The sequence below is a fragment of the Drosophila suzukii genome, chromosome 3 (assembly GCF_043229965.1).
Source record: "Drosophila suzukii chromosome 3, CBGP_Dsuzu_IsoJpt1.0, whole genome shotgun sequence".
Lineage (NCBI taxonomy): Eukaryota > Metazoa > Arthropoda > Insecta > Diptera > Drosophilidae > Drosophila > Drosophila suzukii.
The window spans coordinates 65296901-65412804 of NC_092082.1; the positions used below are offsets into that span (position 1 = coordinate 65296901).

At 41.6% G+C, this 115904-nt stretch overlaps 14 protein-coding genes and 2 long non-coding RNA genes across 28 annotated transcripts; 9 read left to right on the forward strand and 7 right to left on the reverse strand.

The window, feature by feature from the left end:
* The first annotated feature begins 419 nt into the window (after positions 1–419).
* On the forward strand, positions 420–17818 carry thw (chitin-binding domain protein thawb). 4 transcript variants are annotated; one of them, XM_036819173.3, is made up of 6 exons: positions 420–503; positions 972–1298; positions 11847–11894; positions 13854–13900; positions 13966–14232; positions 14291–17818. In XM_036819173.3, the coding sequence occupies exons 2-6, from the start codon at positions 1277–1279 to the stop codon at positions 17324–17326; spliced, it is 3420 nt and encodes a 1139-aa protein (XP_036675068.3). In that variant the 5' UTR covers positions 420–503; positions 972–1276; the 3' UTR covers positions 17327–17818. The 4 variants fall into 4 exon arrangements, with proteins under 4 accessions (XP_036675068.3, XP_070852316.1, XP_070852318.1 ...); XM_070996215.1 differs by having other exon boundaries at positions 466–1298; XM_070996216.1 differs by lacking the exons at positions 420–503; positions 972–1298 and adding an exon at positions 11112–11133.
* Positions 17819–18417: 599 nt separating this feature from the next.
* Positions 18418–21039, forward strand: LOC108017097 (putative Polycomb group protein ASXL2). Of its 2 annotated transcripts, none has more exons than XM_065866667.2 (3): positions 18418–18560; positions 19635–19675; positions 19743–21039. In XM_065866667.2, exons 1-3 carry the CDS (start codon positions 18530–18532, stop codon positions 20868–20870), a joined length of 1200 nt encoding a protein of 399 aa, XP_065722739.2. In that variant the 5' UTR covers positions 18418–18529; the 3' UTR covers positions 20871–21039. The 2 variants fall into 2 exon arrangements, with proteins under 2 accessions (XP_065722739.2, XP_036675071.3); XM_036819176.3 differs by having other exon boundaries at positions 18419–18560; positions 19635–19681.
* Positions 21040–21219: 180 nt separating this feature from the next.
* Noc3 (Nucleolar complex protein 3) lies at positions 21220–24057 on the reverse strand. The gene is made up of 4 exons (XM_017084076.4): positions 23909–24057; positions 22238–23856; positions 21554–22177; positions 21220–21496 (listed from the first exon to the last, which is right to left on the reverse strand). Exons 1-4 carry the CDS (start codon positions 23915–23917, stop codon positions 21274–21276), a joined length of 2475 nt encoding a protein of 824 aa, XP_016939565.2. The 5' UTR covers positions 23918–24057; the 3' UTR covers positions 21220–21273.
* A 252-nt stretch (positions 24058–24309) lies between these two features.
* Positions 24310–25335, forward strand: LOC108017120 (G patch domain-containing protein 11). The gene is made up of 2 exons (XM_017084081.4): positions 24310–24433; positions 24486–25335. The coding sequence occupies exons 1-2, from the start codon at positions 24387–24389 to the stop codon at positions 25234–25236; spliced, it is 798 nt and encodes a 265-aa protein (XP_016939570.2). The 5' UTR covers positions 24310–24386; the 3' UTR covers positions 25237–25335.
* Positions 25262–26614, reverse strand: LOC108017117 (serine/threonine-protein kinase 16). Its single transcript, XM_017084077.4, has 4 exons — positions 26424–26614; positions 25767–26361; positions 25571–25705; positions 25262–25514 (listed from the first exon to the last, which is right to left on the reverse strand). The coding sequence occupies exons 1-4, from the start codon at positions 26531–26533 to the stop codon at positions 25398–25400; spliced, it is 957 nt and encodes a 318-aa protein (XP_016939566.3). The 5' UTR covers positions 26534–26614; the 3' UTR covers positions 25262–25397.
* A 243-nt stretch (positions 26615–26857) lies between these two features.
* On the forward strand, positions 26858–27986 carry Dtwd2 (DTW domain containing 2). Its single transcript, XM_017084085.4, has 2 exons — positions 26858–27087; positions 27151–27986. The coding sequence occupies exons 1-2, from the start codon at positions 27008–27010 to the stop codon at positions 27821–27823; spliced, it is 753 nt and encodes a 250-aa protein (XP_016939574.1). The 5' UTR covers positions 26858–27007; the 3' UTR covers positions 27824–27986.
* Positions 27852–29141, reverse strand: Obp84a (Odorant-binding protein 84a). Of its 2 annotated transcripts, XM_017084087.4 has the most exons (5): positions 28946–29117; positions 28438–28662; positions 28305–28369; positions 28125–28251; positions 27852–28063 (listed from the first exon to the last, which is right to left on the reverse strand). In XM_017084087.4, exons 1-5 carry the CDS (start codon positions 29097–29099, stop codon positions 27969–27971), a joined length of 666 nt encoding a protein of 221 aa, XP_016939576.2. In that variant the 5' UTR covers positions 29100–29117; the 3' UTR covers positions 27852–27968. The 2 variants fall into 2 exon arrangements, with proteins under 2 accessions (XP_016939576.2, XP_016939575.1); XM_017084086.4 differs by lacking the exon at positions 28438–28662 and having other exon boundaries at positions 28946–29141.
* A 59-nt stretch (positions 29142–29200) lies between these two features.
* Positions 29201–43958, reverse strand: Gld (Glucose dehydrogenase). Of its 2 annotated transcripts, none has more exons than XM_017084121.4 (4): positions 43630–43958; positions 34623–34799; positions 34432–34552; positions 29201–31531 (listed from the first exon to the last, which is right to left on the reverse strand). In XM_017084121.4, the coding sequence occupies exons 2-4, from the start codon at positions 34788–34790 to the stop codon at positions 29943–29945; spliced, it is 1878 nt and encodes a 625-aa protein (XP_016939610.3). In that variant the 5' UTR covers positions 34791–34799; positions 43630–43958; the 3' UTR covers positions 29201–29942. The 2 variants fall into 2 exon arrangements, with proteins under 2 accessions (XP_016939610.3, XP_016939611.3); XM_017084122.4 differs by having other exon boundaries at positions 29982–31531.
* A 357-nt stretch (positions 43959–44315) lies between these two features.
* Positions 44316–49480, forward strand: Syt4 (Synaptotagmin 4). The gene is made up of 5 exons (XM_036819175.3): positions 44316–44469; positions 45074–45173; positions 46064–47250; positions 47651–47725; positions 47789–49480. Exons 2-5 carry the CDS (start codon positions 45131–45133, stop codon positions 47906–47908), a joined length of 1425 nt encoding a protein of 474 aa, XP_036675070.3. The 5' UTR covers positions 44316–44469; positions 45074–45130; the 3' UTR covers positions 47909–49480.
* A 1811-nt stretch (positions 49481–51291) lies between these two features.
* Positions 51292–54355, reverse strand: SPARC (secreted protein, acidic, cysteine-rich). Its single transcript, XM_017076386.4, has 3 exons — positions 54216–54355; positions 52246–52420; positions 51292–52179 (listed from the first exon to the last, which is right to left on the reverse strand). Exons 2-3 carry the CDS (start codon positions 52402–52404, stop codon positions 51427–51429), a joined length of 912 nt encoding a protein of 303 aa, XP_016931875.2. The 5' UTR covers positions 52405–52420; positions 54216–54355; the 3' UTR covers positions 51292–51426.
* Positions 54356–55406: 1051 nt separating this feature from the next.
* Positions 55407–102071, reverse strand: rn (rotund). 4 transcript variants are annotated; one of them, XM_036819189.3, is made up of 9 exons: positions 101501–102071; positions 100087–100708; positions 89557–90096; positions 83906–84007; positions 82707–82746; positions 80721–80771; positions 79719–79999; positions 58003–59035; positions 55407–57173 (listed from the first exon to the last, which is right to left on the reverse strand). In XM_036819189.3, exons 2-9 carry the CDS (start codon positions 100558–100560, stop codon positions 56857–56859), a joined length of 2838 nt encoding a protein of 945 aa, XP_036675084.3. In that variant the 5' UTR covers positions 100561–100708; positions 101501–102071; the 3' UTR covers positions 55407–56856. The 4 variants fall into 4 exon arrangements, with proteins under 4 accessions (XP_036675084.3, XP_036675083.3, XP_036675085.3 ...); XM_036819188.3 differs by having other exon boundaries at positions 100087–100718; XM_036819190.3 differs by lacking the exons at positions 100087–100708; positions 101501–102071 and adding an exon at positions 92429–92955.
* On the forward strand, positions 70956–73886 carry RacGAP84C (Rac GTPase activating protein at 84C). Of its 2 annotated transcripts, XM_065866505.2 has the most exons (3): positions 70958–71513; positions 72702–73509; positions 73708–73886. In XM_065866505.2, exons 1-3 carry the CDS (start codon positions 71251–71253, stop codon positions 73732–73734), a joined length of 1098 nt encoding a protein of 365 aa, XP_065722577.2. In that variant the 5' UTR covers positions 70958–71250; the 3' UTR covers positions 73735–73886. The 2 variants fall into 2 exon arrangements, with proteins under 2 accessions (XP_070852165.1, XP_065722577.2); XM_070996064.1 differs by lacking the exon at positions 73708–73886 and having other exon boundaries at positions 70956–71513; positions 72702–73569.
* Positions 94097–96545, forward strand: LOC108017093 (uncharacterized). Its single transcript, XM_065866965.2, is given in 6 exon segments — positions 94097–94139; positions 96052–96128; positions 96131–96248; positions 96251–96343; positions 96346–96377; positions 96380–96545. Coding segments are annotated over 6 exon segments (402 nt in total). The 3' UTR covers positions 96419–96545.
* Positions 102072–107426: 5355 nt separating the features above from the next.
* Positions 107427–109111, forward strand: LOC118878040 (uncharacterized). The gene is made up of 3 exons (XR_005014614.3): positions 107427–108013; positions 108316–108604; positions 108694–109111. It is a non-coding gene; the product is annotated as an uncharacterized lncRNA (long non-coding RNA).
* A 1008-nt stretch (positions 109112–110119) lies between these two features.
* On the reverse strand, positions 110120–111931 carry LOC108011282 (endoplasmic reticulum resident protein 44). The gene is made up of 2 exons (XM_017076388.4): positions 111362–111931; positions 110120–110934 (listed from the first exon to the last, which is right to left on the reverse strand). Exons 1-2 carry the CDS (start codon positions 111919–111921, stop codon positions 110265–110267), a joined length of 1230 nt encoding a protein of 409 aa, XP_016931877.4. The 5' UTR covers positions 111922–111931; the 3' UTR covers positions 110120–110264.
* Positions 111932–113335: 1404 nt separating this feature from the next.
* On the forward strand, positions 113336–114144 carry LOC118877989 (uncharacterized). Of its 3 annotated transcripts, none has more exons than XR_010654209.2 (4): positions 113336–113512; positions 113573–113602; positions 113658–113684; positions 113742–114144. It is a non-coding gene; the product is annotated as an uncharacterized lncRNA (long non-coding RNA). The 3 variants fall into 3 exon arrangements; XR_011603993.1 differs by having other exon boundaries at positions 113473–113512; positions 113573–113684; positions 113742–113773; positions 113830–114144; XR_011603992.1 differs by having other exon boundaries at positions 113473–113512; positions 113573–113684.
* Positions 114145–115904: the final 1760 nt, after the last annotated feature.

The window sequence follows — 115904 nt, forward strand, 5'->3', positions numbered from 1 at the left end:
TATACACTGATTAAATACCTAAGATAGCTATATCGAGCGTAAGAGATACATTTTCTTAACAGAAATGTTAAGCTTTCCTAACCGATGGGGCTCTGTTAAATTCTTCGGGGCCCGAAGATTTGTGCTCTTGTCTTCGGTCTTTTCCGCCCCTCTCTGGATCGCAGCGAACAGCTGATTGTTGGACCGGTTGCAAAGACAATCTGCTTTTGTTTGGCTTTGCTGCTGCTTTTGGATGTTGGCCTGTCTTCGGGCTTCTTTGGGAATTGAGGAAGATGTGGCAGCGATCTTCGTTTGGCGGTAAGCTCGTCCGGATCGGCGACGTCGACTGGCTTTGCTTTTGCTGTGTTTGCGGTGGCTTTGCGAGCGTTTTCGCTAAACAGAGTTTCGAGTCTGCGGCCCGCTCAACTACTAAAGCTGGACGCCGCATTTGCCAATTGAAACATTCAAATGTGAATATCGTACGGGTGAAGACGTCTTCTGTTCGTCTGGCTCTGGCTCTTACTGTATTTTCATACCAATCTGATGTGATAAATTTAAGAAAAATAAAGTGCTCCTAGTGTTCAATACTTCAAACTCTTGTGATCATAAATATATTTTTTTATTTTCTGAGGAGTTAATGCTGAACTATAAAAATCGTCAAGGATCTATGTTATATAGGAACAATTGTGAACCACTTTTGAATCTTCAGGATTTCATTTGGAAAAATACAACCAAGAGAACAAGATCACTTCAGGCTGTCTTTATTTTAATGAATTATTTTTGGCTTTTCTATCATTCATATGAACTTGGCCAAAATCTTCCATAGAAACTGCTACTAATTAACTTCTTTTCTTTGAGATTACCAAACTTGAGTTTCGTCTTAATGACGTCTTCATAATGCAGACATGAAAAGCTTGAAGTGATTTTGTGCTACTACCGAAAACATCAACTAAATCGTGATATCTGTGCATTACAACCGGATCCCACTCTAGCCCATAACAAAATAATAAACCAAATAATCGAGCATAGTGAGACAACATAAACAACAATAACGAATAATATGCAACAATCTAAGTAATATTCACAAGAAAAACGAAAACAACAAAACGCTACGAATCACCAGTCGGAGAGCGGAAAACTTTGTCATAAATAAGTTTACGGCGAAACCTCCATATTACTTCAATCACGAAACCGAAAGCAAAAAAGGAAGCTGTGGAAGATTGAGTTGCTGCCACAGTTACTTACCTGAGTTACCTGAGTGTTACTGCTCCACAAACTGACATTCAGAGCACTGCCAATGATGCTGATGCCGCTTAAAGGTGAGTGAGCCGAGGAGATCTGAGAACATCTAGCCAAGAATTTCGACAGTTTGGCAGATCGACAGCTGAACAACTTCGAGGCCTCTAATAAAATGCCAAACGCATTTCATACGCATGAATGGATAAAAAATGGTTGTGTGTGCTCGAGCCGATGCCTTTCACAAAGCATCATCTTACTTAGATTTATTGCATGCATTTCCAAAGTAATTTTATTATTACTACTTTTGGCCAGTCAGCGGGCCAAAGATGCTGGTAAAATGTCAATGCGTTGGCTGCATAATGGAGAGGCCATTTTATGGTGGCTCTTGTAAGTTATGCAAGTAAACCTGCATCTTCACCAAGCCCGCACATATAATAAATGAGTACAAAATTATAAGACTTGACAAGGACTCAAACTCAAGGTTTTTAATTTTTCTAATGAGTATATATCTTTTTGAATTCATTGAAGAAAATGAAAAGCAATGAGCAACAGAAAATTAGTTATGATAAGATTGTTATATACAATTTCAGAAAACTGTCCGCTTCCTATCCCTGATTGAAATAATATTTTTAAACAGCGTTTTTGATTATTCTACCTGAGAGCCAAAAATTATTAATATCTGTTTCCTTGAAAATAGGTTCTTCAATATTTAATATTGGATTTCCACTTATTTGGCTAATAATCAGGGTCCATATGCATCCGATTATAAAACCATTAAAATTAATAACTTCATCAAGATGCTAGAGAGCCATCTTATTATTCTTATATTCAAAGTCATTACCATTAAAAGATCTGCAGTAGCCTGACTTCTTGTATTTTTAGTGATCAATGTAAAAATTAATTGGTTCTAGCCAAACTAAACGACGAACAATTTCCATAAATCTTCAATATGCCCCGGGTGACTCTGGGCTGATGATTAATTTGCAAATTGTTGGCTTGCTTAGATGAATAGATACAGCAATTAAAAACCTCAAAATTGCCGGCATGCATTTCAATTTTTTGTAGGTTTTCTAATTTTTACTGCATAAATTTAGTGTTGCAAAATTTGCAACCGCAATTGTTGTTTTCGTCTTGGCATTGTTATTAACGAATCTAAGATAATGCTGGCGGGTCTGAGCACACAGTTCAAGGATGAACGGCAGCGGTAGCTGTTCAGCTCAGAACAAACCCTTGGGAGGGGGCTGGGCCAGATGAAAAAAAAGAAAAATCAGCCTTTGCAGCTGCAGCTTTTCTGTGTTAGATAATTTCAATTGCTGCTCAGCCCGTGATTACTGGGTGAGCAACTCGGCCAGAGGGCCGCAGAAAGTAGTGCAGGAATTGGGAAATGCGCCTTAAATGTCAAGAGGTGCCACAGTTTTGTTTTCTTCTACAGTACAGCCTCGTGGCGCAAATGAACAAAGGAAAGGCTGGCTAAGAGAAAAGACAAATTTAGGCCAAATGTGTGACTTAACGTCTTTCACATCGCACACACACCCACACACAGAGGCGGCGGCGGCTGGTGGGAGTAGAAAGGGGGCCTGCTTTTGTTTTATGTGGCAGGAGGTTAAAGTTGACTGGGGAGACGAGCCGAAGGCAGGCGAAACCCAGCCGGGCTGCCTCAAATGTAACAAAATGCTACAATATAATTTTGCCCGTTGTTGTCTGCAGATGGCCAGATAAAAGTTCAAAATGCGAGTGGTTGTTGCTAGAGTCTTAACTGGGCTCTAGTCTGGCCAAGTTGGTCTGCTCTGGTCTGGTCTGGACTGGTTGCTCTGCTCTGATGTGCTCTGGTCTGGTCTGCTCATTAACGTTGCCAGCGAAAGAAATGGCAAATAAATTAAAAAGTCATTCAAGCAACAATACCCAAAAGGAGGATTCCCCTCCAGCAACTAAGGCAGTGTTGTCTCAAATCGCCGTAGTCGTGTAGCCTGTATCTGTATCCCATTCAAGTGTTGATGCGTTAACTGGCGCTGCGTGCGCATCGCTGAAAAGCCAATGAGCCGCATCTGAGAGATACGAGTAAAAGTATCTAACGATTCCTTGTAGACAAAACAAACAACCTCACAATTGTTGTTGCCTTAAGGTGCTTAGCCGATGTTGTTTTTGCGGCCTGTCTTTAGTGATTAATGAAGTGTAAATAATGTTCATGTTTTGTATTTTTTTCTCCCTTTTTTAAATCAAGATTTCAACATATTCTAGGCGGACTTAGTGGCGTTTTTCATCGAGTTAATTTTACGATTCATCATTCTGTTTTCGATTTCTGCCGTGACCATCTGAGGGCTTATTTGGGCAGCCATGAACAAAAAAAACGAAAGACTTTGACAACGAACTTGCATCGAGCCAAAAAGTCCACTTTTTGTGTCGTTTTTGTCAGCTAGCAAAATGTCAGTAGAGTGCACTTGAGCCATAAATAACCCATTTGTCAATTTTTTCGTGAACAAATAGAAAACAAAAACCAACGAACTTGAACTTTTCAAAGGAATTGTGTGAGTTTCGCAACGGTACTTGGCTGAGAGTGCTGAAGTGTTGAAATAAAATGATGTCTTTAACTCAGGCGCTTAACTATAATTTATCAAATTCATGCTGCATCAAGCTTTTCCGTAATAATAGTTATTTAGTCGCATGCGTAGACCGTTCAATTACATCACGATTTTAAATATGATCATTACATCCACTCAACAGCTAAATGCCAGCATTCTGCTCGTTCATCAAGACACACGTGCGTTGCGAATTGCGTAGCGTTTGCCAGTCTTTTAATGGACCCATCTACATCCACCCAGATATAGCTATAGCCGTTTCTAGCTTAAAATATATGGCCATTCAGGCGGCAGGCTAAATGTCAGGCCAAGATGCTGACCTCCATGGCCTGACATGCTACGTTTAGGCCATTTTAGGGCTGCCAGCTGAATGGCATTTTGATCTGCATGGTCTAAGGTGAACTTCATGGAGAAGAAGGTACCAAGTTGGACAGTTTGTTGCACATAAACATTTTATAGCATTGGATATGTTTGGAAGCTTAGCAAATCAGATCGTATTTCTTTGGGAGCAGAGTCACTTTTTTATTAGGAGTTGGTTTTAGTACGAGTTGTTTGGCCACAAAAATAACATTTGGTGTTAATACCTAATAATCTTGATTGTCAATATTCCCCCATTCACTGAGCAAACAATGAAAAATAAGCAAATATTTGTCAGTCATAAGCAGCAGAACAAGTTTCACAACGTGCTTTCTTTCTACGCATATTGTATTTATCTATGTTTTGATATCCAGATAATTAACTCGTTATTTTACAGTTGCTTGAGAACCTGATTCCAGACTACTTGAGTCACTTCTGTGCTTGTTTACCTCTTAGGCAGGATCTAAATCGGGCGTGTGACATCATTTGGCTCGCGCTAAGGATGCGCATTAGTTCAATCGCGATCAAGGTCAATGAACAGGTTTATGGGTGGGTTCATGAATATAAAAAGGCATATGAAAAATGAAGACACTAATGGGTTTTTCAAGAGGTGTCGGCCAAGGCTGGAATCCAAAAGTTCCGTTCTCACCGCGGGCAATAAATTTATGACCGAAAATAATTCCCACTGATATTTTGCCATTAAAGCACTTCGGTGATGCCTCTGAGCTATTATTGCGAAAAAAAAATAGACAAGAATATACCGTCAATAATCGCCTATTGGGCACTACTTAAGTAGGCAACACTCACAAATTGGTATCAATATCAGACTCCGATTCAATTTCAAAAGCTGACAGCCAATTAGAGACGCCTACCTCACATGTTTGCTATTAAAAATCAATTCAATAAATCAAAGAAGTCAAAAACAAATTCCGCATTTAATTCCTCGATATTGTTTGATATTTTCAAGCACCATCAAGCGCGCGAAGGCAACCAAATGACAAGATCTTTCAGCAGTCATAATCATGTTTGCTACACAAAAACACTTTGATATTTTGGAAACTTGTTGTCGCTTACAGACGCGCGCTTAAAAATGGCAGGAAAAAAGGCAAAACCAACAACAGCATTTTTCTTGTCGTGCCAAAGTCAAGTTCGTTACTTGAGTCTTTTGTTTGCTGCTCGTAGTGCAGACTCTAGAATCGTGTTTTAAGCTATGAACTTATCTTAATTCGCCAATGGATTACGTTTTCGGACTGAAGAGCAAACAAAATGTAATTTTCCCGCTGATTTCCGCTTGAACTTTTTCATTTTCCGCCACTGACACGCTTAACGAACAACGAAATCATAACAAAATCCAAATCAAAAGTGACTTTCATTTACGCGGCAACAGGCAAACAAGAAACAATTACTCCGAACAATAAGCAACTAATTCGCATCTCGGCTGCTGCACGGGTTGGCCACACATATGTTCATGATGTGAGTGCATAAAGATGGGTGCAAGTTGAAGCAATCACAAAAAGGCCATCTCGACGAGGAAAAGCACGGTAAAGAAAAGCCGCAAAGCCCCACTGACTCACTGGGAGTTGGCCATTGTTGCTGGCCGTAATTAAGCCAAGAGTTGGTTATTTAACCAGGTGACATAAATACGTGGCGCCCTGATAACAAACGCTGACCCAAATATGCGTAATCTGGAATTGAGCCGAACAAAAGAACGAATCCGAGGTGCAACAGTCTCTGCTGCCGCTGCTTTGGCAACTGTGGCAACTGCCGACGACGTCAACGGCAATTACTTATTAATTGCCGCTCGACTTGGCCTGCTAGTTGTTGGTAGTTGGCGGTTGGCAGTTGGTGCTACTGGTTTTCTGCTGCAATTGTTGCCGGCGTGTCTGAAGCGGCCCGGGCTGTCATAAATTGCGCTTGCCAGCTCGAATCTCACAGATTGCCTCATATCAATTGAAACTGGCTGAGCGGCGTTTTCAATTGTTATCTTTTGATATTTTTTCGGCTATTAGTGAAAACTTGGCACATCCCACAGAAAGTTATATATCTTCTCGGTGACAACTCAATTGTTATGTGAGCACTGGCGGGGGATTAATTTCCGCATGTGTGTCTTCGATGGATGACACAGCGAATTGGTGGATTGGAGGAGGCAATACAGGAATTGGGAGATTGGCAACATAGATGCGCCGAACCGGATTGCGTCGAGTTCATCTTCAGCCGAACGTAGTGTAGTACTTTCACAAAGTAAAGCCAAATAGGTGTTTTAATTTTGAACCTGTTTTCTTTTAATCTCTAACACTCAATATAATTTCAAGATCCAGATTATGACAAATTTGTTAAGTGCCTTTTTGTTGTTCTTGTAACTTGTATATTGAATTTCCGTTCAACGTAATATATATTTTTGTAACTTTCAGAAAGTTAAAACAAAATTGTTGTTTAATTGACAACCTGTTTTCTTTAAGATAAACTTCTTAAACGTTTGTTAAGTACTTTTGTGACATCTGAATTTCGGCCCATTACCCACATTTATTTAACGGTTTTCGATAAGTAAGCACATGAGAGTCAGTCCTGTTCACCCCACTTAAAATCAAGTTTTTTGCTTAAGTCTTTTGTTTAAATCACTACCAAATCTGGTTGACATTTTTGCAATATTATTTTAATGACCCAAGCATTCATTAAACTGAAGACAATATAATAAATTTCTTAGGAAGAAGATTAAATCATTTAATGGGCCATTATTGCTCCATTTGACCATTAAAACTAGAATAAATTGGCTAGAAGATATTTGATATGCATTGAAGACTCGAATTATAAATTCCGATTTCAATTCTCAGAGACCCGAATTCGGATTAAGTAGCTATAGCTTCCGGTTAAGGGCCCCGGCTCCTCGTTATGCCATTGTAGCCCGAAGCTCTGCAATTACCTTGGCGGCTTTAATGGTATAATGCTAGTTAACTATAGTGTGAGCGGTACTCTCGTTATTACAACAGCTTTTTATGATCTGACAGGCAAACTATTTTCGGGGGAGCTGTTGAACAAACAAGCCAAAATATGTTTAACCGATAATTAAGTAGCATCAAACTCTGCCCACTGGAGGACTGGGGGCTGCATTCAAACCTTCAGACTACAAAATGGGCCAGTTCCAACACAGAGCGGCGGGATGCCAATGGCAGATCCCGCCCAGCGGCAGCTCTTGCATGAAGAATTGCTGGGGCGCAACGCAAATAGCTTGGCACACACAAAAAAAAATGGAAATCATCTTCACATTTGGCGCTAAATGTTTTTCGCTGCCTTACAAATCGCCGGCAATTTGCTTGGCCCCAACAAATTGAGTTCCCTTTAAGCCTAGGCACATGAATGCGCTCGAAGCTCCGACTCGCCCTCAATGGGCCAAGTGTGAAGCAGTTGACAGGCGGCTGCCACGAAGCGTCAAAGTGACTTCTGCTATGCCTCGACCGCCGGGCTATTTCGCTCTTTTTTCATTCTCGTCCAACAGCCACACAAATTGCAAATGAGTGGCCGACACAAAAACGCTGCACGGAAATGCACAAGAATTCTTGGGCAAAAAGCGGCCGAAAATTGTATCAAAGGCGGACAGAAATGGCCAGCGGCAGCAGCCGAAAACGATTGCATTTGACCTCAAAATCTATTAGCACGTCGAACTCTGGCGGCTATGAAATGCAACTGATGCGGCGCCCCTTCGGGCGACTCGGGGCCCGAAAACTGTGAGGTTGCGGCAAGAGTAACAACATCGGTGGCAATAATTGCCACCACACTCATGTCTGGGTGCATCAGCGACACGTAGGTCAATGCATCAACATCTGGCCAGGGAGCATCATCAGACGCAGCCGCAGTCTGGCTGCCTATCTCTCGAATCTCCGGGGCTACGACTTTTAAAAAATGTTTAACAAAAAGTCTCGTTATTGCAAAATTTACATGTCTTGTCTGACGCACATTTACACTTGGGATTTTCCATGATTGTTCCAGCACTCGAATGAAATAAATAGTTGATGATTAATTGTTGGCCAAACAAAATGTCACAAACTACATGCTATATGATTGATGAATTGTTTACCCAAAAAACTGTCTCAGACTCCCCTTTCATTTAAATCAAGTCATATATTTATCACTTGGCTCAGATCCCGACCCATTTCGCAGCGCTCATCTGTCATTCAAAACGACTATGCAGGTACCTGAACGGACAGGGGTAAATATTTATTCAGTAATCCAATTATGAGTATTTGCACTGGCCCCAAACATTGTGCAAATATTAAAACGCACATCATTCGAATGATTTATGGGAAGAAAAGGCCCACGAAACAGGGGAAATAAATCCCAAATCGCACATCACAATGGGTTTTATTTTGGGCAGCCCCGAAAAGTGATCTCTATCGCTGGGATGTGCCAATATTAAATACTGTTTTAATTGCCCGCCTCGCAAGACTTTTAGAAACAACAAAGAGCAGCAAATGATGCTTGCCAAATCTGCTGTAAAATAAATATACAAAATGCACAATGGGGCTGGAACAGGCACTTTCAAAACATTTGCCTGGGAATCGCTGACGGAGCCAAGTGATTTGCTCGCCAAAGACTTTTATGCATTTATAATGACATTTTTCACACAGTTTATTTCCAAAAGCGTAGGCAAAAACAACTGTGCGTTGCCATTTAAAATGTTTAACATTTTAATTTTGTTTCCCAGTTCAGCTTTGGATTTAGGTAAAATAGTATGACGGAATCTATTTAGATGTATAGCAGAGGGTAGGTAGCATTTTGCTGATTAATTATGGGAGATTAGCATAACATTTGCTCGAGTCAAAGATTAACACCGAAAAACAAATGACTCAGGCAGGAAACTTGAATATGGTGTTGAAGTAGATGTTATCTAGATAAATGTGGAATTACCAGAACATAATAGTTCCTCCTCAAGACTTTCGTGATTCGTTCGATTACTGCCAAGGATGCCAATGGCCTTTTGCGTCGGCAGACAATTTCTCTCCCACCATTAGCCAAATGACCAGCATATCCATCCGCACCTGCATGGCACTCCCAATCGCGGCGAGCAAACAAAAAGCCGCAATCAAGTTTTAGATTTTCCTTAGTCCGCGCGTTAATCGTGGGGGCTTCGATTGAAGATGCGCTGGCTTTATGCAATTTTTTTGTTCGCAACAGGAATGGCCGGCAAGGCGAGTCAGCCGTTTCATAATGAGCATCGCTAAAGGTGAAATTTTTCCTTTATTTCTCCTGCACACGAGTTACAAATAAAGTGAAATAAAAACTATTTATCCAGCTTCGTTGGAGGAGAAGGCCACACAAGAGTCAGTGCAAGGCAGCAGCTCGGGCAGATAAGCCCCACAATCCGGCAAAACACGAACAGCCAAAACAAATAAATCAAATCTTCAAATAACACGTATACGACATGTGGTCGACGGGGAAGAAGGCAGCAGAAGCAGCAAAAGCACCAGCAGCAGCAGCAGCTTGGCGTTGCCTTAGTTTCTATGCTCTGTGTTTCAACACTTTGCCACAACACAATGCGGCAAAAAGCGCAAAAAACAACAAGAAAAGCTGAGGAAAAAAACAAATGCTTCCTTCATGTCAGCTCAGCAACCGTAAAGGTTAAGCGGCAACTTGACAAAAAGGTTAAAACGATTTAACAGACATTTGGCTGCAATGCGAGGAGTGTGCCCCTCGAAACTCCTCACACTTCAGTCTGCAAAAGCGACCCGGGCAATCGCTGGATGCATCGATCCTTGGCAGATCCATCTTGAGGTTGAAGTCCCCTTCCCGAAGTCCCCGAGCTCTCGAACTCCCGATCCCCGGAGGTCTAAGCTGCGCATGTGTTGAAGGCGGAACCAAATTTTGATCGCAGAGACCCTCGGCCTGGCGCGGAAAATGCAACCTCAGTCTTTAGCAGTTAACTGGCGCTAGCTTATTATTTTTTAGCTTTTCAGTTGGTGTTGGCACAACACCTGCTCTTGCCATCGCGTTGACATTTTTTGTTGCCCCGATGATAATGATTCGGCGGCGAAACTTCCTTATTTGTCATTGTTGTCGTTGCACACTTTTCAGCCACACTTTGCCACCAAGATGATGAATTTCTTGCCTCGCTTTCTTATGAATTATTGTGGCAAGCACTTGATTAATATCATCCAATGATTTCGCTGAGAGGAAGTGCCCGGCCAAGAAACATAATTTATCAATGAAGCTAATTCATTAATGGCAATCTATTATATAAATTCTCAAATGAACCCATCCGATTTGACCTTCGCCAGACTAATCGCCATTTAAGCCAATTCCATTCGTTTTGGCAAAGCCTTGACAATGACAAACTCTTGATTCGTGTAATTGCAAATCGAGAATCGTGAATTGAAATTAAAATCTGTGCAGACCAGCCAGTGCAACTCTTGAACTTTAACAGATCGCTTGGCTAATCGACTTAATTTACAATTTTTATTAAATTTTAATGTCAAGCTTTGTACGCTCGGCTGTTACTAAAGTGGCGGCAGTAATTTAATTTTGTGTACCAACATTACGCTATTTTGACGAAATTAAATTTAGGTGTGAGAATATTTTATGCAAACAGCCGCCAACAGACGAGAACCCCGCCAAGGCAATCCACTAATTTAAATACAAAAAGCAATTTCGGCAACCGAAGAATCCAGCAGACAATGCATAGAAGCAGAATCTTCGTCGTCTCGAACAACTGCAGCTAATTCCAATTTAAATTTATGTTCGCATCGAATGAAATTTCGAGATTCTGTTCGATTTGCATTGTTATTGAAAATAGCCGCGTTACGTAAAGAAAACGAATCTTTTGTCTTGACGGTTCGGGTAATTACCCAAACCATTGAAAATGATTTAATTGAAAGAGTGTCGCCGGGCAGGCCGGTTGGTGTTGATCTCTCTGGCTTTTGCTGGTGTCTCCCCCAGTTTTGATATTGTTTGCTGTTGTGCAAATTAAAACAATTATTTGAAATTATGCAAAGTACGCAGAAACTACAGAAACTCCACAAACTACGGGAACAGCAGCGACAACAGCTGCAAAAATGAGCTGACGGAAGCGAGCGATACGATAGTCGAAGCAAAGTGAATGTCTTGGGGGATTGACTGACTGCCTTACTGACTGACTGACTAACTGACTAACTGACTAACTGACTAACTGACTAACTGACTGACTGAATGACTCCTGGCCGGCGCCTGACATCTGTTCCTGGGCAGCCGAATCGCTTTTGGCTGGGCCAGCCTAAAATGTATTAATTTATTGCGCATACACCCTGTGCTGCAAACTGCAAATCTACATATCCAACTATCTGCGCATCTGAATCCGAATCTCTATATGGCGAGCAGATGTATCTAACGATCTGCCGTAAATTTCTGCATGCGTTTGTGGGCGTCTACGGATTATGCAATCGCTGAGAGCCTTTTGCGCTTTGTTTGTCTTCTTCGGCACATTGACAACTCTTCTCCGCCGATTTGTGCAAGCCCCGGAGTACATTTATTATTATTTGTGCCGTTGTTTTCGTATAATTTCTATTACCCAATAAGGCGCCTTGTAGTGTGTACGTGTTTTCGACAATAATTAGTTTTCCGTTTCTTTCTTTCTTATTTTTTGGCATCTCCCACGATCTTGTGCAATAAATATTCATAATTTTGTTAACTGGCTAAACATTTGTCTCTTCGCTTCCCTCTATCTTTCAGGCAATTCCAAACACAAAATGCGGTGTACGCAGCTCAACTTGTTGTGCGGTAAGTTGATAAGTTCAAAGGGTTGGACAGAGAAGGTAGGATTAAGTCAGGGATTAGAGATAAGTGGCTTTAAGTCCTTTTTCCAAAATCAGACATTTTAAAAATTTCCTTAAACTAATATGGGTGTTTATAATAAGCCATTGATGAATCCAAACTCGGAGGGATACGTATAATCTTGACATGGCTAAGGAAATATACAAGCTACACAATATGTAGACCATACCCTATAATTTTTTTAAAATTTATCTTAGCATGTTTTGACATTCATTTTATGTTAACAACGCAATTCTTTACAATATTATAGTGTCGGTTTTTTTGTTTTCATTTAATTCAAATATTGGTAATAAACAAATAATACTTAAAGACAAAGTCAAGTGACTATATTTATCTCTATTCTCTGGCACGTCTTACGGCATGTAAAATTGTAAAATTATCCAGCTGATGGTAATAGGCATGTAATTATAGTTTGTACAATGTATTATTCATAATTATATTCGATTCTCTTAAGAGGAAAACCAAATAAATATTTCGGCAAATTAAAGGCATTCTTCGGGCTGGCAACATCCTTGACCTTGTCAGCCCATAATTTTCCCATCATAGATCACCGGCTAACGGTTGATGGCTGTGCGTGTGCCGCAAAGCGTGGGCGGCAAAGCGGCCAAGATTGCGTTAATGCGCCTTTGTCTTTTCTTAGCCGGTTGCGTGAGTCGTCTTCGTTTTTGTTATTAGGCCGACTTGGCGTGCGACAAAAAGGTGTTCCGAGACATAGTTCAGATTCGGATTCAGATTAAATGTGACTTTGATTTGAATTAATGGATTGGCCGAGTGCCTGGGAAGTGCAATTTTGAACGGCTCATTAGGACGGGCGTGATGGGGCTGGCCGAGACCCAGATGCCGAGCGGGCATAAGTGACAGCTCATCTAGCTAGCGAATGAATCGAATAAAACCAACAATGGCCGACATTCTTCTTTGGGCCTTTGGGTCTCTACGAGTAATTACGCGCCCATCGACAGCACCTCTCAATTAAGCTGGCAGTCCATCCCGCTGCGAGGGGCACGAACCCAATCGAAAAGGCAAACGTAATGAAACGACAGATCGGACAGATCCGAAATTGATGCGATGCGAGTACAACGTGGCGGATGCTTGATGAGGCGGCCGTTCGATTTTGAGCCCGCTTGCCAATCAGCGGGCACAAATGATGGGCAATTGTTTAATTTGAATAAGGCAGCAACACCCGCGACCAAATCATCAGCGGGTCTTCTTCGATGATTCACTTAATCGCTGTGATTATGCAGCAAGTGGGCCTTGAATCTTGTGGCTATTTTGGTTATTCAATAACCCTCTGCAGCTGACATCTTCCTCTGCCGGCCGCCACTCAAGACGCAGTTCATCGTGACTTTTTTATTTCTGTTTCTTTCTTTAATTGTTTTTATGCTTTAAAATTTAATTATTGCACTTCGAGGGGGCCTGAGGTCAGTCACTTCCAGCCAGTCCCAGTAGTCGCGTCTTGCGTAATTTGGCAATGTCTGCCATCCAAGTTGAATGGAAAAGTCAAGGTCTGCGGGCTCACCGTCAAGAAGACATTCTAAACGGCGAAGGAGAATCCAAACCTGAAAAGTTGACGAACCAGACTTTGCTGGAGAATGCCCCGAAAAATCGCCAAGCTAATCTTTGCACAAAGAACATGATTGCGGTGTAGCACGAGAAGAATCATTAAAGGAATTCCTTTTAAAACTTTAAACGAGCGTGCAACTTAAAATTCAACACGATATAATTAAGAATAAGTGTAGGTTTGAAGAGCTAATGGATTCGGGTGTTTTTTATACAAGATAGTTCACTATTAATTACATATATATCATACTTCCAATAGCTCAAAGGCTGAAAAGGAAACCTATTATAAATAAGTATTACTTAGTGGTAACATGTTATATAATAAAACCAATCAATTAACCATTACAGCTTTGCTTGTACTGGTATTCCTCGGCTGCACAAGCGCAGAATCAAAGGTAAGTTAGAATTATATTCTAAGTGAATTTTCTCATAAGGTAACTTTTCCTTTTCTTTTATATAGTATCGTACTCCTGCCAGGATATTGGCCAAGCAAACGGGGGCCACTCAGTTCGAGGAGGAGCGCTATGAGGCGCATACAAACTGCAACGAACACAAGCACCACTTAAAGAAGCGTGCCTCTGATGAGGATGTGGACTACGAGGTGTACCAGGGTGTGGTTGGTCGTCCGGGCATCGACTTTCCCATCTACCCACGGATTCCAAAGACCTCTTTCAGCTGTCGTTCGTATGGGAATGGCTACTTTGCCGATATGGAAACAGATTGTCAAGTAAGATGATGATTAATCACGATCTCTAATGCTTAACTCATAATACATTCCTTTTCAGGTCTTTCATATCTGCGAGGAGGGTCGTAAGATCTCCTTCCTCTGTCCCAATGGCACGATCTTCCAGCAGAGCGAGCTCACCTGCGACTGGTGGTTCAAGGTCAACTGCCTAGGATCCTCGGGCTATTATGCAGAGAGTGCTGAGATCCTCAACAAGCAGCGGGTGCACCGCGTGCGTCCTTCTGTTCCCGTTCAAGGATTCAATATAGTTGGTGGTGGGTTGAACATCAAGCCAAAGGTCACGCCAGTCGCTGGTCAGGGAAGGTCGGCTCCTCGAGCTAATCCGGACAGGCGAATCGATTCCACAGAGGATGTTCCCGCCTCGGTGGAAAGCGTGGACTTTGATGATGTATCCGGCGAGAAGCAGCGAAAGGTTCTGCCCAGCATCGATAGTAATAGCAACGACCACGAAACTCAGATCACTGCGGAGAGCTCCTCGTTTGTCAGTGGATCCGGCAAGCGAAGGACCAATAAGGATAGCAACCCCAATCGCAATGACGACATTACAGTTCTAAAACCATCCCGCAGTAGGACTCCAGTTGCCTCCCAGGAAAGAGGAGTCTCTACCGAAAGAGCGCGTAATGGCCACAGGGGACAGCATCGCTACAGTGGAAGTGAGGAGCACAGCAAGGAGAAGGAGAAGCCGTCTCCCAGCCAGTCTAAGGAAAAGCCAGAGTTCTTCGAAGCTCATTCCACCCGATCAGTGCCACAGACCACGCCCCACTACTCCACTGGAAGCCACTCCACCGTGCGCCGCCTGGAGCCCAGCAAGTCCACTCCTTTCTACACACCCACTGTACCCAGTCTGGGCAAGTCGAAGAGCACCGATGGAAAGCTGAATTACATCAAGGGCGGTCATGTGGCCACGACACCTAATCCCCATAGATTCGGAGGCTCCAGCTCCGGAATTTTCCTGGAATCGTCAGTGGCACCGAAGGTTAAACCCACCGCTAGTGCCAGTATCGAACTGGACAGCACCTTTAAGCCGATCATCATTGGCATGAGGCATCACTACGATGTGGCCAGCTCCGGGGAATTCCGACCTCCTTCCAAGTCCACGGAGAGTCGGGACTACCTACCCACCACTCCGTCGCCATCGGCCACCAGCAGTGGACCAACTTATCTGCCCAAGAGTGCGAAGTCGCCAAGGGGAAATGCGGCAGCTGCAGCTGGAGAGGATGTTCTACTGTTTGCTCCCAATCCCGTGAAGGATGAGTCTGTCTACCGCAATGTGCAGGAAATGCTGAAAACAATGAACCTTCTGAAGGATCAGTTTGAGGACGTCGAGCTAAATGCCGCGGCGGCAGCTCCCGCTAGAGTTGGTCTAGAGATCCCACCTTCCTCGGGACCAGATGCCCTAGTTTCCTTTGCCAAGTACTTTGCACAAGAACATAATGATACTTCGAATGCTCTGGGCAAGCCAGATAAGACGGAGAAGCCAGAGAAGACTGGAGTTAAGCCAAAGCTATCTGTAAAGCCACCACCACTGCCCACCATCAAGCCATCGGACACCACTGCGCTACTGACCACTTCGGAGAATCCTCCAGCCATTAGTGATAATGCGGACGACATTAAGAAGAGTCTACTGAGTGATACCACCGTGAAGAAGTACAGCAATCTGTTTGGCCTGAAGTCCGCCCAAGGTCGTGGTGCTGGAGAAGGGGACATTAGCTCGGGGTTACTCTCTAACCAGCCCAATGGAACGAAGTCCGAAGCAGGTTCAAAGTACCAGCAGTTCCCACAGATTGGCAGCACTGGCTCTACTGTTGGTGCCTTGGCGGAGAAACCCGAGTCCCGTAAGATCGCTCAAATCTTCTCCAATGCTCTGTCCAGCTATCTTGATAACCCAGCTACTTTCCGTGCGGAGCTCGCAGCCCGTGCCCGACCCACGGAGCCACCAAGTACTCCCAACTTTAGACCCGTGACTACTACAGATCCTTCGCTCTTCAGCGATGGAACGGCCAAGTACTACCTGCCCACAAAGGGAGTACCAGATGCTACCACGCCCACACCGAACAGCATTGCGGCGGAAATTAACCACAAATTCGATTCGACCCCATCTCCAGATTACTCCACCACCACAGAGCTCTACGAGGGAAGCACAAATCGAGGCCAGGATCTGGAGTTCTCGGGGGAGCTTTCGCCACCAAGTCAGGATTCCGGCGAGGAGTTCTTGCAGCAACAGCAAACGCAATCGTTTGTTAAGTCCCGCAACGATCTGCTCAAGGATGCTAGGCCGCAGAAGCTAGTGACCACCCACAAACCCACCGAGCACCCGTGGGCGCTGAAATCGCAGACGGACTTCCTGGATCCCCTGACCATCAACGATGGCCTGATGAAGGAACAGCGAACTTCCACCACCAGTACCACGACGTCGACGTCCACAACAGGCTCTTCGTTTGCCTACAGGGTGACCACGCCCACGCCATCACGTTACGAATGGGAAGACATCTTCCGGAGCTACGACATCCCCAGGGATGCTCTGCCCTCCAGCAGTGGCCTCCAGAGGATTGCCAACAAGTTGTTCGGCGGTCTCAACGAACAGGAGGCACTGCATCTGCGCAACGTGATGGCCAAGGCGGAGCACGATCGCCAGGTGCTTAGCCTGCTGCTGCTACTCATCCAGACCTGTGATGACCACAACGGCAAGGCGCTGGAGAGGAGCAGGAAGCACCTGCTGAACGCACTCATTGATATCGACAGCAAGACGGCGGCCGGGGGAAAGACCTCCCGGCAGAGACTGACCACCACCACCAACCGCATCCCGGTGACCACGTTCCGACGAGGTGGTTCCGCCGCAGGCGAGTACTTCACCAGTACCACGCCGGGTTACACGACAACCACGGATCTGCCCACCACAACGGGATTGGGGGCGGGCAGCTACGAGGAGACCACAAAGTTCGAGATACGCGTCGAGGACCTGGAGGAGACCACGACGACGACGGTCCCGCTGCTAGAGGTCAACTCGGACCGTAGGGCCCTGGAGCTGCTCAAGTCATTATATTCGCTGGCGTCCAAGTTCAGCAGCAGGCGATAGAGCGAGGGCGGTGGCGGTTCCTAGACCTTGCGAGTTAATGCCTAACTTTAGTCAACTCCACTCTCCCCTCTTCAGTTCAGTTTGATTTTCTCTAAGTTAAAAACCCCCTATACCTATATGATTTTGATTCTGAACCACTTACTTGTTAATCGACTTCGTTTAGCCAATGCAATTGCGCAATTAGTTTGTAAATATGTAATCGAAATACTCGACGATGAGAGCCCTGAAATACTCCCGCGCCCGAAACAGGCATAGACTTGGTTGTTCCTGATGCCCAGCCAAGCAGTTTCCGCTTAAGTTTAATCGAGAGTTGTATTAAATTAGTTTCTTACTGCTTAGTCTTAACGAACGAGAACACTTTCCATCCAGCATCCAGCATCCAGTATCCATTATCCAGTAGGTGCGATCTATTTGAACAATCTGTACTTCTTGCTGTCTGTTTGTAAATATTTATTTAAACTTAATAAAGTACATATAAAAATAAATAAAAAAGATCAATCGAAGTGCGCTTATGGACGGGAAACTAATGGGTGATGAATTGCCAAGGGGCCAAGCTAACTGATTAAATCATTACCACTGGCATTAGTTGGGGTCTCAAATAAGTCAACAGGGGTAATCCCAAGAGCCCATCACAGACTGCCTTGACACAAATGGAATGGCTTTTGCGTTTTCCAGCTCTAATATAAATCAATGGTGAGGTCGAACGATCGTGTAATCAACCAATATTTAAATATTTTTGTCATTGCTACTGAATGTATTTACAAGAAAATCAAATTTGCCGCTCTCAAGGACAAGACAAATCGTATTGAAATTACATTGCACTTGAAAAGCCCATAATATTGAATTGATCATCGCGTATACGTAACTTATATTACGTATACGTCATGTAGGGTCGCGCTGATATATGAATTCTGATAACTGGCCGCCGTCCCCGAACAATGGATAATCCAGCGTCATAAATCTGCTAAAGCGCAGGCACAAACGAACTGACGAACTGTCGTCGGTCTTTGGGGCAGCTGCCACATAAATATGGCAAAGATGCCGCATCCAAGTCGGGCTTTCAGTTTGGTATAAATTTCTAACAGCGTTCTAGGTTGGCCTGCAGTTGCTTCTCAAGTTTTGGACAGTTCGCAGGTCGTCGGGCGAGAAGGATTAACAGGACATCTCACTAAAATAGTTCTTTGGATTCCACAGTTCTCCAGCATGATGCAACGCTGCTCGTGCGTCTTGGCAGGTGAGTTGGCCAACAAGTCGGTCTAGCTGACCCAGACCCAACCCACTGCGGCGCGTAACTCAACAGTGACGAGCGATTGGCTGTCCGCCCCATCATTCCCAGCACTATTAGCACTTCCTTTGGAGGGCGTCTGTCTGTCTAACTTTTTGCTGCCTTGCATATTTACGAGGCATGCGTCTTGCCTTCGGCCCACCGGCTGCCGCAATTCTTGGCAGCCAATTGATGTTGCGGTGCGTTATTTCTGCAATTGGCACCGTGGAATTTTGGGTCTAAAAAGATACCAGTGCAGTTGTCTGAAAAACATAATATTCCAAATTTAAAAGAAAATGTCACTTATACATATAGCGACATCAATACTTACAAATATTTCAAATTGTGTAATTGGATAACTTTCAGATGGATAACAAGGATTTCTAATGATTTCTATAAACAAACAAGTAAAAAGACCATTCAACTTTCCAACTTTTGAACATTTTAAAAACTAAAACCATTTGTATTGTGCATTTTAAACTTCGTTTGGCAATTTCATCAGTTTTTGTAACGAAACCATTAAAAATGTATATTGTTTTTTCATAAATCGACATGGATCGATGATGGTTTTTGTTTCCTTTGGCCACGAATATTCATAGGTTTCAAAACTGTAACTATTACCTCTGTCTCCGAACCATTCCAACTCAAAATGCGTTGTATATTGTTGAACGTTGATGCACTAAGAGCAGTACAAACAAGTGGGCCCATTTCGGACAAATACGGTTCGCGAGGAATATTCCAAATGTTTTAGTAAAGAGATCCATTCAAGTTAGACCTAAAACCACGGTGCCCCCAACTTGGGAGTAGGAAGCTGATAAATAAAGATCGCGGTGCAGAACCGTCTAAGTCGCGCTATCAGCGCCCAGAATCGCGACGTACTTGGCCTTAATATGGGCTGCGAAACTTCGCTGCCATCGCCATCGATGGCTTGCAGGGCGTTCATTTCCATTTGGTGCGTCGACGGTTCCACAGCTCGGAGAAGATCTTTGCCAGATTCCACAAACGAATAGAAAGCGTTAATGTTGGCCCGTTTATTAATTCCAGTTCTGGTGCTGCTCTGGAGCGGTGGATTGGCCCAGTTGCAGGTGCAGGTGAGCTCCAAAAACGATCCTGAAAGTGCCCATTCCCAAGACTTAATCCTTTTCTTGACAGGCTCAAAGTGGGTACAACTATGGGCGTCCCGAGGTGTCCAATGTTGGTGGTGCCACTGCTGGAGGTCGTTTAACACCTGGACCGTATCCCACGGCCTCGGCCATTCCACTAACTCCCGCTCCAGCCACCACGGCGTATGGAGCGGGATTGTTTCCCTCGCCTGCCGTTGGATTTACACCCAGTGGTCAGGCCACCACTGCTTTTGGAGCTCCTGCCGTTGTGGGAGGCAGTAACGCCGTCAGCCAGCCGAGGAGAACTTCATCTGGGGGTCTGCCCACCACATCATCTCGCGGTGGACCCTATGGACCACAGACTTCACAGTACGGTAATGCTCCCGGTGGCTCTCCAATCCGAGTTACAAGTGGAACAGGAGACGGCGGGGACTACAACGATGGCGAAGGCGACTACTCGGCCATTCCGGGGGTTCCTGGAGTAGATTACCCCATTTACGCACAGGTGCCGCGCACCAACTTCGATTGCTCGCAACAGCCCCTGCCCGGATACTATGCGGACATCGAGGCGCAGTGCCAGGTCTTCCACATCTGCGCCCTCAACCGGACATACTCCTTCCTCTGTCCCAATGGCACGGTGTTCAGCCAGGAGACACTGGTCTGCGTTTGGTGGAACCAATACGATTGTGTCTCGGCACCCAGCTTATATGCAAATAATGCTTACATCTATGATTACTCTGGAGGAAGTGGCTCCAATCTAGGAACCTCTAGTGCCAATAATGCCTATCGTCCGGCTGCTGCTGCTACCACTGCCTTCGGGGCACCTGTTGCCACGGCCGGAACCCTTCGGGCCACCGGAGTGCCTCAGGTGTCTGGTTACAATTCCGGACGGGGGTCTTATCCTTCGGCCACGCCCACTCCTGCCGCCCAGGCTCAGAGCCCGTATGGCGCTGGTGCCGTTCTTCGACCCGCCATCGTCCCGAGTGCCGGAGCCAATCGGTTGCCGCCGTCTGGAGCTGCTGTCGGTCTGTTGGCCACCGCCGCTGGTTCTCTTCAGGATAACTCGGTGGCTGGCTTCGGTCAACAGCAGCAACCTCAGTTGGTGACAGGTGGCAATCGGGAGTACCTGCCACCGGCCAGCATTGGACAACGGCAGCGTGGAGGAACCTCAGCATAGACATTGAAACCCTGGCGAACCCTGGCACCTGTACCCGGTTTTATGGCATTAGATTTAGCGACCCTAGATTTAGCCTCTTTATAGTATGTTAGGAGCTCCGAACTTAGATCTGTGTAATTAGTTTTAATACCCATTCAATGAAATATACTAAAAATAACTTCTTAAAACAGTCAAATGAAAATTAATAGAAAACGGAAGAGCAATACGTGGCTATAAATTTAATTAAAAGGGCGCAAAAATACCATGAAAAAGATAGTATCTTCTGGGTACATAACTAAAGGTGGTTTCGTATAATGATGATAAAAAATGTCTTTTGATAACTTTGATCTAAAGTATCCTTACCAGAATATAGAATAGTAACTTTTGCTTTTAATTTGTTAAGGTTTCATCTCCACTTTTACCTTTATTGAAGTGCACTAAGAAAATCAATTTGTAATGTACGCTTATCCTTCACTTGTGAAACTTTGGCCTCCCGTAACAGTTTTCCGTACTCCTGCTTGAAGTCCGACCGGATATACAAATGTTTGCCCTTTTTCAGTTTCGGCTGGCCGGCCTTTGGCAGCGGTATCGTTGGATTGAAAGCCATCTGTGTGCTGTCGTATTGCGTGAACAGTTCGTGAGAGGTACTAAAAAAATACATTATTTGTTAGAATCACATCTACAGCCGATATATAATCACTTACAGCTTGCCGATATCCGTGGGCAGGGCTCCCTCGCCTGAAGCTGGAACTCCGTGGGCAATGTGAACGGCCATCTTTCGCACCGTAGGATGATAATGCCGTGCCAGAAGAGCGAGCTCATACAGCGCCGTGCTGGCCGCATTACAGTACTCGGGATCGTCCAGCTCAGGGTCATAACGTCCTGAACCGATGCTAGTATCCGTATCCAGTAGATTGTCGAGCACAGAAGTCAGCTGGAAGGTTTGTTTTATGGTGCCCAGTGTGGCTAAGGTTCCGTTGTGAAGCAAATGCAGACTTCCAGTTAGCAACCGCTTTACGAAGGCCATTAGACGCTGTTGGCTCATATTTCGACGTCGCTTCACCAGCACCTCATCAAGAGTTCGAAGGATAATGGTGAAGTCATCGTGATTCTTGCCCGCCTGCACGGCAAGCATATTCCGGTAAAAGTGCTGATAGAATCTGATAGGATCGATGTTAAGCACTTCACCCTGACCAGAAAGGATGACAAATATGGTCTGAACGCAGTGCAATCGCTCCCGGTAGCCTAGCTCGTCTTGATCCTCCAAAATGCGGTTAAGCACATCGATCAAGTCGGAGAAGAATTCCAAGTTAATGACGTGCGCAAATCTAAAAAAATAATTGTAATTAGAGCAGATTCAAGGAATGAAATGTACAACAATCACTTACTCTGCCAAACCCTCAAGAATGGCACTTAATACGCGCGATGTGGGATCGTTCTTCAGCACGCGGAAATAGATCGTAAACACCATCTTGATGATCTCGGTAAGCTTCTGGTGCTTGTCCTGCTTGTTCTCCTCTGCACGGGTCTCCTCCAGTTCCCTGTTTACCTCGGTCAGCTTTTTCCGCCTCTTCCGCTCTTTCTTGGACAAACTCAACAAGCGTTGACGATGTGACTCTAGCTTCTTTTGCTTTAGCTCGTTCTCCTTCTCTGCATCCAGATTTACGTTTTTGATCTTGAGACCCATCAAACAGGTAATGCACTCCACATGAACATTGTTCTGCTTCGTTTTAATCAGGTGGTTGATGCGTCGCACTATAAAGAGAGTCATCTCCAATCGCTTGTCGTTGGAGAAGACTGAGCGGAAGCATTGATTGACCGCTGTTCGCATCTCCAGATAATTGCAGTTTAGCATGTAGACCAGCAGCTGGGCAATATTTTGGACGTAGTTGAAGTAGGGATGTGCCACCAGCAAGTCACACATGCACTGCACCGCCACGGTGGCCAACTTGATGGTCTGGGGCGTCCTTAGACCGCCTCTCCTGTTCACCTGCGCCGTGATCTGCTCCAGCTTCTGCAGGAACTTCTTGAACTGCTGGAGCAGAGCGTTTTCAAAGGTCACACGGTCCAGAGTGGCCTTGCGCAGCGTCTGCATCTTTGTGTCCACCTGACCCACTCGATACTCGGGCAAAATGTCTTTGAAGATCTCGGTTACAGAAATTATAGCCAGCTTTCTCACGGCCATTAGGTTGGCCTGCCGACTAGCTGGATTGATTTCATCCATGAGTTCGTACAGAGCATGGAAGTTGCGCATTTTATCCTCTGGTTTTTCGAGCAGCCCGGAGCAAATGATTCCAATGCGATACTTTTGGCGCTCAATCTCTTGCTGGCGGGCAATCAGCAGATCCGTGGTGGAGATGAGTTTTTGGACAGGAACTGCGGACGGCGCCTCGACGTCGTTGACCACATCGTCATCGCTGTCCTCGTACTCCGTTTCCCCGTCTTCCTCTTCCTCAGAGTCTTCGTCCTGCTCCTCTTCGTTCTTCTTCTTTTGCTTGGGCTTGGGCAGGTAATCCACCTCTGTGGTGCGGGTGATGATCTGACCATCCCTAGACTTAATGGGCAACAGATCCAGCTTGATTTTCTGCGCCGCCTGCTCCTTTTTGGTGTCCGAGGCGTAAGCCTTTTCCAAGCCGATTGACTGCCCCAGGTCCTCGTCGTGTTCGCCGGTCGGCTTGGCCTTTCGCTTGCGTTTGTTGGCATGTAGCAGGGCAAGATCATCGCCATCCAGCATGTCCGCCACGTTATCCAGCATCTCATCGTCGCCATCCTCGTTGTCGTCCTCGAGAGGATCCAGTCCCAATGAGGCTAGTTTGTTGTGCTTCTTGCGTTGTGCCAAATTGTCGCGCTTTCTCGCCTTCTGGGAGAATATATTCTGGCCCTGTTCGCGTTTGGAACTCAGTTGATCGCGCTTCTGTTTCTGCTTTTGTTGTTGCTGCTTGGACAGCGGTGTTTTCTTTGATTTCAGATGAGCAGCCCGCTTCACCGAGCTGATTTTCACCTTTTTCTAAAGTTAAAAGGGTTGATAAGTGTTTTATAAGCTCATTTCAGTAACTTACCGCACCCATTGCGCCTGTTTTGTTTGATTTTTACTTAAAATTCCCAAATGTTGTCTTCTGAATTTGCCGAGCACATGGGGAGCTAATAGAACTGTCCACTTGCCAGTGAAGAGCAACAGCTGGGTGAGTGCTGGCAACTCTTTTTTTTAATGATTTGAGTGGTATTTTCTACAGTACTTTTTTGTCTTCGCGGTTTGGAAAAAATACTGATGTTTTTAAAGGTGATACATGATCTGTTAACGGATGCTTAGTTTTATTTTAGCATGAACAATGGGTATTTAGAATTTAATTTATTCGCTGTAAATGTATTTAGTCTTATGAGAAACACGCAAAATACAAAAATAGCAACCAGCTAAAATAATGTGCATCTAGCAAATGTAGTGTTTTTGAATTTTCAGAATTATCCATTTTTCGCCGCACCTACCACGGTCATACTGAAAATCAAAGTGTAAACAGAGTTTACCTTTTTAATAAACAAATGTCTGACGAGGAGGAAGATTATATGTCCGATAAGTTCCTGGCTGGGTGAGAAGATACTAACACATTATTAGAACATAACTAACACACTTCCCATTAGCCTGCAAGAAGTGCGGCCCAGCCTGGTGCAAAATCGAGGCAAGAAGCGGCAAATCGAAGTCGAGACCAAAAACGAGGAGCTGAAGAAACGCCAGCGAGAGGCAACATCTGCCGCCGGAAAAGTGGATAATGATCGGCTTCAGCAGTCGCTCAACAAACCCCTCTCTGCCGACAACAAGGGCTTCCAGCTGATGGCCAAAATGGGCTACAAAGCGGGCTCTGGTTTGGGCAAGCAACCGGATGCACGCACGGAACCCGTGGGAATTACCATAAAGAGCGGTCGCGGAGGCCTAGGACGCGAGGCAGCCGTGGCCGAGTTGACCCTTAAAAGGCAGGAAATGCGGAGGGCCCACCTCCTCAGCAAGGCCGGCATCGAATCCGGCGAGGAAATCAGCACTGAGGCTTATAGAAGACGGGCGACCCACAAAGCGGAAGAACGTAAACTGCATTACGACATAAAGAGGTGCCAACAGACCTGCGAATCGTTGGATCTTAAGTCCGGAGTTACAGAACCAGATCTGGACTTTTTTTGGCCACCTAAACCAAAGGAGGAAAACGGATCCGACAGCGAAGAAGAGCCGGAAGAGGAGGAGCCTCCCAAGGAGGAACTATACACTCCATCGGAGCAACTAGAACTCCTCACTGGCTACCTGCGCACCGCATATACCTTCTGCTACTGGTGTGGAACCCACTACGAGGACACCGAAGATCTCGGAAGTAATTGTCCAGGACTCACGCGAGACGATCATTAGGTCCAGTAAATAAAAAAACAAAAACTAGATTAATTACACATAATTTCACAAAATCTGCAGGTTTAAAATTATTTTACAATAATACGTAGTCAAAAAACAGTTAGCGGTGTATCTAGTTCGGTGAAGTGCGTATAGACGCGTTGGAATCCAGTGAGTGGGAGCTACAAGCGACCCTCCAGTTTCTGTATCAGGTCGTGGGTCCTTTCGATGACGCTAAATATAAATGGCCGTTCCATGGGGTCGGTGCGCAGCATGTAGTTGATCAATTCGTGCATGTCCTGGATATAAATTTAAATTAGATTTAATTGTGTTAAGGTAGGAGCTATGATCTTACCTCTGTGTAGATGGAATCCTCTGGAATGTTAACGTGACCGCTGAGAACAGCCAGAGCTACGCTGTCGCCTCGCTCGTAGACGGGATCGTAGGGTGAATTAAAGTAGCACATTGCATATAGAACACAACCAAGACTCTAAAAGAGTGGATTAACTATGTTTAACAAAAAATTTTATGAACCTGGTATATTGTATTACCCAAATATCCGTCCGCTCATCAATGGTGCAGTACGTTTTCACGGTAAATAGCTCTGGAGCCCTGTAGACAATGGAACTCCTCTCCTCGGCCTCGTCCTGCAACCGCTGGGCATCTGCCTGGCCCACAATCTGCAGGCGGGCTTCCGTCATGGAGCCGAGATCCACAATTATGGGCTCAAACGAGTCGGACAGACAGATGTTGGCCGTTTTCAGATCGCGGTGGGCCAGCGGCACCGGCTTGGCCTCGTGAATGGCCTTCAATCCCTCGCAGACGCCCAGGAAGATCTGAAGGATCTGGGCTTCGGGCATGTGGTCCTGTTTGCGAGATCGCAGCTGTAGGTGGTCCGCCAAAGATCCGTGCTTGTAGTAGGGCAGCACGATGTACAAGGTGCTCGTTGTGTTGATGACGATGTCCGCCTGGCCTTTCAGCTCGTAGTCCACCACCCGGATGACGTTCTCCGAGTCGATTTTGCGACAGTTTTCGATTTCCCGCAGCGCTATATTCTGGTCGTCTATGCTGTGGCAGGTGATGCGCTTTATCGCGTAGCTGCGTCGCGTGGAGGCATTTTCCCCAAGGTCGATCAGGCTGAAGCCCCTGCACAGACACCCAGAGATTAGATATTCCGGAGGAGATAGTGGAGCTTATGTGGTACAAACCCAGTGGCCAGCCTTTCGCGGATTGTGTACCGGGATCCGTTGATATTCAGGGTTTCCTTTCGGCAGAAGCAGCCTCGTTTCATGATCAGCGTCCAACCTATGCTCTGCATTTTGCTTAAATTATGCTACGGTCTTTAAAACTTTAAGCCTAACTACTAGTTTAATTCATATACAAAACCTAAATAGAAAACAGAAAGCTGAACTGCAATGTTTATGCGTGGTAGAGCTTACGATGTTTGCTCATCATGAATTGGTAAGTGGATTTGTTTTCTCTAAGAGAAACCTTAGTTATACAAAGACATTATTTCATTTCGTTTTTAATTTTACTAGTTTGTCATAGCATTTATTTTTTAATATATACTTTTTAGTTGTCATACTTTATGTAAAACTAAATTAATTCTCGTTCTCGGCCACCGCATAAACAAAGATTTCCCTGCCCGCTCACAGCTGATTTAAGGACAGGCTCGTTTTGTCTGCCATGTGGCGCCCGGCGTTGCCACCTAGTCACAAATGGTTCTGCGATTGCGAATTTCGTCTTGTGCAGAACATCACTTTGCATTTATTTAATTTAATCAATTACAAGGATGGAGGATGAAGCTTGGCAGGATCTCGTTGGTATCAGCGCCGACCCGCCCGACAGACGCGACAAGTGCGAGAAGTGCAAGTGAGTGGTAAAGCAGGGAATCCTCCACTGAATTCGCAAGTTTTATGATGACATCTTTCACAGACGGCCGGTGGTTGTTTGCTGGTGTCCGGCTCTACCGCATCCGCCGGAAGTGGTGGCTTCGCAGATTGTGATCCTGCAACATCCCGCCGAGGAGAAGAGATCGCTGCGCACAGCTCTGATGCTCCAGCTGGGACTGGAACCCGGAAAATGTGTGGTCTACAAGGGCAAGCGTTTTCCCAACAAAAACCACGCTGACCTGCAGAGTATCCTCGACTCTCCACAGACGCTACTCCTGTATCCCAGCCGAGACTCCGTACCGCTGGAGGAGGTGGACCGCAGCGCTGGTCCCTACACCCTGGTGCTCATCGATGGCACTTGGCCGCAGGCCAAGGCAATCTACGCCAGCAGCCCGGCTCTGCACCGCCTGCGGCAGGTGAAACTCATCGCAGTGGGCATCAGCGACTACATCATCCGCACCCAACCCACCGAGGGCTGCCTCAGCACCCTGGAGACCGCAGCCCAGTGCCTGGCCGTGCTCGAATCCCGGCCAGAGCTGCGACAAACGCTCGTGCGACCGCTGCACACGCTCTGCAAGTTCCAACTGGACAACGGAGCCGTGGAGCACCAGTCGAAGGAGTTCCTGCTTAAAAACAACCAGTACCCCAAACCCATCGGAAAGCGGCTGAGCCGGCTGCTCAGAAACACCACGTGCGATGGCAACGAGGACACGTGATAGAAGGAGTAGAAAAACAGCGGAGGAGTTGCATGTGCCTGCGGTTTATAGCCAACTAGGTGCATTGCTCGTAGCATTTTTGGTTTTGTAACGCTAATATTATAATTTTCTACTGATTAGTCCCAGAGGCTGACTTTGCTGATACTCAAACGGTGGGCTTGTTCCTAGCATCCGTAAGGGCTCTGATGAAGACGCACTTGACGATGGCATAGCCTCGCATGCAGGCATTCGTTTCATCCTCTGGAGATTAGAGATTTTATATGCCTTATGCATTTCAACGCGTCCTGTTTAGAACACTTACTGCCTTCGGCCTCGCAAGCCTCAATGGAATCACCGGTGGCTGGCCAAACATATTTGCGCACCAGATCCGTATTTAACTTATAATCCGTCATCAAACCGGACTTTTCGAAAAAACAGTTGAAATAACACTGCAAGGAAAATGTGAGATAAGGAAGGCAAAGGACCTGCGATAACCACCTACCATGCTGGTTGCTTTATCCTTGTCCTCTGGCAATTCACCCGTGCTATTAAATTGCAACACGTTGGCTGAAAGATATGATCAAAGAAGTCAAGCATTGCCTTCGTTATCCTTTACAATATTTCCCGACACTCACTAGATGACGTTATAAAACTAGCATTGCAGTTCCGATTAACCTCTTCAAAATCTACATAGTCAGCTTCTCTAGGAGCTGGAGTGGTCGTGGATATGTCATCCACATCGCCATCGAAGCTATCATAGTTTATAATGAAAATATCGCCGTTATCCTTTGCATGATCCTGAAGAGCCCTGGCGCAATTCAGACTCAGGCTCAGAAAAGCAACGACAGCACAAGTTAGAACTAACCCGGAATACATTTTGATCTAGCGGAATGCCTAATGGGCTTTACTGGCTTCCCTTTTATAGTTTGCTGATATTCTCGTGTATAATAAGCTTTGATCGTGCCATGCACAGTTAGAATAATTCGAAATTTCACTTCCGGAAATTGATTACCAATAAATTGGCCTTTGAATAAACTTTGCACAAAAGAAACTAATATTTTCAGTGATTGATCAATTACAGATAATTTTTTTTAGCAAACTAAACTGGATAACTATAGGGAGTTAATATAGCAATCCACTTACCATATGGAATCATGTTCTCGTCCGCACAGGCAACGCGAGCCGTGTAGAACATGGAGTGCATTTGCATCTGCACTTCCGGATCATCGGGTACGATGTCCTGAGCAGCTACCCAAACCAGACACAGAACTCCGATCAGATATAACGATCGAAACATTTTGCAAGACTGACTGGTAAGAGGAATTTTGGGCTACTATTTATACTGATTATCGCTGATCGTGCGCTAAATGTTGACAAATTCATGAGATCGTTTGATAGTTAAACTAAATTGTTGCACTTTAATCGAACAATAAATACATGCAATTTACGCGTATACAGAAATATAGGACATCATTCATCCATGCAATTGCAAAATGAACGATAAACGAAATTTACATTGTCAATGGGTCAGAAGAGTTATATAGATTAAATGTAGTTGTTTAAGACCGACGAACGACACGCAAAATATACATGTTCAATGGGTCCACATCGATTACGTATGTAGTTTAAGTGTAGTTTTAATTGGTCAACTTAACGTTCATTACAAAGCGAACATTAAACGAAATGTATATGGTCAAACTTCTCCAACTCAAACTGTGCTAAATGATTCAAAGTTAATTAAAAAATGTACATTTTATAGGCAAATTAAATGTTTTTAATAAAACTAAATTTGCTTTTTTTAAGATTAAAAAAAAAATACCAAAGCAAGAAACATAAACATTTCAAGTTTTATCGAGCCTAAATTGTTAATTGTAGTAAAATGTGCAGTTGAAGAAGTTCGACTATATATTCAGTGGGTCACAGTAGTTAGTTTAAGAGTAGTCTGTTATCTTATAGAGAACATTAATGGAGATTGCGCAACGCGGTGTGCCTAGAGTGAGAAGCCTTCGGATGGGATTGGATCGGATTAAATTAGATTAGACCAAGGTAGTACATAGAAAGGTTTAGTTTTGCATCTGAGGGGCCTTAATAATAATTTCGCTTAAATTTTTACTTGCAGTAATTTTCGCTCGGATTCTGATTAAATTACTCTATGCAACGTCCACGTCGCATCCACGCGTCAGACCTTGGCGCCCCAGGCCCTCTTCAGGAGGTAGGCGCCCTTCTCGGCGATCATCACTGCGGGTGCATGGGTGTTCCCTGCGGTGACCTTGGGCATTATGCTGGTGTCCATCACGCGCAGTCCTCGAATGCCATGGACCCTCAGCTCGTGGTTCACCACTGCCATGGGATCGTGGCTGGGACCCATTTTGCAGGAACCCGCCTGGTGATTCTCCGGACCCGTATTCTGCCTCACAGCGCACTCCCAGTAGGCATCGCTACCGAAGGCGGGCGCCTCGCATCCCTTGACCACCGTCTTGTCCAGTCGCATGCCGTACTGCTGCAGCGGCGTCGTTTGCGACAACTTAATGGCGAACTTAATGCCCTCCACCAGGGTCTTCACATCGCGCTCGTCGGTCAGGTAGTTGGCCACAATACGCGGCGGATCCAGAGGGTCGGCGGACTTTAGGCCAATAAATCCACGGGAACGGGGATTCAGAACTGCTGGGAAGATCTGTATGGACCGGGAGTTGTTCGAGAGCAACTCGCCCACCTGTCCTGTACGAGCACAACTGGCCAGGTAGCCGCCAAAGTAGAGCTGCAGATCGGGAAGATCCGGCCTATCCGCCCAGCGAGTGGCCAGCTTTCCGGTCACATCAGAAATTCCTGTGCCGGACATGAGACCATCGCGGAAGAGCAAGTACTCCATGGCCGTGGCCCAGTTAAGTGGTGCCGTATCCGCATCGTCGATGAAGAAGTTCGTAAAGTAGGCCACGTGGTTGTGCAGGTTCTTGCCCACACCTGGAAGATGGTGCACGGTCCTCACATTCACCTGCTGCAGTTCGTCCTTGGGACCCACACCACTTAGAAGCAGGATCTGAGGAGAGTTAACAGCTCCAGCACTCAAAATCACCTCTTTCTTAACCAGAATTTTACGCATGCTGCCGAACTGGTCACTAACTTCCACTCCCAAAACATTCTTTGTGTGCGGATGGATGAGGATCTTGGTGGCCGTGGTGTTCAGCAGGATGTGCAGGTTGTTGCGCATGCGTGCTGGTCGCAGGAAAGCCCTAGCTGAGCTGTATCTGATGCCATTACGGGCCGTCATCTGGGCAATCATGAACCCGGTGGAGTTCTGACCATTGAGATCCTGCACAGAGAAGCCCATCTCCTCGCCGGCCTTAAGAATGGCGTAGGACAGAGGTGGATTGTAGGGAAACTTGCCTACGGGCAACAGGCCGCCCTTGGCGTGGTAATCCGTGCCCACGTCATTTAGTTCCTGGTTATCCTCCGACTTCTTGAAGAACGGAAGCACGTCGTTGTAGGCCCAGCCGGGATTTCCTTGGGCTGCCCAGTCGTCGTAGTCCTCGCGGTTGCCACGGATGTACATCATGCCGTTCATCACCGACGTTCCACCAAGGACCTTGCCACGCGGCCAGTAGCAGCGCTGCTCCATCGAGGACAGACAGGCCATCCGCTCCGGTTCCGTGTTGTAGCGGTAGTCTATGTCGCTGCCAATGAAGTTGAGGAACATCGAGGGGATCTGGGCTCCCACAGGTTCATCGCCACCTGGAAAAGTAAGATGATATCGTAAGTATACGAAGTGCCTTTTGAAGATAACATTTTCGGTAATATATTATTCATAACCCGCGATTTGCATATATGTAATCATCCTTAATATTGCTTTTTAATTCGCATTATTGGTTTTAAGTTGTTAGCTTGCATTCAAATATTAAGAATCCGACTGTTTGCAAAATCAGAGGTCTACTGACGAGTCTCAAGTGATCAGCCGATATATTAATTAATAAAGGTTAACGGGTCGAATTTACATTTACATTATATTTTTAGCATAATAGTCTCTCTTAGAATCGAAATTTGTATGTCCATATTTCTTATTTTTATCTTACGATACGAACTTCTATGCATTGATATTTCTTAAGCAAGTTATAAACATTTGATGGCCATCAGAAAAATTTGTATTTATGCCGACAACTTAGATTTCATCTTCAGAACATAAAATCCATCCATCCATAGAATATTGTTGCGAGATAATTTATTTATAAATTTAATTTCCATAATTACTTGAACCAACCGAAACAGTTTTATAATATTAAATAATTAAATCCCATCAGTAGGAAGTTGCAAAATTTGTCGAATTTAAATGCTAAATTCCTACCGAATAAGGTAATAGATATGCACCTATCCACCAACACCGAGATACTTCGAATAACTGGTCGTGAGTCTTGATTAATAGACCCTAACTGCCCATTAAGAAGCAGTACAAACAAACTCCGATTCAACCTTCAGCTCTTGGGTGGGCAGCCCCATTTGGGTTTGGGACACTTGAGGCACGCTTTTGCTTAACCCATGGCAATCCATTATAATTAGTATATTGGCTCAATCAGCGTTCTAGAATTTCCGTTGCGCTGAGCCCACGACTCTAGTTAATTAAATCGATTCAAGTGGAATCTTTGATTGCTAACCATAGCGTGGGAGCCGAAAAATTTGACCGCAAAATCCTGAAGTAATAATTTAACTTGGAATTTCAACAAAGGAAAATTAAACAAAATAGCCAAAATTAAGAAAGAAATACAAATACCGGTGATACTCTGATTCATTGAGTACCAGTGTTATATATGTTCCCCAAATTGTTAATAACTTGTTCTGCGGCAGGTCCTAACATATGTCTGTGTCTCGCAAAAAAAAAACAAATGCTTTGTTTGGTGTTTACGCGACGGGATCAGGGAGAACAATTAACACCGGGAATACGCATTCTAATTAGCTTAGAATAAAGGCTTTAGCAAATAAACAAGTTGCAGTCTGGACCAAGTTCAACAACTTTTCATAAATATAAACCACATAACTCTGCCAAAAATATTCGAGTTTGTTATGAGCGCATGATATCTCCAAGTGTGGCATATGATTTGCGGTGACATTAAGTACACACTGGAATATAGTTTAAACAACCCGGTTCTAGCTCATATTTAAAACACGTGCTGGGCGAAAAGTGTAGCCATTAACCCGAGGCGAGGTCATTCCCGGGGTCAGTGTGCCAGGCACCGGGTCGACTTCTTCAATCAAAGAACCTTTTTAATCTTTTTTCCGGCATGCTTTTGGCATTGACTAAATTTGACGAGTTGCATGTCTAATGTCAAGCAAGAATTAAGCTTCTGCGGCTTAGTCGAAACAAAAGCCACTTTAGCCGGGAGTTATCTGCTTATAGTGATATGGTCGGTCGTATAATAAGCCTGGTAATGGCCACTACTAATTGCACTTCAGCCCCAGGCATTGTATTATAATTAACGCCAACGCATTGACAACTTTGAATGTGTTTCTCTTCTGCGTTTTTCGGCTCGTAATTAGTGTAATTAGTGACGAGGCGTAAAAATTGTCGCCATAAAAACAATTACTTTGCGCAAAAATTGGAAAACTAAGGGAGACCCACAAAGTAAGCCAAGCAGAGCCGAGAATGCTGATAGGGCAGTTTTAATGGAGCCATTAGAATGCTTTCCCAGGCCTGAAGATATTTCAAGTGATTTTCCGAACGCTTTGTTGTCTTATTAAGACATTAGTGTTAGACGAGTCAAACTTATGATTAATGACGTTTTGCTTTTGCTTTAGGAAAGATGAGAGATGCCTTAACATCTTACTTGTTAATATGCTTCAATTAAGTTGAGTATGGTCTAGATAAAATATTTAGAGTATCTAATTTTTGCAATTATATTATAAGCAGTTTAAGTAGGTTAATATTTTAGCTATATGTTTGAAATATATATTTAATACGTGAACTCAGCTGGTCTAATTGATATTTGGCATTATATTACCTGGTTACTGGGCTATAAACAAAAAACCCGTGCTTCACAAAGTACGATACGATAAAATTAAAATTATGCAGTGCTAAAAAGCCTTTTAGCCGAGTTTGCCGCATATTTGCTTCTAATTAAGGCAAAGTGAATGCACTGCATTGAACATCGGCACCGATAATTAGAATCAAATACATTCGCAAGACACCTACATGCGCTGAAAAAGATTCACGTGTGGTGCCTGAATCGTTATTCATTCATAAAAAAGGCTGTGAGCAACAACAATTATTGAATGCAGAAAACCAAGTCAAGCGAATCGAAAAGGAAAAAAATTTACAGACTTTGTAAGCGGGCTAACAGCTCGAAGCGGAGCCAAATCCTATAAAGAGGAAAGATATTTGCATGGGCCAAGATTGCCTTCGGGCCGAGGTGGCAGCTCGTTTAGTTTACATAATGCTCGCGGCAGTTGCGGTTGCTTCTTTGCCGCCGAGTCTTGCCCAAGTGGCATTAGAGTTGCTGCCATTGTTGCAGTTGTTGCCGCTGTTAAGCTTCAATTACTTCTAAACAAATGCCACATAACGCGCCTCTAATTGCCCGTGAGCAGCGTGAGTTTATGTTGTTGGAAATGCCTATGTGTGTATGAGTTGCTGGGGCAACATCCCTTACCGGCTTCGATCAGCAACACCTTCCATTGGGGCACCTCGGACAGTCGTGAGGCAACCACAGAGCCCGCTGAGCCGCCACCAATGACAATGAAATCGTACTCGTAGTCCGGCTCCGATCGAAACTGTAAAGTAATGGAAACGGTATGTGATATTGATAGCCACTCTTTGTGGCCGTAAGTATTTATCACTTACCCTTGAGCTTGCCCGTCCGCAGGGATCCTCCAGATCACACTGGGAACGGATAAAGACCTCCAGAAGACCCATGAACAGCATGAAGGCACTTCCACCACATGTGGAGGCGAGGGTGGGTCCAGTGGGCACGCCCACCAAACAATCGCAGGCTGAGGGGCTGGCGGACATGTTGATAGACTAAAAAATTGGAAAGAAGTTTAATTTACCATTGATCTTCATGAAAATACAACTAAGTATTTAACTATGTATGTACTAACATTTTAATGTTGTGGTACTAAAAAATTCAAGTTAAATGAATATAGAAGTACATTATGTATTTATTGGTAAAGATACCTAGTAATTTTATAAAATGATTTAACCATTTGTTTTCTTTAAATGTTTTCATAATTTAACTATTGTGGTCAACATAAATTAGGTGACAGAACGAAAGACTTAGAACACGAACTTTCAACATAAAAATGTTTCTCACTAAAATGGTGAAAATGATGAAAAAATGTAGAATCTTCATCAATAATATAACAAGTTCGTGTTCCAAGTCTTTCGATTTCTCGAAAATGTTGATTAATGAATCATACTAAAATGTACATGACAAAGGAATCGTAATATAATTATCAATTTGATCGCGAAATATTTTTCCAATGTACAAATAATGGCATTAATTATCTATTTGCTCATATAATTTGTAAATTTCCAGTTGATTAAACGCAATGCCATAGGGCAAAGTCATAAAATTTTTGAAAACCGCAACATGAACTTCTGTTTAACCTTGCCCACTGAGACAAAGACTGAAAATGATCAAAGTAATGCTCCAGCAACAGTACTGTAATTAATAAGAGTACCCACCGAGACAATGGGCGTCGTCGTCCGTCTCAATGCACACCGAAAAGCGGCTCAAAAAAGCAAGCCCAAATGAAATTGAAATCAAAAAGATACTTTTTATTTCTTGGCCATTTGGCAAACAAACAGCAACTGCCGCCAGCATTGGCAATTACCGAAAGGCCAAACAGACAGCGAACAGACAGAAGTCATAGCTCATCATCCGAGCCCGGCTTTGTTCATTCAGAGGCTGCTTCTGCTGCATAGTTTCACATGACCTTAGCCCCAAGCGGCCAAAAATGTCTGGCTGGCTTCACTTTTCTTTCCTATTTGAAATTTCGAAATTGCCGCTTGCTCTGTGCCTAAAACAGAAGCAATGAGACTGGATGGGATTACGGTAGCCAGCGACGGTTGAGTAATGTGCAATATAATTATGTCATTTGTTCGTCTCGTTGGTGGTCAATTAATGACCGCCGGGGTTGGACAGATTGACTTTGGACACCAGAGTGATTCCGAAGGCGGGAAAACGTGATCCGTTCTAGGCTCCTTTTATGGGAATGAGAAATGTTAATTGTTTGCCTCTAACATTGCTCTTCACACTCCTTTTTGGGCGGTTCATTAGCGCCCAAAATAAAACCGATACCAAACCGAACCAATCCCCGAAATCAGTGCATTTTTGGAAGATGCTGACAACGCTTTTGACCTCAATTAACTCGAACAGCTTGAAGCAATCAAATTGCAATTTGTATCCATCCAAAAACAGAAAACCGAAAACAAAGCAAAAAGGTAATTGAAACAGAAACAGAAACCGAGAGTGAAACAAGAGAATCACCTAAGCGGAGCTCGAGAAGATCAAGCAATTGCTACAGTTCGTCCGTTTTTTCGGTTTTGGGTGCCACAATGGAGCTCGCATCTGACATTTGGAACACGATTTTTCATTCATTTCAATTGCATTTTGGTGTCTTTCGCTTTTAAAGTTGAAGGATGCCACGAAAGTGAATCGGAGCTTGGGCAAAGGCAGCGAAAAATAAAAACAGAGCCACAACAAATTCGGAGAACATACGCAACTCAAGCGAGCGTGGAAAATCGAAAAGAGAGGCGGTTGACCTCGCAGCCAGTTTTCCAGCAGGCTCGTAAAAGCCAGGTAACAAAAGTGGCAACAGGCGAACTTCAAACGCCAAGAAAAACGCGTGCAAAGTCGTGCAGCGCTCAGAAAATTAAAAGTTGTTCGGGCAAGTTTTGCGTTGCAAACGGATTTTGGTCCACTTCTGCGTGGCTCATGGTAATTTGTGGGAAAATCCTAGGGATACGAAATCGGGAGTACGGCAATTTGCAATGTTTTCCTAAGCTTGTTCGTTTGATTTATTGATAATCGTTTATAGAGACAATATGCAAGAAAGAAAAAAATTTTATATAATTACTGAAACTCAAGATCGTTTTATGTATTCTGGAAATTGCTAAAATTAAAAAACAAGAACCATTATTTTTTCTTTACTACAATTCTTTAAACTGTGGTCAAGAAAACAAGGAAATGCCACCTACTTTATGGTTACCTTATAAATAAAAATTGGGTCACTATTTTAATGGTGAGAATATAGTACGTTGAAAATTACATAATCAGCTAACGACATTTTTTCTTGTTATCATCTGATTGTTAACACTTCCTGCGTAACCTATCTGACAAGATTATCAATGGAGTTGTCATAATTACAGCTTGTTTTTATATACACCTTTATCGGATGTAAAGCGTGGTGCATAATATCTTGTGCACTGAAGCAAACCGAGTGTCGATTAAAGCCGACTCGAGTTGCAGTTGTCTGCTTGTGGTTTGTTTTGTACTCGTACGATAACTTCATTGATATAGCTTGGCATTGTCTTCATTGCTACGTTTGAAGGTTTCTTTGAGCTGTCAGTCAGTCAGTCAGTTAGTCAATCAGGCAGTCAGTCAGTGTGAACAATACCGCTGATAGAGGCTTGGTTTTGGGCCTTGTTATACAGTTATCTCGGTGTTGCTTCTGCCATATGTTTAGGTTAAGGCATGGTTTTTCGGGTGCTTATTAATGTGGGAACCGCGCATTTTTTAGAATAATAATCATAAAGTAATGCAATTTATGCGTGCCACTACAAAGGCGCCAGATAAAGCCATGTGACTTTGACTGAATTGTGTAAGGTCCACCTTTGGGAGGGGTGGGATCTGATCTGGTCTTTGTCAGAAGATTGGAGGAGCGAATTTTTAATAACTTATAAGTTTTCAAAATCATTCCGGAAATCCTAAACTTTCCAAAAATGTTGATGACGAAAAATTTTAGATTTTTACTCAGTTTTATTATTAACATTTTCCTTTTACACATTTGACAATCTCTGTGTCTAAAAACTAAGTAAATTAAGCCAAATGCAAGAACTGTCTCAAAGCTTTTAAAGAATGTCATTTGCCGTAGTAATCACTTCATCCAATTGCGGCTTGAAAGCCAATAAACCATTCAAATAAATTTCAAAAATTTCACATCGATTTTAAGTCAATTTAAGCCAGCAATTTCAAACTTCCCCGGCTGGTAGATAAAGAGCATAATAAGCGACTAAAAACCATAACAAATTTAATGCTCAACACATTGCGGCAAATTGGAGTCATTAATTTGGCCAATGGACCTCCAACTTTGAGCGGGAACGAGTTTGCTTTTGATTTCGCGGTTTTACTTCTTTGCTCGATATCAAAAACTAACGGTAAACGCGCTAAAGAAGAGGCATACGAAAAAAACAGAGACACAGATAAAATAAAAACGAACCATAAAGTTTTTCACGTTCGGGCGTAAAATTGACAGGCGGCACCAAGCTGGCAAGGTGTATGAATAATTTAAAGAAAAGCACGATAAACGCAAAATGGCAAAAAGCCAGTTGAAATAGATTTGGAAAAAGTTAATAAATAAAGCTGAAGTTATAGGGGGTCGGGGGGATCTGGCCAAGAGCGAGGCCATAAATTAACGCCGGCATCGCGGTCTGCAGAGGATAACGAGCCGGCAAACCAAACATTGCCCCCGGGATCCCCCGCATCGATATTACGCAGCCATCTCCGGCTGTTTTGGCCATTAGAAATTGGCCAAGAAACTAGCGAGTGTGGCAAACTAAAGCAACGGCAACTGGATCTGGAAGTGGGGCTAAGGCTGGAAACGGCAACCTGCAACCTGCGACTGCAACGGCAACTAGCAACTAGCAACTGGCGGCAATTGCATTCGCAGCCAAACTGGAGGAAACTGCAGCGCAATGTCTGGCCAACTTGGCCAATGTCTGACTCAAAGTCTGAGTGGCCGTTGTTGTTGCCGGTCTCATGGCTCTTTGGCCATCTCTTGACTTCCTATTTTCACTTTCATTCGTCATGCGCGTGGCGGCAAATAGAAATGCAACAACACGGCGTCAGACTGCAAAGCCACTTTGCTCTTTTCATGCCCTGTGATTCAATACCCTTCTATGGGCGATGTAAGTTAGGCCGAAGTACTAGAATGCATATAAAACGCCTTGCTTTGGCCGAAAAATTATCATTATTTTTACAAAGTTTTATAAAAATACAAAATATTTTTATCAAATTAACAATCCAGGAAAGTGTAAGAGGCAAAATTGAAATTTACGGAATTTTATAAAAATATAAAATATTGGATATCCACTTATAAAAATAGTAATTATATTATTATTGTCAAATTAACAACGTAAGAAAATGTAAAAAGCAAAATTGGAATTGTATTTGATCAAAATCCAAGTGGAAAATCATTTATCTTTAATATTTTAAGAAAGTATCTTTTTAACAACTGTATATTTTATTATAAGTGTAACAAAAAGAATCACTAGAAGTCACGTTCAATTTTTTAATAGTTTACAATTCTTTTAAATGTTACGAAATGGTTCGGAATTTTAAATATTCAACTAAAATACATGCATTCTAAGACTTCAAGATGAAATCCTAACTATTAAAAAACCTCTCTAAAAGTTGCTTAGTTAGGGTGCTAGGAATGTCGCTATATAACCCTAAAATTGCAAATGTTTTTTCACTTTTTTCTTGCAACTTTTGCGTACTATGTTGTGTTTATTTGCCTCCGCTTGTGCCCCAGTCAGTTGTCAACGCGACATCAACAATGTGCGAATGTTTTGTGTGAGAATTCGCTGGCAGTTGTTGGTCGCTGTTGTTTTTGTTTCCACCTTGTCATGCTTCATCACGTAATTGTTAAATGTTAGTAGGCAATATTTAGTTAATGCACTTCTGCTGACGCCGGTCAGGTTAACGGATTGACGTGTTTGCTATGGAAAAGATGCCAGGCATCTGTTGGCTAACTATCTACTTAAAGATTCTTTTATCGCTAGCAGCTCCGGATTTCCCCTGGAAATTCCGCAGTTTATGGTTTACAGGCTTAAAACAATCGTTTGCCTTTCGTTGGTATTGATTAAAATCTATAAGGCATCGGCTTATAACAATAAAATCGGAACTCGTGTACATCTGCATGATAGATAATTGCAGTTTTATTTGCTTTCTGTTGTTATTATTTCCAGAGAACTGCACAGTATAATGCATTGAGATGGCATTGACCGGCACGACTGACAATGGATTTTTCCACCAGAAACAGAAACGGAAATACCACACAAAACCTATAAATTTCCCATTTTTCTTCAAGTTTCGGTAGAAAGCCGAACAAAAAGCGTTTTACATAATTTATTTAAATTTTGTTTTTCGGCCGCCCGGGCTATTGTTGCACGAACTACGTGATTGAATATTTACAACATTTTGTTGCATTTCGCTGGGCAAAAGTTGCGGCAACTGCATGTAATACCCTTGGCGTTGCCAATTACGTGGCACTCGTACTGTTCGTACAGTTCGTACTCGTACAATTAAGCTCCGAGTGAAATTCTGCAATTGCGCGGCGCATCATTCCGGCGATTGTCAAAGACCCCAGATGAGAGTCTTGATTGATCGCTGGTTACGTGCTGGATAAGGCAAAAAAGCCGCAGCCACATCAGCCGCATCCACATCTATTCGGCGGCCCGAGGCGGATGCAAAAAAAAGAAGTAAAAATATAAGGTGGCCAGCTCGGCTCCGAACCGCGTTGTTTCAGGAGCTGCCTGTCAACTGGGTTGCCATTTCATGAGTTCGGTTTCGGGGCCCGCAGACAGTAACAACACTTTTAGTTTCATTGCTAAATGAGTGAATTTGTTAACAGGGTTGTGCTGTAATTGAAGTTTTTCCCGGATTTCTCACGCTTGTCGCTAGGATAAGATCTTGTAAGCCGCCCAGGGCACAGCGCTTGTCGATAATGACCTGATACTTGGGTTAAGAAATCCCTAAAGAAGAAATAACTCTGCCACAGCTATGCTATTAATTTTTGTAGTTCAGAGGAATCTGAAAAATATTACACTCTTTATGCAATCTAATAATAAGGGAATGCACTTTGAAATGTAATAGTCATGACGAGGACGTTGAAATATTGCCCCTAAAAACGAATCCCAAAAATTCAAAGTTATTACAAAAATGCACCAAAAGCACCAAATAAAGCCAAACAACTTCCACTTTTCTCCCAAACAATTCAACAAATTATAAGTAATTCCATAACAAGCGTGCTCATGCATTAATGCCTGAACCCATTAAAAAAGACTTCGCTTGTGAATTTCTTTATTTGCTTATCGGATTTGGTGTTCGTTACAGGGTCTTTGAATTTCGCTTGTTTTCTTCTGTTTTTCTTTTGTTGACAAGAGGAAATTAAAGAAGGTGGCGATGACCTATCACTTTTTATTCAGGGCAAGCACAAAAATACAAATCTTCTGAGACTTCCAAAAACAATCCTTAGCTTTTCTTAGAAACATAAGATCGTACAGCTTAAAACATTAAATTTTTCCCACCGTATATTCAATGATTTCTTAAAACGCTAATTCGAAAAAACCAATCCCCAACTTGTCACTAATTTGCAGATAGCAAAGCTATCTATTCCACTTTTCAATATTTTTTTTATATGATAATTCCAAAAAAACCAATGCTCAACTCTTCATAAAAATTTAAGATCATACAACACAAAATACAATTTGTGTCGAAAAAAAGCAATCCAATCTATTCCATTTTTCCCAGTGCATAATCAATCTTTTCTCAATATGCTAATTCCGCTTCCCAGAAAAATTCCCCGAAAAGCATTCAAAATTTGTCCCATTTTGCGACTTGTGTTGGCCCACGTCGTGGCTGCTTTGGCCTGGCAATGTGCCATAACGAATTGTAAACAAATAAAGCCAGCCATTTAAATGGCAAAGGCAAAGACTTCAGGAACGGGGGGCACATGCTGCAGATACATTGAATGGTCGAATTGAATGGACGAATGCCAAAATGCCCAAAAGGGGAGCAGGCATTCGCGAGGCGAACACACAACAGGCAGCCAAAGTCAATCGATGTCTCTGAAGAGGAGTAACAAAAGACAAGCAACAGGCTTGGCAAACTTTAGATGGTTTTTCGAGTTTTCTCTCACTTTTTGGGCCCAGCAAATGTTGGCAGCAGATAAAGCGGCGACAGCACGCTTCCAAAACATGGAGACATACAAATTTTTATCTGCCGCTGACATTTGAACATGACTTTAAAAAATCTACGGGACTTGTGTGTGCAAACAGTTTTTGTGTGTGGCCTCTTTGAAGTTTTTGGCCAACAACTACAGAAAAGAAAGCTAAGCGTGGGTGTCATTCGGTCAAAGCACCCTGATCCATGTTCACTTAATCCCATTGCCCCCAACGATCCCCGATTCCCCTAGATACCGAACCTTTTTTATATTCGCCGGCCACTGTTTGCCCTCAATAAAATTTGATGGATCATCGCCGCCTACTTTTATCTGCTCTCGCCAATAAAAAGAAGTACAGAAGGAAACAGGCAAAATTTAAAGGCCCTAAAACGAACATCAAATCCGATATGCAAATCAAGAAATTATCTTTGCAAGCGAACTCTTTTTAATGGGTTCAGGCGTAAATGTGTGAGCACGCTTTTTTGGAATTACTTGTAATTCGTTGAATTGTTTGGGAGAAAAGTGGAAGTTGTTTGGCTTTTTGTCTTAACGCTTTTGGTGAATACTTGGTAACAACTTTACATTTTTGGGAATCACTTTTGGGTGCAATATTTTGGCGGCCTCGTCATGACTTATAAATTTCAATATGTTTACTTTCATGATTAGATTGCATAAAAAGCGCTTTATTTTTTACAAATTCCGCTTGGCTTTAAAATTTGTGTTCAATGCATTTAATAAGAAATATTTTGTTGTTCGCTTTGCCCTAAGGTGTTACCAAGTTTTTGGGGAATTCGGTTTTTGTATGACTAATCTTTGATTATGTTAATTTCTATAAATGGGTTAATGAATTGGGAATTCTGTGAATATTATTGGGAATCACTTTTAAACACCTTTAATCAAATTTCATATTCTCTTGTTTAAATAATATGTATTAAATGATAAAAAGTTCATTTAAAAATCCATTAACTTTAATTTATTTCAAAATGTGAGCTTGTTAGCTTGGTGATTTCCTCTTCTGTCTGAAAAGCATACTTAGCACCTAACGGATATTTCCATTCAATTCGGATGCAAAGACGAAATGTGCTCACCATAAATAAGCTCAAGTATTATGTCTTTTACAATACCACCCGTTTCCGTTGAAACGAGGTGGCGGCTAATAAGCGATGGAATTGAGGGAGAAACCGGGTTAATTTCCTATTACAGTAATGGACGTTTAATGAACTGGCATCGTATAACACCTTAATGTGAGTACTTTTTCAGACGAATAGTACACCGTGTAATTGAGCACAAAATCGAACACGTTAGTGGTCAAAAGGCAGACAATGGGTGACCGTTTTGATGTGTGTGGAAAAAGAAATATAAACCAGTAAATAAAATCAGAAACGTGTCTAGAGCACAAATCGTGAGGTATGCCTTGTTGTGGGCCAGAAAAACAAACGAATCGAATTGGAGCTATTGCAAAAAAGTGCAGTACAATTTATCGCCGTGAGCCATCAGAAGACCAAACAAAGTTCCGTTTCTTGGGCTTATGACAATGGCAAATTTCCAGCAGACTTCGGGCCCCAAAGCTGGCCAAATCTGTTGAGCTTCCTCAATGCCAGAAACGGACATGGCGAATTTTTGGGTTGTGAAAACCGAAAAGCCAGAAAATAATAGAAATAAAAGCAATTGCATCAACTTACGATCGTAGAGTCCAGTTGTTTGGTGTCTGGTTTCCTTTTACGCTTTAAATATTGAATTAATTATTTACTCCTTATTGAAAATGCCTCGAGGTAAATTGCTCAATGGCCCGAAGAAGATAAAAACCTGTGTGCTATTTGGCTTAAACGTTTTCTTTAGCAGCTTTTATTGAACACAAAAAACACAAACTGCGGCTTTCAATGGTTTTTAGTCACTGCCTTCTAGGGTTTTTGTTAGTTACCCTCTGAGCACTGCACTTAGATGGGGTTTCTGGTGGGTCTATTAACTTGTTCGAACTGCGCGCAGACGCAGAGCGTTACCGACTCAGCTTCAGGCCAACAGGCGCGAGTCTTTTTAAACTGGCCGAAAGCTTCAACTTGACGAAAGACAGCTTTAAGCTGGTCAGAAAGTTGGCGCTCTCGGAAACTTGGCCCAAACCTGAAGCTTTTAGGTGTAGGAAACCAGTGGGGTAAGTAGTTGGTATAATTTTTAACGAAAGGGATTTGTGGGCTCTTAAAAATGATTATTAATTTTAAATATTTAAGTATAACTTATATTTATTTTGTAGTGTTGTAAAACCTTTTGTGAACCACCCTTGTTTCGGCTAAGACGTCACAGGTTCCTTCAACCCCCGTTCCCAGTTAGACAGCCCACACAAAAAGCTGTTAACTTCTTTGTGCGTCTGCGCAGGTTTAACGATTTCCAAGTCAGGCGAAGAAGCCACTGGCAAAATAAAGTCAAACGGCTGCGGAACTGCGTTGTTGAATTTTGCTCCACACATCGTGGGCATTGCAAAGGTTTTAATTGTTGGAAATTACTTGTGAAGGTCTAGATACAGAAAAGTAAGATAATATAACATGTAAATAAGTAAGATATGAGCCTGAAATTGTAAAAAAGAAAATCGTATAAACTGCCCAGAAGCTGTTGCAAAGTAATTTCTTTACTTGAAGCTGGGATGCTGCAAAAAACAATAAATACAAAAATTGAAAGTGATGGTAACAGTGTTCATTTTGATAAAGTAAATAGGGAAAATAAAGATAGGTGATATAAGAAAGAAAATCCTTTTGCGACGTGTTTTCCCATTTAACTTGTCCTGTGGAAGTGGAAAACCCAGCGAACTTCGTGTGCGTGTGTGCGGGGGCTCTGATGATTCATGCGACCTCATGGCTCATGTGTGTTTGTGACTCTCCCGCTCTCTTCCAAGAACCCGTGCCAGTGTGTGCCTCTTCAAGTAATGCAAATAACAACAAAAGCAAACCGTCAGCATAACCTGGCCAGAACACGGGCAGCAGCTGCCCACGAATAACAAGCCCCTAGCATACATTTGTGCGCAAAATCGATGTACGAAATTTTTCACGTGCCACAGAAAGTTGCAAACATCCGAAGACAGTTACAAAAACTTTTCCTCCTCACTTACAAATCGTGACTAATTGTTATTCCACACAGCTACGAGGAACATCGAGTGCAAACGTGCTGAGTGCGGCGAAGCCAAATCCATTAAAAATGGCTGAAGAGTATATTCCAGATGTCAGCGTCATGGACACAAGTAAGTAACATATTGCAGGGCCAAATGCGACCTTTGTGGTTGATCTGTCCAATTTGCTCATTAGCAAGTTGTTCAAAGTGTTGGGTATAACTTTTTCCCAAACTTTTTCGATGGCAATGAATATTTAATTCGGGTTTTTGTGCCTGGGCAAGTGGCACATCATTCGTGTGCGTCGGTTTTGATTGGGGTTTCGTTTGACATTTTTTATGAGTACGAAAATGTTATGTAGGCTTCATTATGTGGGGTGTAGAGTCTTGAGTTATTAAGGGATAAGTGAATGTCAAGGTTCTTGTGGGTTGCATTTAATAACATAAGAAGTTTACAAACAACGCACAGCTGTTTAAGGAGAGTCTCTCCTTCCTTCTTCGTCATTTTGGTGACTAATCACAGATGTGATTAGTGGTTTGAATGTTGATTCTAGATCTATTTTTATTATACTTATAATATTAACATATTTATTAAGAAACTTTATTACTTTAACCTATAGCAACTTTTAATTATTATCTATAACTTTTCAAGATTTGATGGATTTGATGTGTAGAGGGATTTCCAGTTAAGAAAATTAGAGCAAATGAATGTAAAGATATAAACTAATTGTAGGTTTATTTCATTTAAATATATTTTGTTGTGGGAAAACTTTTTCGACATATGCATATTAATAATTATTATTAAGGTTTTCCTTAGGTACATTACTGTGTTTAACTTATAACTTCAAATATTCAAAGCTTTAAAGACTTAGGGAAGTTATTGATTTTTTATTTACCTATTTTTTTTTGGGTAATAAAGAGCTAATTGCAAGCTAACAATTGTAAAAATCTGTTGGAAACAGAAAAAGTTTTAAATACGTTGGCTTATTTATTCCCTAACCAAATTCCGATTCTACTTTCCAGTTGTGCCCGCCATCCTGGGACTGACCGCGGCTGCTGTCCTCTCGTCGGTGGCCTGCATCTGCGCCCGGCAGATGCGCCTCCGGAACAAGAAGCAGAGCCAGCACGACGCCTCGTTTCCCTTCCAGCCGACCCGGCGACCGACCGCCGTTCGATCGCCCAGCGGCCAGCCGCCGCACTATCTGAAGAAGTCGCCCTCGCCGACGGGCGGCAAGCAGATGGGTCTTCTGTCGCCAATGCAGGATCAGTCCACTTCCCCGATCGCCCAGCCGAATGTGAAGTACAGCGAGGAGGACGACGGGCCGCCCCAGCATGCGGAGCAGCAGAACGGCAACCAACTGACCGTGGTGGATGGCAACGGATTGAAGCACTCGCTGCACAACAGCCTCCACCACTCGCCGGTGGAGACGATCGCCAACGGAAGTGTGACCATTACCCTGGACGACCATGCGCTGACCAACGGGAAGGAGCTGTCCGTTACCGACCAGTACGGAAAGCTGGGCACTATCTATTTCAAGCTGCGCTACTTGGCCGAAAGGAACGCCCTGATGGTCTCCATCATCCGTTGTCGCGGACTGCCCTGCAAGGGAGGATCCGGAGGAACCGGGGACATCCCCACCGGCATGAACGGACGCACCCAGGCGGCCACTGACCCCTATGTCAAGCTGCAACTGCTGCCCGACAAGCAGCACAAGGTCAAGACCCGAGTGGTGCGAAATACCCGGAACCCAGTTTACGACGAGGACTTCACCTTCTACGGCCTGAACATGAACGACCTGCAGAACATGTCGCTGCACTTTGTCATCCTCAGCTTCGATCGGTATTCGCGCGACGATGTTATTGGCGAGGTGGTTTGCCCATTGACCTCCATCGAGATCGGAGACATTTCCAAGGAGGCCTTGTCCATCAGCAAGGAGATTCAGCCACGCAGCCTGAAGATTCGAGCCCAGGGTCGCGGCGAACTGCTGATCTCGCTTTGCTGGCAACCGGCTGCCGGGCGTCTCACTGTAGTCCTCCTTAAGGCCCGAAACTTGCCCCGCATGGATGTCACCGGTCTGGCCGATCCGTATGTCAAGATCTATCTCCTCTATAATGGCCAACGCATCGCCAAGAAGAAGACGCACGTGAAGAAGCGCACTCTGAGCCCCGTTTTTAACGAGAGCTTCGCCTTCGATATTCCCGCCGCCGAGGTGAGTTATCTATTGATCTAAAAATTACTCTTATGAAAAACTTTTACAAAATGTGCGACTTTAAATGTTTTAGAAGTATATTAGGTTTAAAGATAATTTCATCCATATACGAGTACATAATCCAAAACAGACTTGGGTTATCCCTATGAAGATTTTTTCCATGTATTCGAAAACTTTTCTTTAATATGAATCAACTTATGGGACCTCTTAGAAGAAAATTGTACCAATAAATATATGTAACTCTCACTTAGTGTATTAAATATTATTCATGATTCCATCCATTAATCAGATATAAGGTGTTATGCGTTGAAGAAAATTTAATTTATAAAATAAAAATTTAACGTTAGAATGGTTATATTTAAAAGTGATAATAACAAAGTAAACTTTCATAAAATTGCAGGGCACTGGCGCCAGTCTTGAGGGTGTGTCTTTGGAGCTGATGCTGCTCGACTGGGATCGCGTGACCAAGAATGAGGTAAGTCGATTTGGATGACCTAATGCTAATAACTCTATAATTGCACGATTGACATTCTCGCAGGTCATCGGTCGTTTGGAGCTGGGCGGACCGAACTCGAGCAGCACCGCATTGAACCACTGGAACGAGGTGTGCAACTCGCCCCGCCGCCAGATCGCCGAGTGGCACAAGCTGAATGAGTAGGGGAGGGGATGTTACCACCTGGGCGCAGGCGCCCCTTTACAAGGAGGAGGAGGGAAGAAGCAGGAACCCGGCATCTAAAAACGGGAGTCATACAGTTCATCAGCATGAGCTCGTTGCCACTTTGAGTTTTTGTCTCGTCTAGCATATAATTTTATATTTTAAAACCAGTTTTCTACAATTTGATTATATTAAATCTAATTTCTTCAAGGTCACTTGTGATCTGTACGTTTAGTTGCTTTCAAATTTTGAAGCACCATCTAAGCGGATTAAATGGCGCTTTACGCCAGAAGCAAGAAAAATATTTACCAAAACTAACTAAATTAAATGTATTAGAAAATGTTTAGGACCTTGAAAATGCATGTAAGTGTAAGATAATTCAGAAACATCTTAATATAAAGATGTTTAAAGATCTGAAAATGGAACGAAAAAGAAAAAATGTATACCTACACATTTTTAATCGACATCATTTTTGTTGCTGTACAATACTTTACTTCTACGCTTTATGTAACTTACATTCATATATGATTTTCATATCAAATAATGAAGTCCCTTTTAATGTGCCCACCATAAGAAAAAATCAAGTTGATTTCCAAAAAGAGATACATTATTAACCATACATATGTATAAAATATTTATGATGATATCTAACTCTTAAGCATAATGTCTGTGTACAATTTGATTTATATTGTTTAGAACATTTTTGTTTAAATGTAAAGTATTAAAATATACCATGGATTCAATGGATACCAAACACCAAAGCTACATACTCCGAAAGCTCTTGAAGTGTGTCCAGATGGAAGCGAAGAATAATGCTTACTGCTTAACACTTTATACGTACTCTTAAAAATAAAAATAACTAAAACTACAAATAAAACTAAACCAAATTGAATCTAGAGAGAACACGCAGCAGAATGCTTAGCACCAAGAAGCTACAAAACCACACACAAATCGATCGAAAAAGTCAGAAAAACATTGATTCGGAGAAGAAACCAAACACAATACAATAATGTAAGCAGCATAGTACATGTAGGAATCAATTACCAATAAAATACTTTAGAGTATAACCACTCACGAATAGCTCAAACAGAACGCAATAAGCACTCCAATTGTATCTAGCGGCACTACTTATAAACGGAATGGATAATGGAACCCCAGAAAGCATAGCTTACCAACGACACCGAGTCATTATCCACTTACTGATACTGAGTGTACTGAATACAATTATGAACTATAACAGATCTATATAGACATCAGCCCGCTTCTACGTATATTTTGTAAAATGAGTGTTAGAGCATTAAATTTCATTGAATAACTACTTACATTGAACCATAAGGATATATACAAGCATACATAGCGATTCGAGAGAATGGCAAATACAACTTCAATTCGTGTCCAATCAAAACTTCAATTCGTCTAATGGGAAAACAATAATTACCAATACATATGCGAAGAGTTTTTGCAAAGGAACCCAAATTATATGAGATGTGTATAATTCTACATTATATGTAATAGTAACTGTAAGCTACATCAAATGGTTAATTTCAGTAATAAAACGTATTATATAAAACAACATTCTCAAACCAGCTATTTTTTTCCGTTGCCCCTAGATTAAAAGAAAATGTTTTATTTGTTAAAAACTATGAAACAGGTAGAACATCGCGTTCCCGACCCTCTAAGGTATATTTATTCTTGAGAAAATTTAGATATGGGACTAAGCTGTCGACTGTCTTGAAAAATTCCGATCCACATTCTCAGAACATATGGTGGATAATTCGATGTAACCCTCAAATGCTATACAATGATTGAATGTGGGTATAGAAGTGACGAGAATAAGTTCGAGTGGTTAGAGGATGGAAGTCTACCGAATGATTGCAAGGACTGCGTGTGTGTGTGTGTTGTGTAAGAGGGCTGTTCTGGTTTTACTTTCGAGTGTTTTAATCAAATTCTAATTGCACAATGGTATTCTACACTCAGGGAAAAACACCGTGCTATTAACAAGTACAAACAGCCTTGATTTAAGAAAAATTGCCTGCTTAACATTTAAGAACGTTCGTGGTCAAAAAATTATAATCTTAAGCACTTTTTAGATTTTTAATGTCTGCCAATTCTAATAATTCCCAACTTTTTATTCTGAAAGTACTCGGTATATAAGGCGCATAAATTAGACAGTTTTAATGCCCGCGAGCGGCAAGTCGTAAGTAAACTCAAAATATTAATATTATTTATATATACTCGTATCTCGATTATTTCGTTTCAGTTTCCAGTACTTATTTCTCTTACTAGCATAAAATAAAAAATGAATTTAATTTCATAATATTTATATACTGATTTAAGAATTATTCGTCCTTAAATCATGCCTGCCACTTTTTACTTTATTATTAAATCGTTCTTGTTTTTAGTCCAAATATGACTTGATTTAAGAATTGTTCCTACTAGATTCCAGACGGAAAGGTTCCTTAATCTAGTATTTTAGGTCTTGAAAATTCGTGCTCGAAAGAAGTATTTTGTTTTCGCGTTCTATATTTTCCATTCTTGGCGAAGTTTTGACACCGAAAATACTAGGTTCAAGCACGAAATACTTGATTTTTTTTCTGAGTGTATATATTGTATATACTCTTATTTGATTTATATGATCCATTATATGATATCATTATTTTGACTAAATCCTTTCGAAGTTGAAAAAGAAACGACTTTAAATGCAATTTGGAAAAAGCTAAGGCTTTAAAGACAGCCTATCAAATGTGTTTATATATGTAGCTCTTCTATTCTACTGAAAATTTATCGGGAATTTTGCTGGCCAGTGCTACGTTTATTTGAATATGAACAAGTAAGAACGCACAAATGCTGCAGCTCGGGGACTTCGAGCTCAATCACCGCAGAAATGTTGAAGTTTAGAAGTTTACAGTTGTTGGCATCCTTCCTTCCTTTCTTAACCGGGAATCAAAAGTACAATCTGACAAATTTACTTTAAGTCACAGTTTCACAAAACACACACATATTAAACTTATAGTTTGCTTATCAAAAACTTTAACTCAAACATTCCTACGACGTTGCAATAACTTTTACCTATGATATTAGGGTTCCAGTTATTTATTAGAACTTACAAATGGGCACTTAATCAATACATATTGTTTTTATGCGTTAACAAGCAATACATATTTTTGTTGTAACAGAAATTTCTCTCTGCGAGTATTTATATAGGTTTACATTTGTTTTGCAATGTCTACCATTTACCTTTAGTTTATTGGCCCTGTCAACGTTATCTTGGCCAACTAAGCCATCCAGCATTTGGGCCCCTTTCATGTTGAACTAAAAAACTGCATTCATAAAAACATATAAAACTGCCGAACAAATAAATCCATCCTATTCATGAGAAAATCCCATTTTTTAAGATTTTTTCATTTATTTGATATTTAACACCGAGCACAAGACAAAAACTTGCTAAAGTAGACATTTTTGGATTAAGGAAGCAAGACGAAACTACTCAATGCATTGTACAAGAGTATAGGGGTTTCAGATTAACCCAGAAGATGGGGCTGAGCCTGCTGGACGTCGTCGCAACGCTCCTTGAGATCCTCGGGATCCAGCTCCAGGCAGGCGCCCCACTCCACCAGGGTGATGCGATGGTCGTTGTTGGAGTCGCAGGATTCCAGGAATGGTGCGATGCAGTGCTCCAGGCTGACCAGCGGAGCACGGATGGGGAACAGCTCGTGCCGGGAGACGGAGCGATCGGTGTCACCGTCCAGATCGCACCACTTCCACACCGCAGCGTTTGACCAGCGCCGGGAGTTGTTGGTCTCGGCCTCCAGCTCCATCTGCATGTAGTGATCGGTCAGCTCATCGCGCTCGGCCAGATCCCGCATCACGTTGAAGAGCCAGTCACGCATACGCCTGGGGAAGTCCTTGAGGTCCTCACCCTCGCAGGACCTTGGCTCGTGGCAGGCTCCGTAGTAATCAATGTGCATGTGGGCGTTGTCCGCATTGGTGCAACCGGGCTCTCCACTGTCGCACCAGCAGCGCTGCTGGTAGACGGAGCAATCCGATGGCCAGGTCTCGTTGGTGTTGGTGCAAACCAGGCGGCGGGTGTCCAACTCCTTGGGGCACTCCGGGATGCACACGCACTGGGGCTTCTCGTCGTGCATCTGGCAGATGCGACCGGCTCCGCAGCGAATCCTCTCGCAGAGATCCTCCTCCACAACGGGATTGAGCAGATTGTGCTGGACTTCGGCAAGTTTGGTGGCAATCTCGTTCTCCCGCTCCACATCCTTGATCTGCAAATTGGGTTAAGTTATTTACATAAATATATAGCTAGCAACGGCGGATTAAGGGGAACCCACCTGGTTCTTCTCCTCAAGCAGACGCAGGAATTCCTCCTCGTTCTCATCAATATCGGTCAGGTCGAGGTCATCCAACAGCTCTTCGTCAACTTCCGAGGAGGCCTGGACCTGGGTCAAAGCCAGCAGCCCTAAGGCGAGCAGCAGCCAAGCAGAGCGCATCTTGCTGCGATCTGAACTGCAGACGTTAAAGATTGATGGTAAGAAATGTGTACGTGTGTATGTGTGTATGTATTCAAGACTCTTTTTCAAATTTCTGCCTCAAAAACATGCAACTAACTTAAAAAAATCCAGTTGATATCAACAAACTAATTATTTGATAATTAGCAATAATTATTTTTGGGGTATCAACGAAAGTCAGTTTATAAATAAAATAGGTAACAAATAAGGTTGAGGTAAACCCCAATTTACTTTGAGATAACCTTTGGCCTTGGAAAAACTTCCGTTTTATGGAAAGCGATGTAATGGCAATTTCCGAGCGCACCGGAACAGTTTCTGTTACCCACAGGAAACTTAACGGTCGCCAGTCTTATAACTCACCCTTATAGGATGGTTTTTACATTGAGATGGACGATATGAACTCGGCGGCGTCTTTTCCTCATTGAAAACAATTGAAGAAGCCGTAAAAATCATGCCAGCCTCTTCTGCAGGGTTCAAAAGGTCAACGCAAATAAATCGCGCAGATACAGATGCGAAGTTCTCCTTTTATGAGAAAGTTAATTTATGGATCTGTGCCAAGCGGATGGAAAACAATGGCAACTTATTGTTGTCAGGGAATTGAGGAAAGATGCTTATTACAGATTTAGAGTTTTTTAAATAGAACGAAGTGGTGATTGAAAAGGGGCCAGGTAATGGATGAATTCTCAGAACTTTAATATTTGATTTTCATTTCCTTTGAGAGCTGCAAATAGTCTTCTTGCTAACGCAACCGCAAAACACATTTTTGTTTTTAGGAAAAATGTAGGCATGTTGAACACATGTTAGTTCAAAGCTTTTCAAAAATCGTTTATGAAATCATCGCCAAAGCAAAAAAAATATATATGTAGTATTTGTATTTATGCTTGTATGTGAATATCCCTGATTAAAGCTGACCTTAGTGCTATATATACAGAGTCAATTCAAACCCAATTTCCATAGTCCCTCTTTAATCAGTTCAAGACGTCGCCCTAGTTCTATGATTCGACTTAGTAAATGTTATACAAGTCTATGGTACATTAATTGCCCAACGACACATTTGGCTTATCGCAGGCCCGGCTTGGCCTCACCGCCTCTTATCAGGATCGCTTCCGTTTTGGGGACCGAGATGTGCTTAATCGCCGCTTTTGTGTTGCAAAATATCAAGTAAAATGCGCAGCAATGTATCTGGCAATTGAGAAATGTGTATATACGATCTCGGGGACTGGGGCTTCCAGGAATATCCGAGTTGGATGCTGTTGCAGTGCATTCCAGATGTATATATGCTACTCTATATGTATATGCACTGATGAGTGGGCCGCCTGTGGTTGCAGTTCAATTATACCGACAAAACTAGGAACAATGACGTGATGCAGCGTCCAAGACGCAATGTTTATGTTGGGGGGCCAATGAATCGTGAACGAAATGAGGCCTGCCGCAAAAACAATTTAGTTGAATTTGCGGAACTGCAATTCGCTAACGACTACGACGATGATGATGATGACGGCACTTTAGTTGGGCACAGTTGACCTTGCAAATCAATTAACTAACTTTTTTGTCTCTAGTAAAATGGTTAAAAACACAGAATTCTGGCAATTAACTCACAAATTTCATCGAAAATTGAGTCCAATTGATGACTATTTGTCAATACCGAAGAACATTGAACTTGAAGAAATCGAACCCAAGCTGAGCATGCAGTAATTCGAGAAACAACCGAAGTATCTGTCTCTGACGCACACTTATTTCACTTCGATTTGCACACTCAATCCTAATCCCTTGTTTCACTGGTCAATACTCACTGTAGAATTATAAGAACAGTATTTCCTTTAAATGGTCAGAGCGTGTAGACGGATGACAAGTGACTGTTTGCCTTTGGAAAAGCTTCCGAATGATTACAGATCACTAAACTGGAGCATTACCCATGTTTTGGGGTCGCATCCGACATGTTGGCTGCCAACAAGTTCGCTTGGAAGAAAACACACATTGATTATGGATCGTTACGCGGCTTCCAACATGTTCGCTTGGACTATAAACGGTAGCATTACTTTTAAGATATCCAATGAAATATATATTCAGTTGCATTACTTTTGGGAAATTTTATCAAATACATTTTCAGTAGCTTTAGTTTTGAAACATATATTGAAACGAGTTTTCAAAATCATTAATGTTTCAATGCCAATGAAGTGTTAAATAAGCATTACTTTTTAATGATAATTAATAAAACAAGAAAGAAAGCTGATTTCGGCAAGACAAAGATTATATACCATATCATGCAATTAAAATCGTATATTACAGAAGCCGTAATTTGAAAGATTTGTATGTAAATATACCGATTGCTATGACAGATATAAAAAATCGGTAATTATGAAATATTTAAACAATGCTATACCCCATAGAAGATATTAAAAACAACAAGCTGTATTTTTCAAATTGTTGTTTCGTTAAAATTTTGATCGTCTATAGCTGCCAATAGGATATAGTTGTCCAAAAAAAACTAAATTGTTTGTTCTACCTGAAGTAGAATAGATTGATTTAAAAGTGAGAGATTAGTATGCGTAGAAACGGACGGACGGACATGGATAGATCGAAAGGTCTTGTGATGCTGATCAAGAATATGTACCTCTGACTAAAACTTTATATTAACGAGAAAAAAAGGAAGAAAAAAGCGTTTAATGTAAAACAGGAATTAGACATTTTATGAAACTATACACTTAGCTTATCTCAACTATAGTATTTATAAAGAAGTCTAAATTACCTTTTAAATCATTTTAAAGCCTGAAATTTTATGAAATTTTTGATGTTTTTTACTAAGCAAAAGTAGTTACCACCTAACCTACTTAAGTATGTGTTTGCCATCGATGCATTTGTTGCAGCTCCAGTTCGAGATGATAAGAGCTTAGTGAAATAATAAGCGATGCCTATTAAATGTACTTTATCCGAGCCGTTATGCAGGCCACCCAAAATAATATTGCCGAGACACAGGCGAAGGGGAACATTTAATTCACTTTATTACGGGTTGAGTTTGTGGTTAATCGGAAATCAATTTACATCAACTGAGGAACACACATCTACTATTGACAATTATATAAGTATGTATGCATATTCAGCTGGATATCCGCGGGGTATCCACGCCGTTCAGCGATCGAAGTCCAATCGGGAACTATCTTTGTATTCGCATATCTTAGCCATTGAAATCGTACTGTAATCTGCTGTAATCGTTAGACGGTAAAACAATAATCATTTAGCTCAGCTATCTGAATACCCCAAATGTTTCTATTTAATGCGTGTGTGTGTGGTTCAGAGTTCATTTTGCTATTCACTTAACTGTAGGTGTTTTGTTTTGTGTTCCATTTTCGGTTTTGTCTTTACATTGAGATTGCATTCTGGAGTTAAACACTAGCTATGGGTTAGTTTAAATTTACTTTAGATTAAGATTAAAATTAGAATTACTTTATTTAATAATACATTACATTTGATGTTGTCATACTCGTAATTACGTTTAGGTTTAGTTTCTGCCATTAGTACGAAATTTCATAGGACACATTCAGTTTGCTTAGTAACTGCGGTAAAAACGCTCTTTAAAATGTTTGATTTTTATTTAATTCCTCCTCTGGTTCGATAATTTTGATCACTTCAGTCTTTCCAAAAAGTAATACAACATCTCTGTAAGGTTTTGTTTTCTTTGTTTTCCTTTTTCTCTTTTCGCAACTGCCAACATATACTTAGAAAAGATTCTTTCAAAATAGTTTTTATCTATCGCATAGTTTCATCTATAGTTGTAAACACATTTGATTTCTTGAATTCATTTTGCTGTTTGTGTTTTGTTTCTCGAGAAGATTCCCTCGGAAATGTCTGTATTTAATACGATACACCTAAACAAATATATATGAAGTTTTGTATTTAAAGGTAAATTACGTTTGCCGGTAAGTTCCTTTAGGTTGATGTATATCTATGTACATATATCGGCTTAGTTAGCAGCTTCTGACTTCTGCCATTGATTTAAGACTGCGAGATCCGTTTGTGCATCGAAAATAAATTCATTTTCAATTATATTTACAGGCGGCAATAGACGAGGTCCTAGAAAACCAATTACTCGATAGGGAAACTTTTGCTGGACAGAATTTGTATACTCGTAAAACGCAGGATTTATGTTGGTTACTCGCCAGTAGTCGCGATTCCGGTGTTCGTTTTCAAAGACATAGTATAAACATAGGTATGGACGGTGTTGGTCAAATTAGAGTACGTATCGTTGGCCATTTACAGTTTGCTTATCGAGTGCGCGGGAGCACCCTTAACTTAACCCAAATAAGATCTACCAAAATTACAAAACGTCCGTTACGCACTACGACTAACTACAAATTAATACTGTACAGGAATGCACGCCTCGTCTCTGCTTGGAGAAATAATGGATGAACTACCAACTTAGAAGTAGGCCCCTAGCTATCCCTTGTCCTTCCCAGGACCCACACTCACGCCCAGGAGGTGCTCCCCCGCCATCAGACCCGCCGGCTGGTGGGCGTAGTTCCGAATCTGGTGCAGCGAGATCAGCTGGTTGGGGAACGCGTTGGCGTTGTTCTGGTTCACGTTCTTGTTCGGGAAGCTGATGGCATCGTAGAGATAGGGTCGCTGGGCCATCGGGTGGTGGCTCAGCGAGTTCAAGTGCGGCGGCATCGAGTTTATCGGCGTGAAGGCCGAGTTGCTGGTGGTTTTCGTTATGGACGCGGCGTCGTAGGGGCCCACGGCACTGGGGGTCGAAACTGTGCGGGAAATGGAAAGTAAGGAAAGTATATCCGTAAGTTAAAGCCAAATTGTTGTCAATCACTTTATTGTTTAGTTGTAAGGATTCGATCCGACAACAAATTAAATTATTACATCACAAGTTTATTCTGGCACCAATGCCAAAAAACTTGATTAAATGATGATTTGTCATTATTTTCATTTTAAAATTTGGAAAATCTAAAAAAAATTTTATGAGTTTCAAAAAGTATTAAGGTGCAAATTACTGCATTAAAAAATTCAAAAAATCAAAAAAATGTTCTTGGTACTTTTCAAGCTTTGAGATATTAGAGAATACTTTTTTCATTTCTATAAATGTCCTTTCAGACGTCGCGACGTATAGAGTTACGTCTTAATAACAGAATATTTATCTATGGTCAAAGTTCTCAGCTTATTTGAACAAAATAATGATGCTGATCATATATAAGTCGAGACTTAAAAGGATTTTTGTAGGATTGCAACACAAAAATCTCGGCTAAGTTTAACCATTAAATGTGCCAAAAATCGATGGTTTCGTATAGATTTGATCGTATTGAAAATAGGTTAAAAAGATATCATATTTAAAAAAATTCTCGACCGGTCCTTAAAAAACGGATGACGGACCATGGCTAATTTTGTTGTAATTGTAATTGTCATATAGTCTTGAACAGACCTAGATATGGATAAAGAGAAGATTTAAATGCTGGAGCAAAACACATCTTTTTAAATGTGTGTCTAAAAGTGCATTCTTATATAAAGAACTACTTTCTCGAATCATGAAAGAGTTGTTCTTGACTAAACATGAATGAAGAGCTCTGCTTGATCACTTACCGATATCCTCCCGCACGGGATCGGGCATCCGATGATGGGGCTGCAACTCCGAACCGTGTCCGTTGCTCTGGGCACCGTTGGGCGCCGTCGGCTGTGCGTAGTGGGCCTCCATGCTGTGCTGTGGGGGCGGCTGCTGCTGCGGATGGTGGTGTTGCTGCTGCTGTTGTTGCTGCTGCTGCTGCTGGGGCGGGACATGTTGCTGCGGCGGGACTCCGTGGTGCGGATGGTGGTGCTGGGCCTGCTGCTGCTGTTGCTGCTGCTGTTGTTGCTGCTGCTGCTGTTGCTGCTGCTGCTGCTGGTGCATCACCTCCATGGCATTGGCTGCGGCGGCGGAGTCGGGACTCACCTTCGGCCAGTAGCCGTTGTCGCTGGGCGCAATCGAGACGGGCGGCAGGCCCAGGTTGTTGCGCTGATGCTGGGCGGGATTGGGGGGCGGGGGCGGTCCGTTGGCCGAGTTGCCCGCTCCGCCGGCAGCAGCGGCAGCAGCAGCCGCCGCAATGGCCGCCGCACTGCCCGGCGCAATCGGCGGCCGCTTGTCCGTCCGCTCCGCGTGCTTTTGCATGTGCTTGGTCAGGTAGGTCTCCTGAGTGTACGACTTGCCGCAGTACTGGCAGATGTGCGTCTTCAGGTGCTTCGACTCCTTGTGCTTCGGGATGTGCTCCAGCAGCGAGGGCTCGTCCGAGAAGCACTTGTAGCAGGAGTTGCACTTGAACGGTTTGTCCGTCTGGTGACACCGCGAGTGCGACTGCAGGTTGGAGAGCTGCGAGAAGGCCTTCTGACAGCCGGGATGCCGGCACTTGTACGGCTTGTCGCCCGTGTGCGTCCGGATGTGCTGCTGCAGGTGCGAGAGCTGCGTGAACTTCCGCTGGCAGATCTCGCAGCGGTACGGCTTGATCCCCAGGTGGATCCGCGTGTGCTGCGACAGATACGACGAGTTGGCGAAGGCCTTCGAGCACTGGGTGCACTTGTACGGCTTCGCCTCCCGCATGTGGATCTGCGTGTGCAGCTGCAGATCGGCCTTCGAGCTGAAGATCTGAGGATGGGAAATCGGTTACTTAGCGCTGGGATTACGAACGGATTGGCTGCTGCCTGCCTGCTGCTGGACTTGGCTGAAGAGGGTTTTCATTGCTTCTAATTTTAAACAATTTGGAGAGATACAAGTTTGAATATTCACTATATGGCTTACACATCGAACGTTTTGATTGATTTTACACCGTATCTTGTCCAGATCAACGGGGAATCAAGAAGTTGAAATCTCCCTCTCCCACTAAGACTAAATATTGTTTTGTAAAAGTTTGGTAGAAAAAACATTCGTCTGAAACCCTCATCATCATCATTAAGTCATGCACTATGATATCGCCTTTATATGTATTATAAAAACAGATCTTTGCTTTTTTTTATAACAAAATAATATCTTATGATGGTTGTTAAACAGAATTCTCTTTTAAAGAATTTAACAAATTTAAAAAACTAAACTCCTATTGGCTTGAAGTTTATTGGGTATCGCGCTTATATTTACTTATACTATTTTTGTGCAATGAATTTCATGCATTCTCGAACACATGAAATTAAAATAGGCCCTTTTAAACAGCGCAGGCAATTTCAGAAAAAGATATCAGCTGAGGTAACGATACTTTAAAATTTATATGGATCTCCATAGAGTTAAGTAGGCTGTGCCTCAGCATGTCATGCATTGAGGCTAAATTCATAAAAAATAAGCATTCAGACTTGTTAAAATATCTCAATTTTTATGTTTCAAAGAAAAGAATTATCCATTTTCTGGAAGGCCGGAATTGCAAAATTTGTAAGGTTATGCACAACGATGGTAGGATCTTAATATACATTTAATTATTCTTCAAGATGAAATGAAACATGTGAAATTATTTCTGAAGTCTAAAGGTGGGTTGTTGACTTTTCTTATCCAATTCGTCCAATAGTATGAATTTAATCAAGAAAAGACAATTAGCATAAGAAAATTAAGAACAACAAACCCATAAAGATGAAGGATTGTGACACAACTGTTGTATTCACCGGATCTGGATGTGTATGGTTTTAATTTGGGTCTCTAACGATAACGAGTTGAACTTGTTTGCCTGTACTTGCTGTTCAAAAAAGGCTAATACAGCATTTCTCCAAGTTTGCGGTCCATTTGCTAAGGATTCTTGGGTAGGACAATTTTTAGTGGTCACATTTGAAAATGGCCCATTAAAGGAATTGGGTGCTTGGATAATCATTAAGGCAATCAAATAAATATCCCAATTTGTAACCCAGTGTCATTAATGTATTTTTCAAAACCTTTGTAATTGGGTCGAAATGGAATGGGAAAAATTCAAAAGGTAAGGCACTAAATGGATTATCCTGGGTATAAATATCACATTCCTTAGTTTTAAAATGGACTGTAACCCTTATATTTAATTGGTGAAGTATGAGTAAAGTAATGAGTTTACAGGTTTCTTGACAGCAATTATAAATCCTGTGTGGGTGGTGACCAAGAAGGAGGTTTGGTGCACGTAGGTACATTTCTTGCAGAATGACTCATTGGGATTAAAGAGGGTTGCTTAGCGGGGTGTATATATATATAAATTATATTATTATAATTTATTTATATATTTTATAAACACATTTTTATTCCCATACTGCGAGAATAAAGTAAAGCGCAATCTTTATGTTCGGTTTCTTCTAAATTTCTTTCACATAAAAGAGATAAGATTAAAAGATTTTATTAAAAAGGATTTGGTTTCAAATGTTCGTGATGGTTTCGAAAGCTCTTAAAAACCTTGCTGTCCCTTACATTCACTTGATAGCTCCATCGATGGTTTTAAAACATAATAAGCTATCAAATGAAAAATTGTTAACAAGTCAACCATTCCCTTAAATGGAGACTTTGTTTGACCCCCTTAACACAAAATATAAAATGTTTTTAAACTTTGTTCAAAAGCCCCCATCACCTTGGTGTCCTTTACGTCCAACTGGGTCATGTGATGCGGCGAACTGGTGGAGGAAGAGATGCCATTCCCCGATCCCGCTGCCGTGGTCACGCCTCCCACTCCCGCTGTTCCCGCAGAGGGATTCTGGGGATTCCTTTCGTTCAGCGTCGCATTCTGCATCCGGATGCCGCCGTTGTCCACGCTGTTGCTGGTCACAATGATGTGCTGGTTGGGATTGGGATAGATGCGCGACTTGCGGCCCCTGGTGGATCCGGTGGGAGCGGTTCCCGCGGCGGAGCTGCTCCCACTGCTGCTGCTGACCACCGCATCGTTAACGTGCTTCTGGCTGCTGGCCACCGATCCACTGACCGCCGAGGAGGCCACACTACTCTCCAGATTGGTGATGCTCGGCTTGGGCTCCGGCACCAACTGGTACTGGTGTTGCTGCTGCTGCTGATGTTGCTGCTGCTGCTGTTGCTGCTGCTGCGGTGGCTGGGACTGCTGGTGGGGCTGCTGGCTGTAGCTGAGGACCGAGTTCCTCAGATCGGCCGTGTTGGAGAACACACTCAGCGGACCCAGGGCCACCCGCTCGTTGAGGCTGTTCCGCAGGTGATCGATGGACCGATGCACGGCGTGGGAGTAATCCCCGCCAGCGGGCGGGATCTCCCCGATCAGCGGCGAGTTGTGGTGGTAGTCGAGGCCACCGCCTATCGGCCGATACTCGATCAGTCGGCCTTCCATTTGGCTGCTTATTAAATCTATTTTGGTTTAATTTTATGTCACTGGTCCAAACACAATTTTACTCCGACGAGGATTTGCAGGTATCTTTAGATTTTCACTTTCACTTTGTTATAGTTCAGTTAGTTTTTACTGTTTCGAGTAGGAATTATATTTGGTTTTTAATCTGTTATGTTATTAAAAATACATAATTAGTAATAACAGCAACGCGTGGGTTTTATTTTTTTATTTAAGGGGCTTAGTTAACTGATATTTTTGAAGTTCTAATGGAAATCGCTCTTTATAATTATTGTTCCATTATGATACACCACTTTTTCACTCAGAAAAAGAGTCCTTGAAATTTTACTCATCGATATAAATTCTTCTCAGACACAACAAGTAATGTTTAGTGTAAAGGTCAAACCTAAACAAGCCAGAGAAAAATGCCCCAGGCGATCTTGAATAATTTCAGATGAGGAATGGTAGTGGGAACAAGTGAAGGAAATGAATTTAAATTTTCATTTAACTTGAGCATTGGGTTGTTAGAAGAAAGTATTTGATGGTAAATAATTGGGGGGTAAACTGAGAAGGAGCCAGCCAATTTTTGGACTTTTACCTTTTTATATAGTGACTAAAATCGCATTTAAAACTTATAAAATTTTTCTAACTCGTTCTTCTTCTGAGCTTTAAAGTTGGGGTATGCGGGTATAATGCATATGGTACTTAAAAGTGGAACTTCCTCTCTTTCGCCATTTCAAACACCTTAATTTATCATTTGATCAGAGAACGATCCCGAGATTTCCCACAATTTAGCATCCAAAAAATGCGAATGCAACAATTTGCGAAATAGAATAAATTTGCCGAAGCTGTGCTGGCGCTTTGTTGACATTCTGCCACAACTGCCAAAGCCAATATTAAATAAAGGGGAAATAACACAAACGAAGCTCAACTGGAAACCTGCGAGACGCGACCGCAAAAACGCTTTGGTCTCGACTGGTTGCACCGCCGAGCCGGAAAAGCGACTTTTTGTCTTCGCTTTTGTTGTCCTAAATCTAACGCCATTTTTTCCACAGCTCACTTTTTATTTTGCATTTTCAATTGCTACGCCTGTTCACATTTTTTTCTTATCCCCCCTTAACGTTTTTACGCGACAGAAATATTTTTTCCACACGAATTTGGCTTTTTCGGCTTGTGTTCGACTTTTTGCGACGCGTTTCCGTTTTTCCATTTTCTATGCATTTCTCTTTTTGGACTGCCTTCGATTAGATTTTTTCTATATATTTGTATAAATGCTTGGCTGTGCTTTTTCCACCTCCCCCGTTTTGTTGATTTTTTTTGTGGATAGCTAGTCATTCAGGCGCAGACATGCCGCAGACATCCTGTGGAATTTTCCAGGTGAAAGTCCTCAATGGTATGGTGTTTTTTTTGCTCGGCTTTTTATTGAAATGCTCCAATTTGATACCTTCTAGTTCTAAACGCGACAAATTATTCATTCATGAGTTGAGCGTTTGTTTGCTTTGTTGTCCTGTCAGTGCTGCTGTTTTTTCATCTTGTTTTTATTAGTTTGTTTAGATATAAATGGATGCAATGGATTTTTTGCACTTCTACCATTGACCTTGAATCGTATTTTTGTGGGTTAGAATTTTGCCTATTCAAAAAAGATGGGAAAATAGATGTGTCAACACTTTGGCTGTTAACACGCAAATACAAGCGAATAAACTGTGGCTTTGGTTCAATTATCGCAAGTGTTAATACATGATTAACAAATTATTTATGGAATTGAAATGTAAGAGCTGAGAGGTTCTCTGAGATTTAATTGACATGACAATGAGCTGCGGAATGCCTGGTGGCAAATATAAAATGCGAAATGAATTTAAATGACTGCTCTGCTTGAAATGGATACCTGAAACACATTACTTTGTAGTTTTTATAATTTATTTTTAATTAAAATGATTTCGAACTCTTAAAATGATGCACAGTGTGTTGAGGAGGCCGTAACTTCTAACGAAATGATCTACGGTCATTATGAAATACATTTCTCATTTCCACGCAAAAGGTATATAAATCTATGCCCACACCTGCTGCTCCCTGTCAGGTGGTGTGATTCCTTTTTTCTTTTATTGGTTAGCTAAATATTGACTTTTTTGACATAGCCATTTAATTTATATAGAAAGCTGAACAAACATCCAGCATAGGCGAGTACATAAGGGGCTTGCACATAATGTAATAATGGCGCAAAACAAAAAATGCAAAAAATGCATTCCAAACAAAAAGCAAAAAATTAAAACTGGGGAAAATATGATGCTCTGTCTGTGTTTGCATTTACACTGGGTTTGGGTTTGTTTGGGCCCGGGTCCTAATGGGGTTCGGGTCCTAAGGGGGTTTCCGATTGTGTTAATGCGTAGTTTGGGCTTTTAACTAATTAACATTTAGCGGTTTGGCAATATTCTCGCCAGGCTCTCCAATCGCATTCCCTCACAGATTGCGGGGGATGTTATTAATTGAAAAATGTGTAAAAAGTTTTGCGCGCTCTTTTATTATTCATAATTTGCTGTTGTTGCTGTGTTTTTTTGTTTAATTCTGATTAATGCATTTTTCACACCGCTCTTTAGGTTTTTGTATTAACTTGTTCAGAATCACAAAAATATTTCCGCTTTTTCCACAGTTTTTTTTTTTCGTCAGTTGATGAAAAATGCATTGCGCTATGTTAAGCGATACATTTTTTCTTTGTGTTAACCTTTTTTACATGGCTAGTTTCTTATGCATTTTAATGATATTTAATTTCACATTTTGCCATAGGAGTTTGTTTTGTCTGCCTGTTTGCACTAATCATTAATTAATTTCACATCACTTAAAATATGCAATTAATATTATGTGTGTTTCTCGTAATTAAAAATAATGAGTTCATCTTATTAGAAGCGTTCGCCCGAGGCTCTGATGTAAACGATGTTAGCACCGCGCTAGTCTTTGATTAACTGATCGCTCTGACCAGGATTCTGGCCAGAGAAAAACCCAGTGAGGAAACAGCTGCTGGCCCAAAGGCCCGGATAACGGCTGGCTATGCGAATAATACCCCAAATCTCACAGCTCCATTCTGCTCTGGCGGTGGCCCAGCGATCTTCTCAGCCTATCAAATTTCGAGGACCCAAAAATCAAGCTGGACCAGCTCCGAATCAGGTGTTTTGCGGTGCCCAATTAGTTTCAGCTTGATTGGACCAGATCAACTCAAGGCTCGAGTCGGTGAAGTCGAGTAGAAAAATATTCGGTCATCGAGCTTTCTAAATTGCGTGGAACCGAGCTGGGAACCTCCGAGAAAATGAATTTGACAGGCCAGCGGGTCTCATGATTTCGATTAGGATAATATATTAAAAATGAGGGCAGCCCTGGAAGCTCGAACATCAAACGAAATAAATCGTTGAGTAATAAAAAAAATTTTTTTTAAGAGCTGTCTGTATAATGAATAAATCTTTCGATTTTTGGGAAATACTTAGTTGTTCAGTCAAAGCAGTTAATGGGAAGCTGCTTCAAGGAATATAACTCATACTACTTTTGCTTTCGATCAAAATTTTATTTTAAACAATTCCAACTACACAAAAATATTGGTTGGTCTTCCTATTCTTACTGAAATTCGAAATTGAAAAGGCTAGAAATAGAAGCAAGTTTTTTTTGTACATAATTGTAATTGGCATAAATTACGCTACACTTAAACTACCTTATACAAGGTTGAGGATGGGCTTTAATTAAAAAAAATAACAACCTAATGTACAGAGGAAATACATTTTTCAAATCAATTTCTATTTGACTGTTCATTTTTGGCTTACATTTTCAGAACATCCTAAAACATGAACCTTTATTAAATTCATTTGTAACAAAACGCATTAATTATTAACCAGTTTTGGGTTTAAAATCAAAAATAGTCAAAATCGCTACTGGATTTTGCTACCTAAGTTTAGAATATGGAAAAGAATTTTTTTATCTTAGCACGATTCTATTTTATTAAAAAAATTTTAATACAACTATTTTCCAAATTTTTTAAAAACCATTAAAATAATTTGAGCTTCTTTTCAAACAAATAATTAAACTTTTTTCTAATTTTTGCAAAGCCATTAAAAGAATTATCTGAGCCTATCCAAGATTTTAGAAATTCTAAAAAAGTGGACCATGTTCCCTATACCGTCGAGACTAAGAAAAAACGTGGCTATATTTAAAACGAATTTTAACTAAAACGGTCTGATTGGCTTAATTGGCTTAACCGTTCCGTGGAAGTTAAACAGGACTACAATTCTCAACGAATAACACAGCAGGGAGTATTTGATGTTTGCCAATAAATAATTCACAAGAAAGGGGTAATATTTCCCAGGGAGATTGATTTTTCATTGCAGTATCAAAATTATGTTTTGGCCATTGAGTCTGATTTGGCAATCGGTTGTTTACACGCACGCCCAAGTGGCAAGAGATGTCCTGACCTTGATATTGAACACAAGAAACAGCTGATACGCTGTGCAGGCACACCAACACATGCACGGCGACCGGCGAAGAACATTTATTATTTATATGTAAAGCCCGCCAGCTTCCCCGCACACACACACTCTCACTCTAGGACTCGCTCAGAAGCAAAACAAAGCCAGCTGTGGCTGCTTGGCTGGCTTTCTTCTGGGTTTCTCTGCACGTGACCAAGACAAGGACGCGTTGCTTTAGGAACTCGCGTATCCTTAAGATACACACCCACACACGCACACGGGCCCGATATTTTTTCTTGGCCAACAATAAATAAACACACACTGGCGAGCGGGGAAGCCGGGAAACGTCTAAAGGCGCGCACACGTACGTGGCACCACCGGAAACGGAAACGGCAAAGGCAACGGCAACGGAAACCGAGTCCAAGTCAAGAAAAAACCCACTGCTCTGTGTGTGTGTGAGAGTTTTCCGCTTTTTTCTCAATATTTTCGTTTTTTTCGTGGCGCTTTCCTTGCGGCTGAGATACTTTTTCTTAACGCTGCCGCGACGACGAGCAGGAGGCGAAGGAGCTTCGCCGAAGACGTTCCTCGTGGTGTTGTCGTGTTGTTATTTCGCTGGCTGCACTGGTAGTGGTGGCCACATCCGCATCCGCATCGGTATCGTTATCCTTTGTTGATATCGTCGTCGGCGGCGGCGGTACGGACTCAAGGAACATGTTGCGCACGGAGAAAAAACACGGAGCAGACTGAACTGAACTGAACGGACTTGGCGAGCGTGCCGGAGCCGAGAGCACGATCCGTCACCAATGTAAAAACTCAACTAAAGCGATGATGAAAAAATCTGAAACAATATATTTTTGGGGGGCGAACCGCACACACAGATACTCTCCAGAACAGCCACACTCACACAGATGCAGAGGCGACGCAGCATCGACAGGCAGACAGACAAAACGCGCACTAACACCAATGCGGCGCTTCAAAACGCAGCGGCAGCAGAGTCCTGTGTGTGTGTGTGTGCGGCAGTGGGTGGCCGTGGGTGTTATTGGGCGGTGTGGGTGTGGGCCTGCCTTTCTAAAGGCCGCCGCCGGCCGACACACACACACACACACAGCCAAGCGGTAACTTCGAAAAAAAGCAGCGGCCGCAGCAGCAGCAGCGCCAACAACTAAGCGAAAGCAAAAAAAAAAAAAAAGAATACAACAAAAAAAGGACATGGCAAAAAAACCGAAAAAATATCCAACGCACACAGAGAAAAAAGTTTTTGGTTGCATAGGCGGCGGGCGGCGGCGTCGCAGTCGGCGTCTCTGCTGGCGCTATTCAAATGCTGCGACGCCGGCAGCGCTGCCACCTGCCAGCAACAACAACAAAAACAACAGAAACAACAGGCGAAGCGCCAACATTGACCCAAACTCGCAGGGAGGGGGGTGGGGGCTCTAAAAAACGCGGAAAAAAATTGTGTAAAAAAATAAAGGGGAATTTTGCGCCGGCGACAAACCCACGCACACAAGCACACACATAGCCATGCCAATTCACTCACACAGACGCACTGGCATTTTTTTCGCTGTTAGCCTTTGCCGCCCCAAATATCCTGTCTGCCCCACCCCCTTTCGGCCCGCGCCCCTCTCCCGATTTTTTTGCATTTTGTTTTGTTCGACTTTGATGCGAACGTACTTTTTTTATTGCGCCAAAGAGAGGGGAAAGGAGAAAGCGAGAGAGAGAGAGAGCACTCGCTTCAGTTGACTTTGCAGGCTGTTTTTGAATTTTTTACCTCTTGTTTTGGTTTTTGTTTTTTATTTGGCACTGGCACTGGTCAACAATTAACAAAAGTCATTATTGTGGCCTGTGTTTTGCCGTCGATATTTCAGCTAAAACAGCGAGCATTGGCAGATTAATCAATAGCGCCGGGAAGTAGGCAACTGTTTTCGGTGGCCGCCTCATTTCTGTGGTTGCGCTTTCTAGCACTCAATCAGCCCGACATGGGTGGCGCTGGAAACCCCAAAAAATGTGGCAGGGGGTGGGGTGGCTTGGCCTGCCCCCCGGGGGGTGGGCAGAAGCAGCACTCACCTCGGGCAGCAGGAGAAAGGCAGGAAAGGCAGCAGCCTCCGCCCTGACCTAAGCCACCGCGCTGGCTTAACTGCCAGCAGCAACCACCTCACATTCAGCCACCCACTCCGGCACACTCCGCCCATCTCCACCCCCCTCCAAACACCACCCACCCCCACCACTGCCCTCTGCTGCAGTCGACGTTTGTCTGCTGCTGCCGTCGTTGCTGATATTTCTAAGTTCTTTTTTTCGCATTGCAACCTTGCCTCAACTTCTTCGCAGAGCAGCACCAGAAAACACCACCCCAACCCACCCCACCCCACTTTCCTTCTCTCACTCGCAGTTTGCACATTTTTTCCCAGCATTTTTTCCATTTCCATTCGCTGTGCATTTTTTCTCTCGGCCGCCCCTCCTTTTTCCAATTTTTTTTTCCTGCCACAGGAAATAAATTTTTTCCTTCTATCGCCCCGTCTCGCTTGCACCTTGTGCATTTTGACCCCCCCGTTTGCAAAACACAATCATTTTTTTGCAGTCATTTCCCCATCGCTGTAGTGATGTTGCTATTGCTGTTGCATTTGCTTTGTGTTTTCGCTTTTAGATTCGGTTTTTTAGGTTTTTCTGCATCCTGGCCCCAAAGAGAGAGCGAAAGGGAGAGGATGAGCCTTAAAAAATAGCAGAGTTGCCATTGAAAAATACAATTTATTATAAATTGTTGTTTTTAGTGTCCAACTAGAATTGGGTTAGACAAAGCGGCGATTGAGGCGGAATTCTTTAACAGGTTGTTTTGCGTTTTATAGTTCGGTTCACAAAAGGTCATTTACTGAATTGATCTTTATATTTTGAAAAATGGTAAGCCAACGAGCTAATTTTATGATTTTTTTGAGCTGATCTTTTTTTTGGTCAATTAGTCTTTGGAATATACATATATCATAGAGATTGTAATACTTAAGTTATATCGATAATTAAAAGAAGGATTAAAAACATTGTCTTAACCAAAAGGTATCATATTAGGATTATAGTGGATTTATGTAGTATTGAAATTCAATTCAAATACATAAAAATATAATAAAACGTTACTACTTTTTTGTATTAGATGATGTAAGTTTTCGGAAACAAATTAAGAACCTAAACGGGTTCGTAAAATTACAGATCGAAGAACCAACTACATTTCATTGCTTAGTTGCTACATTTTTTTAGAACTTGCACTGACACTTTGAAACCAGAAAGTTTTCAATATTTTGGACTTGCCTGCCACAAAGCGTATCCTTATATTTTGTGGCCACTGGTAAAAACATTTTGATCAACTTTTGTGTGTGAAAAATTAATTATCACCACGTGGCAACACTGTCAACGTGCTTTGATGCCATTTTTTCCCACTCGTTTTTGTCCAGAGCTCGCAGTTCAGCTCCCCTATTTTTTTGCATGTTTTGTTGGATGTCCAAACATTTTTTATGCTGTTTTGTTGTGTTTTTGTTTTTTTGTTTTTTCCATACGCAACGGACAGTCACACACACAGGGCCACACACGTATTTTAACGCACACACACACGCTCGCAGGCGTATCAGAAAAAGTACAAAAAAGCATTTTGGTAAAAGGGGGTGAGATCGGGGATTGCATGGGCTTATTGCGATGCGTGACTCGTATTTGTGGACTTTGAATACAAACAAAACAGTCGGACACAGATAGAAACCCACACATGTGCACTTATGAATACTACACACAGACACATAATCACAGAGAGAGACACTCTCACTCACATCAATGTGTGCATTTCAATACGCATTAATAACTACGAATTCAATGTGGCAACCATCCTCAGTATCTCAACCCACCTACACCCTCATAAAGCACACACACACAGACACACACCGGCGTCACTGCAGCTGACGCCTAAAAAACGACTACAAAAAAGCATAAAAATCAAATTCCCCGCCCTGTTCGTTAATTTCGCTGCCGCTGCTCTTCAATTCACAGCCGAAATTGAAAAGTGCCGTGATAATTTTCCGCTTTCAGACTATCCCTACTTTAAAAGTCCAGCAAAGTTAAATCAGCGAACGGCTAAATGATTACCCGAAATCCAAGCCTGGGGATTAGAGTTCCATTTCCCAAACAAAAACACCCAAACCAGCTCTCTAAATTCTAATTTTCCTGTTTTTTTAGCACCACGATTCAACATTTTCGCTTTCTGATGTGCTCGCTTCACATGAACTGCAGCATTTTTTCGCACTACATTTTTGCTGGTTGCATTCTATGTCTGGTGGCCGCAAAACGTTTTTCCATGAATTTTTCATCCATTTAGCGTCGCCATCGAGCCATTTTCTGGGCGCTTAGAATTCATTGATACTTTAGCAAATTGTTTTTTTAGCTTGATTTTTTACAATCTTTTTGTTTTTGGGGCTTTTCAGGTTTGTATCGTGACATTGAATCTCGGGGTGTCATCAAATGCTATACCGCCAGGGCTTTAAGTGGCCTTTGGCTGTTATAAAGGTATTGTTTACTTTATTTTAGAGACACTAAAAGTTATCAGTGAAAGCACTTTTATGCTAAAATATTTGAACATCAAAAATGCCTTTAGTTGAAAGACTATTATTAATATATTATAATAATATATGATCACGCCAAAAGGGCGTTTAATTTCTGGAGGCAGTGTTGAGCGGCAGTTTTATCCAGATGTCTACCTCTATATATAACTCACTTCTATCAAAGTACATAATTTTGTTTGCAACTGTGATTGGGAAATTGTAGCACATTATGATTATGAATTATTATTTTTTTGCATTTCTAAACTCTGTTTATATTTTACAATGAATGATAAAATTCCAGTAGGCATTGCATTTCTCTGCTGCCGAAGCAACTTCAAATCGTCAGTTTTCACCCGATTTCAAATAAACCGGGAGCATAAATAAACAATTCGGTGTAATATTCGGAGAAACGAGCCGATAACTTCTGCGTAGCTGACTCAATCCGAAGTGTCGTCTCTTCGGAAATTGCCAACTGACCAGAACAGCTGAATCAATCGCCAGCTTGTGGACACTCGTGCGATTAGTGGGTCTGAAAGTCAGGCGCCTTCAGTCCGATTTTATTTGCTGGCCAATCGTCCCACAATGCAGAACAAACGGAGGCTTTTGCGGGAGTACAGATCCTACGATGATCTCAGCGAGCACTTCCGGATTTTCGGGTCGCAGTCCCTGGACTCTCTGCAGGATCGCGTGGATATGAATCCCAGTGGCAGCGATGGGGTCTCCACGGACGGACTGGACTACTACCAGAGCTGCTCACAGTCCCATTCGGGGCTGCTGAGGGAGCACAACTTCAAGGTTAAGTCATACTACTACAACGTGGGCAACTGCGTACACTGCAGGAAAAGGTAAGATCTACGCTTAGGAAAATAAGTTTTCTCAAATGTTATTTTAAATCATTGTGGCTCTTTAAGTTAATTATTACTAAATTGCTGGTAATTTTTATTACTTCAAGTTCTTTCACCGTGGCTTCCGCTTACATAAGGAAAATATAGATCATGTACAGTTTAATGAGGATTTAAGTGATGAGGCATATGGGAATGGCACATAATTTCTTAAAATTCTAATCCACATGTAACGCTGGGTGTCAGAACAATAGAATCATACTCGCTCTCTAAAATATGGCAGACTTTGTGTACAACAAGGAAAATTAAAGCCCAAAACATTTTATTTTAAGGGTTGAGTTTCTTTAAAAATTACTCATTGGGCACTTATGCCACTTAGAACTTAGTCCAAATAAATCGTTCTCCCAATTTTATTATTACCAACTAATTGACTTTGTTGGAATTGTTAAAATAACGAAGATCAAATCTAGGCAACCTAGATTTAAAAATACGTTTAATTAAAGGCAACAGTACGCATGAGGTATATACTTTAAAGCCAATGCGTAGACCTTAAAGCTATTTTTTTAATGCAAGGTCGAACTCCTGAAATGCCCTTATGCGCACCGTGTAGCTGTTGGAAAGTAGGACCTTAAAAACATCCATTCTAATCTTTAATTTAATTTAATTCCGCTTTGTCGTCAAATCAATTAATATATTGTCCTATTTTGCAACCTCAAGAATATACAAAGTATTCAAAATATCCACGTTAAATTTGTCATGAATTGTATAATATGTATTAAATTTTTAAGAATTTGTAATCCTTAAAATCTTGAAAACTATTGGGTTGAAAAAAGCAGGGACCGAAAATAATCATTATTATTAATTTTTATTTTGGAAAGACTAATGTGATTCTTCCTTTTACATGTCAAAAATGCCATGTCCATTACGAGTAAAATCACAAATAATGATTATTTACGGTCCCTGGAATAAAGTATTCCACCTAAATAAGTGTTTGTACAACAAACAATATAATATTTTATTATAAAATGAATGGAAAGGAAGGCGTTTTCATTTTCAAAAGATTTGAAAGTGAATATTTTTTAAATTTATTATATACTATAGATGCTATGAGCTTTAAATGGTTTAAACAAAGTTTAATCTTATCTGAACATCCCTATACACCCCATCTCACACATCCCCGATCTCTTGAAGGATCCGCTTCGCCATGGCCAGCCTGCGGTGTCGGGCGTGTCCGCTCCGCTGCCACATCGCCTGCTGTCGCCAGCTGACGGTGAACTGCATCCCACAGCCTCAAATGACCACGAAGCGTGGTAATCTCAGCGATTATGCGCCCCGGGTGGCGCCCATGGTGCCGGCCTTAATTGTCCATTGTGTCACGGAGATCGAGGCGCGGGGTCTGCAGCAGGAGGGGCTCTACCGGGTGTCCTCGACCCGGGAGAAGTGCAAGCGGCTGCGGCGGAAGCTGCTGCGTGGCAAGTCCACGCCGCATTTGGGCAACAAGGACACCCACACACTGTGCTGTTGTGTGAAGGACTTCCTTCGCCAGTTAACACATCCTCTGATACCCATTTACCATCGGAGGGATTTTGAGGAGGCCACGCGGCAGGAGGATCCCCTGGCCGTCGAGATGGCGGTCTATCTGGCGGTCCTGGAACTGCAGCAGGCCCACAGGGACACGCTGGCCTACCTGATGCTCCACTGGCAAAGGGTGTCGGAAAGTCCTGCAGTCCGCATGACGGTTAACAACCTGGCCGTGATCTTTGCCCCAACTCTCTTCGGCGACCTGGACTTGACCCTCGAAAACGTGGTCATTTGGCAGCAGGTTCTGAAGGTATTGCTCCTGCTGCCCCCTGCATTTTGGGCCCAGTTCCTGGAGGTCCATCCGCTGCCCACTCCTTTGGGCAGTACCTATGATTTCGAGGAGCGGTACAATCAGCGGCACTGGGACCATTCGTCGAATCTGGGATGGTCCTCCGTTAAGACCTACTTTAGATCTATGGTAAGACCATGGATGTCCACGTTTTTACTTTAACCAACTGGGTTCGAATTTAGCATTGCTTATATGATTAAAGTCTAAAATGGTTATGATACTAACAATTATAAAAAATATAGTCATAAATTCAAACCTAGTTCAATATAGTTTCGTTAAAGTAAAACCATATAATTTATATCTACTACTTAATTGTTTTTGTTTTAGGTAAACCTCAGCAGCACTAACCTGTAGGGTAAAGCAGATGACTGATTGTTGATTTAAGTGGCCACATTTGTTTTGAACAAAGAAAGAGGAAAACCTGTGGGTGGCTCCTAGCATTTCCGTAGAAGTTTACTCTGACAGTTTTCTTTTTCCAATTTTTAATAATTTTTCATTGTAGTTATAAAATTATTACAAAATAGTTCTTTAAAACTGCGTTTGATTTATTTTTTTGTAGTCGAATACAAAGTACAGCCTTAATATCTCAAGGGGGTATTAAAATTAAACCCATTATAATAAATATGTTAATAAATAAATATGTTTAGGTTTTAAAAAATGCATTTAATATTCGGCTACCATAAAAAATAAAAGTGGTTAAATTTCGTGTTAACAGTTGCAAATTCATATACATACTTGCTTCCTGATATTCTACATATAACGCATTTTTTATTTTAATGCGGTTAAATCTTTAACAGTTAATTTTAAATAAATAATTTTTTTTTAATTTCAGTTTTAAATAAAATAAAATTATGGATTTAAATTTAATTTTGTATCAAGTTTAATTAACAAGAAGAAAGGAAGTTATCTTCGGCAAGCCGAAGTTTGTATACCCTTGCAGTTATAAGATATAATCAATGTTAGTAACACCATGTTACATTTTTAAGGATTGTTGCTAGCTTCAGTGATATTTGTATAAACTTAAATTTGTAATGCTGAAAAGTTCAAATATTCAAATATTCAAAATACGATCAAAATGAACAAAGCAAAATATTTTTATAAATAATTATTTCATTATTTTCTGATCGTTTCTTTGACAGCTATATGTTAGAGTCGACCGATTTTTATTAAAATTAATTCGAAATTCCTAAAAATACATAAAATGACATTCCCAATAGTATAAGATTATATGTCAAAAAACACCGAAGCCATAATTTGTTTCATATTATTTTCCATATTATATGAAAATAAAATTCGAAGCTGAGAACTAATTAAAAAATGCTATTTCCAAACGTAGGGGTTATATGTTAAAAAGAACCAAAGATACATTTTTTTAACATTTTTTTTCCATTATTCCTATGGGAGCTATCCGATCCGGCTCCGACTTATATACTGCCTGCAAAAGAAAGAAGGCTTTTGGAAAAGTTTCAGCCCGATAGCTTTAAAACCAACAGACTAGTGTGCGTAGAAACGGACGGACAGACGGACATATCTAGATCGACTCGTCTAGTGATGCTGATCAAGAATATATATATTTTATGGGGTCGGAAAAGTCTCCTTCACTGTGTTGCAAACTTCTGACTGAAATCATAATAACCTCTGCAAGGGTATAAAAATTAACGTATTGATGAATAACATATTTTTCTGCAAGTTGAGTCTAACAAATAAATTAATATTAATGTGCAAGTCACGAGATTTGACTGGCAATGGAGTCAATAATCCCATTTGCGATTCTTAATTTATGAAACTGCCGAAAATTAACCGTATCAATAGCCAAATTTGCAGGCAGAATTCAATATGATATTCGGCTAATGAAATAAAAAACCAAGCTAAAACCTTGTTCGCACCACATAAATAATATAGCATGGCCCAAAGCGACGTAATCGTATAACTATATATTTCGAATATTGAAACATTAATAAACATTTTTAATTGAATTTGCAATTTTTTCCGGCGAGCGTTGATTAATTCCCAACCGTGGAAAAACATGTAAAAAATTAATAATTTCCATTTCCCATATTTATGTTTCTTTGAAGCGTAAACCAAAGCACAAAGTAAAATATTTTGCCGCGTCCACATATAAATAAGTTAAAGCGCCAAGAAAAAAGTTAGCATTTTAAAAACAATTTGGTGAGTGGAGTGCAAAAAAATGCGGCCATTAAATGCAAAAAACAAGCAAAGCAAAACAAAACTCTCGAATGCACTGGACGAGTGCATAAATAGACCCCCGCCATATCGGTCGATCCCATACGATCCCAGGCCAATACATGGTGGGAATAATGTATAATGCAATCAAAAATAAACACAAAGCGAGACGGCAGCTGTGTGCGAGGAGAGCGGCACTCGCGCGGCATTTGCGATGCGCTTCTGTTGCTAACCGCTAAAAATGGCAAATGGGCTGGCAATTGTTGCAGTGGTCGCCCGTTAACGTTAACCAAATGCTAATGCCAAAGGCCACAAAACGCGCACACCAGCACACACCATCACACGCACACCAGCGCACTCTTAGGGGCAGTGCGCACCAATACCGTGACAGAAAGTGCGGCGAAAAAATGCAAAAATAAATAGGCAAAACAAAAATAAAAATAGTTTACATAATTCATGTATTATATCGGATCAAATTTTAATGCCCGCCGCCGCTGCCTGCGTGTGTGTGCGTGTGCGAAAAACATTGCCTACTTGGGGGCGCGAGTTAAAATTGTTTAACAAATGGCATGACTGCAATGTATGTGAGTGTGCGTGGCGTGTGGCGTGTGAAGCGCGCGTGTGTGTGTGCGCCTGCATAATTCGCATGCAGTTTTTGCTTTTTTAAGACTTTTTAGCCTATTTTTATTGTTAATTAAATGAGGGGAATAACAGACACAGTCCAGTGCTGTTGAGCGTGTAAGTGTGCGCCCTGCGTGTGTGTGTGACTTTGTGTTTGTTTTGATGTGCGCAACAAATTTTTGCAATTTTTCTATTTTTGTCGGCAGTTTTTCACCCGCTCGGCATTTTCCGCTCGTTCTTCGCTTGTAATTCACTAATTGATAGTGTGAGCGTGACCCCAACCGCCACGCCCCCCGCCCCCGCGGCCCGCTGACCACTTGTGTAATTGTGTTAGTGCCTGCCCACACATGAGCACACACAAAGTTGAAAGCGCAGCAAAGGAGAATGGAAAAAAGTAAATGCAAATGTCAAATAAAACTAAAAAATTGCAGTTAAAAATAGTAGAATTATGCGTGGGGAGATAGCAAAAAAAGAAAAAACGGAAACGCTCACCAATACTAGCGCAGCGTGGTGCTAATAATAACATAGGGTAAAAATCGCAGCTCCCTTTTATGCTTATTTCAGTTATTTCTGCGCGTTTTTGCCCCTTTGCTAGGCGTGTTCTATAATTTTATGTAAGCTTTGTGTCGGTCGCCCCAAACAAGTGGGCGCGGCATGTGGTCCATAAAAAGTTCATTTTTTCTGCACTCCTTTTTTTGTGTTATTGTGGATAAGACAAATATTTTGCTGAAGGGAAAAAACTTGATAAAATACACGTCCGTGATTAATTTTGTTTTTAAAGGATTTCAATTACAATAAGGACCTTCCTTGGGAAAACAAATATTTGCGTTAAGTTTGGAATGTTATTTGTGGAGTGTTTTTAAAGCTTAAAAATATGCAGGGAATGCGGTGGGAAATTGTTGAATACCAAATTCGGTTTTTGCCCACTGCATTTTAATTTGTAGTGCTTAAAATAATATTTTTCAGTTAAAGGCTTTTAATGCCGCCATTGATTTGGCGTGTTTAATGATTTTCGTCAGTAGGTCTGTATTCAATCAGGATGCTTGTTCACTTATTTTTAAAAATAATTTTAAAATAATGTGTATTTTTCATTTTCCCGCTGTGGAAAAAGGACAGAGTGAAGCTCCTGACATGCGCCCCGAAATGGTGAACATAATTTTTGGTCAGCTGAAAAAACCGGTTGGAAATAGCAGTGCCGTGCCACCACCACCCCCCACACCTCCCAAAAAGGATGCAAAGAAAGTGGCAGAGCAGAGCACACTAACATGATAGGCTGGCCGAAACATCCACACACTCACACACACCCGGGAAATTTGGCCAGTTCCAGCTCAAAAGGTACAAAAAAAGGAGAGGGGGCTGCTGCAGGACTTTTTTTGTACATATGAAAGTGCCAAGTGTAGTAATTCCAATTGAAGCTGGGCTGGGCAACAACAAGCCGACTACCAAAGTCCAGCTGCAGGAGCAGGATCGCCAAAAAACAAAAAAAATGGAAAGTGTGGGTAATTAAAAAAGTAGCAGCAGCCGCTTTTGAGCGTAGAAACGCACTAATTTTCAGTAGTGCAGCTTCCACTCACACACACACACTCTCGCCATAACAGGGAGAACATGCATGTGCCAAAAAGAAACACAAAATTGACACACTCACACCAGGATAGAGTGCACACACCCACACACACGCACGCAGAGGGTAAGAAAAAATGGAGAGTGTAGCATACTTTTAGGCATGCTGCTATTTCACTTTGTCCCGCACAAATGAACACCTCCTACGCCCATTTGGGTGTCTCTCCCACCCCCTTTTCACCCCCTCTGTGGGTGTGTGCGTGCGGCACCGCTCATCAGCGCTGCAAATGTTGTTAGCCCCGCACCGCAATTTGTGGGCAATGTGGGTGTGGCATATACGCCGGACACATCATTCGTCCAAAAATGTTCGCTGTCAATACTGTTCTTTCAGATCGGAAAAAATTCTGAAAATTGTTTACTTAACATAGATGTTGTTTGGCGAGAAAGCTACCGTCGTCGCTTAGGTTAAAAAAGCGGAATTCTGGGGGTGTCCTTAAGGGGCACTACGATATTACCCTTTTGATGTTTTGTCAACATATTTTGATATAAGTAGTATAATATTACTAACTTTCCCTCTTAAAAATAAACTCAATGTCAAAAAAATCGATCCGAAAGAAAAAAAAAATTGAAAGTCAGATTCTATTTATTCCGAAACATAAATAAACCATTATAGATTCTGTGAGACCCACGTATTTTTGGTTAGTTGATTATATAAAAGTTAAACATATTTTGGCGATTCAAATTGGTTAATCTCGGTGTGATATATAATATTTTCTCTAGCTCCAGTTCTGGTTGTTATATTGTAAACTCACAAATATTCATCAAGTCCATATAAATTTAATGGTCCAACAACCAATTTTAAGACACAAAATGATCATTGAAGCCTGTATCGATTACCCCGAACTGATTTCAAAGCACCCCTAAAAATGTATCCCTGCTGAGGATCGCTTATCATGTCTTTGGGCCACCAGTATTGGATCTCACGCGTATCGGTGACCCACAAGGGCTCTGACAGCTGGCACCTGCCCGGTTCAGGCCACAAATAACCGTTAAAAAACAATAAGCTCAATTAGCAGCAATCAACGCAGGCCGTGGACGCTGCATAATTGACATTTTACGAGCAAGTGCAGCTGTTGGTTCAGGGTTTTTTGGGCCTGCCTTCCAGCCACGGCTTGAGTGTCAATGCAAGTGCGTGGGGAGCCGCGAATAAATGTGAGAAAACGAGGCAACGTGATACGAGCAGGGGATGAGCACACTGAGAAAAATGTGGCCATAACTTAACAAGCTGTATTTAAGCAGATGGAATCTAAGGAAAAATATTAACGATATGATATACCGGGGTACTACAAAATCACTAGGGCTTGGAAATCGCTTTTAAATGTTATTTTAGGTGTCTAAAAGTAGGCAACCATATATTATTAGCTCAGAAGTATAATAAATTAATTCAGAAATACAAGCACCCTTTATTCAATGGATACATAGACCTAAAACTACATTTAAAAGTGATTTTAGAATCCTGATGAATTGTGTAGCACCCCTCATTTGCTTTATAAGTTTGAGAATACATTGAGCCGACATTAAAAGTAGACTAAAATAAGTTACAAAATCCTTTATCATCCCAAATATAAAATAAGTTACTGTTTATATTTATATCTTTTTTTATTAAATAGCAATCAATCTTAAGGTAGGGATCTACTGATTTTTCCTCAGTGCCAGTGAAATCGGAAACTTTTGTCGAGCTTAATCAACTGGAAAATTGTAAACAAAAGCCGATACCTAGCCGGGCCCTCTCAGGGCTCCGAATCCAATTGGACCCGGTCCCCCTCGGCCACCCAATCTTTCGGTCAACTGGTTCATGCATCGCCATGGGCATCGGCATAATTTACCAGTGGCCACCCTTAGCCTTGAGTTCCCCTGCCAGCAGCAGCCAGATATGATGGTATTAAAATCGAAACAGTCGCGGACGCACTCACCTGAGGGCACATTTTGCACTGATACTTGCGTCCGCTGCCACCGCCGGTGGCATGTCCGCCGGCCACCGAGGCGACGCCGCCGGGTCCGCCCATTTTGCTGGCATTGATCGGCTGGGGCACCACCAGCAGGGCGGCCGCCGAGGCAGCTGCCACCGCCTGGTTGTGGTGGTGGGCGGCGGCGGCGGCGTGGTGCGAACTGGCGCCGAGGCTGGAGTTGCCACCCACGGAGGCACCACCGCCCCCGCCGCCCACTCCGTTGGATGCACCCAGGCCCAGGCCACCTGCAACAGGAAGAAGTGCATAAGGGTCAAGCAAACAAATCATTGAATATTAAATCAGAAATATTCCTGGGAGGTGTAGGATACAATTTCTCCTACAATCATTTTTTAAATGTGATGAAAATTGAATACATTACAGTAAAATAGAACAATTTAATACACATTTTATCTTAACAAAGTATTATGATGGTTAGAACAGACGTGAAGAAAACAGTAAAAGCTTTGATTTTTTATTCAGACTTTAAAATTGTGAAATTCTTAAAAATATTTATTATTCTGAAAGAGACAAAAAATACTTTAATAACAAATGGTTTGAACATTGTTAAGCAAAGTCTGATTGAGTCTACACCCCATATCAATTAAATACACTTCTTTAACTCTTATTCTTAGTATTTTAATGTGCTGTCATTGTAAAAATTCATTATTTTAATAGTACACTTTAGTTAAAAGTTAAAAACTTAGGATAGACCAGGACTATCCGCTGAAATACAATATTGTTTACAGGTTTCATAAGTTTTAAAATGTAGAATAAATTGTGTATTTAATTGCAAATTATGTTACTATTTTGTATTTGAATGTTATCATTTGTTAATTGGTAAAGTATGAAAGCAATTTGAAGTTAAGGTCAATCAACTTAAATATATATGGTACTGCCAGAAGATCAACTTTCTTCTCCCAGTGGCCGTGAGTCATCATCCCAGCCCACCTCCACCCATCAACTCACCTTGTCCCGTAACCGCATGATGCTCCAGACGATTGTCATCCAGAAAGTGACCTGCAAAGGCAATTGAGTTGTTGCATTTAGTTGTTGTGTGTCAACGGTGTGGCGCCACGGCTTGGAGCGGCATTAGTGCTGCCCCATGGTTGTCCATCAAGTTCTGGTTCGGTCGTTCGGTAGTTTGGTCGTTGAAGTCGCCGCCAGTGACGTTCACTCACGTTGGCCATGTCGCCACCTGACCATCAACCATCTACCATCGACCAGCAGCCCAATAACCCAGCTCCTGACTGCCTGCCTGCCTAGCTGCCTGCTCTCTTTTTTCTAATTAAACTGAGACATTAGTTGGCCCCGCTGATTGCCACTGGGAAATCGCCCGAGGAGTTATGTGAAAATAGTTTCGCATTTGCCCGGGTTTTAGAATTTTTTCTCTGGCCCATTTGCGTGCAAAAATTGTGTGAATCCGTTAATGAGTTTGTCTGCTGGTCGGCCGGCCGCAAAGGGTTGGTCAGGATTTCGGGGTAATCATCAAGTTATGAAACATAAGCACAATAAGCGCTGGGGAAATTCCTCCGTAAGCCGGCTTAGTCGAACCAACCGAACCGAGCCAAACCAAACCAAACCGAATTGCTCGGTTTCTGGGCGCCCCGCAGCTATGTCAAAAGCATTTCTCTAATAAAGCATTTGCAGATAATTGCTGGGCCCCGTCCTCCGCCACTTCTGTGTTAATTACAGAAGAGCTGGCCAGTGGCGCCAGCCGGAAAGTTCAGCTAATGAACAGTGGCAACTGCGAGTGGAGTGGCTTTTCAGCGGCATTTCAAATGGAGGACCGGCGATATGAGCCGGGGACACCAGCAAGAGTTGCCTTATTGTTAATTTGTACAAGGAGAGTATCCGATCCGAGTACATCTACATCGCAGCTAACAATGTGGACGATCGCTATCGCAACAAAGGCAACGGCAACGGCAGCAGCAACTGCAACAGCAACAGCAACCACCACAGCAACAACAACCTTATTGGCCAATTGCCTAGCGTTGACATTATCGGTCGGCGATCATTGCCGCCAACGTCAACGCCAACAAGCTCTGGGGGTCCAGATCCAGGTAAAGGTAAGGCCAGCCGGATGGAAGTTGCAACTCCAAACAGGAGCGTGTTGCTGTCAATGTTGCCTGTTGCTAGTTGGTAGCTGGATGTTGCTAGTTGCAGCAGCAACAATGCTGCTACCAACGAGCCCAGCTAAAATGTTGTTTGCATTTTAGGAATTTATGTAAACATCTTGTAAGCATCTTGAGACTGTTGTTGCTGTTGCGACTGTTAAAGGTCAATTTTTGGGCTTATTTTGCTGCACCGTAAAAAAATCAGCTAATATATAACATGGCTTAAAATGAGTTTAGTACTTTTGATATATATTTTAAAACAAGATGATCTTGTAGATTTGAAAATGTTCTTTTTTTGAATTAATCGGTTTGTATTTCTACATTAACATTACCCGAAAACGAAAGGCTTTAAAAAATTTCATATTACCAGGAAAGTTTCTCCTTTAGAAAACAAAGAAACATAGAAGCTGACTACAGCCACAACATATCTTTCATCTGATTCTATCAGATATATTTAACATTATTATGTATTTTTTAGATTTAATCAGAACTACGGTACCCAGATAATTTTATGTTAAGTAGCCAATAGTGAAATTGTTCCCTGTGTGGTACTCCGTGGGAGTATGAGATCGGAGCACATTGTCTTGCCGGCTTTTGTTCGGCGGCCCGCACGCGTTTTCCAATTTAGCTTTTGCATTCTTCGGCGAGTGGGTTTAGATCGGTATCTGAGAGATCTGCGGTTCGCGCGCCGCGATCTGAATCTGGGAAATTCGTGATTATCGGTCGGGCTGTTTTTGTGAGCAATTAATTAACAAGAGCATTGTCGTCAGTCAGGTTCTGGGTAGGTCAAGTGATCTGGTGGCTGGTTGGTATAGGTCCGAGCCGTCGGCTGACTCACCTTTCTGCAGATTGTTGTGGTGGTGATCGTTCATTTTGGCCTGAAAGGGAAAGGAAAACATTGTGGCCATTAAGTTAATTCGTCACAAATCGTGTGCAAAAGCTCCGCGTGGCGGAAAAGCCAAAAGCAATTCAGTTAATTCGATTTACAATTGCCGCTTCTAATCTGGCCAATCCCTGATAATTGCTTGTGTCTAATGTCAATTCATAATTATTCTACACGCATTTAATTAACCTCATCAACTTAACATTATTATCAAATATGCATTCGCAAATGTGCAGCGCTGACCCCGCATCAAATGGCCATAAAACAATTTGTGCGCGCTGTCAAAATATTTAAACAAATTTTCTAATGACTCTCAGCCCGGAAAATCGCATTAAAATGTCCAGTGCAAAAAACGAATGCGATTTACACAGTGAAAATCACAAATAACAAATGTTTTCGCCAGCTGTCAGGGCGCGTCAAAGCTAAACAAGCGATAAATGAATTGAAAAGCAAATCGAACGCGTGACAAAACCAACAGTCCATCCACATCAAGGCGACTAACGCCGAATATAAATAAAAATTCTAACCGCCGGCCAGCGAGAGTGATAGATGCGATGGAAAAAATGTGGAAAATAAGGAAAAGAACGTCTAAAAAATGCCACCGCTTTCGATTGCATGTAAATTCCGAATGTGGGTTAAAATCCTCCAGCCAGACATGACCTAGGACGACATGACCCCCGCCGTCATCGATGCGATGCCAACAAAACGGAAATCGAATAAAATAAACTTGGCCTGCCGCTGGCCGTGTCAAAAAATAAATGCCAGCCGGCTTTTTCTAAACAATTTCCATATGCTTAGGCGGGCGGGAAAGCCCCAAAATGCAACAAGAAAATATAAATACAAATATTGCAGCGGCGAAACAAAAGCAAAATCTGGTCTGGCTTTTACCAGACACAGTGGGCTATGAAAGTAAATAAGCGTGATGGTTGGATGGGTGGATGGATGGGTGGTTGGATGGGTGGATGGATGGGTGGTACAGGAAAAGGGGGGTCAAAACAAATCCAAAGCGATGGCGGCACGCGAGCTTAGAATTTGTTTTTGTTTCGCCTCCCCCCATTTGGCGAGCCATAAAGTTATGCCAGTTTGTTTTACCAACGCTCGGATACGGATCTATAGATAAACATGCTATAGCGAACATTTAGCGGGGCACTTACCTCGTACTCCTGCTTCAGGGACATCGGATGATGCTCGCTGGCATGCTGATGACTGCGCGGCGTCGGCGGCCAAAGATTGTAATCGCCTATGTCTTTGGCATGCTGTGGTTGTTGGGTTTCGGGTTTCGTTGGTCAATTAGCCGGCCAATAGCACATGGAATAGAACAATAAGATCAAATTTAAGTGGATAATAGTACTACTTTCTAAGGATCAAAAGTTTAGATTAATAAGTTAATAGTGTTTGATTTAGTGAATTTATTATTCATTTTACACAAGTTGGTAACTTTCTGCAGGTAAAAAATATTAAAGTATATGTGCATACAATTCGAAATATAGTGCGTCCCTTAAATTTATTTTAAGCGAAGTTAGTCACTTCTAACTATTTTTCATTTTTTCGATAGGAGGAGATATCTTTGGCGCTCGCCAATTTTTAAGTGCAATTGCCGATTATAATAATTTGTAATTTTATCAGATTATTTATTAACAATTTAGTCAAATGGAAACAAATGACTTGGACGATGGCTTAAGGTTAATAGAAAATTGTGTTCCTTACTAATAAAGAAATGCATAGATATAGTAACATCTTCTTTCCTATGCTACTGTGTATTTTTTCTTAAAAATAAAGGTTTTATAAGTCAACTAGAAGCAACCATTACTTTAAAATAAATCCTGTTCTTAATATTTTGATATGACTGCCAGACATATTAAAATTATTAAGAAAATTTTGAAAATAAAATTAAGTGCTTGTCTCTATGTGCATTTTTTTTAAGTAATGATTTCGCGACATATCATATTGCTCCTCTACGTTTGTAAAATAACGATAATTATCCCCATCTAATTTAATAAATATAATACATTGTGTGCGTTTTGTTTCAAAACCATCTAAAACTCTCATTAAAAAATCCACTCAACAAAAATGTAGCGCATAAGGGATTAGGTAACCACTTACAGATGAATGCTTGCATCAATTGAAATATAAAACCACTTAATTGATTTATTTTTTCCATACATTTTCTAAAAAATAAATATTGAATGCTTCCCCGAAATAGATGCTTCCAATTGCTCTTTATCTATTGTAACAAGATCTTCATTGGCGATGTGCTCAGCAAAAAAGGCTTGAAAAAGGGCATGCATGAATCGGAAACCGCCAAGAAAAGCCACATACAAAAAAGAGGAGGCCAGCGGCTCGAAATACTAATACAAATAAATGTGAGTGTCAATTGAAATAGAAAACCGCGCTGCACACAATCGAGGTGTCAAAGCGACGGCGACGGCGACGGCGATGGCGAATGTCGACGAGAGCGACAAAAGTGCGGCGGCTTTTGGTGTTGGCCCAACGCAAAAACGCAAAATCGCAAAAAACCGGAGCAAAACAAAGCAGGCCAAAACACAACTAAAAAAGTGTTGCATAGCGCAAGGGGAGTTGGCCACTGTGTGATAGGCCCACACACGTATGCGAGTGTGCGTGGGGCTGCGCCTGTGTGGGTGTGAACCGCCGAGCGTTAGCCTTGTTGTTTTAGTTGCCTTGTCTCTGCATCCCTCTCCCTGTCTCTTTCTCGATCCTTTTGGCCAACTCGCCACCCTGCCGCCACTCCCCCTCCCTGCAGCCATGACTAGTTAGTAGGTGGGCTAAAAAGCAGGAAAAAAGGCGGGAGACAGACACACGCACAGACGCAGCTGCTGATGAAGATGACCAGAGCCACGGACACGGCTGTGGATGTGGATGTGGATGTGGACATGGACGGCGGACGACGGACGGAAGTGCTCTCTAACCAACAGCCCAGCACCAAATACAAGCCCAGCAACAACAGGAAGGCGTCGCTTGGCCCACTCCCATTTTCCATTTCCGCCAAGTTTGGTTTGCAGCACGCAGCAAAAATGGACAGGAATAAAAAAGGAAGACATTTTGCGAAAACGCAAAAAATGGCACAGCGCGCAGAGGCAGCTTTCTCTTTCTCCCTTGCTGTCTCGCTCTGAGGCTCAAAAAAAAAAAGAAAAACGCAAAAAACCAAAGAGTTTCTAGAGGAAAAAAATCAAAACAAATTTTTTAACCCCTTCGCCGGGCTGCTGGCAGCGACGTCGACGTCGCGTCCGGTGGGTGGGGCAGATTGGGTGGCTTAGCCGCCTCTATGCAGCGTTAAAAAGTGCAAAAAATTAGGCGGAAAACGTTAAAACATTTTTTTCCCCTGCAATTGCACGTCCTGACCATCCGACAGGACTCGCAGGACCCCCAGCCCAGCCCCCGAGCGTGTTTTGCACAATGTAGCAACCTTTGCCGGGGGATTTCGGTCCGGTCTGGGTGGTCCAGCTGCAACCCCTCCTCGCAAGACGCTCCGCTCGTGAACCCCTCACCTTGGCTTAGCCTGCCCCTGCCCTTCCTCCTTGTGCATTTCATTTTTATTTTATTTCCCTGGCTTCACATCTTTTTAGTCATGTTGCCACTGTCTGCTCCTATTGATTTTTTTCGCATTTAGTCGAAAGGAAAAAATAAACTAAGTTCCTGCTTTTTTCGTGTTCAAATGTTTGACCATCCGCACTTCTGTCTCATTTCTGCAATGCCCTTTAAAAAGGCTGAGACATCTTTGCCAATAATTCAGGGATTTGGGAATTATCTTAATGTTTATAAACAAAAAAATTCAAGTTAAAAATAATTGTCTACCTTAAGTTTTAAATGAGGTTTACCTTTTTCGTGTAATCAATGCATTTTTTAATAACCTTGCAAGTCTTTTCGATCTCAAATCTGACAAACAGCGATTTATAAACATACATCTTGAAAAACTTCACAATTTGGCATAGATATGGGGCCATATAAAAGTGATCTGCTTTCCCATATTTATATGGATCATGAATTATATATCAATATTTAATATGAAAGGAGCAAGGGCATTAAAATATTCGGCTATCCTTCAGTAACCTTTACCTCTTGCTTAGTTTTTTTGTCGCCAAAGTGCGGCGTCGAGGTCTGAGGTTAGAATAGGTTGTCTCTGGTTCTTGTTGATTTTGTTGCAACACAAAAATTGTGTCCAACTTTGTTGCAATTACTTTAAAAAATTGAAGTTGCTTGCGGTTTTGGCGGTTCTGCTTTCCGCCCCTTGTTTTTTTCGCTTTCGCTCTAACTCCGTTCCCAACGCGACGTGCCGTGACTGGCCCCATTAGTCAGTTTTAGCCTCGGATACAGAATCGTACTCAATTCCAATCGGAGTTGGAGTTGGAGGTGGCCTGTGGCCGGTTTGTTTCGCTTCGCATTTCAATTTTCACTTTTCCGTTGACGGTTTTTTCCTCTAATTGACGCGTAAGTATTAATTGCAAAGCTTTGTTTTCCAACGTGCCGCGGTCGGTGGTTTTCTTTGTACGGCAGACAGGTTTGGCATATGTTTAAGGGATATATAATTAATTTGCGACTAACTAATCTACTTTAGTTTCGTGCTCTGGCGAAAATTAAGTGCTAAATTAATTAATGAGCTCCTTTGGCAACCTTGCACTGCTTGCCTCGGCTAACTAATTTCGCTAATGCAAGTGACAACAGCAGCAAAAAATACGTGATTGTTGATGCAGCCAGTTGGTAAAGGGCAGATGGATGGCTAGAAGAGGACAAACCATTGTTCAACTTTAAAAATTAATTAACTACGAATATCCTTTAAGAATCATGCGGGTGTAGCAAAGTTTTAAATGGGTTTCGCCAAGACTCGCTAACGAGTCCATTGAATGGAAACTCTGGGTGGGATGCGGTGGTGGCTGGTTGGAAATCCAAGGTGAACCTTTCTGCCTGGACACGTCGTCGTCCTTGGAGACAATCACTCTCCATTCAAAACAATAATTTCGCTGCTCCTTAAAAAAACTGTTGGGAAACTCGCTCAAGCTCAATGGAAAGCAAAGGGAAAAACAAAGAAAGCCGGAGCAAAAAAAGGGGAGGGTGAACAGCAAGACCAACAAAACAATGTTTAACGCGTCGCGCAAAGAAAAACTTGTTTACATCTTGAAAAACGCACAAAAAATGCAAAGAAAAAATTGTACGATTTTTTACACACCGTGGCACGCGAGCAGAGAGCAAAGCGTTTTGCTGGAAATTCGCAGAAGGAGCAGCGGGCAAAAACAAAACAGAAAAAGGTATAAAAAAATCGCAGGAAGGGGAAGCTCAAAAGGATTTTTTTCAGCGTCGCGTCTGCTTGGAGAAATGGAAAGGGCTGAAGGTTTAGGAACAGACGGCGATGGGGTTGAGTTGGCCGAAACAGTTGTTGGCCCGAAGTTTTGCCCAGTGAAAGTGCAGGCGGAAGGGTTTGGCTTTGGGGGCCACGATGGAGTGGGTGGCCCACTCCCGTCCAAAAGAATCGTCGCAGATGAGCTGCTGGAATCGAAAAAGGGGTTGTTGCTGGCAAATCACTGGAAATGGGTTCTACGGCAAAAGACTTGACCTGAAGCTGGGCTCAAGGGTTAAGGTCGTTGTCTTTAGTCAAGTTTTAAGCAGTTTTTCTCAGAATCCTTGCTATTTTGAGGAATTTTCAGATGCAATGTGGGAGCAAGAGAAAGAAGAGGGCCATAAAAAACTTGAAGTGCTGATAAAAATCTGAAAAATATATAGAATTAGACTGCAATCCAATTAAGACTCCCGTTTAATTTTCACAGGCAGCTATCACTCATTTAATTCACTTAGCTGGGCAAGTTTGCTTCCATATTAATTATGGCGCAGCTTCATTGGTCTCTTGGAACCACTATCATCTTGGGTCTGAAGCACCCGGCTGCAGTGTCAAGTAGAAAAGTTTTCCTTTTTCGACTTTACCCCTGCTCCCATCTGCGTCTCATTTGCTCTATCTCTGAAAAGTTTGTCCGCGAACAGAGAAAACTGCAAGACAAACTTCAGCGACAAGTCCGAAGTTAATACACTGAAGCAAATATATTTGATTTATCGCATTTGGGTCTAGCCTCACATAAATATGTACCCATAAAGATGTACTTGTATTAACAGATAAGTAAATTCATATTACTCAAAGGGGCCATTTCTTTTCCGCATGTTTAACTAAACGTAAACTTTAAAATCCAAATTTCCAAATGTTTTCGAAGTTGAAAATTCACGTTTACTCTAACATCCGAACTATATCCTATACCTTGTAAACGTAATGGCGGTTGTATTTGTAACTTAATAAAACACCACCAAATTTTAACATTAAAGGATTTAAGGCATTCCTTTGTTCAAAGTACTGTATCTACATTGTAACTCAACAAACGTTTCAAGGGTAAGAAGTCTTTTATATAGCTATAAAAGATAAATTTCCTACGTTCTTAACAATATTTAAAGTTAAATTGAATTATAAAATATAGAAAAATCTTTACATTATAACTACAGATGTTGATAAGGGAAGGATTTATCCCTTTTTCATGGTACCTTGTAAATATTGTTTTAGTGGGTTATGAATAAAAAATGTACGAAGTGATTGTCAAATGTAATAAGTGCATTTACCCAAATAGTACATTTTACAATACTTTGAGCAATAAAAAGTGGTATTAGGAACTCCCAAAACATAAAACGAAGTCCCTGTCAGGTACAAATATGATGAACCATAATAGTTATTTTCCAGTGTGGCTTAGAATAATAGGTGACACGCCTCTCAAATTTCCCCGCCCATCCCCGGCTAATCAAAATCCGAGGTACTCACGTCAACGTTGCCGTTCCACATGTAGTGCATGCCCACGGCGCCGGGATCGTGGTGCGTCTGGCCGGTCATGTGCTCGGCCATCACGGCACTCATCCAGTGGACCAGGCCCTGGGTGGGATTCTGGCCCTGGACGCCGCCGATCGGCATGTTGGCAGCGGCGGCGGCGGCGGCAGCGGCGGCCACGGCAGCGGCCGTTGGATTCGAGCTGGGGTTCTGGGCCGGATTGGGGTCGGAGTGGGGGTCGGAGGCGGGGTTCTGGCCGGCGCTGTTCTCCTGACTTTTGCACGTGGCTACGGTGACCGCGTCCGGTTCTGATGGTGGTGACTTTATGGAGCTGCCAAAGTTTGGACGCGTCTGTGATGCGGGTTGGGCTTGATTCAAATTAATTGCGGACACCGAAGTCGCTTGGGTGGCGCTCGCCTCGTGGGGCGGAGTGGGTGGTGTTGTGGGGTGGCTGTTGTTGTTGGTGTGGCTGCTATTGCTGACAACCTCGTTGTTGTTGCCGGTGGACCACGAATAGCCGTTGTTGTTGTGCGGCTTCTGCAATGAAAAATGGTTTGTTGCCTGTGTGAAAAGGGGTTTCGTCAAACATTTTAAAATTTTGTTGGTTAATGTATTGAGCATGAAAAAAGAAATGCCTTTTTAATGGCATTCATACCATGTACCAGTCGGTAGAGGCCTATCTTGCTAATATATGCTGAATTGCTACTCATACTAAAATTTTAAGATACACTAGCAAAAAGGTATCCTATCAAAGTTTAGAAATAGACACTAGAAAACCATACCTTTTAAATTTGTTCCGATAAACAAAGCATTATGTTACCCGAGTATAAAGGTCATTGCTAAAAACAAGGAAGAACGCTATAGTCGAGTACCTCGACTATCAGATACCCGTTACTCAGCTAAATAGAGATATGCAAGTAGCAAAGCGAGATTAAAATGCGCCACCTACCGGCGGTATACAGATTTAAGCGTTTTGGGCGTTAGAGTGGGCGTGGAAAATTTTTTTTGGACCAATCGATAGGTATTGACGAGACCAATACATTTCAGTTAAAATTTTTTATTCAGCATAAAAATTGTGGGCATCACAGGTTTTCGCGGTTTGTGGGCGTTAGAGTGGGCGTGGCATATTCGCGTGACAAACTTGCGCTGCGTATAAGGCTACGGAATCTAAATCTGAAATCCCAATTCTCTATCTTTGATAGTTTCCGAGATATCCACGTTCATAATTACGATTTTTTGAAGTTTGTGGGCGGTTTATGGGCGTTAGGGTGGGCGTGGCAAACTTTTTTTGGGTCAATCGATAGGTATTGATAAGAACATTACATTTCAGTTAAAATTTTTAGTCTAGCATCAAAACTGTAGGAGCCACAGTTTTGGGCGGATTGTGGGCGTTAGAGTGGGCGTGGCACTGTACTGAAACAAACTTGCGCTGCGTAAGAAGCTCTGGAATCTGCACGCCAAATCTCAATAGCCTAGCTCCCATAGTTTCCGAGATCTCAGCGTTCATCCGGACAGACAGACGGACAGACGGACAGACGGACAGACGGACAGACGGACGTGGCTAGATCGACTCGGCTAGTGATCCTGATCAAGAATATATATACTTTATGGGGTCGGAAACGCTTCCTTCTGCTTGTTACATACTTTCCGACGAATCTAGTATACCCTTTTACTCTACGAGTAACGGGTATAATTATATAAATGTTTTTAGGTAAGATAGATACCTCATATCTTAAACCTATTTTAGAGCCCTTAATTACTATTTAAATAACCAAAGTATCATGTGGACGTAAGTGGCATTGATAGAAACATTTTATTTCATGTGACAATTAAGTTTTAATTGTGGGGCAAGTAATCTAATTTAAGGGTTGCGTCCTTCGCAGTACCAACTTGAGTTACCCATGCAGGGAGTGTAGACACAGGAAAGCCTTGTTATACCCGTTACTCGTAGAGTAAAAGGGTATACTAGATTCGTCGGAAAGTATGTAACAGGCAGAAGGAAGCGTTTCCGACCCCATAAAGTATATATATTCTTGATCAGCATCACTAGCCGAGTCGATCTAGCCATGTCCGTCTGTCCGTCTGTCCGTCTGTCCGTCTGTCCGTCTGTCCGTCTGTCTGTCCGTCCGGATGAACGCTGAGATCTCGGAAACTATGAGAGCTAGGCTATTGAGATTTGGCGTGCAGATTCCTGAGCTTCTTACGCAGCGCAAGTTTGTTTCAGCACAGTGCCACGCCCACTCTAACGCCCACAAACCGCCCAAAACTGTGGCTCCTACAGTTTTGATACTAGAATAAAAATTTTAGCTGAAATGTATTGTTCTCATCAATACCTATCGATTGATCCAAAAAAAAGTTTGCCACGCCCACTTTAACGCCCACAAACCGCGAAAACCTGTGACGCCCACAATTTTCATGCTAGATAAAAAATTTTAACTGAAATGTATTGGTCTCGTCAATACCTATCGATTGATCCAAAAAGAAATTTGCCACGCCCACTCTAACTCCCACAAACCGCGAAAACCTGTGACGCCCAAAATTGTTATGCTAGATAAAAAATTTTAACTGAAATGTATTGGTCTCGACAATACCTAGCGATTGGTCCAAAAAAAAAATTTGCCACGCCCACTCTAACGCCCATAACGCTTAAATCTGTATACCGCCGGTAGGTGGCGCATTTTAATCTCGCTTTGCTGCTTGCATATCTCCATTTAGCTGAGTAACGGGTATCTGATAGTCGAGGTACTCGACTATAGCGTTCTTCCTTGTTTTATTTGTACTTATCTGCATCCCAAAATAATCAAAATTAAACCCCTTGAAATCCCATTTATGACCCCTCATTTACTTCTGCCCGAACTCCCATACTAACACTGTCGCTTGGGTTCTTTCCGATGATGGGTTTCTGCTCCTCATGTCCGCCGTTTTCCTGGGTCTCCTGATCCGGCTCTTCGAGCTCCGTCTTCACCGGACCGTTCCCGTTCTCCGGAACACAGGCGGTTGCTGCAGCTGCCGTGGAAAACAACAAATTGCCGGGTGGATGCGAGCGACCTGAGGACGGTGATAGGCTGGGGGCGGGGCTGGGCGAGGGCGTTCCGCCGTAGAACTTGTGCTGCTGTTGTTGCTGCAGAACGGCGCTGGCGAACAGGCTCTTGTAGAATTCCGCGGGCATCAGGAAGGGCGAGGGGGCGGGGGCGGTGGCGCCGGGGGTGGGCGGCCCAAGGGCGCCCATGTAACCACCCCGCTTCAGCTGATCCTTCAGCAAGTCCATGTCCGGATGGCTGTATTTGCCAATGAGTTCGTGCATGACAACCAAGCCCAGTGGAGCCCAAATGTAGGCAACGCTTTTTATTCCCGCTCGACAATTTCACTTTCGAAAGGGGGGGAGGGGAATCCCCCGCTTACAGCAATTTATCTAACTGAAGCACAGTTTGTTTGATTTTCCACACACACACAGCCCACATTGAAAAAACATACCGAAAAGCGAACAAAAAGTTTGCAACCAAATTTGATGTCTTTTTATTTGGGCTTAACTTTTATTTTATTTTAGATGGCGGGGGCGGAGTGCACTTCAAAACTTTTTCCGCCCATTTTATTTTTTTCGGCTGCACACCAAATTGAAACAAATAGAAATGATTTGCCAGCAGGAACTTGCCAGCAACGACCTTGAAAAACTTTTCCTGGCTGGCAGTTTGCTATTTTTTATGAGTTTTATGGTTATCCTCGTGATGGACATGTGTAGGAATCCTTTTTACTTGCATATGTTGACCAATTTTGGTTGGCTTTTTGTTTTGTTTATTGTTTAGTAAACACTTTGTCGGGGCTCGTCGCTCGTTGTCTCTGCGTTTTGATTTATTTGCTCAGCTGGTTGGGTCTTGTTTACTTTTCATCTATGATTGTTTCATTTTGTGGCCGGGACTTAGGTTTTTATTTTGGTTGGTTGCGATTTCCACTCGGTGGGTGAGTGTGTGTTAAGTTAGCCGTCAAATGGTGTGTGTTTATTTGGTTTTGCCGTCGAGTTTGTTATGTATTCAATTGTATTGGTTATTATTATTTAAAAGATTATTTGGTTTGATAAATATTTTAGTTATTTATTTAAAATACTAAGTGATTATTTTATTTGTTAAAAGTGAAATATGAATATATTTTACTTGTATATTAAATGTAGTTTGCACTGGGTGTTAGGAACTTTGCGTTGCAATTTTGTTTTGCTTTGATTTGGAGTTTACATGGTTTTATTTTTGCACTTTTGTGGAGGAACTTTGATTTTGAAATTCATTGCTTGGCTCTAAGTTTTCATGGTAAGTCTCCACTATCTTTTGCACGTTTAATAGGGAGTTTACTTCATCTTTTCTTGGTTGTGGTACTGCTTTGATATTGTGTATACGCCACGTTGAACGCTGCTGATATCACGTATACGCCACTTAAAGTCGCAGCTAACCATTTTCCGCATTTTCCCTTACTTGAAGGCTGATAAGAAGGTATTTGGGTGTGAGTGCTAGCTAGTTGGACTCTTGGGTGCGTTTGTGTGGGTCTGGGGATGTCCGCCTGTCCGGCTGTCCGCTTGTCCGGCAGTCTTGTCCGTGAGTCCGTCTGCGTCTCCGTCCGTCAGCGAGCGTGGGATAACCTGCAACAACTGAGGAGCCCAACTGGAAGCCAAAGTGCAGCAGCTCAAGGCAAAAGAAAATGGCGAGCGCGCGCGAATGTTTCATACACACAACCCACACAAACACTCACTCACACTCACACACACACACAGACAAACATAAAGGAATGCCGCGGTGTATGTGTGCGTTAACTGAGACTCTTGTGTGTTGTGAATGTTTTGTTGCTCCTCGCAACCTTCCTCCGGCTGCAGTTTTTGTTATTCCTGCCCTTTTTTATTTTATAATTCCCCCCTGCTCCTTTTTTATATGCACACTGCCCGTTATAAAGACATACATTTGCAGTTTCAGCGCGCACTGCAGCATTTTCTTGTAAGAAAAGCGAAAAACGGGGGAAAAACAGAAAATAAAGCTGAATTTGCGCGACTTGCGGAGGGGCGGAGTGGCGGGGCGGTGCGGCAGATTGATTTTCTTTTATACGGTTTGCTCATGTTTGTGATTTTTATTATTTTGATTTTTCCTCGCCGTCTCCAAGCGACGTTTGTGTGAGTGCTGCACATTCTCTAAGAGGTCCTGTGTGCCTGTTTTTCTTCAAAAAGCTGTGCTTGCCGTAGGCGTAGACAAGAAAAACAGCGTTTGGCATTTTCCTTCTCGTTTGACGGTTCTTGGGAGCAAGCCAGTGCCAAATCAGACTTCAAAAATAGTGAGCATCGCTGGGAAAGTCACAAAAGCTGAATCAATTGGATGCCAACATCCAATCAAGATCTATGAGTCTAACTGATGTTGCAGAATTGCCTAATAATTAGTCCTAAGAACTGCTTGACTTAAAAAAAAATATTTCAACCTTTTTTCTATATACGCCAAAAATGCGTTGTGTAAGGAAGGTGTCTAGTTAAGTAACAACAAATATATACTTTGAACATAAAGAATATCAGCCAAAAGTAAATACATATTGTTTAGGGCCTATAAGCTATAGCTAGAAAAAATTTGTTGGGGGTTATTTGTAATTGCCTTAAAACAGGAACAAAAACAAATAAGTAAATAAATATAAATGAACTCTCTCTTATAAGATACTGCGATAAAATGCCAGATTAAATAATAACAGTCGTAATTCTAGATTGCGACAAAAATAAATTAAATATGTGTTACGTTTAAGGGATATTTTTCGAGATTTGAGATTGAGGTTGGAACCTATTCTTGGTATCCAGAAAGCTAAACATTTAATAACATTTGTCCAGACCGAAAGACCATTCTCATGTATATCCTTCCTGTAAGCTTTTGTGACTTTCTTATCACTTTAACCTTTAATGCTATCGATGATATGAATATAATTTACAGTTAATAAATACGTTGTCGAAGCCTCGTAGCTAGAACTGCACCTCCTATGTTAGTATTAGTTTGGTAGACCCTACTATCCTCTTAAATAAATAAATAATCTACAGTTGTTAAAGAATTATCAATGTATTAATAAATAAAGTTAAAAGGGAGTTTTATTATATATTATTTTACTATATTCCAGTGGTCGGCAAGGAATACAATGACATTTAGTCCTTTATTAGTGTGAGTAATTTGCACAGGGTAGCTTATCAATGTGTGTGTGACGACTGCTGTTCTATGCTGTACGGGTGCCGGCAGAGGCTAAGCAGAGCTATTCCCTCTGGAACGGTGCAGACCGCCAAAAGGGTTACGAATATTGGTTTTTGAGAAGTATTATAAGAACCAAGCCCCTATTGGAATATAAGGAAGCGTCTTTGACTAAAACTATTTTTAAACAGCCTTGGTAGAAAAGCTGTGTAGCCCTCTCCGAATGTTTGTTATAAAGTCTGTCCTTTAAAGCACATGGATCTCGGAAGTCTTCTGTGATGTACCGAATCCAACCCCAGTTGTTCAGCCCTGGTTACGTTGAGGCGCCATCTAGCGTGCGGCGGCCGCAACTGTCGACCGCGACAGGACACGGATGCGGATGCGGCACGGATGCGGATGCGGATGCGGATGTGGACACGGACGCGAGCGCGGCACCGCGACCAATAGATTTGGCCAAGCCCAAGCGAACTGAAGACAACGAGAGTTGCAGCCCGCCAAAGGCAACAAACCCGGACCACATGCAACAATCGCAGTTACTGCGACGCCAACAGCGACGTCGGCTGCGACTGCGACTGCGGCAGAAGCAGGGGCAGCGACTGGCGAAAAAGGAAAACAGGCAGAGCGGAAGCGAGCTCCGCTCCGGCGACTTATGGCCATGTTTGTTGTACGGGTAAGTAGCAGCAGGAGCTGTGGAAAAGCAGCAGCGAAATGGCGCGCGCGAAAAGGAAACTCAAGAAGTAGAGCTCGGGAAAGCAGCAGTAACAAACACGCACACACAGACACACCAACACACACACTCGGACATAAAAAAGCCAAGTAAAATTGTATTTTTTCTTGCACATGAAGCAAAAAACGCCAGCAAACTGAAAGAAATACATTGCAGGCGTCGAGCAAAAAACGAAATAATAACAAAAAGTTGTAAAAGAAAAGCGAAACCGTGTGATGTCCTGGCACAAACACACTGGCACACTCGCACACACACACACACACACACACAGGCAGGAGCAGAGGAAAATGCCGCGACGACACATCGAAGAAAGGATAAAAACATTCAGCGCTGCCCGCATCGCAGTCGCCGTCGCTGCCTCTGCCGGCGTCGCTGCTCCGGGCTAGCTGCAGATGTATATCCTTCTGCCGCCGCCACTGCTCAACTCAACGCCCTCCTGGCCCCGTTAACATTTCACGAGCGCCAATTTCTTTTCCTTCATTTTGTTTATATTATTTCCCTTCTTCTTACTATTTTTTCCGCAGCCAGTGAAGCCCGTTGTTTTGTTTGTTGCCGCTTGCTGTGCAATTTCTCTGAATGTTTTTCTATTATCCGCTGCAATTTTTTCCCCTTTAAATGGGGCAGTGTCTGTGCGGCAGGGAGAATCGTTCAAGAATATTCCCAAGTCGCAACAAGATCGAGGTAATTTCAGGTTCTGAACGGAAATTGAGAAATTTTCAAGGAACGAATTCTATAAAGTTACAAATCAAATTACCATTTAGCAATATTCCAGTCTTTAAACAATGATCTTTAAATAGTCATATATGTACCTATTACATTTCCTGAAACTATGGATTATTTAAAATTATATCTATACTTTGCAATATTCATAAGCCCTAGTTCAATTACATATGATGCTGAATATGAGTATTGAAATTTTAATGAGGAATTTATTGATCCCTAGAATAAGTCTAAGAACTGAAAGTGGTGTTTCGATAAACGAGTTCAATTAAAGATGGTTCTAAGTATCAGTTATTATTTTTATTAATATTATTATTTCGATGAACAAAATCAAAGTGAGTTGATTTTCAACTTGTTTTTTCGATTACATTTAAATTGCAACACCAAAATCTCACTCCCCATGAACCCTGGAATTGGAATTCTAAATCCTCTTAATTTAGATCATTAATCATTATCGGCGATCATTGGGTATATTTTTCTTGATCAGACCCTATGCAATATATCTTCCTGGTAGATTTCAAAACCATATTAATATTACTTTCTTGCAACGCTCTTCTAAGCCGATTTGCTTAAAAGAAAAACGAGGGACCAGCATCCAGACCCTTTGCCAACAGAAACGAGGATAACGATTTCAGAGTGCAGTAGTTGCATTTGCAGCGCAGCCGGCGTCGCAGTCAACGTCTCGCGAGCAGCGAGTCGGCGGATGGGGTCCCCAAACTAAATCCTGTCCAGGAGCATATGTTTTTATGTGCATGTGCTGGCTGCCTTCTTGTTTTCCTTTTATGTTCAAGGATTTTCAGCTGCCCTTTGCTGGCAGTCCACACACACTTACGTAGTTGTAGTACCAACACACATGTGTGGGGCTGTGTGGGTGAAATGTCCTGATAAGCGTAAGAAACGTGCGTCCATTTTGCATCGCCAAGAAGGAAAGCAAATGGTATTGGCCTTTAAGATGCATTAAAAGCTCAGAAGAGAGTACGAAAAAATGGTTTCTAGCGGTATAATTGAAATTTATGCGATATAAGATGCGCAAGTGGGGTAGTTACAATATATTATGGCATATTCATTCAAGTTAGACCATTTTAATAACAGGATCATATTGATTCAAACTAGTTTTTATATGTGGTATATATGTACATTTTCAAATATCGGGTTTATCAGATATGTTAATGAAAATACAATATATAAATTTAAATATTAAAACATTCAAAACACAATTAAAGCAACTTAAAACTGACTCATCATTTCACTTTAGTTCCCTTCAAAGCGAATAAACTCCACAGGTTGAAAGCTACTTATAATATTCCAAGCCCTCATGTCCTTTCATGCAAAGGACACCTGTTGATTTGCTTTAATTTTCCTCCAGCCACTCGAAGCCAATTGACTTCGCCATTAGTTAGCGAAAAGCTCTGAAAGCCAGGCAATTATGGCATATCCTGTGCACGAACCAATCTCGGAAAAAGTATCCTTTAAGCCTTTAGAAAAAGCCAAGCAGGAGCTTGAGCATTTCCCCAAATAAAAACACTCGAAAGCACGAGCTCTCTTTTTTGGGGCACACTCTTACTTCCCCCAAAGAGAAAACGAAGAGCTCTTTCACGCGCTCTTTGAGTTGGGGGCGTGTTTGTTTTCGTGTTTTTTACTCGCCTGCCACTTGTGTATTTCGGTTTTTTGCCCTGCTCGGCTTTTAAGTGTTATTGGATGATTTTATGGAAATTGATTTGGAGCACGCCCACTTTTCGGTGGTGGGAGAGGAGGGAAATCAAGTGCAGCAGCTGCTCCAATGGGGATGCCAACCAACAATTTGACATAATAACATTATCCATACACTGCTCTAAAATTAGGCAACCAACAGAGCAGCGCAGCGGTCATAAATTTTATGCTTATCAACCACCATAGAAAATGTAGAGCCTGATTACGTAAAGGTTTGGTTTTGGTTAAGCATTATGTTAACTGTATTAATAATAGAACAGCGTAGTATCTCTTTAAAAATAAAAGTACACACAAAAAAGTATTCCCTCTTAATTTTGCAAACTTAGAGTCAATGGCAATTTTATTTCTTTAGATTAGTAGATTTACTTTTTCTGGGACACAAAAATTCTAAACTACAGGGCCAGTATTTTTCAAAGTGTAGTTTTTAACTATTTATACTTCTTTTATAATACTTATATATTTTATTAATTTCGAAGAACATTAAAAATAATTTTATTTTAAGCAGCGAATTTAATATATATATTAAATTTAAGCTCCAAAATACAACAAATTTCTCGCAAAATAAATTCTCAAGTAAACTTATTTTGTATCCGATTTTGGTAGTGACAAGCAGAATAGTAAATATGTTTCGCTATCCTTGCTATGTGTTGCTTCCGCGATTGAGACGATTTTTTATTGATACAGTTGTTTCCTTATCACAAAATTATTGTTACCAGACCTTGGTGACCCTTCAACATCCTTAAAATAATTTGAAATAAGCACTCAAACAAATTAACGAAAAATTTTAGTATTTCATATTTTAGTCCCGTTTTCTGTCCTTCTAGTAAATCAAAATTTAGTTCGAGCCATCAGAGTGCATTAACATTCGAAGTTTAAGATCAGGACGAAAAAACTGACCTTAAATCCATAAAGAGTATCTTTGTAAACGCTTAGACTTATAGCAGGTCAGGATTTCTATTGATTTGATGAGAACCTGAGCGGATTAATGGTGTTCGTTGGTCCCCACTCGGATAAAATCTCTCAAAAAATATTGAGTTAAAAAATCCACACAAAAACAAAACACCATAACAAAATCCTAAAAACTACCTCGGTGAAGAGAACTTTTTTACTTCTGTAGATCAAAAATTATAGTGTAATTGTGTATTTTTTTGGCGAGGAATTTCGAATTTCTCTCAGTGTGCTTACCCGAAACGTATGCTCCACGGGACAATCAAGTCCCAGTGCGTAATCCTCGACGACGGTTCCCAGCGAGGAGGGCTCGCCAAAGACCTGCTCGATCTTGATGGGCGGACTGGGCAGCAGGGGCGTGGAGCTGGATCCTCCGACGGAGACGGAGGCGGCGGCAGCAGCGGCGGCAGAGGCAGCGGCGGCGGCAAAGGAGCCCTCGACTATTACTGGCGACCCCTGGCCGCCGGTCTGGCAGACGGGAACCGAGACTGGAACTGAAACTGGACCGTTGCAGGGCGTTGGCGGGGCCGGGCAGGGAGTGGGCGTGGCCGGGCCCTGGAGATGGCTACCATCGTGGTAGGGGGTCACAACGAACGAGGGGTACGAGCGGAACTGGTGGTAGTCACTGTGGCCGTGCGAGCTGTTGTGCGGATTCGAGTGAGGATGGTGCGCCAACTGAGGTCCCTTGTACCAGGTACCATGCATAATCATTTAAGCACCTTCGATTGGCGGTTCTTGAAAGCGTTTTTCTAATTAAATTCCTCTTAGGGGGCACTCGTTATATATATTTCACTCTGCATTCAATTTGTGCTTCAACAGTTTTATATGATTGTTCTTTTCACTCTTTGGCTGAAATTAGCTAGAGGCAACTGGTGAATAAACTTAATTGGTTAACTAGCAATCAATTAGTCCTTAAAACTTGAAAACGTACTAAATCCATAAAATATATTGAGCACAAGTAGTTTATATATTACAAATCTCAAGCAACTTTTTCAAACTTCCTAATTAGTCAAGGAAATTATTTGGCAGTTTGCAATATACAATGACAAACTTGATATGAGAAATGACTCGTTTTTGACTGACTTAAATTCATAAATATTTCTGAAGATAAAGCAGGCTGAAAATGATCTTTTGTAGTTTTAATACCCGTCGGAAAGCTGAAATTTAGTTTACTTTGTTACAAAATGTTTATTTATGGGTTACGTAAAAAGTAAGAACTTCAGAAAGAATTTTAAGGTCTATTTATACGTGCAATTCTACCTCATATAGATCAAAGATTGAAAACAATTTTTGTTTCTAAAAGTCACCCTTTTTAAAAGATGTAATTGAATTTTTGTAGATAAAGAGTTTCAAGAATGATAATAATAAATAGAGCCATCGACTTTTTAAATAAGTATCAAACAATACCCCTGTCTTTAAATATATAAAGCAGTTATCGCTGTTTTATAACATTTCTTTGTATCCCTTTAAAATGTTGATAACAGGTTGTAAATAGCCCGATCTTCTTCGAGATAGAATCATCTAATGCCTTTCCAGGTTGAACACATAATAAAAGCAAAACATATGGGAAAACACATTACAACAATAGGGACTCTTCTAATACCCAAGTTATTGAACTGATTGCTTTAAGGGTTAACCATTTGACATTTACTCTTCAGATTGGCTCGTTGATATTCCGGTAATTTTCACGGGTAATACTTGGGTATTCCTCAATATTCATTCACTTGCATTCACTTAGACCGCGCTCAGCTGATCGTGATCACAATAACTATGCAGAATCGCACAAAAACACGTTTATTACGGCTTGAATGTATCGGCACTTGACCAATTTTCGACCCTTTCCGAGGGCTTGGCCGCTTTTTTATTTTTTATTAGCCAGCTAAGACGGCGAGGAGACGACGTGTGGTGATAACAATTTGCGACTTCACTCGGCTCGGTTTTTAATTGCGATACCGCGAGCTGGGGGAGCAGCTGCACTGGCGGAATGGCGAAAATGCATTGCACTTTGCGACAGAATTCCTCGCGGATTGGGACGCGCGGGCAAAAAAGACTGCGGAGTGCACTTGGCTGGAACGCGCGCGAAAGTGGCCAACTGGTGGACAGTGGCCGAGTGGCCGGCCGTTTGGGCCAGGTTTAATTTGGCTAAGCGCTTGGCTTTGGCTTGGCTCAGCAGAAGCGGCGGCGAGCAGCGGCAAAAAGTAGCTGCCAGCTCGCAAGAATTCCGAACTCGAATGCTGAGTGCGGCCACGAAAAAAACATTCAAATGCCTCGCACTCGCCGCCAAATCGCAGCGCAGCCTGCCCTCTCTCTCGCTCCCGCTGGTGCGCTCTCCCTCGCACCCGTGGCGAGCAGGGCTTTGGGGCAGGCGGCGACGCCTGCGCAACAGCTTTTTACTCCTTTTGCTCCACGGCAGCCGCAAAAAACTAGTTCGCTCTCTCTCTCTCTGACTCGCTCTCTCTCCCTCTCTTTGGGGTGCTGCGACGTGGATGCGATGGAAAAAATTGTTTGTGGTTTTTCCTGCCGCTCGCTTTTTGCCGCCGCGTCTCTTGAGCAACTCTGATTTGATTTCGGGCTTTTTGCCTGAGTGGCTTTTCTTTTCTCTTGACTTTGAGCATGAATGAGCATATTGCATGTTGCACGTTGCACGTTGCCAACGGTTAATGCTGCGCCCTGTTTTTATGGCTCAATCTTTATGGTAACGCACGGGGGCGTTGTAATGACCAGAAACGAAAGTTCAAGACCGTCAATGGAGGCGAGATTATGAATCAATATTGGTAGTAATAAAAAATCACATTAATATCCTGATCTTAGACATTAGGGTTTACTCCAGCTGAAGAAAGTCCCAGCTATTTCTTTATGATTATTAGCAATCCTTTTTTAGAAACTGTTCAATTTTTTACCATATTTCATTAATATAAGAAAAAAAAATATTATTTTTATTATTATTAGTCAAATTATAGATTAGTTTTAGAGTAGTTAATAAAGAGTAGAAGTAGAGTAGAGAAAAATAATAAATATATTTTAACAAATTCGACACTAAATATTAAAAAAATAGAGTTACATTTCTTAAATGGAAAATGTAATAATTAAACCATTTTATTTAAGATAAATAGATCTGTAAATGCGTTTCTCTGTGGAGTTTTCCCATTGCGATACTCTGCCGTTTGCCGAATTTCCTGCCAAAAAGAAGATAAGAATACATATTTAATGCATTCGTTCCGATCCCAAATGCATAATTTTCCGCAAAAGACACACGCGAAAGACAAAAAATCGCATCCGCCGACCATTAGCCCATTGACCAACTTCGATGGCGAACCACGCGTAGTAATGAGTTTTTAATACATGTAATATTCAAATTAAAAATCCGCAAAAACTGCCAAAGTCAGTGGCAAAAACGAAACACGCTTTTTGCGGCCAATAATCGCACATATTCATTTCAAGCGCGGTGGCGAGGCGGCTCTGAAAAAATTTCACTCATACGCAATGTAAACCAAGCTCAAGAGCATGTTGGGAAAAAGCCGAGATGCGCTCTTAAAAAAACAATAAATGCGGGCTAAAAAAAGAGAGCGAGCGAGACAGAGAGGGTGAGAGTGTGCGAGCAGGTCGGCATGCGGGCGAAGGCGGTGGAATTTTTATTGGAGCACTTGGTTTATTTCTTTTTTCCCTGCTCGCCCCTGGATTGGCATCTTTTTTTGCCAGCCGTTCCCTACATATATTTTTTTAAATTTTTACTTCTTTTTCGAACCTCTGACAAGGCATTTTTTATGGGCACGACATGTGTCGCCGGCGGGTGGGAAAAAGGCAGCAGATTTTGGCTGTGACAACTGCAACTGCAGTTCCTCGGGGAAAAAGGTCGAAATAAATGAAATTAAAATGCAAGTGCTGCCTGGGAAGGCCGTTTATTTAGTTAATCAATGCAATTGGCCCGTCCACCTGGGGACCCAGAACTTAATGCACCACCGCGGTAGCATGCCAGGCATGTCTGTTCCCATTGGCAACAATGTAGCCCGCTTTTCCATACTCGAATCACTGGGAAATTGCTTCATTTAGCGATCGTGCTTTTTCAGCCGGCGGTGAATTTAATGTCCGGCAGTTTCCCTTTCGGTTTATCAGCTAATTTGATTATTTCACCTAATTGCCCGCCCGCCGCAATCACATATTTTTTATGGCCCCCATTTGTTCTGGCTGCCATTTTATGCGCCTTTCGTGTTGATTTTCATTTGGATGAGTGCAGCTCAAATTTTGTTATCGGCTTCGACTGTCGCCGCCCTTGTTTGCACTGTCATCAATGCCATTTTGTATTTGCATGCCACCAGCCATTTTGAGTGATGACGCGGAGATAACCGAAAGCGGCGGACTGCGTGAATTATTCATCAAATGAGCAGAATGGTGCTTCAAACCCTGGCAGAGGGTACTATCATTTTGGTTAGAAGTTTGTAACGCTGTGAATGAGACGTCTTTGATCCCATATCCTTGATCATGCCACAAGACAAGACCAAATGCGCAGATCCACTAGGGTTAAAAAGTACTTGTAATATGTATTTTTTCCAAATTTTTAACAGCCAAATTCTGGATCCACCGCTGCCGTTGTAATTTCAAAAATCGGCAGGGATATTAAAACATCGACTGGCCGAAAGTACCATGTATAATAATTACCCCAAAAAGAGAGCTATGGCTTAGGGCTGTGAGTAGGTACTTTTATTTATTACGTGCCATTTTTTTGGGAATAGTATAACTTAAAGCACAATAAAATGTAAAAGTTATTAATTGTTCTTAAAATATATTGGACTATTAGGCAGAGATGTTTTAAATTTAAAAGTTATTAATTGTTCTTAAAATATATTGGACTATTAGGCAGAGATGTTTTAAATATGTAAAATCCGTTAGTATATATATGTACATTGTACACATATAAATCATTTTTATAAAGATAACCTAAAATAAAGCCTTTTATATTAAATTTCCTAAATTATAAGGTATGATGAATACAATTAAATGTAATTAAAATAATTTAAAAGAACCCCTTAATAGCTTAAGTTTTCATAGTTCGAGTGATATATGGATTATATTTGTTTTATTTATTAAAGCATTGTTTTTTGTTTCAGCAAAGGCTAAATGTATATTCTCTTTAAAAAGCGCGCAGCCGTTATACATTTTATTAAAATACGTTTTTTTATAACATAACTAATGCTTTCTTCACTAAAGAGTAATTTAGTTGTACGTTGGAGCACTTTTGTTTTTTAAATGCACTGTCTTAAATCTTAAAAATTAATCCAATTCTGTTGTATTTTTTAAAATACTAACATGATAATTTAAATTTGAATGTGTATACCCTTGAAAAGGGAATCAAGTTTTCGGTTAGAATTGTCCAATGCAGTGAAGGAACCCCTATAAAGTACATATCATTAAATTAGTCGATTAGTCTGTCCGCCCTTCCGTTTATATGCAAGCTAGGCTCTCGGGTTTAAAGCTTTTGGTCGTATAAAATTCGGAACAAGGCTGATCGGACAACTAAGTTTTACTTTACAGTAGCTTCGTCGTTATTGATCATAATTGATCATTTCTACTCTAGGATAATTCTTTTTTATACTCTTGCCGAGGGTATAATGATTTCAGTCAGAAGGTTGCAACGCAGTGAAGGAGACGTTTCCATAAAGTATATATATTCTTGATCAGCATCACTAGACGAGTCGATCTAGCCATGTCCGTCTGTCCGTCCGATTTTACACAAACTAGTCTTTCAGTTTTAAAGCTTTTGGGCTGAAACCTTCTCAAATGTCTTCTTTCTTTTGCAGGTAGTATATAGTTCCGAATTTCGAATTTAGTTTTATCACAATCGGACGACTATATCATATACCTGCCATAGGAACGATCGGAAAATTGGTGGGGAAATAATATGAAACAAATTATAGCTTCAGTGTTTTTTGACATATTATTTTATACTCTTGGGAATATCATTTTTTGTATTTTTAAGTATTTCGAATTAAATTTAATAATTATAGCTGCAAGGGGATACAAATTTCGGCTTGCCGAAGTTAACTTCCTTTCTTGTTTTAACGACTTCCAAAGTTGTAATAAAATTGTTTTTTTAATTGAACGACTACATCATTCAGCTGCAATAAATGAGAAAGAACGCTAAGGTCGGCGGCGTCGTCTTTCATATACCCGTTACTCTGATTTAAATTTCAAGTAACATACAATTTCAGGGTACTTTTATGGCGCGGAATACATCACCGATACCAGCGCCACGAACCTAGCGGAGTTAGCGGAACTTAGTTAGGCATAACATGTAAAATAACAATCCGACTGGTATGATTCTCAGGTATGGATCAATAAAGTCAATTCCAATTTACACTGAAAAAAAATCTTCAAAAATGTGAGCGCCAGACAGACTTTAGTGTTATGGGCGATTGTGGGAGCTAGAGTGGGCGCGGCACGACGAATCTAATATATCCTTTTACTCTACAGTAACGGGTATAATATTCTTATCATCATATTCTTCTTTTCTGTGGGGTATAGCGTTATTTTAATAATTCAGAAAATAAATTTTTTTTCGGAAACTTGTTTGACTGTATAATAAAGGTGTCAATTCCTCGGATATAAAGATTCTGTAATACACCTATGATTTTAGATGCGTGATACGGTTTAAGCTTCGGTTTGCTGAAGTTATAATCCTTTCTTGATTACTTTAATATTTATGATTTCTTCCTCAATTATCAATTATTTAACAGCTTTAAATCTAAGAGTGAAACCAAAACGAATGAACTATTATCTTATAATGCAGAACCAAAGTGGTTTTTGATCTCGCAAATATATTTCTTCGTTGTACATTGGGAATAACCTAATTAAAGACCTAAATTTATTTACAAACCCTTTACAGAAGGCTTGTTATTTTTGGGTAATTTTTTGTTGGGGAACACAGTTGCACGAATTGCAGCACCAAGACCGCAATGCAAAGTCCGCATCCAGTTGCATGATGGCGCACATTTATCGCCGCAAACCGCAGCGGGACAGATAACTGATGTGGCTGCAGATGCTGCAGTTCGGCGCCACCGACTCCAGAAGCCTCGGAGCGAAATGTCAAAATGCCAGCCAGCAAGCTGAAGAGTAGTGGCCAAGTCAGAAGCAGAAGCAGAAGCAGAGGTACCAGAAACAGGGCCCAGATAGCCGTCATGCTTGGTCATGGACGCCAAATGGTTGACAGACTCTCCAGACAGCTGCAATGGCGCAGGGGCAGGGTCTCGGTGTTGGTTTATGGCCTGGCTTTGGGCTTTGGGCTTTTGGCCAGGGCTTAGGGCTCCCGACCCGGCCGAGATGCATCGAGGGTCCGGAGAGGCTCCGCCTGTTTTTCGACCGCTTTTTGCCGATTGGCCAGAACGGGTTGGCCGAGTGCCGCAGAGCGAGACAACAGGGCGCATGAGCCACAAATTCATGGCGAGCGAGCGAGTGGCCACCAACTGAATGGTGTCTCGAGTGAGATGGAGCCACTCAGGCAGCCAGTGGAAGCGGGACACAACATGCCTTAAGAGCAGGCTTCGAGCCAGTCCCTCTCTTTTGGCCACACTCTCTGGGCCAATTCCGCAACACGTGTTGGCGTGCTGGCCTGCGTGCAAAATAACCGAGTTTTTTAGCCGCTCATCCGACGCGTATTTTGTTAATTTAATTAAACAAAAACGTTTTGTTTGTGTTTTTTCCATTTGTTGCTGGCCAAATGGTTTTTGCCCCGTCGCCGAGCACAAAATGAAATTGGAATCGCGCTCGTGCACAACTTTGAATATGTTGAGCTCTCTCAAACGGTCGCTGCCGCCGATATTTCTGCTGTTTCTGTCGATTTTTGCCCGTCTGCTGCGACATTTGCGCTTTTTGCGGCATCTTGTTTTCCCTCCGATTGCTGTACAAGTTGTATCTGCCGTTTAATGACTTGCGCCGTTAAGTTTTAATTGAAATATCACACACTTGACCACTGGAAATTGCCATTGTAATTGTCAGCCGGGGTTTCGTTGGGTTTTATGGTTTTATTTGGGATTTAAGTAGGAGCGCATTGGAAACTGAACCTGGATTATCTGGGAGACTCCCGTCAGCTAGGTCAATTTGAATTTTTCATTGCCTGCCTCATCAGCCAAAGAGAAATTTGGAAAAGAAAGGGGTTTTATAGCAAAATTCAGTATGTATATATCAGTACGTAACTATAATCAAATGTATTTTAGATATTAGTTTTTTTCTTTTAAAAGAAAAATACTTTTTTATTATTTAACTTATCAACAATGCAATGTAACCATATTTTCATCTTCTTATGTTGAAACAGATTTGGCAATTTTTTTAAACTTTGTTAGCACGAGTACTGTTTTATTTGATAATCTCTCTTTCTTAATAACGGTGTAATGTAACAAAATTAAACCACCTTTAAATCTAGGTTAATTTCCCAAAAAAAGACAGTACCTATATTGAAAACGGAAGTTTTTCCAGCTTTAATGTAGAACTCGCATGTTTATCGGCCAACACTGGAACTGAGAAAGTTTTAAAACTTCCGCACGTGACTTCCGCGACTGTAGTATTGTCGATCGGCCTGATGATCCCAGTGGCAATTGAAGAGGCTCTTGGCCAACTCGGCTGTCAGCCTGAAGAGTTAACGATTGCAGCGGTAATTGGAGCCAAGTCAGTCCGTCGAGGCGTAGGCGATTAAAAGGCGATTATTTCAATTGTGGCCCGAGAAATAATGATGCCAGTGGATGGATGGATGGAAGATGCTGCCCAGGTAAGCCACCAAGAAAAAGCAGTCAGCTGTCAACGAATTCGGCCTAGTCGTTATGTTAATGCGCCAAAACCGTTGACATTTATTGGCAGTTATTTATGGCGGACACTTCGCGCGGACTCTTGCCGGGACACCATTTTGGGACCTGGCCATTTTGGCGACCAGCGCTGCCCGACTATGGAAAATTCTATAATTGTGCAGGTGACAACGCGAGTGGCACGCGCTGCTGACGCTGATTAGAGGCAGTTGCACCTGCAGCTGCACTCGCCGCAGTTGCAGATACTTCATCTCGAGTAACGCTCGTTTGTCCGCTGGCATATGACCATAAAGATATTATTAATTATGACAATATTGGAGTAAAAGTGTTCGCTCCGGGGTACGACACGGAAAAGGAGTGCGGCGACACTCCCTCGAGGATATTACATTCTGTTTCTGAACTAGATCTTCGAGTAGACTTCCATTCAAGACCTTACTGTGGTAAGCAAATAGATAAAATGCTAAGTTTGTGCGTTCCATCATTATTTATTGTTAAAGTTAAAAAAGAAATGGATTAAAATCAAGGTAACCTGCAGGAGATACAAATTTATCAAGGTTCAGAAATTTTCATAAAAGTGAAGAAATAAAAACACAAGAAACGAAAGTATTTTTACGTTTCGCATTTTTTCCGACCTATATATTTGAAATGTAAAATACTCCCATACCTTGATTTAATTTAAAAGCCCTGTGTGGCTACAACGAAACCTTGTAAAAGATTTTTCATTTAAATATTATGATTAGTACTAAAAAAAGACATTTGTGAACTTAGGTCCATTTTATTACTTTTGAATTTTATATATATTTACCTTTTATTTTAGTCTTGGGCTTTCATGATTTAATAAATCATTTCATTCGTATTAAAAAACTGCTTAGAAAAATATTAAATAAATTCAGTTTTCAAATTACTTTAATTATTAATTATCATATAAATGTACCTTTAAGTTATATCTGTTATCATCCATATTTGCGCACTGTACTGGTATTCTACACCTGTGAGATTTGTTTGTGATATGCTTGACTAATGAGTTTATTAGTATTTATATGGTCTTCCTTAGAGCAGTCTGCAAGGCGTATTCAAATGAAATCGACGTTCCTCTTCTGGATGGAAACGGTCTTCCAAGAAATATCGATATCAAGGCACGTGTCATCTCTTGGACTGTCTGATGAGATGTCCATATCTGATGGGTGTTCGATTTGTCACAGCGTCCAAAATTGGGCATTCAATGTTGGACAAGTGGCTTGTGAAAATATTTACCGTCATAGCCTAGGATCGCTTTTGTATTCTATGGCAAATTACCATTTATATATTTTTAAAATGTTTATATCAACTATTTTGATTACCTAGAATAGCATTAATGTTTATTTTAAGGAATTTATGAACACAACATAATTTACTTTTAAAGCAGGATATCTTAAACAAGTTTTTTAATATCTGAAAAAGGGTTAAGTATTCTTATTTAAGTAGCTCTCATATTTTAAATCTTATATCCTTTTAAAAGTGTGTTTACTAACACTATTTTATTTGTATTTTATTAAAAAGCATTACTTGAAGCTCAAGTTACCAAAGAAGGTTAAATGATAAATGAACAAAATTTTAAGACGAGGGAAAACATATTTTTAACTGATCCTACAACTCGTCTCTAGTTCTGTTGATCAGAGTATAGCGGTGTTTCGAGGGCATAAGTTCCTTAAACTTGGATTCGTGAACAACCGGAGGGAGTTGAACGGGATCGATCGTAGACTCAGATTTTTCGTCATCCTCGAGCGCTAAGTGGAAATTAAAATGGAGGGATCCGTTGAACAGATCATCTATGAACTTTTTGAGGACGCCGGGCTGGTGAATATCCTCGAACCGCGGAAATAGGTACATGTGGATGAAAGAGTCGATGGCGATTACTGGCAGATCATCCAGGGACTTGCCCATATGGTAGAGCGGGTGTTTGAAGAGCTTTCCCTCAGCAGTCAGGAAATTTACCCTCGTCTCATTCTCTAGCTGGCTATGAATTGCCTTCTTGAACTGCTGGATGGGATCCAAATCGTTTTTGTTGTAAAACAGCAATACAAATGGTAATCCCTCCTCTGAAAGCTCTTCGGCGTTATCGAATGTAATTTCTCGAACCAGCGGCACACACTTCTTGTCAACCCATGCGGTCAGATTTGTAAAGCTGGTCATGTTGCCCTGGTACTCACTGTATGCGTTCTTGGGATTTGGAATCGAGGGATCACCTCGAAAGATCAGGGTGTTCTTTCCAGGTAGTCGAAGATCCTTAGTCAAGTCACCGAAGCCCACAAGGAACCTGTTAAAAAAGGGTGTTGAAAATATTACAATTAATATGTATTTAAATCAATTGTTTATGTATGGATATGTTGTAATTTACATTAGTATCAATAAATTCAGAACTCAATCAAAATTGTTTGGGAAAAAATAGTGAAGTGGCCTTAAGGTTGGGGGTATGTTGTAATTTTTGTAGTGACAATATTTTTACATAACTACATACCATCATACAAGTTTTTAAGATCCTTTTTTCTAAGTTCTTTAAAAAATCATAACACGATTAAATTAAATTTGAAAAAAAGTTTGCACAATATGTTATATTTGTCTTCCCAAATAAAAATTTACGGTAATGAATAAGCGATGTATAGCACAAGTTTTTTAAGTGTCTGATCAAATGAAAATGGAAAAACAGATTTCAAAATTGTAATTATTTAGTTGGCTGAACTCACCTACAGTCGTTACGCATTAGGCTCGCTACCCTGCGATATGTATCGTATTCGACGTGGTCCTTCGAAATAAAATATCCAATAACCATACCATGGCCCACGTCGGCACTCTTCAGCTCGTCGATTGTGTGGAACTCCTTGATTGGATCCGATAGCTCCTTTTCCACAAACTGCACAAAGGCCTCCAAAGATCTCTGGCCACGGTACTCCTGATTGCCAACCAATCCATTCCTGACAATCTTTATCGTCGGATACTTAATTATACCAAACTGGTCGGCCAGTATTTCTTCTCTGTCGCAGTTTACTTTTCCCAGGATCACACGGCCAGGTTCGGGGAATTTCTGATGAATCTGCGCCGCCGCCTTCTCGAAAATAGGTTCCAAAATCTTACTAAAACGGCACCACTCCGCATAAAAACTGAGCAACACCAACTCATTGGAATCGATAAATCCGTTCACGTTTTCCTGGGTTACAACCACCGTAGAGTTTCCAGTCACGAGCGAAAGTTGTGGAACTACGACGGCCAGCAAAGTGAGGATTTTCAAACTGCCGCCCACCTTCATCTTCACACGACTGATGACGTTTGTGGGTTATTTTCAAGGATTGATACCAAATTGGATACGATCGATTTTAAAATTAGACGCGTATTTAATGGATTCGCTCTACCCCCATGAAAATATACCAATTTTTTAGATCATTTCTGGTTTTATACCAACATTTACAATCATGAAGCTGGTGTGTTCCATGAACATCGCTCATTTTGGAACCTTGGGCAAATTTGGTAGACCAACATCCAATATATCATTAATAAGTTGTTCAAAGCTTTCGAGCTTTAATTTTCAACAAAATTTGCAATGAAAATAAATAAATAAATTACAAAACGACAACAAACTATCAGGGACTCCTTAAGTCAATTCGGAGGTATATAAAGCCAAATAATTCAGTAAAAGTAAGCTTGACTGTAATTAAAATATAAATTGTATAAAGTTTTGATCTAGCTATGTTTTTTTTGTTTGGTCTTTCACGAATGATTTCTTCCGGTTGGTAAACTCATATTGTACCCACTATAATATTTGAATAATTTTAACCTCTTTATTTTAAATGTTTATACCCTTACAGAGGGTATATTGATTTCAGTCAGAAGTTTGCAACGCAGTGAAGGAGACGTTTCCGACCCCATAAGGTATATATATTCTTGATCAGCATGACTAGACGAGTCGATCTAGCCATGTCCGTCTGTCCTTCCGTTTGTACGCAAACTAGTCTCTCAGTTTAAAAGCTATCGGGCTGAAACTTTCCCAAAAGTCTTATATCTTTTGCAGGTAGTATATAAGTCGGAACCAGCCGGATCGATCAACTATATCTTAGCTCCCATAGGAATAATCGGAACAAAATTTAACAAAATTCTATCTTCTATCTTCTTTATCATATAAAAAATTAATTGGAAAAATTATATGAAACAAATTATAGCTTCGGTGTTTTTTAACATAAAACCTCCTACGCGTGGAAATAACATTTTTTAATTAGTTCTGAATTTCGAATTTAGTTGTATTAAAATCGGACGACTATATCATATAGCTGCAATAGGAACGATCGGAAAATTGGTGGGAAAATTATATGAAACAAATTATATCTTCGGTGTTTTTTGACATATTATCTTATACTATTGGGAATATCATTTTTTGTATTTTTAAATTTAATAATTATAACTCAAGGGTATACAAACTTCGGCTTGCCGAAGTTAACTTCTTTTCTTGTATTATTTAAATATAATTTTACCTTTTAAATAATAAATAAATAGCAGATTTTCATCGAGGAGAGAATATCCAAGTAAATGGTCCAAACCATAGTTACGGAAAAAACTAATTCGATACATCAAACTTGAATAAATTAACTGTGCCCAATGGATTCGTTTGCACTATTTGGTTATTTAAACAACTAATTTCTGTAGGGCTTGATTTTGTGTAAAGTGGTGTTTTTGAGTGTTTTGCTTCTTAAAAAACCACATTGACAAGAATTTTCTAATTATTTTAAATCCAACTAAATAATCCACATTTTTGTGAAGTTTGTTGCATTCAGAAAACATGTATTTCTGTAAATTTGTTTTATTTTCCATGTTCAGTATTGCAACTTCTATTTGGGTGCCGCCGTTCTGTAAGTATGCACTTACATTCTACTAAAATTGGTATTAACTTAATTAAAAATGAACTCCAGGTGACCTTTTAGTAATAGATTCACCTTTAAGTAAGAATATCAACCAACAAATAGCTTGTTTCCTACATATTGTCCAAAATTTCAGAATGCTCCCATTCCAAAGATTGCGAGTGTAAGTAATTCTTTATGAACGTTCTAAATTAAATATTTACTTTAAATTTTACATTAGCATATAGGAAGTGCTTAGGTCCTAAATACACAGTATGGTGAAAGTAATATAAACTATCGATGTGCATTTCATATATAACATCTCATAGGGCACCCAATAAAATTCCTTGCCAGCTAAATAGATGATATACTGGAAGACTTGGATGCTAATGATGCGTCATGGTCATGGGACGATGTCTGCAGTTCAAGACGAATTTTCAGCAGACAATTTGGCAAGCTGTCAACGCCACTCACAGTTGAAGGGGGCGTGGCAGGTTGGAGGTTTTAAGAGGGTAAGAGAATCGACAACTCGGAGCTAATGATTGTCTGCGGAAGGACATCAATCAATCCGAAGTTAAAGCATAACCACCCTCAGGGGAGAAATCGACCCGTTTATGTGGCTCTCACATTAAATAAATAAACAAACTTATAAACTCATTCAAATCATATTTAAAAACCATCGCCGAACAGCAGGAGCAGTAGCAACAGCTGTCCATTCATAAATTATTAGTTGAAGCTTATCAAACGTGACCAAAATCGGAACGGAAAAGTTAATAATAAAAAAGAGGGAACAGCAGAGGGCCAGCTGTTGCTGTTGAAGGGCCAAGCAAGTGTGAAAAATCAGCAAAACGAAGGTCCAGGGAAATATTGTGAGTCCCACCCCAAAGAGGAGTGGAAACTCTTGACAGTACGAATGGCTCACATGTGCTGTGTTATTATCTTTTGGCCTGACCACAAGACGTGTCAACTTGCGGTTCCATCTTCAGCCGAAAATATTTCACATATAAATCAGGCTAAGAAAAACCCGTAGAGTCGTGAGCTTACAAACTTTCTTTTTCAGCTGGCAAGCCGCTTATAAATTTTTTAGCAATATCTCCTGCTCGATGCTGCAGTGAACAAAAATAGTTTGAAAGTATCATACGGATATTGAATTTTTATCCAAATATTTTGTTCGTATGAAATATTATTACTATTAATAATTAAAAATCGGGTGTCACAGAAATCGCTTAGGGACGGTTGCTGTAAGGTCCGACATATTATCTATAAAATTGTAATGTGCTTTTGAGTAAATTTGCTCAGGTTTTAGGAACAGTCCCTTTAAGGCATACTTTGTTTTAAATCATCTACATCATTTTTGCTACAGGGACTTTACTTTTGGTTGGAAGAAAGTTTTGAGACACCTCTGTAAAGGTTTTACATAAAATAAAAAAACAAGAGAGAACGCTGTAGTCGATGCCATCGACTATTAGATACCCTCAGCTAAGAAGAAAGCAAGGTTCCTAAGATCGTACTCTATATTTGCTTATAACTGCGAACAAACTTGCGCTGCCCAGGAATCTGTAGATACTACATGCTTATCCCATCTTTCTAGCTCTTATAATTTCTGAGATTTCAGATTTCACTAGATCGACTATTGATCGTGTTCAAGAATATATATACTTTATAAGGTCGGTAACGCTTCCTTCTGCCTCTTACGTACTTTCCGACGAATCTAATATACTTTTTTAATCTACGAGTAAGGGGTATACAAATTGACCAGATTGTCGAAGTAAAGCAAATTCTTAAATTCTTGATGCTGTAAGCAAACATTATTTTATAGAAAACGATTTCAATAAGCTATACATATATATAACAATTTTTTCAGAGAAGGTATACCTTAAACAAAAAAGTAGTATACTTTCCTTGAGTCCTTAATATTAATTTTTTCTGTGCATAAAATCAGCTTATTGAAGGGACATGTGGGTGGTCCGTTTGTCCTCAGTTGTGGTCAATATTACAGGACTTGTCCTACCCAAGGTACGTCTTAAAGGCGAGGTCTTAAAGGTCTTCAGCAGCTCGGGGCACCGCCCAAGTTGTCGGGCCATGACTGCCACGGCAAGGTGACGTAATTATAGATGTACTGGTAAGTCGCCTGCCTTCGAGCCAAAGTGCAATGGACGCGAGACAAAGCAACCCTTGCATGCAGCGGACGGCCAGCAAACAAATTCGCAACGGGAACCGGTGTAGCTGCGAAATGTTAAACGTTGAATGCTAAATGGCAAACGGCAAGGACAACAAATTCAAGGAACAAGAGCCGCAAAAGGGTTGACACGGCCCAAAAAACCGAGTAGCCAAGTGGGCGTAAACCAACGCCGTGCGGTTGTCCTGTAATTAAAAATGGTATGAGTCCCTTGCAGTGTTGAAA

Excerpts from the sequence above, each read along its gene's own strand:
- thw (XM_036819173.3), top strand. The coding sequence starts at position 1,277 with ATGATGCTGATGCCGCTTAAAG. Across the intron at positions 1,299-11,846 it reads GATGCTGATGCCGCTTAAAG|GCAATTCCAAACACAAAATG; the intron begins GTGAGTGAGCCG and ends TCTATCTTTCAG. Across the intron at positions 13,901-13,965 it reads GCACAAGCGCAGAATCAAAG|TATCGTACTCCTGCCAGGAT; the intron begins GTAAGTTAGAAT and ends TCTTTTATATAG.
- LOC108017097 (XM_036819176.3), top strand. The coding sequence starts at position 18,530 with ATGATGCAACGCTGCTCGTGCGTCTTGGCAG. Across the intron at positions 18,561-19,634 it reads CTGCTCGTGCGTCTTGGCAG|TTCTGGTGCTGCTCTGGAGC; the intron begins GTGAGTTGGCCA and ends TATTAATTCCAG. Across the intron at positions 19,682-19,742 it reads TGGCCCAGTTGCAGGTGCAG|GCTCAAAGTGGGTACAACTA; the intron begins GTGAGCTCCAAA and ends TTTTCTTGACAG.
- Noc3 (XM_017084076.4), bottom strand. Across the intron at positions 22,178-22,237 it reads ATTCTTGAGGGTTTGGCAGA|ATTTGCGCACGTCATTAACT; the intron begins GTAAGTGATTGT and ends TTATTTTTTTAG. Across the intron at positions 21,497-21,553 it reads CCCACGGATATCGGCAAGCT|TACCTCTCACGAACTGTTCA; the intron begins GTAAGTGATTAT and ends GTATTTTTTTAG.
- LOC108017120 (XM_017084081.4), top strand. The coding sequence starts at position 24,387 with ATGTCTGACGAGGAGGAAGATTATATGTCCGATAAGTTCCTGGCTGG. Across the intron at positions 24,434-24,485 it reads TCCGATAAGTTCCTGGCTGG|CCTGCAAGAAGTGCGGCCCA; the intron begins GTGAGAAGATAC and ends ACTTCCCATTAG.
- LOC108017117 (XM_017084077.4), bottom strand. The coding sequence starts at position 26,533 with ATGCAGAGCATAGGTTGGACGCTGATCATGAAACGAGGCTGCTTCTGC. Across the intron at positions 26,362-26,423 it reads CGCGAAAGGCTGGCCACTGG|GGGCTTCAGCCTGATCGACC; the intron begins GTTTGTACCACA and ends GTGTCTGTGCAG. Across the intron at positions 25,515-25,570 it reads AGGATTCCATCTACACAGAG|GACATGCACGAATTGATCAA; the intron begins GTAAGATCATAG and ends ATTTATATCCAG.
- Dtwd2 (XM_017084085.4), top strand. The coding sequence starts at position 27,008 with ATGGAGGATGAAGCTTGGCAGGATCTCGTTGGTATCAGCGCCGACCCG. Across the intron at positions 27,088-27,150 it reads GACAAGTGCGAGAAGTGCAA|ACGGCCGGTGGTTGTTTGCT; the intron begins GTGAGTGGTAAA and ends CATCTTTCACAG.
- Obp84a (XM_017084087.4), bottom strand. The coding sequence starts at position 29,099 with ATGTTTCGATCGTTATATCTGATCGGAGTTCTGTGTCTGGTTTGGGTA. Across the intron at positions 28,663-28,945 it reads CGAGAACATGATTCCATATG|TTCTAACTTGTGCTGTCGTT; the intron begins GTAAGTGGATTG and ends ATTCCGGGTTAG. Across the intron at positions 28,252-28,304 it reads AGGATAAAGCAACCAGCATG|TGTTATTTCAACTGTTTTTT; the intron begins GTAGGTGGTTAT and ends TTTTCCTTGCAG.
- Gld (XM_017084122.4), bottom strand. The coding sequence starts at position 34,790 with ATGTCCGCCAGCCCCTCAGCCTGCGATTGTTTGGTGGGCGTGCCCACT. Across the intron at positions 34,553-34,622 it reads GCGGACGGGCAAGCTCAAGG|TTTCGATCGGAGCCGGACTA; the intron begins GTAAGTGATAAA and ends ATTACTTTACAG. Across the intron at positions 31,532-34,431 it reads GGTGTTGCTGATCGAAGCCG|GTGGCGATGAACCTGTGGGA; the intron begins GTAAGGGATGTT and ends TTACTTTTCCAG.
- Syt4 (XM_036819175.3), top strand. The coding sequence starts at position 45,131 with ATGGCTGAAGAGTATATTCCAGATGTCAGCGTCATGGACACAA. Across the intron at positions 45,174-46,063 it reads TGTCAGCGTCATGGACACAA|TTGTGCCCGCCATCCTGGGA; the intron begins GTAAGTAACATA and ends TCTACTTTCCAG. Across the intron at positions 47,251-47,650 it reads TCGATATTCCCGCCGCCGAG|GGCACTGGCGCCAGTCTTGA; the intron begins GTGAGTTATCTA and ends ATAAAATTGCAG.
- SPARC (XM_017076386.4), bottom strand. The coding sequence starts at position 52,404 with ATGCGCTCTGCTTGGCTGCTGCTCGCCTTAGGGCTGCTGGCTTTGACC. Across the intron at positions 52,180-52,245 it reads TGCTTGAGGAGAAGAACCAG|ATCAAGGATGTGGAGCGGGA; the intron begins GTGGGTTCCCCT and ends CCCAATTTGCAG.
- RacGAP84C (XM_070996064.1), top strand. The coding sequence starts at position 71,251 with ATGCAGAACAAACGGAGGCTTTTGCGGGAGTACAGATCCTACGATGAT. Across the intron at positions 71,514-72,701 it reads TGCGTACACTGCAGGAAAAG|GATCCGCTTCGCCATGGCCA; the intron begins GTAAGATCTACG and ends GATCTCTTGAAG.
- rn (XM_036819189.3), bottom strand. The coding sequence starts at position 100,560 with ATGATTATGCATGGTACCTGGTACAAGGGACCTCAGTTGGCGCACCAT. Across the intron at positions 90,097-100,086 it reads CCGTGGAGCATACGTTTCGG|AAGCCGCACAACAACAACGG; the intron begins GTAAGCACACTG and ends TTTTCATTGCAG. Across the intron at positions 80,772-82,706 it reads CCACAACAATCTGCAGAAAG|GTCACTTTCTGGATGACAAT; the intron begins GTGAGTCAGCCG and ends TTGCCTTTGCAG.
- LOC108011282 (XM_017076388.4), bottom strand. The coding sequence starts at position 111,921 with ATGAAGGTGGGCGGCAGTTTGAAAATCCTCACTTTGCTGGCCGTCGTA. Across the intron at positions 110,935-111,361 it reads CTAATGCGTAACGACTGTAG|GTTCCTTGTGGGCTTCGGTG; the intron begins GTGAGTTCAGCC and ends CTTTTTTAACAG.